The sequence below is a fragment of the Camelus bactrianus genome, chromosome 7 (genome assembly GCF_048773025.1).
Source record: "Camelus bactrianus isolate YW-2024 breed Bactrian camel chromosome 7, ASM4877302v1, whole genome shotgun sequence".
Classification (NCBI taxonomy): domain Eukaryota; kingdom Metazoa; phylum Chordata; class Mammalia; order Artiodactyla; family Camelidae; genus Camelus; species Camelus bactrianus.
The window spans coordinates 36239233-36361128 of record NC_133545.1 but is presented as its reverse complement, the minus strand read 5'-3'; the positions used below and the strand labels follow the sequence as shown (position 1 = coordinate 36361128).

At 42.1% G+C, this 121896-nt stretch overlaps 1 protein-coding gene and 1 long non-coding RNA gene across 12 annotated transcripts in view; both read right to left on the bottom strand.

The window, feature by feature from the left end:
• Positions 1 to 6575: 6575 nt before the first annotated feature.
• LOC141578147 (uncharacterized) lies at positions 6576 to 67408 on the bottom strand. Of its 2 annotated transcripts, none has more exons than XR_012508118.1 (3): positions 65269 to 67408; positions 34008 to 34148; positions 6576 to 8485 (listed from the first exon to the last, which is right to left on the bottom strand). It is a non-coding gene; the product is annotated as an uncharacterized LOC141578147 (long non-coding RNA). The 2 variants fall into 2 exon arrangements; XR_012508119.1 differs by lacking the exon at positions 34008 to 34148 and adding an exon at positions 12524 to 12660.
• A 6974-nt stretch (positions 67409 to 74382) lies between these two features.
• ELMO1 (engulfment and cell motility 1) overlaps positions 74383 to 121896 on the bottom strand; it is a 491764-nt gene continuing 444250 nt past the window's right edge. For 9 of the 10 annotated variants that reach the window (XM_010955409.3, XM_045516965.2, XM_010955408.3 and 6 more), the window contains 6 exons: positions 114174 to 114337; positions 108969 to 109081; positions 99509 to 99616; positions 92328 to 92410; positions 81724 to 81801; positions 74383 to 75816 (listed from right to left, as the gene is read on the bottom strand). In XM_010955409.3, coding sequence (XP_010953711.1) covers positions 75616 to 75816; positions 81724 to 81801; positions 92328 to 92410; positions 99509 to 99616; positions 108969 to 109081; positions 114174 to 114337 — 747 coding nt within the window. In that variant the 3' untranslated portion in view covers positions 74383 to 75615. The remainder of the gene's footprint in view (positions 75817 to 81723; positions 81802 to 92327; positions 92411 to 99508; positions 99617 to 108968; positions 109082 to 114173; positions 114338 to 121896) is intronic. The other variant, XM_045516970.2, reaches the window with a different exon arrangement.

Here is a 121896-nt window from a genome sequence, read left to right as displayed (position 1 = left end):
ACAGCGGAAGCAGAGGTTGGAGTGACGCAAAGAAGGGGCCGTGAGTCGAGAAATGCAAGCAGCTGCTAAAAGCTGGAAAGGCAAGGAAACAGATTCTTCCCTAGAACCTCCCGAAGAAATGCAGCTCTGCCAACACCTTGAGTTTACCCTGCAAGACCCAGTTTGGATTTCTGACTTCCAGAACTGTAGGATAATAAACTTGTGTGTTATTTTAAGCTACTAAGTTTGTTGTAATTTGTTACAGCAGCAGTACGGAACTAACGTGGTCCTTGATTATTTCATTCAAAAAGAAAGAAGGGGTAAAGTAGAAGCAAGATCAGCCTTCCTGATATTCCTAAAATATCTGGAATACAAGGTACCTGGAGTTCATCCAAGCCCGTGTGGCTGTTTCTCCTCGCTGACTGAGTCTAGATGGTTATGCCTTCATAATTCTTGTGTGTGCAGCTCACAGTCTTTCTGTCTCCTCCCTCACTGTCTTCTTACAGTGTATATGCCTCCCTGCTCTTATTTGATACCTTCATTCTCTTGTGGTCTGAAAACCAAACAAATTATGGTTCACTTTAGAAAAACAGAAAATAGGCTTTGAATGAGGCTCAAGGAAATCTATCAAAGGACCACATGACCTTTAAAGATTTAACCGTGGCATCTATTTTGACCCTAAAGGCCCTGTAGTTTGTAATCTATGTTCGGAATTGTTTGATATTCTGGATAAACATCCCCCAAATAAACAGTTAGCTCTCTATCATTAGATAATAGATCTCACAAGTTATTTTATAGCAATCAATAATTACTATGGTGCCATGCCATGTGTAGGTGAAGAGAAAGTTAATTGGAAGACGGCTTACCTTGTATTGCCTTGTGCATCTTGATGCAGTCTGAACCTCAGTTTTTCCCACTGTAAAATGGGCTTCATTGCACCTGCTCTCTCTTTTTCTTTACTTGATTCTTACAGCTGCCAGATGAGATATTATATGGAAGTGCTTTTATGTTTATCTGCAAAGTGTGATAGAATAATGCTTGATATCAAAAGTCACAGTGAAAGTTTTATTTATTTCTACCAGTGTTTAGATATATCAAGGTTTCCTCTAGATTGTTCGGTAGAAATTCATTCGTCCATTCTTTGATCATTCATTTCTTCAGATAATAATGGTTGAGCATGCTTATATATTTTTGGTAATGCCCAACTTTTAACTGTCCTGCCACTTTCATACTGATTGAAACCTAGAGCTTTTAGCACGTGACTCCTTCCAATGACCCTGTGCCCGGGGTGGCTAGGCCTTGAGATTTACTGGCCTAGGTAAGTGGAAGAAAATGACTTAAGAGGGTTTCACATCCAACCAAAAGGAGAGGGGGAAGTCTGTCCCTTCTTAGCCAGCAAACTGGATCATCAGAGATCAGTGACCAAGCAGTCAGACATGTATAATATGACTTTTCTTCTTTCAGCCAAACTGAGAGTCGTAGGTGTTAGGAAGATTGAGAGGGCAGCCAGGAGCAGAGATGGTGTCACCCTGCTGGCTGCTTGGGACTGCGAGAAGACATCATCCCACAGAGGGAATCTCTCTGCTGCATGAGGTGCCTGCGGTACAGTGAGGACTGTGATGCAGCAGATCAGGCAGGGAGGATGTCTAAATTAGCATTCCCCAGCTTCTCTCAGCTCAAGGGGAGTGTGGAAGGGACTCAGACATTTACCTGTGGCTTGTAGAAGAAGCAGAAGTTAGATGATGATGATGTAGCTGGTGAGATTTGTCAGCACAGGAGCAAAGCGATCCTGGAGCCAAAGAGGGTGAGGCAGACCATTCAGGTCAGGGTGCCAGCAAGAGCCAAGGTGGAGCCAATGCCAGGGAAGGGCCATATGGCTGAGATGGAGCCCAGAGACCAACAGCGAGTTCACCAGCAATAGATTTCAGACTCAGAGGCCAGCAATGGTGCAGGGGACATCTTTGTGGTGAGCAGTACTGCCAAGGGACGCTGCAGGAACTGAACACGTGGAGTGACAGTCCTCTCTTTCCCACCACCCTGAAATCTCATTTCCCCACACCTAAGTGCTATTTTGAAAAGGAGCAAGTAGGGAGATCTGGAAGATTGAGTGTTTATCCAAGAGACCTGATCACCCCAAAGAGATTATTCAAACCCATGGGGACTGAGATATTACTTGCTGGCAATTTAAAGTGTAACCTCCATGCACATTATCCAAAGGATGAAAAGAAGTTTCCATCATTAGTAGAAAATAAGGGAGCTGTATCTTATTCACATAAGCTGACAGTGTGTGCAGTTTTTGACCCCAGTTACCACAGCAATGATAACAAGAATGGTTCGGTTTGTAAGGAGTGACCCAGCTCATGGCTAACTCAGCGCAGGGAGCAGAGGGGCTTCACCATGTTGGAGCAGTCTGGTTACTGGGGGTGGGGAACGTGCTCACTTCTTGCAGGGAGCGAGGATCTCCGAGGCCATGAAACTGAGCTGCGGAAGCCTGCAACTTCCTCAGGCTCTTCTGGTTATAGGTTACAGGAATCAGTGGGAACCAGCTTGAGCAAAACCTAAATCTCGACGGGAGGATATTGCAGAAGCTCCCGGATTCCGAGGGCAGAGAAGCTCCAGGGCCTCAGGGAGGTACAGGACCACCACAAGGAATCCAGAATGGGTATCTTCCCCTGTGTTCAGCCTCAAAGGCCACCAAGAGCACCTGAGTTTACAGGTTGTGGAGCCAAGTTTCTCTGCATCTCAGTTGAAATTCTCCATGAAGGGGCTCATCTGTCTCCTTTAGCCCCATCAACTCTGGCTAGGAGAGAGGGAGGGCAAGTGTACAAAACCACTCCCAAAGCAATGTTGTGGACAGGAGGGAAAAGGCCAGGCATGAGTAAGGGGTCTAGGCCCTTCCCTCCTTCCTGGTACTCTCTCCACCACAGGTAGAATGGCTGGGAGGCAGGGAGGGGCAGTGGTCAGAAGAGAGCCTGGTACCCCAGGGACTTGGAAGAGCAGTCAGCAGTCTCCCGGCTGTAAGTCAGGAAACAGAGCTGTAGAAAGTGGCTAAGGACCACGGGCGCATTTTGTCTCACTTTTCCCATTATGTTACCTTGAAGAAACTAAGTGAAACTGTCAGTGAGGAAAAAGAAAATTAATGGCAGGGAAGTCATCCCAGGACAGAAAATTGTTTAAACGTGACGCTGAGATTTCACAACGGGTTGCTATGCTGATTTTCTCAGGGCTCCTGAATGAGTCTTAGGGAAAAGTCATGGTATAATTGTAATACGATTTTGATTGCTTGATTCTCAGGAAGTTTCTCATGATGCTAAATTATTCATCTTTATAAGAAGCTTGCATAAGTAAAAGTATAAGTACTGGGGTGTTTAGGAATTAGGGGGAGGGAGGTGGAGAAGATAGGTGTAGCGAGAACACAAGAGGTGGCCAGAAAGAGTGGCTTTGCTGCTTTCCAGGATCGTGGTGTCCCTGAGAGCTCGCACTAGGCGTTACATACAGCTTGCCTTTCAGCAATGGCCTGTAGCCTAAGACGACCTGGAGTGCCCCTGTAGTCAACAAAGGGAGGCTTACTAATGCTGTAGCAAGGGAGAACTTGGGAAGCTCAGGAGTCTCGCAAAAGAGAGGACTGGGGAAGGTGTTCTTAATAAGGTTTAGGGGCTGGAGTTAGTCATAGGAAGACCTTGGCAGGATCTGATCAGATTTTGTAAACTAGGGAGTTCCTGGAGAATCCAGCGGTCTTACCTTTGGGATGTAGGAATCCGAGTCTGTGTGGAGCTACTATTAGGTCAATTCCTCCGTGGTCTTATTTCCGAACATGTGGGTCTTAAGGAGCTGGTGTTTCAAGACTTTGAACCGACTAGATGGTCTGGCACCTCTAAGTTATCATGAGCTCATATTTATGTGAAGAATTGACTTTCCTCACTTTTGTCTTACCCTCCTTTATATGGGGGCCACTGCTTGTACAACAATGATCTAAGGAGTTTGGGGTGAAGAGATTGTTATCCATTCTTATTTGCCACCTCCTCTACCTAGGACTCAGACACAAGTCCATGGAGGACTAGGTTGGAAATGGTTCTGATAGACAGATCCCATGCTAGTCTCATCAATATGCCAAGCCAGCCCTCTGTCGGCTCCCTTTTTACTAGTTAACGACATAAGAGGTGGCATGTTTCAACTCTTGGGTCTGCCTCCTGCTAGTTCTGAAATCTGGGAACAGTAACTTCACCTCTCTACATCCCAATTTCCTTATTTATACAATGGGAACAATATTAGATCTTACTTAGAAGGGTTTTGTGAAGATCAGTCAGCATTTAAAAACTTCACACATGGCATGGCACATAGTAAATATTCAAGAAATAGTTAAGTTTCTTCTGTGTTGGCAACAGTTACATTTTTCATAAAATTAGAAAGTGAAAGTAGGCAGCATCTTGCCTGACCAACCCTGCTCTGGCCTGCTTCCTTACTGTCACCCAGAGAGCCTTAAACCTGGGAGAATTTGTTCCCAAATTGTACATTTGGGGGCCCCAGATTGTCATCTGGGCCAGTAATACCTTCCAGGATGACCACATGGTACCCTGAGGTTGCTTCTCAGGTCAGAGCCAGTAAGTGTGCAGCAGGTTGTGTTTGGATCCAGAGATTGAGGGGAGGAGGGGAGGGGGGAGGGAAAGAGGAAGGAAGAAAGGAAGGAAGGAAAGAAGGAAGGAAAGAAAGAAGGAAGGAAGGAAGGCAGGAAGGAAGGAAGAGCAAACGAAGGAAGATTTTCTTTAGGATTTATTTTTTGGCCAGATTTCCTAGCTTTTTATATAATCATTCTCTTTCAGCAATTTTTAAACAGACTATCATGTTGTTTCTTATTTAAATAGTTTCCTGCCAATTTATCACAGAAAGTAGTAGCTAACAGTGAGCAGCCACAGCCTAGCATGGAAGGGCCTGTGGCTTCCTGAATTCTGATCCACACAGGCAAGTGACCAGATATCACCAGGTTATTCATGTGTGGCAAATTGCTAAGACATAAAAAATGAACTTGATGGCTGCCTCATCAGCGTCCTGATGGAAAGCATTTCTGAAAACCCACTCTGTGTGGGGCTCTGATCACAGTGAAAGAAGCTGTGAGGCCACTCACTGTATATAATTGTCCTTGACTCACTTAGAGGTTCAAGTCCGAGCCACTGTCACCTCAGCCAGTCCAAGAAGAAATGGACATGGCACTAATGCTGCAAGAGCATGAGCCCACGTGAGGAAAGTGTTTTACGCTCTCTCTGGGGTTGATATTCTAGATGATGATCACACTGAGAGTTTGGTTGGAGACTGAAAGAAGTAAGTTAGCTTGTGACCATTCTCTGAACATCCATGCCTTGTATGAGTATTTACGTTGCATATGAAGAAAAGTGAACTCTGGTTTTTTATTGCCCAAATACAGATAAATTGATGCATTCTGTTGTTGGACTTCATATTGACCGCATGGCTAGAAAATGCATGTCCTTTGAGATAAATGTATTGTCTCTTAGAGGGACTGGGTAGTTTCTGCATCTCCAGGAAGTTCTGCTTCCCAATATGGTACCTGTCTAGGTGCATATGTGTGAATATGCTCCACCCCCAGGCCTAGATTAAAAAACTTGACCCACTGCTATTCCGGGAAGAGAAGTTCATCAGTAGTACCGATCGTTCCCACTTTAGGCATCTACCACAGCTTCACCCAGAGGATTAACATCACAACACCAACGCCTGAGCTGAAATCCAAACCAACTCTGAACTCAGAACGACTGCACTGACTGGTGGGTAAACAGAGGGATTTGCAAGTGTACCTACAGACTCACTCACAGTCATTTCACTCACCGTCAAGAAGGACCAGTGCACGGAGAAGCCACAGAGAAGCCAAGCATGGATGGAGGGTGTAAATGCCAGCACGTTGACCCTAGGAACAGTTTGTGGTTGTTTCCTTTTTTTTTTTAAGCTTCACATGTAATATACATAGTGAAGTCTGTAAATATGGACCTGAATTTTTATAAAGTGAACTTTGCCTTGTCAAGGAAACAGGTTCGTTGGCTTTTCTCTGACGGCTTCAAATGGTTTATGCCAGTGTTATTTTATACAGCTTTTAGAGTTGCTTTCAGTGGGAGGTTTGTCAGACACAACTGCTCCATCATAGTCAGAAGTGGAAGCACTCCTGTGTTTGTTTTTTAATTGATTCACTATTAGAGATCCATTAAAAATTCAAGATGAAAATGTAAAATCTTTTGTGTCAGTTTTACAAATGTTGTCATTTTCCTGCCTTCCCGTGGTTGAGGACTGATTGCATACAGCGAAGTGTGCAGATCCGAACTGTACAGTTCAGTTAGTTTTGACACATGTATATTTGTGTAGCTGTGTTATTTTATTTTCAGGTGTTTTCTTTATGTCATCTAACTTAACACTAAAATAGCTTTGGCATGATAGTCAAGATTCATAAATCAAGCAAATTTTCATAATTTGGAATTTCACGAGGTTAGTTAAGCAACTGTGTGAATTACCATTTTAATGCCTTGCTCCCTACACCGAGTACACAGCATGCCTGGCTCACAGAAGATGAATAAAATGTCTTCTACATTGAAGTAAACTGTTAACTTTATTTTAAAAAGTAAGTTTGCCTTCAGTAATAAATAACTATAAGTTTGGCAATTTTGTTTGAGTTATTTTTAAACCACTTTTTATTATATATGTAAATCACTTTTATTGTTTAATGACGGAAAAATGTAGAAAAGCTTCCCCCCAAATTCCTCACCAGTAAGTCTGTTCTAGATATAATCAATATTTGCAGTTTGGTATATACTCTCCTTGGCATTTCATGCATATAGATTTTTTAAATAAAAAATACTGTCATACATGTTTATAAGTTTTTTCCCAATAAACATTTGTCTCACATCAACAATTATACTTCCACACTTCTGTTTTAAATAAATGTATATAACATATTGCATGGAATTTACTTTAAAAATACCCTGTTGTTGAAACTTTGGATTATTTCCATATATTTGCCATTAAAACCCATGCTACGTTATACCCCAAAGTGAAAACATTTTCTAATCCACTAATTATTTCCTTAGGATAAATTTGTACCAGTGCAATTGCTTAGTCAATGTCATTTACATTTTTTTAAAGACTTTTTTTCAAATAGCAAGGTCTCCCATGAGAAATTCTTTGCCCGTTTGGCTTCATCAGCTGCATGGGATAGGTCTTAATTCTCCACTAACCGCATCAACAAAGACAGAAAATATGTCATTGTTTTAATTTGTATCTCTTTTATTACAAATGAGGTTGAGCCTTTTTCCCTTGTGTTATTCTCTCTACATACATTATTTCTTTCTTTTAAAAGATGTGTATTTATACTTTCTCTTTTTGGATGGCTCATGCTTTTCTTACTGATCTCTAATAGCTGTCTGTATATTACACATACGACAACCATTGAACTTTCCTGTATGTTACACTGTTCCCCCGTTGTCATTTGGCTTCTGGTTGTGTTTCCTGTTGCAGTTCCGGTGAAGCCTCACAGCTCAGCGCTGCAGAGCCCCAGGCACAGGATGCAAAGCAGGGAGCAGGGTCAGAGGGAGCTGAGGCTGGAGAGTCAGGCACAGGCCAGCTCGACGAAGGGCTGGCTGCTTACACGAAGGACCTAGGAGGGTCTACCAGGAGGGAGGTCCTTAGGAGGAGGGGGATTTAAAAATACCGAGGGAGTGAAGTCTTCAGTTTTCGCTGACTAGCTGAGGAACGTGAGATCGACAGAGGTGACGTGGATAAGGCCCAGACTTCCGGCCTAGGCAGTGCGGTGGAGAGCGGTGCCGGGAACTCGGTGAGGGCCACCAGGTGGAAGCAGGCTTGGAAGGCAGAGGATGAGCATCATATAGAGTTACTGTCTTTGCAGGGTCTGCAACACTCAGGTATCATGGGCCTTCAGAGCCCCACGGCTGAGTTCAGTCCCCGGCACACGGTGGATTGCCTTGTGGGTCAGTTTAATTGAAATGAATTCACGGTCAGCCTCCATCAGGTAGGGTGTTCTCTTTGGTGCCTTTTGACCTCGGTGCCTGGTGCCAGCGCTTCATACCTAATTTTAACAATCTCAGTTCTGCTTCTTCGGAACTCACAGATCCCAAAGGGCATAGAGGTCACAAGCGACATTCCTGTTATATCTGGCCGAGGGGTAGGACTTTCCTAGGGGCCTTGTTTCTTTGTTTTCTCTCATCTGGGGTTTATGTGGCCTTCCTAAGTTTAAGTGTTTCTGCGTGTTCTGCCTGGATTTCCTGGTGGAATCCAAGAAGTGGCTTTTGCCCTTTTCTGATCTTCAGCAACTTCTTTGGCTCAGGTGAAGCAACTCACTGTGAACCCTCTTTCAGCCTCAGAGGAATTAGATGGTCTCCAGAGAAGGCACTGCTCTGACCAGCAGTGCCACGAGATGCCGCTCCCACTCAGCAAGTTCGGGGAACTGCAGGTCACCCTGAGGGTGCTGGTGGGCCAGGGGAGCGGTGTTCCAGCTCTAGGGGAGAACAGAGGCAAAGAGGTTGTTGGGTGAGCGCGTGAGTGGGTGGTGGGGGCTTGTTAGAGGGAGCGATCTACACAGAAAAGCTTGTGAGAAATTCAGAACCAAAACTACTTAATTCTGTAGTTTCCAATACTCACAGCTATTACAAAGCTCACATTTGGGCTAATTCTACAAGTCATTAATCCTCCACTCCAAGCTGTGCTGGATTTGTGATCACATTAGAGCTCCACGAGTGATTAAATCTCCCCCTTTGTGTGTAAAACAGCCTGACCATAAATCTCAGGAGGGTCGGTCCAGGTAGAAGAGGCAGCCACACCAGCTCCCTACCTGAGACCCCTGGAAGGCATGTATGCATCTGATTTGCATTCATCTACTTCACAAACAGCTCTAAGGACTATGTGGAAGGGAGGCCAGTGATAGCTCAGTGGTAGAGCACATGCTTAACATGCATAAGGTCCTGGGTTCAATCCCCAGTACCTCCGTTTAAAAAAGAAAAAAGAGATTATGCAAACAGTGGACTAGCAAGCTTCATTTTACGTGCTAGAGAGGGGTTGGAGGTGAGAGGAAGCAATAGGGTCTCTCCCATAAGCAAGCTTTGCGTCCCTTTGATATTTTGTAATATGTCCTCTTTTTCATTCACACTTAAAACATTATCAGGCACCTGCTTTGTGCCATGCCATACCAGTCATGGACAGCCCAGAGACGACTAAAACACAGCCCTTGTTCTGGAGAAGCCAATGGCAGGAGGCGGATGGAGGCACATCAGAACTTATAATTCAGCACCATTGTGACTACAGTTGCATGAACCAAGTCCTATGGGGCCATGAAAAAGGATGCAAGTAACTCTGTGTGTTGGGGCTTCACAGAGGTTTATGCAACATGGGTTTGTGCCTTTAAGGATTTCAGCAAGAGGACGGGGGTGGTGGGGAGAAACTAAAGCAGAGGGAACGTGTACGCAAAGGCGAGGAGGATTCCTAAAGACAGTGGCTGGAGCACAGGGTGCCCAGCAAGAGGGGGCAGAGCTGAGAGTGGAAATGTAGGAAGGCTACAGTTGGGGAAGAATTTAGAGTCGTGTATGCGTTTTCTGCAGAAGAAAGAAGTACTGCCCGTTGAATTATCTTAGGTTGTGTGTAGAGGGGGCTTTGGAAGACCAGGCAGAAGTGGACGTGGCTTAGAGGGTTACTTCCTATCCTTTAAACAGACAACAGCAGGAGAAACTGAAGAGCTTGTGCTATTAGCTTTTAAAATTTTTAAATTATTTTTAAAAATTGAAGTATAGTCGATTTACAGTGTTGTGTTGATTTCTGGTGTACAGCATAGTGATTCATTTGTACATATATATACATATATATTCCTTTCATATTCTTTACAGGTCATTGTAAGGTATCAAATTTAGTTCTCTGTGCTATACAGTAGGACCTTGTTGTTTTTATTAGCTTTTAATTCCTTTTCATTATCAACATCAAATATCTGTGCAGCCTCTGTAGGGGTAGGAGACACAGAGGTTAGTGAAGAGATGTGACCTTAAGTCCTTATGTTTGCAATTTAAAATGGAAACACATGAGAAGATCTAACAGTGGGACAGACATACAACATTTTTGTTAATCAAATGTTAGCTCCGAGGCCTTCCTATGTTTTTATTGTTTGCACCTTCACACAGTAGCTTTCAAATATTTTTTACCATGACCCAAAGTAAGGAATATATTTTATGCTGTGACCCAGAACCCGTAAGAAAATTTCACCAAGTACTATTGAGATGCACTCTTATATTTTATATCCTGTTTTATTTTATTATTTTTTTTAAATGCTGGTCACTGACCCTCTAAATCGATTGCATGACCCACTGCTGGGTTATAACTTGCAGCCTGAAAATTCCTGTCTTCTCATGTCTTTGAGGGGGTGATGTGTGTATACGGGGAGGCAATGGAATCACGAGTGGGCGAGAGAAAGAATGAGAATGTCCATGGAGAGAAAAGGGGTGGCGTTAGCAATCACCAGTAACTTCCTGTGCCCAAAGAGGGCAGTGAATGACCAGTGGGATTTCGCTAAGAAGGGGGATTTATTTGCTCCCAATTAGGAGACATTTTTTGATATCTGATAAAGGTATAGAGTATCATGGATGAACCTATGCTGTGTGGAACATTTGAGGTAATAATAGATATTTCTTAAAAAAACCTGTTGAGTGGTAAAGTAAGTTTGAGAAATGCTAAAATTTGTGCCCTCAATTTGGAAGGCCAGGAAGCATATTTATAGAGCTGAAAACATTTCCAGTAACAAAATGATTTTATCCTTTAAAAAAAAAAAGCAGGATTTAACTTGTTAGAATAAAGAACCATTTCTGTTCTGTCCTATTACCATCTTGCAGAGCAGTGTGGGAAACGCAGGTGTAGACGGGTATCGCTGCAGAAGACAAAGGTGAGGGTGCAAAGGCAAACGGGAGAGAGTTAGTGTCCATGGGGGCCCCCTCCTTGTGAAGAGTCTAAGCCAGGCGGATGTTTTCTGCAAAGAGCCAGATGGTCAGGATCGTAGGCTTTGTGGGATCTTGTTCTCAGTTGCAACTGCTCAGCCCTCCCACTGTCCTGTGAGAGCAGTCATAGTACATAAGGGGGTGAGGAGGCTGTGTCTCTGTTCAGCTTTATTTGTGGACACTGGAAATTTGAATTTCATATGATTTTCCTGTGTCAAGAAATCTTATTTTTTTTTAAATGTTTTCCCCCAACCATTAAAAAATGTAAACACCATTTTTAGCCTGTGGACTACACAAAACAGGCAGTGGGCTGGATTTGGTCGGTGGGTCATAGTTTGCCAGCCACTGGTCTAAATCTTTAGGTTTTGCCCCTTGGCAACTCAAGGGAGAGTCCAAGAGTCCATGCAAGGACCCAGGGAGGCCAGGAGGCCAGGACTTGAGGGAGTCCATGCTACAGAAAAGTTCCCAACTGAAGGCTGGGCAAAGGATGTTAAAGAATAGGGATCAATTATTCAATGAACACTGTTTGTTGTATGTTCATCCCCAGCCCCAATTCTGCAGATGTAACCTGGATGCCAATGCCCTGTCTCCTGGCTGTTTTTGTCCCATGTGGGGCCTAAAGCAGGATGCAGCAGTTAGTCACAATCCCTAAAGGAAAATTCACCTCATAAAGGTCATCACTGGTGATTTCAGTACAAGAGCCAGAAGAGGGGTAAGGGAGGTGTCCTTCAGGGCCAGATTCATGAGCGCATAGGGCCCAAAGTGGGGGAAAAAAAAACCCACATGAAATTTAATGCTTTGTCTGCACCCTCTAAAATTAAAAATTTTATCTTTGAATCTGTTTTGTAAGTGAAGTGTGATGGGACAACAGAATACACACACATGCACAGGAGACAGGTGTCGTGCACATGTCCCCTGATCCCTGCCTTATTCACATATAGTGTTTGCAGTACCTCATCGGCACAGAATTCCGGGGGACCCTGCTTCGAACATGGAAGGAAGGCAGTGATGCTCTAAGAAACACAAATGATCAAGGAGTCTTATCACATCCTTTCTTATTCTTATGATATCAGAGCAAGATGTTTAGAAACAATGAATGGTATACATATGTAAATTTTAGAAGTGTGCAAGATACTATATATATGTATTTGCATGCAATATATTGTATATGTGCAAATTGTATCAATTTTACCTAATAAAACTGACAAATGAACAAAATAAATAAACCAAAAAAATGTAGTTAATAAAAAAAAAGATGTGATCAGGAGGAATGCAAGTCTTTCAGGAAACCCAGGAAATGTTGGTAGGGATGGAGGTGGGAGGAGGAGGACCCTGAATTTTCCCCTAAGTATAAAGGAATTTCAACCCTTAAAATTAAACACTAGCAGTCAGTTAGACTCCAGCTGGCTGCAGGACATCTGAGCAGCTAACATCTGGGTTACAACTGTGTCATAATCCCCAGGAGGAGAGAGACTATTATTGGATGTCAGTTGTATTAGTTATGTAACACTGGCTGCTGGGAAAAAAAAAAAAAACCCTAAACATAGTAATAGTTCATTTCTCACTTTCCAAATAGGTGTTCCTGATGATCAGCAGGTGGCTTTCCTCCAAGTGGAGATGAAAGGACCTGGATAGCTTCCTTCTTGTGACCCCACCACCTTTGTCATTCAGCTCCCCAGGTGCTGTGGTCCTCAGCATTTGCCTGTAAAAGGGAAAGAGCTTGGAAGATCTTGCGTGGGAGGTTCTTATGGATCAGGCCTGGAAGTGTGGCAGGCATCACATCTGCTTGCATTCTATTGGCCAGAACTTTGGTCACATGGCTACAACTGACAGCAAGGGAGACTGGAAAATGTTTTCTTACCCACGTGGCCAGGAAGAAGAGGAAATGGATTTGATGAATACCAGTTAATGAAGAAGTAGGGAAGGCATTCCAATAGAGAGCGTAATAAAGTCACGGAGGGGGAAAATGTCAAGGTGAAACAGGGAACTACAAGCCATTTGTGGTTGTCAGAAGTGTTTGCAGAAAGAAGAGGTTGGAGATGAAATGCCTGTAGTACAGTGCTCAGCCCTAACTTCCCCCGCTCCTAACTCCACCTTGCATAGGACTAGAGATGGTTAGAGCTTTTAATGTGACGAGTGAAATGACTATTTGTAGACAATGGATGGAAGGTGCTCTCTCCTCTTCTCTTCCCAGCCTCCACAGCAGTAAGACCAATGGTATCAGAGTGGGTGCAGGGAAGAAGCGTCGGGGAGCGGGGTGATCAGGCTTAAGTTCCTGTAGTTTCCAAGCTACTGGACTCTGCATGGTCATGTGCTTCCTGACAATCCAGAGTCTCAGTCAATCAGACAGAGCCTGGGAGCTGGTGCTCCAGGTATAAAGAATCAGCATTTGGTTGGCATATTCTTTGCCTTCTTTCCCTGCAAGAGTCTCAGATGCACCAGTAGATGACTGGACACAGAAAACGGAGGCGTGATCAGGTTTTAACATGACTACCAGCAGGCACACCCACCTTGTGCTAAAAGCTCTCTCAGGCTCCTGCTGTGCTGTTTTCTCTCCTCCTTCTTTTAAATGCCTAGAGAAACAGTCCAGAGCCTTCCAGGGAGACTGTGACATCCTCCTGGGAACATGATCCAAACCCAGGGTGAGGTGTACTAAAGGGTGAAGGAACCAGCCATCTGCATTAACTAGGTCTAGTCAAGGAAATTGTTTCTGTCTGCCAGGGCTTGACAAATCAATTGATCTACACGCTGTTCCCTGGGTTTCCTGAGTGCAGGCTCTCAGCTTTTCTGTACAAATATATCCCAGTATTGAGCTTGAGTAATAGACAAGAGGTTATCAGCGATCGTATGAGAAAAGAACCTTTCTTTAATATGACTTCCCAGCACTAAATTGCTCTTGTCTGTGCATTTTCAAAGGAGGAATCCGCCTCTTCACACTAAGTATTTCCCCTTTAGTGATGCTGTCCCTGTTCCTCGCAGGCTACGCAATTACACTGCTAAAGAACACTACTTGATGCCTTTTCTCTCTCCCTGCATCCCCTTCAACGATGTTCATGCAACTTCTCAGCCTCTACTCAAGTCACAACCAAAACATCCCAAAGCCACTTGAGATGGTCCATGCAATCCCAGACAGGGCGGGCTATATAATTTGTAGGTCCCAGTGCAAAATGAAAGCGTGAGACTCCTTGTTCAAAAAGCAGGAAAAAAGAACCATTAAAGGTTACTTAAGTTCAGATTTTGTTCTTTCCTCTACAGTTTCTCTCTTGCCTTGCCATGATATTTTTTAATTTTTTTGTTCGATACTGGTATAAGAAAAATTAAAATTTTAAGTTATTAGTTTGAATTTACTGTTCATATTTATATTGCGCATTGTGAGGTTTAACTGCAAATATAAGAGCACTTACCTCTAATGTGAAATCACTAAAATCGCGCAATTCTCATTTCATATTTTACACATGCCTATAGATTTCATTCTTACCAAAACAGTAGAAATGCTGCACCAAAGACCTCCCAACTATTCAATTTCATTTCTTCATATGTGCAATCTTACCAAAACTCTACACCTTTGGCTTCCTGATTTGTGACGAAGGAGTGAAAGGAAAATGAACTATGGGGTGCTGTATCTTTCCCTTTCCCTCTATGTACATGGTTGGCCACTGCAGGGAATTAACAGGGGTAAGAAAGGATATGATAGATTTCATTGGTCTTTTGCATTTCTTAGAATGCCATTGCCTTCTTTTTGTGTTCAAAGCAACTTGAACAGAAAACATGGGTTTTCAGGGCTGTCAGCATCCACACTCACTGAACTATAGACACAACACATTTCCCTTGTGCTTGATTTGGGTCTTGCTGAACTCCCAGGCACCGTGGATCCCCTGGGATTCTCTGCTCAGGGTGCATCTCAGAGGCTAAATGTGAATGGGGCAGCGGAGACCAGCAGACACTCACATAGCACGTGTTGCCTCTGCTCATGCCCATGCTCTATTGCCCCATCAGACTTCACTTACAAAATACAAGTCCAAAGATTAAAAATTATTAAGAATTTCAAAATGGCTATAGCAGAGCATTAGATCAAGTTCAAGGCCCTTCTGAACTTGACCCTGCGTGGCTGCACAATTGGCCCACCTATAAAGCCAGCCCTGAGAGTGGAGCAAACTCAGACAGAATCGAACTATGTGCTGGTTGCCAGTCCTGCCTGATTTCCCCACCAGATTATTGACAAGAGTAGTCAACGAGGGCACAGACACTTATATCTTACATTACTTACATGGATTTTTAAATTCTTGGATCTTGCAAGAACAATAAAATATGAATGAAAATCATATACTTAACTTAGATGTCATTATAGTCAACATTCTCTGCTCTGAAGATCATCCATGGTGTTCTGATCTGAACCATAGGGAGAATTGTCTGGTCTGTCCCCAGAGGCCTTTTGGTGTCTAAGGACCTTCTCCATTCTGGTCCCACAGCAATCTTAGCTGTAATATCCACAGGGGGCTTTATCCTTAGCTTCTTGTCAACTTGTGCAATGTCTTCTTTAGGTTGTCAGTCCATAAAACCCCCCAAAATAAAATGTGATGTTGTCACCAAATGAAGGGGGAAAAACTGCCAGGCAGGCAAGAGCAACAGATGGCCCCAATCTTGCTTCTCTGGACCCTCATCATAGCACAGACATGTCTGTCCAAGCCCTCCTTTTTTTTTTCAACTGGTACAATTTTGTTTTTTAATGGTATAAATTTATTAGGATTGAGGAAGGAGACTTAAGAGCCTAAAGGAGTGATGGTTCTTCTCAGTTAATCTCAGACTCCTTCACCCCCTCCTCCTGTAATACTATAGGCCAAGAGAATAGGAAGGGATTCTGAGCAAGGTGGAGGATCTCAGGCTTGTTAACTGGACTATGTGGGTACATTTCAAGTGTTGGTTGGTTTTCCTCTTTAATTCTTAGGCTGAGTAATATGTTGATGCTCCTATGAGATTTACTAGAACAACCAAATTCTTCACTGGCTCTCTCTCCTTTCCTAATTCAAATTACATCTCCCCTGGTGCCTCCCTCTTTCTAGACCTCAGCTTTGACTCAAATTCTCTCTTTAAGACCTATGGAAGATTAGAGATTTATCACCAGTATATCAGCTCTTAAGTTTCCCACCTTCTTTCCTGTTATCCACAACTCATTATTTGTGTTCAGCAATGTATATTTGTTGAGCACCTACTTTGTGCCAGACATTGTTCTAGGTAATTTGGAGGCATCAGGGAACAAAACAGATAAAGGTGTTTATGCTAGGAGAGCTTACTTTCTACCACAGAAATAGAGAATTCACCATAAATATAATAAATAGGTAAATCACATATGGTAGATGATGATGCCATGGGAAAAGAAAAAGTAGAACAAGATAAGGAGGATGGGGAATTCCAAGGTGGGGGACATACTGATATACTAGAGGGCTCAGGGTGGGTCTCTCGGTGAAGATGATGCACTGAATAGTTTCCATTAGCCCTTCCAGGTCTACTCTTTGCCTTTCATCCTGTTCTGTGCCCTGGAAAGACAACCTATATGGGCTGCACTAATGGGCTCTCTTGCTCTCTGGCTTCCCAGTGGGTTGGGCCAATGGATGACACTGGCAAGGCATCAGAAGATGGTAGCGCATCCAAGTCAAGGTATTTATTCCTCTGGGTACCTCCTGGCTAGGCCACAAGTTGGCAGTGGCTACAATCCTTACTTAAGTTTACAGCTCTTTCTGGGTTTTTCCCCTTGAGTTCCAGTGGGTGCTCCCCACTGTTACTAACCCTGTGGTGCCTCTCTATCCCTCACTGATTTCTATTAAATCTGCCTACATCTTTGTAATACAAAGTCCCTTTCTTACACTCTCCAATTACCCCACTTTGAAAGTACTACTTGTTTCTTGCCAGAAGCTTAACTTATATAGGAGAGCTAGTACTGAAAGAAGTGGCCCCAGGACACAGCGTCTCAAAATGGCTTTCTGTGATTGGGTTGCCTATATTTGAGGAGTGTACAGATAACCTCCATGATGGGAGGTAAGGGAAAGGGACAAGTCATTAGTAATCCTTGGCATGCAAAAGTGTCTCCTCTTATCCAAGTCTCATCCTTTGATTATTTTCCCACTCCCTAAAAATATACTGAGAACTGATGTACTCAACCGGCAGAATACGCACATTAATTCCCTATAGTGTGGAATGGGGATTATATTGATAGAAAGAGCCAAGTAGAAGCCCTCAAATAATAAACTTAAAGCAACGTGGCATCCCTGGAAGACCTGCAAGGATTCATGCCATCATCAGGGACTTGGGAGATGCAAGGGTGATTATTTCTACCACATTTCCGCTTAACTAGTCTGTTTGGCAGGTGCAGAAACCAGATGGGTCTTAGAGAGTAATTGTAGATTGTCCCAGACTTAATCAGGTGGCTATGGCAATCACAGTTGAGGTTTGGATGTGGTATCTTTATTGAGGCAAACTAATAACCACTGGAACCTGGGTTGTAGATACTGACATGCAAGGGCTCTTGACAGACAGTGGAAAGGGGACCATCAGACACTTTCCTTCCTCGGCTACACTGGTGCTTGTTCACTGAGCCCATGTGGAGAGTGGGAAGAGAGATTAAGATGGAGGATTAACATGGACTCCTCATCCCCAAGGCTGAGTTATCTAGAGCCACTACTGATTGCCCAACTTTCCAACAGCAGATCCCAACTCTGAGTCCTAATAAAACACCATTCCCCAAAGCGGGCAGTGATCTGTCCTCACAAGAATAGATGTGTATCTGAGGTACATGTTTGCCTTCCTTTCTTCCTCTGCTGACATTCCCATTCGTGGACCTACTAATGCCTTATCCACTGACATGTTATCTCACAAAATGTTGCACCATGGAAGGCACTTATTTGGTGGTGAAGGAAGGGTGGCTAAGGGCTCTTGCCTTTAGCTTTCACTACTCTCTCCTGTCACCCAGAAGCAGATGGCTAGACAGGTTATTGGAATGGCCTGATGAAGATAGTTGCTTACAAGTAGATAATTCCTTAAACCAGTGACCAACATCTGGTGCCATCTTTCCTGTAGCTGGAATGCATGGGCCTAGCAAGCAAGAGAAATGAGAGTGGCTGGAGTAATGTTTGGTATTATCCCCATCTCGAGATCTGTACTTTAGGAAGGAATGTTCTACCAGAGAACAGAGTCATAGCTCAATTAAATTGGAGGCCGAGCCTACTCCCAGGCCATCTTTGGTTTCCTCATGCCACTGAAATAAAAACAAAGAAGATGGGGATGGTCACTCTACTGGCTGGGGAGATTGATAAAGTGAATTTGTAAAACTAATTTATGAAAATACTGGAAAAAATTCAAAATCAACTAAAACAAATATTCAAGCAAACTGAAGCCATCAGAGTACCACAAAGGGAAGTGGTTAAATGTAAAATATATCATCAAAGATTTCTTTGGAGAAGCAGAAGGTAAAGTCCCCAGAGTCAGCAGGTAATTACACTATTCCCTCTTTCCAAGAGAAGTATTTGCCAAAATGCTCTCCCATCCTGGCATGTATTCCTTTGGAGCCTGCAAGGCTTCCACAGTCATCTTTGTAATTTGTTCTTCATATTCAACATAATCTTTATTCATAGCCACATCAGGGTTTGATGATTGGCCCATAAAATAAACATCATGCCAAAAATATAAAGGCTTTAGCCAAGAGCAAAACAATTGGCAAAAATTCTTGTTTGGGGAAGAAGGGAATTTTTTTCTATTGGCATCTTTACTGCAGGATGCTTTGAGCATCATGATTCTGCAAAAACACTGCACTAACTTGCCATCAGTGGGAATGATCACTAAATCCCTTGGCCTGTTGGTTATTCGTCTGTCAGACATTTTGTGACTGAAACTCAATGGTGTCAAGGTCATGGCTCAGGAGTGGTAAAGTATCAGTGAGATAACAGCATTGTCTGAAAGCTGGGTTGTTGTCCATCACTGGAGACAGACAGCTTGGCAAGGGAAAGATATGGCAGTCCTTTGTCTGAGTGCATATAACAACATCCAGAGAATCTGCAAAGCTGTGCTGAGAATCAAGGGCAAAGGAAACCAGTGGTTATACCAGCTAAACTAGACCCACGGCTAGAGTGGTTTCAATAGTTGCCTAAGGGCTACTTTTTAAAACAGTTACCAGCTCAGCTCTGCCACACTTGGCCAGAGTCTACAAATTTAAATGGACTTTGATGATTCTGCCCTCGGCTGTCTATGACATTTGACAAAAGCAGTTATCGCCAGTTGGTTGGGGCTTGTGTTAAGGATATAAATTCTAACTCACAGATGTGAGTCCCAAGGCCACGTAATATTTCCCAAATTCTAAGATTTCTCATGAGAAAAATGGGAACCGTAATATCTACTTCACATGAATGCGGTAAGAATTAAACGAGATCATGTTTGTAAAGCACTTTTAATAGTGTCAAGTACATATAGAGGATCAGTAAATAATAGTGGTGTTGGTCAGTTTCTCCAAGAGTCTAAAGGGGCAGAAGATTCAAACAGCCTTGGGACTGGTCTACTTTTTAATGGATATTTCATGAACTAGACTGGGCAGGAATTACACTAATAGAGACTCCAAGATGGTGAAAATGAGAGATACATATTTGAGTCATTGGCATTGAGTATTGTGAAGATCATGAGGACTGAATCCACCTGTATGAATAAAGGAAGAGAGGTAATACGTGGCATGAATACTCAGGAAAATGACCAAAGTTAGAGGAACCAGAGGAATCAGAAAAGGAAAGAGAGAGGGAAGGGAGCTTAAATGGTACTTCCAAAGCCAAGGGAGAAGCGATTCAAAGAGTTGATGGTTTGTAGAGGGGCATGCAAAATGAGGACTGAGAAAGTAGTTGAATTTGGAAGAGGGTCTCAGTCTTATCAAGTGAGCAGTTTCCATGAATTGGCACGTGTATCAGTCAGGGTTTAATCAGAGAGACAAAAGCAGTAGGATACATATGTTGATATTATAAATTATAAAATACTTGTTATAAATTATATACTAACTATAAATAGTAATATGATTGTGTTAATTATTGATTATATCAATAACAAATATTAAGGATAAATATTAATATGTTAATTCTTATGAATATATTACAGGATTTATTATAAGGAACTAGGTCACACAATTGTGGGGACCAGCTCCGCCAGCCCAAAGCCCACAGGGCAGGCAGTCCTGAAGGGAAGACCTCAAGCAGACTGGATTCCCACGGGGCCAAGCTGAAATGTGTTTATAGGCAGGAAGTTGGGAGAAAATACCCGATGGGAAGAAAGAGCAATTGCAGGGCCAGCTGCTGTTTGCAGTGTCTTGCTCAGGAAAGGCCTACGCCCTCTTTTAAATGGCTTCTAATTGATTACGTCAGGCCCATCCATGATAATTTCCCATTTGATGAACTTAATGTCACCTGATTGGCAGTTTACATCTGTCAAATCCCTTCACAGCAGCACCCAGGTTAGTTTTTGGTGAGGTAACTGGGAGGACCCACTCTGGGCTGACCCACTCTGGGCTGTCTTTATCACCCTTGGGAACCTTGGTGGTGAGAGGGTTGGGATTGGGAACCAACTCACATGAACCAGTATAATGCTCTGGCTACTGCTTCTGCCACAAGTAATAAAGTCCTTTTCCTCTGACCAGGAGCCTCGTGTCTTCTGCCAGCACCCATAAAATAGTGACAGGCTAGTTTATTCACTTTTAAGTAGGGTATAATCCTGGACCCTTCACAATTCTTGACGTGCAGATGAGAAAAAATCGGAAGCATCAGACTTTAAACCTGGCAGAAACCATTCACAACTAACTTGAAAATGTAAATACTACACTTATTTACCATATTGAGTGATTGGTTCTCATAACCTGGACAGAAAACTAAGTATATTCTCATCTAACCCTTGAAGTCTACTTTCAAATGTATTATTCAGGCAGTGGCGTCGTCTAGTGATTCAGTTGTAGAATCGTAGGACTTGGGCTTAGTCCGTAAGTTCTGCACCTTATTTTCCAACGTAAACCGAGGCGGTGATGCCTGATTCTTGCAGTGTTGCTTCATGGGTCAGGTGAGAGCTCATGTGGCACACTGGTGGGATACTGTGGACACCTCACAGGCAAACACTGGTTCTCCTCTCTCCTTTCTTCCCTCTCCTACCTCACCCAAAGCTTTAGAACTGTTTTCTAGTTTTTGCATAAGTTTTTACTCAAACCAGTGATAATCAGTATTTTCTGCCCTTTAGACACTTCATAGAAGATCCAACCATTAACCAGCTTCCATATTCCTCTCAAGAGTTCAGATACTTATGGTCTAACTTTACCGTTCCAGTCTCTGTTTCAACCCATGATTTTTCAAATGTACTACCTTCTATGTAATAAATGCCATTTGCAAGCACTTAACATTTGAAAGAGCACTCACGTTTATTATCTCAGGTGAGCCTCCCAAAGTGCATCATGTTATGTATGGCAGCGAGAGCACAGTCGTCCACTGTGCAGATCATTAAATGGAAATGTTACACTGTCACCCAAGATCACACCTTACCAAGGTCATTGGTGAACGGCAGAGTTGGAACATAAACCCTGGTGCTCCAACTCCGAGTCTGATTCTCTCCTCACGTGGTCTTACTGCCTGCTATATCCACTCTTCTCTCTTCCTGTTTTGCACACCTCTGGATGGATTTTCTGAGGTCTTTTTTTGACTGTTTTTGCAATGACCCTGTGTATTAGCCAGGGCTCTTTCAATTTCAAGTGACAGAAATTCTACTCGAAAAAGATTTATTGGTTCATGTACAGAGGAGGATGGGGAGTAAGTGGTGTCAGGCACTGCAGGGTCTGAGGGCTCACAGATAGCGTTAGAGTTTTTTCTCCTCTCCATTTCTTGGCCCTGCCTCTTTCTGGTTTTTGGCCTCATCCACTTCCTGCAGATGTTTCCTTTTTGTGGTAGCAAGTATGGCAGGCAAAAGCTCCTACATACGTCTCCACCACATGCTAGTCAAGAGGAAAGAGAGAGTCATGTTCTTCATCTGTTTATATGAAATTAACTCCATTTGAATCATATGCCTATTCACGGGACCAATCATTGGCCAGGGTGATGGGTACTGTGATTGGCCAGATCAGTGTCACGTGCCTATTCAATCAACCAGAAGCTGGGGGTTCTATGTCTGTCTGGCAGCCCACCAGAGTCACCTGACTGGAATGGGAGAAGCACGCCTCAGAGGAAAAGAGTAGGGGAAGGGGATGCCTGAGAGCAAAGCAAAGCGAAACGAAACAGAAATAACATAGGTGTCAACCAAACATTCCAGCTTGTCATAGAGAATTCAAATTTCAAATATTGTAAAACCTGATACGTATTTTCTTTGAATTTTTCACTTGAGGTTTTATTCTTTGCAATAAAGATTATTCATTAAATTTCATGTGATTTAATTTAATACCCTTGAAAGTCTTTTCTTAAAAATAAACTAAAACTCAGGAGAAAACGTACTTGTCAGACCACACATCCTGATTTGGAGCTCAGCAAGCGTGGTCCTGCTAAGTAAGGACAGCAGAGTCTCTGGTGGGGGGTGTCTGTCATCCCTCCACCTGCCCACCTACGGGACTCCATTTCTTGGCAGGGAAGCCAGCCTGCTTGAGCACTCATTGAATATATATTTAATGGTGTGACATTTACACGATGCCAAGGAGACTTTGAAATGACTAAATTTAAAATAGATCTTAATACCTCAAGCAAAAGAAAGCAGAAGGAAATGAAGTACATTCTGTGAGTTAAAAAGACACATTATACCAGAGTTAAAGTCAAATATGCCTGCACACTTCCAAAAGAGACATTTATTGTTTTACTTTGTCTTTTTATCTGTCTCTTCCTTCCTCTCCACCCCAGACATACTAGGCAAATTACTGAACAATAATATCAATGATGACATTATTAATAGTAATTAACTGTTTATGGAGGGCTTCCTCTGTGCCAAGCCCTTTAGATATAGTATCCAATTGCCAAGAACTTTAGACCTAATATCTAATTCAATCCTCACAATTGCAGAATGAGCATTATCCCTATTTTACAAGAGGAGACTGAGGTTTAGGGAGATTAAATATTTTGTCTAAGTTCATTCTGTTGATAGTACTACTTCTATTAATTCCTGATTTCTGCTGCAAAAAATTACCACAAATTAAGTGGCTTAAAACAACACACATACTATTCTGGAGTTCAGAAGTCTGAAATGGGTCTTACTAGGCTAAAATCAGAGTGTAGGCAGCACTATGCTCATTTCTGAAGGTTTTAAGAGAGAAACCAGTTTTTTGCTTTTTCCAGCTGCAAGAGGCTACACACTCCTTAGCTCCTGGCCTCCTCCCATCATCCAAGCCAACAGCATTGGAATCAGTTTTTCTTACATGGCTATCTCTCTGCTTCTCCATCTTCTACTTCAATCTACTGCTTTTAAGGACCCTTTTGATTACATTGGGCCAACTCAGAAAATCAGGATAATCTTCCTTATTTTAAGGTCAGCTGATTAGCAACCTTAATTCCGTCTGTACTACTGATTCCCCTTTGCCTTGTAGCCTAACATATTCACATTTTCAAGGGTTTAGGACTTGGACATCTGTAGGGACCATCATCCTACCTTCCACAATACTGTCCTAGTTACCCTACTCCTCACCCTTCTAGGGTATTGCTTGCTTCTGGAGATTCTAGCACAAGTAAGGACAGTAGACTGGACAAGACAAAGATAGGAACTCCATTCAAGATGTATTTAACAGTAACCTAGGGGAGAAACGATAGGGAAAGAAAGGAATAAATGGAATTGAGAACCATTTGGGGGAATTGACTAGGCTTGGTGATTGCCTTATTGTGGAAATTGGGGTAGAAGAAGGAATTACAGGTAATTCTAAAATTTCTGTCTCGAGCAAAAGAGTTAATGGAGATGATGTTCATCAAGATATCTAAGTGGAGAAGTAAATTTGGGTGAAGAAGAAATAAAATGAGGCAGTTAGATTTATTATTTGGAGCTCAAGAGAATGGTCTGCTCTGAAGATACAGTGCCCAGTATGAGAGGTCATCAAAAGAGAGTGAAGAAGATTTCTCAAGAAGAGGGGGTTAAGTGAGCAAAGGCTCAGAGATGGAATTTTGCAGAACAGAAATGCTTAACGAGACAGCGTGGAGGAAAAGCACTCCACGAGGAAAACTGAGGATGTGCTTCAATAGCAGCAGGAAAACCAGGAGACAGCAGTTTGCAGAAGTAAATATAGGAGTGTTTAAAAAATGAGGACGTGCTAACTTGTTAAATGCTGCAAAGAAGTCAAGCAAAAGGACTGAAGACACACCCACTGGGCTTGGCATTAGAAAGCCATCGATCAGCTTGGTGAGAAGAGTCTCGGTGGAGTGCTGAGACAGAAGGGAGTTGAGATTTGGAGACAATCCTCCCATTCTCCAAGACATTTGCCAATGAATGGATGAAGACATACAGGGTGGTAGACTTTTTTTTTTAATATGGAAGAGCCAGGAGAAGAAAGGATTAACAATAAACATGACTAAAGAGAAATTAATGAAGCCAAATGATTAGAAAGATGGAGAGAAATCAAAATGGAAGAAATCAATTCAATGACAAAAGACAGACCCAGAGCTGTAAACCAAACCATTTATCCCTTCAATTGAGACACTCCGAGAAAAATACCAAAGAGGCCATTAGCTGTCAGCATAAAGGTGGAAGACAGTGAACCAAGGGCGATAAGGTCCCCCTGCGGTCTAAGAATTTACTTCTGTTTTGGAAAATTAAGACTAGATGCAGGACATAAACCAAAACCCATATAGGTGGGCAATTTTCAGGGGTTAGTGAATTTAACCACAGGGCAAGAACACAATGTGAGTTGAGTCTAAGTATTACTATGAGATGTAATTAATTCCCTGCAGGTACAACCAGAATTATCTTAACAGAGCAAAGAGATGAACTGAAATGTAAATTTGCCTTTCTCCATTCCTCTTACATTCCTCCTCCCCACAAGCGTTTTCCCACTGAAGTGGATTCTGTACCAAATCATCTTAATGATGGGTCCTCTCTGAATGCATTTGTTTCTCTGCCTGTGGCATCCTTTTCTGCTTTGTTAACTCATCAAGTTTCACTTTGTTGTCTAAGTATTTCCCTGGGGAGCTTTTAGGCTTCTACATTCTAATTTTATTTTAGTATCTTCACTAATGTCTTTTGCATTACATCAATAGTCGGGTAGTTTCAGACTTTGCCTTATGGTACCAAGTTGATTAATATGTGATTTAAAAAATACAAATACGCATACATACAACAAAGTGCATCAGAGACCAGAGACCAAAGACCAAAGAAGCAGTCTTTGTTTGCCTACAGGCTGCGGAACCATGCAGCATAGTAAGCATTGAATCTATAAAGATGAATTCGACTTGGTTCCTGTCCGCCCAAATGGTGTGTGTAAATTTCCCAGAACAATGCTGAGTTCATCACAGGCACGTATTTGAATGCTGGTTTCTTTCTTCCTTCATTGCCTCACAAGGTCCACAGTCAAACGGGGGAGACAAACATAAGTAAATACTTCTAAAAGGAGGGGAAGGGAACGTTACGTGAAGGAACAGATGCATGGGAAAGCACACGGTACGCAAATTAGAAGGAGTAGAAATAAGTTCATTCTGCAGTATTCTCCAGAACCTCGTTAACAACCACATTTAGATTTTGGGAAATCATTTTTACTGAAGTTTATTTTTTAGTGAGTGGGGGAACACCTGGATTAAGTTATTTTGTTTGGCGAGATCACCAAAGATCTAGGCTATCAAATTTCGCTGCAGAGGCTTTTTTTTTTCTCGTTTTGGCAAATATAGTCTGGATTTCATTCCTCAATGTTTCAAGGTTCCTGGTGGTAAAATTGGTGGTAGCGTTTGGGAAAAATGTTCTGGTATATGATACCTGTTACTAGCCTTGTACTCCTGGTTGTTATAAAATCTTCCTTCCTCAATTGCCTATTTCTCACAGTTGTTTGGATTAAATAAGAAAGCCATATAAAGTCCCTTGGCACATAGTAAGTGCTCAATAAATGGTTATCATTTTATTATTATAATTACATTACTAAATTCCTTTCTGGACTCTGCCTGTGACATGTAATTATCCAAGCAATGGAAAGCAGTAATAGGGATTTCACTTAAGTACTGGGATTCCTCATTTTCTTTTGCAGTCTGATTTTCTCCCAGCTTTATTGGTGTGTAGTTTATGTACAATAAAATGTATGCATTTTAATGTACAACTTAGTAAGTTTTAGAAATTGTATAGTCATGTAACCACACTAACAATTAGGATATAGATCATTTTATTCAACCTAAAAAATTCGTCATGCCCTTTTTAGCTGATCCCTTCCCTCAACATCCAGCAGCAGGTAACCATTGATCTGACACTATAGTTTTGTCTTTTTCAGAATCTCATATAAATGGACTCATACTGCATGTAGTCTTTTTGAGATTTATTCACTTTTTTTTGATGGGGGAGGGTAATTAGACATTTATTTTTAACAGAGGTACTGGGGATTTACCCCACAAGCTCTTGCATGTTAACCACGTACTCTACCACTGAGCTATACACTCCCCCTCACATTGTTCTTTTTTAATTGAAGTATAGTCAGTTTATAATACGTCATTTCTGGTGTACAGCATAAGGTTTCAGTCGTACATATACATACACGTATTTGTTTTCATATTCTTTTTCTTTATAGGTTACTACAAGGTATTGAATGTAATTCCCTGGGCTATACAGAAGAAACTTCTTGTTTATCTATTTTATATATACTGGTTAATATTCTCAAATTTTGAACCCCTAATTTATCCCTTCCCACCCCCTGTGCCCTTAGTAACCATAAGACTGTTTACTATGTCTGTGAGTCTGTTTCTGTTTTGTAGATAAGTTCATTAGTGTCTTTTTTTTTTTTTTAGATTCCACATGAGTGATATTTGCAGCAACATGGATGGACCTGGAGATGGTCATTCTATCCTGTTCCTTTTTATTTGAGTTGTATATTATAGTAAGAATACACCACAATTATTTATCCCTTCCATTTGATGGACATTTCCAGTTTCTGACTCTTAAGATATAATGCTGCTCAGCACATTACCATACAAGTCTTTCCATAGATGTATGTTTTCGTTTCTCTTAGGTAAATAGCTATGAGTGAGATTACTGGGTCGTTGTGGCAAGGGTAAGTTTAACTTTATGAGACTATCATGTTTCCCAAAGTTACGGTATCATTTTGCAATCCCAACAGCAGCATATGAGAGTTCCAGTTGTTCCACATCTTGCCAAAGCTTGGAGTTGACAATTTGCAAAATTTTATCCATTCTAGCAGGTGTGTTGTGCTGTATCACTGAGGTTTAGTTTGTATCTTTTCATGTGTTTTTGGCCATTTGTCTATTTTCTTTTCTGAAGTATCTGTTTAAATCTTTTGCCCATTTATATTAGATTATTTGTTATTTTATTAAACTGTAAGAGATTTCAAAAATATATACTGGAAACAATCTCTTAACCACAGTTATGTTTTGCAAATATTTTCTCTCAGTCTAAGGCTTTCTTTTAAATTTTCCTAACTGTACCTTTTAAAGAACACAAGTTTTCAGTTTTGATGAGGTCATTATTATCAATTTAATGGTTCATGCTTTTTGTGTCCTGTTTGAAAAATCTGTGCTAAACTAGTATCACAAAGATTTTCTTCTATATTTTCATACAGATATTTTATAGCTTTAGTGCTTACATTTAGATCTTTGATCCATTTTTCAGTTAATTGTTGTATATGTTATGAGGTAAAGTTTGAGATTTTTTTTCCCAGTTGTTTCAGCATTTCAGCACCTTTTGTTGAAACACTTACCATTTCACCCTTGGTAACTTTGCCAAAAATCAATTAACTATATGTGTGTATGTATGGATCTCTTTCAGGATAACTATTTTGATATATCTTATGCCACTATCACAATATCTTAATTATGGCACCTTTATAATAAGTCTTAAATTTGGTAATGTAAATTCTTTAAAATTATTTTTTTTTTCAAAATATTTTGTCCATTCTAGCTTCTTTGCATTTACCTGTAACTTTTATAATCCACTGGTCATAATAAAAAATCCTGCTGGGATATTTACTGGGATTTGCTTTTATTCTATAGCTTAATTTGAGCAGAATTATTTTCTTAACAGTATCGATCCTTTCAATTTATTAACATGATATTATCTCTCCATTTATTTAGGTCTCCAAAATTTTTCTTTGGTTTTCTTTTGTATTTTATGGAACATAGGCCTAGGAAAGTCATCTTCTGTCAAACTTATTCCTAAGTTTATTAGTATTTTATGCTACTGTAAATGGATTTGTTTTTCTAAGTTTCATTTTTTAATCATTCGTTGCTAGTACATCAAAACAATTGATCTGTGTTTATCAGTCATGTACCCTGTGTTCTTGCTAAATTCTCTTTTATCAATCCTACTAGTTTTGTTTTCTTTTGTAGATTCGTTGGGCTTTTCCATGTACATCATCATGTGATCTGCAAATACAGTTATAGTCCTTCATTTACAATCTGTCTGCTTTTATCTTTCTTACTTTATTGCATTGAGTAGGATCTCCACAGTATGATGTGGAATAGCAGTGTTAAGGGTAGAATTGTCTTTTTCCTTATTTAGATGGCAAATATTGAGTCTTTCAATATCAAGTATTCTGATGGTTAATTTTATGTGTTAACTGAGTTAGGCTAAGTTACCCAGATAATTTGGTCAAGCTTTAGATATCACTGTGAAGGTATTTTTTGGCTGTGATTAACGAGCTCAGTAGACCTTGAATAAAGTTGATTCCCTCTATACTGTGGGTGCGCCTAATCCAATCAGTTTAAGGACTTAACTAACAAAGACAGGTCCTCTGAGAAAGAGAAAGAGAAAGAATTTGGCCTCCAGGCTGCCTGCAGACTCCAGCTGCAAGGACAACTCTTCCCTGGGTCATCAGCCTGCTGGCCTGCCCTGTAGATTTTGGACTTGCCAGATCCCAGTCATGTGAACCAGCTGCTTTAAATAAATACTTGTCTACATATATGGTATATGTATATGTACACACACACACACACACACACACACACACACACACACACACCACCACCATTAATTCTGTTTCTCTGGAAAACCTTGTCTAATACAAGTATGATATTAGCTATGGTCTTTTCATAGATGTCCTTAAGTAGAGGACGTTTGCTCTTCTTAGTTTGCTGAGGTTTTTTAAAAATATTATTATAAATGGATTTGCGTTTTGTCAAATGCTTTTTCTGGATCTATTAAAATGAAGTATTTATTCTTGAGCTTGTTAATATGGTAAATTACATTAATGGATTTTCAAATGTTGATCCAAGCTTGCATTCTCAAGAAAACCTCATTTGGTCATGACTTACTATTGTTTAACTATATTGCTGAAATTCATTCATCACAATTTTATTCAAGGATTTTTATGTTTATGATCATGAGGAATAGTTTTCTGTAATGTCCTTGTGACGTATTTGCCTAATCTTAATATTGAAGTGCTATCACAGAACTAATTGGAAAGTATTCCTTCCTTTTTTATCTCTAAAATAGTTTGTGTATGATTAGCATTATTTCTTCATTATATTTCTGATAGAATTCATCAGTGAAGAGATGGATGTTTAAAGTTTTCTTTGTGGAAGAGTATTTTTTTTAATTACAAATTCCATTTCTATAATGATATAGACTTCAAATTTCGTATTTATTCTTGGGTCAGTTTTGGTAACTTGTGACTTTTTAATATTTTTCCATTTCATCTAAGTCATCATATTTATTGGTGTAAGTTGTTCTTAATATTCCTTCATTATCCTTTTATGTCTGTAGTTTATGTCCCCATTTTCATTCTCTATGCTAATAATTTGTCTTTTCTTTTTTCTTAATAAGCCAAGCTAGAGGTTTATCAATCTTATGTCTTTTCCAAGAACCAGCTTCTGATTTTAATGATTTTTTTCTCTATTTTATGTCTATTTTCTATTTCATTGAGTTCTACACTTATCTTTATTATTTACTTCATCTTTAGGTTTAGTTTGCTTTTTGTTATTTAATTTCTTAAGATGGGAACTTAGATCATTAATTTTTATAGCTTTCTTCTTTCCCGGGGCTCAGTGAATTTTTTCTGTAAAGGTTCACATAGTATGTTAGGTTTTGCGTATCACATATGATCTTTGTTGAATTTTCTTCCTATTCTCCTCCTCTTCCTCATGCTTCATTTTTTTTACAATCACTTAAAACTGCAGAAGCATTCTTAGCTCACAGGTCATAAAAATAGGCTACAGGCCAAATATGTCCAAAGGGATATAGATTACTAAATCCTGCTTTTTTCTAATATGAGCATTAAAAGCCATGTTTTTCTCTGAACACTTAACTGCATCCAACAAATGTTGGTATGTTGTATTTTTATTATCATTCAACATACTGTTAAATTTCCCTTATAACTTTTTCTTTGACTCACAGAACAGATTCAGAACTGTGTTTTTATTATTTTCCAAATTTGGGGAGTGTTTCCTTGATGCTCTTTGTGATTTCTAATTTAATTATGTTGTGGTCAGAGAATATACTTACATGACTTCAATCTTTTCAAACTTATTGAAGCTTGTGTTATGCCTCAGCTTTTGGTCCATCTTGGTGAATAAATCATGGCAGTTGAAAAAATGTGTATTCTGTAGTTGAGTGTTTTTTTTTTAATAAACACCAACTATTGTGTAGTGTTGATAGTCTTGTTCAGTTCTGTGAGCTTATTTTATGATTACTGCATTTTTCTGTATCACAGCTATACCTCACAGGTAAGAAGGGTAAGCAAACCTCTTTGCCATTACACTAAAAATTTCAGATAACAATAACCATGTTATTCCAATAGCCAGCAATTATAAGGATATCTTTTACAGCATTGTTTAAAATGGGGAATATTGGAAAGAGTCTAAATTTCCTACAACTGGGAATTGGGTTAGCAAACAATGGCAAAGTCCTACGATAGAGTATTTTTTTCAGCTATAAAAACGATGCTGTGGAAAGGTAATAACTCAGAAAGATATTAAAACATATTATTAAGTGAAAACAGCAAGTTGTAAAACACCTACATTTGATTAGACTTTTTGCTAGAAAACACCTACCTATTCACCCAGCTAGCCATCAATCACCACCTACTGCAGGATTTAGTCCTTCAGTGTATAAGCTGGTTATCGCAGTATGAAAAGCTTATGGGTCATTTTATGTTTTATTTTCCTTTTGCTTATCTTTATTTCTATGGTAATTTTTTTCTTTGCTATTTCTTATTTCTTAACATATGAAAACTAAATGGAATGTATTATAATGACAGTCAGAGTGAAAGAGAGCCAATGCCAGTGTGCAAGAGAGAGTGTGTCTGCGAGAGAAGAGCACGTTAATTCAGAGAAATACTGGTGTCTCCGGGGTGCCACCTACGCTAACTCTGAATATGACTCTGGCTTTCAACCTGCCTCCTACACTAAAGCAATTCAAACCACGCTCCCCATGGTCTACCCCTGTAGCTCATACCTGTAACCTGATGTCAACACATGTCTATGTCTGACCTCCACTTGGACCCCACCTTCCTCAACTCATGTAGTTGTGATGTAAGATTTTGTTTTAAGTTATAAGTTGGACCATAGGTGATGTACCAGTCTGCACTGATTTCATGATTGGTTGGGACTCTTTACAATACACATACATCCATACATGTACCAAACTTCCAGTCTATAACACAAGTACCAGCTAATTGCCGGTTGTCATTTGTTAACTCTCTTAACTTTTTTTCTCAATTACCTAGATCGATTTTCCCAATTACATTATCTGCCCTTGGCATGTATTATATAAACATGAATATAAATTTTTATATATTAAAACCTGTATTTAAGTAAGACTTCAGTAATTGAGGTCTTAATATTTTGGGAAGTGATTTTTGTATTTAAAGCTTTATTCCTAAATGTTAAAAATTATATATTCAGAATTACTTTAATGCTGGCTCTCTAAATCTTTTCATTTATCTATTTCATTTGTTCATCATGTCAGGATAATGAAAAACAAAATTTAACTCATCCGGTTCAATGGAAGAGTTTAATGAAGGGATGGTGCTATAGGTTGAATGTTTGTGTCACCCCAAAATTTATGTGTTGAAATCCTGATCCTCTAGGTGATGGTATTAGGAAGAGGGGGCCTTCAGAGGTGTTTAGATCATGAATGAGATTAGTGCTCTTGCCAGTGAGAGAGACTCTCTCATCCCTTCCAATATTGTAAGGTTACAGCAAAACCAAACCAAATCACACCAATACAAACAGCCGTCTGGGAAGCGGGCTCTCACAGCAGAATCTGCTGATGTCTTGATTTTGGACTTGCCAGCCTCCAGAACTGTGAGAAACAAATTTTTGTTATTTAAGCCACCCAGTTTATGGTGTTTTGTTATAACTGCCCAAATTGACTAACACAAATGGGTTTACTGAGATGTGGGCAGAGGTGAAGAAACCAAAAAGGATGTGGAGACAGCCAGGAACTAACAAGGCAGGAAGCTGTTATCAGCTTTAGACCTAAAGGGGCAAAAGGAGGAAATGATGTTTCTGGAACCCAGTGGGAGCTGGTGCCATGGAGGAGGGACTGCCGCATGGGAACTGTGGTTGTAGAGGGCACAGCCACAGCAGAGGCAAAGTGCAGAAGAAGAAGGGGGTGGGAAGAGGAGCCTGATGTGCCTTCTTTCCACCTTCCAACCACCTATAGCCTGTAGCCAACGGCAGCCACTCAGCAAAAACACCTGGGTGATGCAGTCTGCAGGAGTCAGGACAGAGACCGGCAGATGAGGATGGAGGGCAGAGAATGAATGGCAAGGGGGGAAATGAATGTAGTGTATTCACTCAACAAATATTTTTTAAACTGATTGTTATGTTCCAGACATCGGGCTAAGTGTACTTGACACGCTAAGCTTTGTTTGGGGTTTGTAAGTAGATCTATTGGGCACAGATCCAGAGGCAATTTCTTTTTTCTTGAATATTATTTCTATTTACAGCATTTCAATAGGGATAGCTCAGTGAGGTTTGCCACCTTTTGCTTCTGCTTGCTGTTCTATGTAATAGCACACTTTGAAAGGCCATAAGTATAGATCAGGCACAACTTCTCATAATTAAGCAGAGGAGTAAAACACACAGTTGAATTTTGGAATTTTCCATAAGGGAGTTTTCTAGGCTTTTTGTTGGCTTTAAGGAAAAAGCACAAATAAGGACACAGAGCACAGAAGACAGGAGGCAGGAACAAAAGCAAGTAACTTAATGAGCTATTCAAAGGGGAATTCACAAACTCTGCTTCTTGAAGCCTTAATGAGAAAGATGGCATTTGGGTGAAGAGTTCATATTTTACTGGGAATGTGTTGTTTGGAGAAAGGCAATGGATTTGCAAAGCAGCAGCGTTCTGATAACAATTCTAAATCAAAAATGAAAGAACATGCGTCTTCTTTCACAGCTACACAATCCAGGCTGTGAAATATTGAATGGACTTAAATTTCTCTCTTCTAATCTCTGGCAATTTTAGAAGCCAGTTCTTTGCATTTTAAGGACTACACTCTCCCTTCCTTCCATAGAGGCCAAGCAGAAGAATTTGGCTGGTACAAGTGTATTTTATATCACACAATAGATTAGTTCCTTTGCTACTTTATTAAATTGATATTTCTTAATGAATATGTAAAGCTTGGGAATAGAATGTCCATCTTCTGATTTAGGTTCCGCCACTGTGTAAACTTGGGCAGATCACTTAATTTCTCAGAACGTCAACGTCTTCATCTGTGAAATGGGGGTAATGAGTAGGGATCAACCAGAAAAGAGAGAGCTTACCCAGGCTTTGGGAAGTCATTAATTGCATGAATTGTACAGCAAATTGGATCTGTACATATCTGTGTGTTCCCACTTGAGAAGAGAGAATCAGTATGTTACACTAGATTTTCCAAAAACTTTATGGTCCCTAAAAACAATTATGCAAATCCAAACCAAAAAGTAGTAAAAAAATCATACTTACTAAAAATTCTACAATTTCATTCTAATCAGTGGTTTAGCTTGTAATTTCAGATCTGCTTTTGGTCCTTGCCTTGGGCTTCAGTTTGTAGTGGTTTTGCCAATTCTAGGTTTATGTTTCCACTTTCTTCCCAGTTTTAATGATCTATAAACACATAAATCAGATTCTTAACAAGGACACAAGCCCTCAAAAATATTAAGAGACATTCACATTTAAAGATTATTTTTACAATGTGAACATGTATGCCCTATTTTATCTCTTTTAAACATCACTATTTTAAGATCTGGTTTCTCATAACATGCAAGGAAACTCAGCTTGAGATATTTAATAGAATTTCAGAGTAAAAGAAGATCTTGTAGCCGCATTGACCAAAACAGCTTTCTGAGATGATGGAAATGTTCTATAAATTTGTACTTTCTAATATGGTGACCATTAGTCATAACTGATTGACACTTGAAAGGTAGTTAATGCAACTGAGAAGTCAAAATTTTAATTTAATTTTAGTCACACATAGCAAGTGATTACCATATTGGACTACACAGTCTTAGAGAATGTCCCATATAACACACATCAGGAACTAAAAATCTCATAACACCTTCTAAACCAGAGATTCGCAACAGCAACACTATTGAGTAGTTAGGTAACTCTTTGTGGGGCATGGGCAGGGGGCTGTCCTGTGCATTGTAGGATGTGTAGCAGCATCCCTGACCTCTACCCACTGGATAGCAATAGTACGCAAAGCCCGGTTGTGACAATGACATTGGACATTGCCAAATATCATCTGGAAGGTATAGTTGCCCCAGATTGAGAACCACTGCTTTTGAGTCAGATATCCTTGAGCTTTTCCTTGAAAATATCCAAGGACCAGGCACCTCACCATGTAGACCAATTCCATCTTGGGTTCTTGAAATTATTAGGAGGTTATTCCATAGTATATGGCTGCCCATAATTTCTCTTCTCTAGTCTTTGCACTTGTTGGCATCTCTGGTAAACTATTCATTGAAGAGGAAGGTGACAATGAATAAGCCAGTTGAAATGTGTCTTAACAGGATGCACAACACAGTGGTTAAGAGTGTGAGCTCTACAACTAAAGAAACTGGGTTCAATTTCTGAGTCTGTCAAGAACTGGCTGAATGATAATTGGCGAGTTAATTTAGCTCTTTGTTTCTTGGTTTTCCCACTTGTAAAATAGGAATAATAGTAGTAACCAGAGTTGTTTTAGGATTAAACACAATAATGTCTTTAATAGGCTTGGTTATTGTTATTACAAGTAATAACAACAACAGCAGCATTTTACTTCCCTGTTGTGCTAGTTGTTGTTACGTATTTTATCACATGGGATTCTCCCGATGATTTTGTTATTCCCATGTGATAAATGAAAAATGTTGATGCTCATATAGTTTAAGTGATGCACCCAAGGGCATGCTTGGGTGAGTAAGGAAGCTGGGATTTAAATCCATTTCACCCACTCAGATGTGTAATGTAGAAAAGTTAAACAGACAGACAAATAAATAAAAACAAATAAATGAACAAACAAAAACAAACACATAGATACAGAGAATGGACGAGTGGTTACCAAAGGGGAAGGGGTGAAAGGGGAGGGTGAAATGGGTAAATGGACTCAACTGTATGATGGATGGAAAATAAATGTGATCTCATGTTCTTTGTAAGGGATCAGTCTGTGAGCTCCAGGTACAGAGAGTTTTACATAGGTAATCAGGGATTTATGTAACCCTTAGAAGAACCAGGGCACAAAGGCCAGAGAAGCCACCAGCCAAGGTTCTCAGCCTGAAACACTAAAGCTGGAGGTTCTCAAGAGCCGGTGGAAAGCTGCTGTGCAGCTCTATCCACCCAGGTGTCTAGATACAACCCTCTCCAGAAGAAGGATCCCTGCTTCTTTTCTTTCTTCCAAGTGTCTCACAGATGCTCAAACCTGGAGCCTGCAGGGAATGGCATTCTGGGAAATGTAGTTCCTGCTTTGCTTCTGTGATGCTGAGGAGAACTAAATGGGGATGATGGGGATGCTGACAACCAAAATTCTAGCACACAGCCAAGGGATTCATGCAGTAACCAGCAGATTAGAGGAGGTAGGATGATCTGTGGGAAAGGTCCTGTGTCCAGACGTCTCCTTCAGCACCTATGCTTATCAGTGGACAACTGACTTCACACTGCAGGCTCTTTGCCTATCAGGTTATATACAAAATTACACAAAGGATTCTCACCAAATCTGGAACACAGTGAAAGCTCAGTATTGGTTCTTGGTCCTGCCAGCTATCAATGGACAAGTGTATTCTGGGGGCCATTCGCCCTTCGTGCACTTAAATAGTACAAGGCAAATGCTCTTCGGGCAGAGATGGCTGGTAGCCCTAAAATCCACTCTTCCTTCTTCCCTAGTGATAGAGGCCCTGTGATGGGCCAGATGAAGTTCCATTTCTGGCCCTGTTTGAAGTCAAGTCTGGCCATAGTCTTACCTGTGACTGTAAGGGGGAGTGATGCATGCAGATTCCAGGTCTGGCCTTTGAAAAGAACTGGATCTGCACCCCCACTTCTCCCTCTATCTGCTGCTTGGGATGCAGCCTTTCTGATGAGAGCCAGGACAGGGTTTTAGACCATAGATTGAAGACAGCCATGGATTAAAGACAGCAGAGCACCAAGCCAGAAGGAACTGGGCTCCTTGCCCCTCTGGGACTGCCGTGTCCAACAAGACAGCTTGGGCCCAGACTACTAGGTGAGTGAGAAATAAATTTGTCTTGTTGCTGCCCCTTAAGTTTCTTTGTTGCTTTGTTGTAGCCTGTCTTCAAACCATATACCATTGGATCCAGACGCTCCTGCATAACTCCTCAATTATGATATTCAGGCAGCTTTCTGTGGGGTGGGGGTGGGAATGCTCACTTGAGACAGATTTCAAACTAGAATGGCCAATGTCTCACTTAGACAGCTAATTGTATTTTGAAAGACAGATCCTGAAAATGGTGGGTGGGCAAAAGGAACTGAAAAAATGGGGAGAGGTAGATGCATCAGGAACCAACTAGGAGGAGGGAGCTTAGAGGTCCTGAAGGGGAAGCAAGTGGCCCTTTAAAGCAGCAAGGTGTTCCACCCAAGATGGCAGGAGAGCTGATAAGAAATGCTTTAAAAGCACAAGTCAGTGACATGTCTCGGCTTTCATGAATACAGCTGGTATTAAACGAATTTGACGGATAAAGCAATGCTTCCCTCGGCCGACGCTTGGGTGATCATCAGTGCTTAGCCGAGCAGCACGTGTGCTTCCACCAATAATCACAATTTAAAGATCGCAAGTAATAAAAGCATCAAACTGAAACATCTGCTGCCTTTGCAGACATGAAGAACTAGAAGGTACCGCCACAGTTGTTGGGATCTTGGCTGGCACGTTTACTGTGGCATTAACTACATCGTAACCTCAGCAGTTGTATAGATGTCCTTTCTCTAGACTGTGAGCCCTCTGTGAATTATTTGCCTTTGTACCTTCTGCTCCTGGAATGGTCGATAAATATTTAAATGGATGAGTCTGTTCAACCTCCTCACTTTTGTGGTGACTTGTTCAATGTCAAAATTAATAATAGAAAGAAAATCTGCTTTCTTTTTTCCTTCTAAGTGGGAAGATCTATTTCTATTTTCCTCAGGGCCTGGATGGTTAAAACAAACCTCTTATTAGGGAGTCCTGTGGACTCCAGATCCACATATACACACAAACACAAAAGACACATATACACGAACACACAGGTATACAAACCACAACACAGAGGGCCACACAAAATACACACAAACACATGGGTTTCACGTTTGAATTTCAGGTAAACAATGAGTACTTATTTTAGTATAAGTGCTAAATATTGCATACACAAATACACATGGGACATACTTAACACTAAAAGAGTTATTTGCTGTTTATCTGAAATTCAAACTTAGCAGTGGGACCTGTATTTTTATTTGCTTAATCTGGAAACTTTAACACAAACACCCACATAGATACACCTGCGGAAACACATACAGACCCACATAAGCAGATACAAGCATGTACACACCCAAGATTTAGTTGCTCTTAACAAATCCTGCCACTACTAAACTCGTCGTTCAAAGTTACCAGTTCTAGCTTTCCCTTTGGGGGGGGCTGGGGAGGTGTCAAGGAGGCCTGGGAAGGAGACAGAAGGCTGACTCTCTACTCCTAGCGGTCTGCGTGCAGGAGGAAAAGGGAATCATAGTGTTCGGTGATAGGAACAGCTGCTTTAGAAAGGGCGTATCTCCCCCCAGACTTCACACACATGCACAGACACACACACACACCCCTCAGCATCTGTAATCACCACCATCACCATGAGTAATTCCTTCTGCATGATTTTGTAAAGAGATTCAAGCTCCAGAAAGGAACTTTATTCCTTAGAAATCTATGGTGATGAGTTTACAGATATGCTTGGCAATGAATGATGGGGTGAGTTTACATAGAATTGTGTCTTGGCTTAGGGTGCTACCATGTACCCCTAACTTACCTATGGGTAATTTCTGATTCCACTTTCTTTATTGCCCCACAGCCCATAACTCTTTTCCATCACACACTCATTAATGTCTATTAAAATCATAGCAGAAATGTCTTAGATTGGCTTTTTGCCCTCCATTCCCATGGACACTGGCCACCCTTAGCCCCTTATCATCTCTCACCTGAGGATGACCTCAGCCCCTACTGCCTCACTCTCAACCTGCCAACTAATTCATCATCTGAGAAATTACCAGAACAAGGCACCCAATGTGCAGATTTGATCATGGTCCTCCCTTCCTTGAACTCCTTTGATGGTGTTCCATTTTCTCCACCATAAACCCAGATACCTTAGCATGGCTTCCAAGGCCATGCACTATCAAATGAGCTAATTGTGTAATGCATTGGCACAAGGCTTTGCACAGTAAAACAGGTGCTAAATAAAGGCAGTATTCAAAGCAAGGACTGTAGTATTTGTAGACCTAGCAGTAATAGTATTGTTGCCATTTAAGGCTGGCAGGCAAGTAGGTTGGGAGTTCAGAGACACCAAGAAGCAGCAATCTGTTTGTGTCCTTTATGAGAGGGCAGTGGGTACCAGGGAGGGTGTGAAGGCTGGCTGTACTGAGAAAGGGAATTCAGAAAGAGGAGGTGGGCATCAACCAATGAAGACTTCTACCCCTGTCACCGAGAAGCCACACAAGGTCAAGGGGATGAGGTTGGTCCCATCTCTGCCATGCTGTTTAAAACGTCCCAACTAATCAATCCTGTAGTATTTCATGATGTTGTCCAGGGCAAGTGACCAGGGACAGAGGGGGACAGGACAACTTTCTGAAGGACCTGATAAGAAGATCTCTAGGTCTTTTCCCTTTTGTTATGGATATTCCCTAAAAAATCCTGGCATGACACTTGGAAGCCTATCTTGACTGGCTCCGCTCAGACCTTTGGCTAAGGGAGAACTGGCTGTGTGTTTGGAAACTTGAATTTCAGATTAGATGGGGCTCTTTACTAGCTGGTGCCCTTGGACAGAGCAACTGCTCAGAGCCTTGGCTTCCTGGTAAAGGAAGATGTGAGGACTAGAGCTATTGTTTTTAATCTATATTTTTATGAGGCACCTAGGGGACTGCCTTTAGGAGCAGAACTGAACAGAGTCCTCTGGCACCTGCTTGACAGTTTCAACCCCAGCAGCCTTGCATTTGGTTTTTACATAGATCAGAATTTCACATAAGCTTTTGTTGGGGCACCCCAGGAGCTGCTAAAAGAATTTTGACAGCCACCAGGAAAAAAAAAAAAAGCTTATTTCTGGCCTAATGTTCAATAATTTTTGACCCATACTTTGAACACGGAGAATCAGGCAGACTCTTTTGAGGGGCTGATTAACATTCCCTCATGTCTGATAGAACCAAAGGTCTCTGGCTGGGAGACGATGGGCCTTCTGTGTGGAGGTCCCATTATTTGGTGGAGAATCCTCCCTCAGTGTGTGTGTGGCTTTGCAGACCTACATCTCTGCAGAAGCGACAGTGGCCCAGGCCAGTTCCCCACTTGCCTATTGTGTGGGGAATGTTGGCAGGTCGCAATGCCTGGCTTCCCACATCTCAGCAGCTCCAGCCCCAGGTCCTGCCCTGGTGAATTCCCCAGTAAGGAAATGAGATCCCGAGTCCCAGGGTTCTTGGCCCTGGATGTGCACTAGAATCACCTGGAGAATTCTAGAGGAGTTCTGGTGCTTGGGGTACACTTCAGACCTATGAAGTCAGAATCTCTGGGGATGGCACATAGTTCCACTGAGATGCACTGTTCCAGGTACATGAAGGTGGGTCTATCCAGGAGGAGACTGTTAATTCCCTAAGTGGCCAACTCTACTGCCCGGGAAACCCCGCTGGCACCCTCAGCAATAACAAGTGGACCATGCCACCACTCCCCTTCCCACTTGAAATTCTATAATGATTATGGCTGTGCATTTGTAGGATGTCATCAGACACAGCTCTTCATATTAGCCTGCAGCACAGCAGGTGAAAAGCCACTCTTCATTTTCTCCATGATTTTCCTTACATGATTATTTTACTGAGAAACTTCTCACCTCTGTCTTTTAAGAAAGCTCAGGATCTTACATATGATATGTTTCAGGACTGTCATAAAGGTGGTAGTTTGAAATCTGCCTTCATCTGAAGGAGAGATACTGTGGAAGCTGAATAATAATGAACTACTTATTATTACTGCTCCTGACAGGGAAATAAGCCAGATTCCATTAGCTGGTTTACCCATCATGTATTTGATATAAACATAGTGTGTATTGTTTTTAATGTGACGTTCGGTATTAGAGGGATGTGCCAAAGTCAACACCAGGAGACAGCAAAGACTAAATACACAGCTCTTTAAGGATCTATTCTCATTGTTTCATTAATCCTGACTCTATAGAAATTCTAACCTGTAACTGGATAAAATTTGGGGCAAAACTTTACTGAGAGGCAGAGATGTTTATATTTAGGAAAAATCCAGATAACCCTTGGGTGAGTTTTTAATAGCATATTTAATTTTATTCAGAGAAGTTTCAAAGAAGGTATATGTTAATTTTTATAATTCTTGGCTTTATTTGAATGTTTCAGTTAACTGCTCAGATTGCATAAGGGAAGAGAGTTTCTACGGGATGTAACTGTTGCCTTTGTTAGTTCTTTATATTTAGTTTCTTGTGTTTTTCATTTTCTTTCTTTTTTTTTTTAATGGAGGTACTGGAGATTGAACCCAAGACTTTGTGTATGCTAAGTATGTGCACTACCACTGAGCTATACCTATACCCACTCCCCTTCATTTTTCTTACTTGCGGAATTAAATAATTAGTGTGATGGATGTCTGGTTTTTTTTTCTATCCAGTGTCACTTTCTTTAAGAAACTGTTTTTCCCTTCATCACCTATGATTCTACTGGGCCCCTAAGAATGGGATCCTGGCTTGTCTCTAATAAGTCACCTAAGATAGCTCATTCAGGTATTCTCTCCTGGGGAGGTGAATCAATCGGCAATTGTAAATGAGTCACCCCAGTTTCAGCTTCTTGAGGAAAATTCTATGAATTCCTGGTGCTGAGTTCTGACTTTCCTTTTTTGACTCTGTGACCTATTCCAGTAGAAAAATAGGAGTCTCCCAGTGGACAGGTCATGGAGGACTGGGGAATCCTTTGATTGTATTTCCAAATCAGCTTTTTAGTTTTTTTGCAACTTTTAAGTTTCTTTAAACTTAAAGGAAACATTTCATTTACTTATTTTAAATCTTTCTTCTTTAATGATAAAAGCATTAAATGCTATGACTTTCCCCTGAGTACAGTTTTCACTGGAGTATGGTAGAGTTATCATTAGCATTTCCTAAGTAGTTTATTATTGCACTTTTGATTTATTCTCTGATCCTATAGAGTTTTTCGGCAATAAACTTCCTGAGTTCCCCCCAAATCGAAAGCTTTATGATTTTTGTGTTTTTTTTTTTAATTTCTAAATATTCTGGCTACATCACCAGCATCTAACATATTGCTTGGCAAATGGTAATGCTCATTAAATATTGGATGAATGAATGAATAAATGAATGAATGAGAAAACAGAACCTGTTAATATAGTAGTTTCAGCCAATTGTGGTAAACTTTTGTAAATGTTTTAGGGATAATTTTAAATAATGAATTTTTTTGAAAGGCAAAAAGCTCTATTTACTAAACTACTTGAGTCTATGTTTCAAAGTCTCTAAATCCTTGTATGTTTCTGTCTATTTGATTTTTCAGTTTACAGAAAAATGTTTAAAGCCTTCCATCATGTTTTAATTAAGTGTCTAAAATGGAAATAACTATTTTTCTGGGCAAGATTTAATGTGAAAATCTTTTAAGAGCAATGGTTTGATGGCCTCAAAAGAGTCCAACCAAAGCAAGATGAGGTTAAGCAGATAGTACCTACATTGCTTTAATCTCTCTGCTAAGAAGGAACAAAGAACTGTTTTTCCCTATTCTCATGTGGCCCCAAATTCCCATGTTAAGTCTAGTTCCCTTAAATAAAAGGGTGGGGGGGCACATGGTGTTTGCTGCCACACAGAAATTGCCGTTGATGGGCTCTGCCAGGTGGCTAGTTCAAAGAGCTTGGAATTATGTCCCCTTTTATTATTTCTCCTGGAGTGGAATTAGGAAACCTAAGAATGCTATCAAATCATAATGCGATCAGACTTGAAATGCTAGGGGACCACCTTTGTTTGTTTTTCTTTTTCTCTAATAGAAACATTAAACAGCAAGCAAGCCTCATTTCCAGACAGAGGTAAAGTGCTCAAAGGAATTCTGCAAACATTACATGGTCTCTCCGGGAAAGAATATGGAGCTTGGAAAATCTGCCATAGTTTATTAATTCCATTTGTTTTCAAAGAAAAGGATGGTTTTTCACATGGCAATGCTAAAAACCCCCAGCTCATAAAAAGAGATTTTCCAAGGGTTTTCCTATAGCATAGCCTGATTATGGTCTTTTGTTTTTCTTGTCTTTTTGTTTCTCTTTCTGGACTATGTTATTTGACATGAAAAGGTGCATGCCTGCTGTCGTTCCATTGTGAATTGTACTTTTATCCATTAAAAATAAGCTTCTTTGTTTAATTTAATCCTTTTGCCTTAGGTTCTACATTGTCAGATAATACTGCCACTCCTAACTTTATGTTTGTATTCACTTGGTAAATCTCTGCCTCCCTCTTTCATTTAAAATGTTCAGGTTATTTGCTATTAGATGTATCTTTTTAAAAAAATGTTGTAATAATGTGAAGACCCTTGTCTTATAATAGCAAAAGTAATTTGCATTCATTGTTTGATTTCACTCTTGTTATCTCTCAGAATTTTTTTTTCTATTTCTACAGTAATATATGCTTTTTCACTTTTAATATTGTATATTTCTATTCTCGTCTTTGTCTTCCCTACTACTCCAGATTCGAGGACAAGCATATAAAATTTCCTGTTAGATACACTTTTTGCCAATATTTCCTAATATAGTTTTAACATTTTGATGCTGTGCTTCAGTGAATAGATTCAATCATTATTCATGAGTAGTATATCTTTATTGAAAATTTTGTTGAAAAATGTAAACAAACCCCGTTTGTCCTGTTTAGCAATTGTTTCTCTTTATTTTAACTTCTTAAAAATATTATTGCCTTCCCTACATTCTTTCTGGCCCAATACACATTTATCCAACTCCTTATTTTTAATCTTCGTTAATTTTTGCTGAATCTCTGGAAAATCCCATATGCTTGAATTTTTATCTAAATCTGAATTTTTAAAATTTTTCATACATTCATACTCATTTTAATAATTTATTTCTAGCACCTTGATTTTGTCATCTTATTTTTTACTTTTAAACATTTTTTTCTCATCTTTCACTTTTTTCTTTTCCTACTCTTTTTCACATTGGCAAAAGTTTCCTTTTTTTTCTATTTCTTTAGAAATCAGTATTTGTAATTTTGGTCTACCAATGATAATCTTAAAACTGAAAAACGTATTTCTCAATTAATATCAAGGAGAAATTAACATGTCTTTTGGATACCTGTATAAGCTGGGGGAGTTAGCAATTTTTCCTTCCTTCCTCCCTCTTGCCCACCATCTCTCCTTGGTTTTGCCATAGATAGTGGACTTTCCATCCAAATTAATAATAATAATAATAATAATTTTGTATATTATGAACATTAAATTTACAGAATTATTCTTTTTTAGTTGTGTTAGTTAAGTGTACATCAAAGGGATTCAGTTTTTTTTTCAGATTCTTTTTCATTGTAAGTTATAAGACACTGAATATGGTTCTCTGTGCTATACAGTAAATCCTTGTTGCTCATCTATTCTATATATAGTTGTTTGTATCTGTCAATCCCCTACTCCTAATTTATCCCTCTTCTGCTCCCTTTCCCTTTTGGTACCATGATTTTGTTTTCAATGTCTGTGAGTCTGTCTCTGTTTTATATACAGATTCATTTGTATTATTTTTTAGATTCCACATATAAGTGACACCATGTAATATTAATCTTTCTCTATCTGATTTACTTCTCTAAGCATAATATTCTCTAGGTGCATCCATATTTTAAAGAATTATTTTTGATGTTTGCATTGTTTCACTCCAAGCTAATATCAATTATTTTACTTTAAAATTTTACTTATTTTATTGCTTGTCACCGTTAATTTCCTATCCAACCTCCAGACTCAAGCTCTTGGGTTGGAGACTTTCTGCATCAGAACTTCAAGTAATTGTTATTAAGGGAAGTATGTGGATGTTATGCTTTAAATATCACTTTATTGGATACAAAACCCTTAGGCCACAAAGTTTCCCTCTCAAATGCTGTGGTTATTCTCTGTTGACTTTTGGCATTTGAGATTTTTTTAAGAAGTCTGATGCCAAGTGAACTATTTTTATTTTTGAACAACCACCTGTTTTTAATCTCTGAACGCCTGTAGGATTTTTCTTTTTTGTCACTTAAGTTTAAAAATTCTACCACATAGATGTGCATTTCTTTTCAGATATTTTGCCTGGTACTTAGAAACCCTTTTGCTCTGAAGCTTCTAGTCTTTCACACCAAGGACTTTTTCTTCTATTGGTTGTTTAATGATTGAGTCTCCTCCTTTGCTCTGCCATTTCTGGAATTTCTCTTTCATATGAAACACACTCACACACACATAAAATCCTTTGGGTTACTTTTAATCTCTTTTCTGTTTCTGCACTTTGTATTCCTTTCTTTAGCCTTTTTTTTGCCTGAGTTTTGGGAGCTTTAATCTCATCTTCTTATAAACTCACGTGTTTGTAAAATCCCATCTACTGAGGGAAACTTCTGTTGTGTGATTAAAAAGAACCAACTATTGACTTACTTTTAATAATACAAATTATAGATTAATTCATCTCATTGATAAAAGTTAAAGGTATTCAAATAAAATGAAAATTGCCCTGAACATTTTTCCAACTCATTTCCCTTCTCCAAATTAAAAAAGATATATATATGTTTCCATATCTTTTTCTGTGTATTTACACCCATATAGAAATGTATGCTTTTGTTTTTTCCTATTATTTGCATGGAAACTTCCTATTGATACCTTTTTTTCAATTTGCATTTTTCATTCAACAACAGGTAGGGGAAGTGGTTCCATGCTGGCTTAGGTCAGGTTTCCTGGGAAACAGAAGCAGGAATGGAGATCAGTGTGTAGGTGGTTGATTAGCTATGGATTTTAAGAATAACACCTGTGGGAGTTAAGGAGGCAGGATTGATTAGACGAAGGTTTAACTGCAAAAACAAAGCTCACAGCCATTTCACTGTGTGCGTGTGGAGGGGTGTGCTGTGGGGTCCCAAACTGAGATCAGCGGGCTTTTATCCACATCCACACACGGACCAGACACTGGATGTGAACTGCTCCGGAAGGGGCTGTGACCTGGCGCAAGACAGTTCCCCTTGGCCAAGAACAGCTCCTGGGGAGGGATTCGGCTTTGAGACACTAGCAGGGAACCCTCTGGGCAGCTGAGGAAATAGCCTCTCCATCCTGATGGGGTACATAGACAAAGCACTACAGTATTCACCACACACCAACCCTTACAGATCTAACAGTACTAAAACTCATGTGTGATAACTTTTGGAGTATGTAGATCATCCAATCAGAATCTGCTGTTCTGGCGGCTGCTCATTGTGAATAGCGGATCGTATGGTGGACAGTGTCCATTTTGACAGAGATGTCCCTGATACAATAAAAATATTTAATATGAACATTTTCAAACACCAAAAGGGAGAGAGAACAGAACAGTAACCTCAATTTACCAGCACCCTGATTCATCAACTATCAAGATTATTACAGCATTTTCTTTATTCCTTTTTTGTTGTTGTTGATTTAAAAATAATTCCATCCAGCATGGTGACTATAATTAACAATATTGTATTATATACTTTAAAGTTTTTGAGAGAGTAGATCTTAAAAGCTATCACCACAAAGAAATAGTATCCATGAAAGGGGACGGAGATGTTAATTAACCTTATTGTGGTAATTAGTTCATAAAATACATGTGTATCAAGCCATCACATTGTACACCTTAGACTTATGTATATTATATTTCAATAAAATCTCAATAATGATGGGAAAAAATGATCCCAGGCATCTTTTCATTTTACCCCTTTCTCTTGGAGTTACTGAGATTTGCTTTGTGGCTTTAGATAGCAATTTTTATACCTGAACACCTGGTATGCTAGCCTGAAAGATGATGGACAATTTCTTGTGTAACGACACGCCACAATTGTATCTAATAAAATCGGCAAAAATTCCTTGGTGTCATGCAATATCCAGTTCCTCAGAGTCTCAGAATGTTTCTAAAAAATGTCTTTTTGTCATTATGTTTGAATAAGGGTCCAAACAGGGTCCATGCACACCATTTGTCCTTTCTCCTAAGTGCCTCCCACCCTAGGCAGCCCCTTCCCTCTGGGCTTGCTTTATGCCAGTTGTCTTCTAAAAGATCCTGCAGCCTAGTGGCGTCAACAGACTCGTCCTTTCGCCTCACATCCATGTTTTCTATAAATGGTTAACTTTTTAAAGATTCCATTAAATTCTGTTTCACCTCTTTTTGGCCAAAGTCCCTCCGAAGTGGGGCTGTGTGCTTCCCACAGCATCACATTTGGAAGTGAGGAATGCTCAGATGAACTGCTTTTAGCTATGCCATGGTGATCACTAGCATCCTTAATCTTCACTTCAGCTTGAGTGCTCCCTTTACATAGTTCCTGGCAATCTTTGTTTACATGAAGCTGTGTTGTCTGACATCAGCCCATGCGTTTAAAATCCACTAACCAAGTTTATCACATTCAAGTAATATTTTATCTTGTCATCTCGATCCCCCTTTTAGTGGGACAATGTTCTCTTGCATGCTGTCAAGAAGCTGACAATATGTTTTTCAAAAATGTATCCATATTTGGCTGTTTTCAGTTTGTCATGTATTTTCTTTAATTTCTTATAAAAAGCTCCTTTCATTTGAACCACTAAAACTTGTCAAACAGCTGGTGATTCTTCTTGAGAGAGAGAGAAGTCTCTCTTAAGTATGGATAGATGTAGTGACTTCAGTCCCCAGTAAAGAAACAGTATTTCAAAGGTGGTGGAAGAGCTACAATCGGAGGTGAATAAAGTGCACTCTTGGTACTTCAGGGTGTGTGTGTGTGTGTGCGGTGAGATCTGCCACCGACTGTGTGCCCCAGGGAGTCCCCTTGCACGGGGGCTCCTCTCTGCTGAGAGTGTGGGTGTTGGGGGCTCTGGGCTCGTCCTCTCCACCTTCCAGACTGTTTAATTGTTTATATCTTAATCATAGAAACTACAATGAAAGGGGGTTAACTATGGGGTCTCCCATAGACCTCATCAAATTTACCAGTATAAACAACAACACATTATTTATTGATACAAATGCAAGTGCATCAGGGAGCAGTAACTTTTGCTTCAAGGCCATTCAATGCTCCAGTTAGAATATATGTCAAGAGTATAAACATCTCCTGGGTCCTGTAAGTTTTATTACTAACTTAGCTTTTGAAGATTTTCTTTTAAGTATTTGCTTCTTTATCTTTCTCCCGTATATGGGCTTCTCAGAGCTATTTCACAGCTCTTTGTCTTTTACAGCAAGTTGAACTTTTGCTGTGGGAATAGAGGTGTTCATTACACATCTTTATTCCCCACTGAGCTCCAGCGTCAGATGGTTCTTACTTTTTTTCTTTGTAAAAGAGGAGCACCACCTGAAGCTAGAAGACTCATCTCTGTTTTTTTCCTCTGTTGCCTTTATATAGCATTTAGCACTGTAATGTACAATGTCGATCTCTGACTGCTCCTAATTTGGGTTCTCATTTCATCTAAGTAATTGACATAATCTGTCAAAAAAAAAAAAAGCCAGATCTATCGATCTATCTACCTACCTATCTACTTACCTACCTAAGGTTCCTGGGACTATCTATTTTAATATTTTGAAAATATTCATGAAAATAAAATGCAGATGTCACCAGTTAAGTAGGTTTCCTAACTCACATCCATCCATTACTGCGCCAGGGGCTGAGAAGTACTTTGCTCTGGGTCTTGCTCTCTATGGAATTAACCCTAACCATTTAATTTCAACCCAGTGACATCGTTAACTATCTTTTCAGAAAGTCTTGCCATAACGTTACTGCATGATGTATGATTGGTGGACTCACAAATCAGGGACTCATGCGACCTACCCACTCTGTCCTCATATGAAGGCCAGGATTACTCAAACCCCTAAGAAGTGGTATTGCCAAGGGAAACCTTTTAAAAAATCATCTTGGAAAGTGAACATGAAAAGTGGGAATAAGTTGGACTTTAGAGTCCAACTTTTTCCTCAAATCTCAGCCTTGCTGAGTGTGTTTCTTCTTTATAGAGTAGGAATAACAATATTGCCCAAGAGGTCAAAGAGTCTCAACTAAGTATCTACCCAAATCTCCATCCCTCAGTAGTTCTTAGATTTTTTTCCCTGTGCAAATAATCTACTGGAATCTGCTTCACCACTTTTGACAGTGAAATTAATTTAAAAAAAAACACTAACTTTGTGAACATTTAATGTGTGTCAGGTTCTGCTTTAAGCTCTATCTGCATTGCTGACATTTTTCCTCCTGACAATCCTACCAAGTTGCTGCCATTATTATCCCTGTGGAAATAAACTAAGACCAACCAAATGAAAACCAACAGGCTGTTCAGGGCTTACAATACGGAGGGAGTCAGCCACCATCACTTGCATCTGGCAGAGACTCAAGGGCAGTTGGGGGAGTGGGAAAACTTTAAAAAGGGGCAGGCTTGAGGTATGCTCTGATTAGAGGCTGTTGGCACGGGGATGCAGGAGGTGCACTAGCTGAAGTGGGGCATCTATGGGATCTGTTCGGGGAATACATTTAGCTTTCTCTGTTGGTTGTAAACTGAAAAGAAGGGCAGAAATCTAGGGAAGCTGGCGGTCTTGGCAGTTCTGGGCCAATTACTGCACAAGTGACGGTTTGGCCTCCTGGGCTGGCCGCTAGAGAGGTAGAGGGTGGGAGTTTGTGTATTGTCCCTCATTCCTACTTACAGTTGAGGAAACTGAGGCACAGAGAACCTAAATGACTTGGCCAAGGCACTGAAGCTGGTAAGGGCAAAGTTGGGCTTTGGACCAGGTAAGTCTGCTGCAGAGCCAGAGCTCAGGTCAGCAGGCTCCACACCAGCGCTGCCTGTCACCTGGGGCCTCTCGCAGCTCCTCCCTTGCCATTGTGTGATCCAGAGCAAGTTGCTTCACTTTGTCTCCCTTTCCTCATGTAACTAGAAAAATAAATAAATAAAAGCCAACTCCCTTGCAGAGTTTTTATGAGACTCCAAGGAGATAACAGCCGTCAAGCACCTGGCACGTGATAGACACCGTGAATAGGTGTCTTTATTTTTTTGAGAGAACAAGAATGGGCTTTGTAAATATAGGTCGGTTTGTGAGTAAGATAGATAATTATTTACATTCCCATATCTTTTTGTGCGTTTGTTTGTTTTTGACAAGGACATTTGGGAAATTCATTTGAAACCTATCTCAGGCGGCTTTTCTCTGAAAAGAATAGGGTTTATGGCTATACACACCCACTACTACTTTTAATAAAATGTCTAAAATCTTACCCATCATTTCTACAAGTCCTTTTTGTGGAAATTGTCACAGCTTGAAGCCATTTCTCCTGTTTTCCCTGCTCTGGCAGCCCCCCCAGAGGCATCTGCTTTCATTTACAGAGCCAAACCCGCAGACCCTGAGCCAGTCTGATAAATTAGAAATCACCATGGCAGGATGCCCTCCCCAGACACAACAGTGGGTATTTTTCATGCTCTCAGTTAACTAGCTCGTATCCCCTAAGTTAAAGCCTTTGGCTTCACAGGTGACTTACTTCAGGCCCAATCAGAGACCAGCGATTTGCCTGGCCATATTCATGGTTACTGGGAGAGCTGCCTGAGCTACTTTGGGGAATGAATGGCCCAAACCAAACTTCTGAGAACCTTGGAGAATCGAAAAGGCTGGAACCTTGATATTTACAAGGAAATAGCACTGAGCTCACAGGGACAGAAAGCGCAGGGGAAGAAAGCTCGGATGAGACTTCAGGAGCTATTTAGAGCAAACGCGTACTTCCAGTTGTGCACACATTCTCTGTGTAGCCTGAGTGGGTCACAACCTTTTAGAGAGCATCACTCACCCTCCAAGGTTGCTATGAGGTTTAAACAGAATCACAGATACAAAGTGCCACAATAAACTGCACCCACCCTGAGAAGGGAATACTATTTTCCAACAGCCAGCTCACCAAATGGTACAAAGATTCCAGTGCAGCCGGCAGCCAGAGGCATCGATTTAGCTAAACTTATTGTCAGAAGACCCTTTGATTTTCTAGAAAAGAAAAGTGAGAATCCAGTTCTTTAAGCTGCGTCTTTAAGCTGGGTCTACATACTGGCTATGCCTTGGCGGGAGAGTGCCGCTGGTCCGGGGGCTCTGAGGGAAGACCTGGGAGAAGATGGACTGACTCTATTCTGATGTGTTCTAATGTGCTGGGGGGAGGCTTAGAGAACTGACAGATAGCCTGGGCAAGTACAAAGGAAATTAAATTTTCAAACAAGCCTGTTATTAATTTCATAGAAAACAAGTAGTTGTGCATTCTATGTGGCTCATTGAGAATAGTGTTTATTTAGTTCTAGTGTTCATATTAAACATTGACAATAAAAATTTTGACTCACGTATATCTAGGATTTGAGGAGAAGAGCGTGAGGGTGGGTGGGGTGAGAGAGTTTCAGGGAGAAAGAGGGGGTGGAAGGAAGAGGAAAAAAGAACTAAATCCTAATCTTCCATAGTAGGAAGTCAATTTACGCTGCCTAACATGGAAAAACCACAAGTAGTTCTAGAAATAGTATGTAATTAATACACAGACAAGAAACAAGAGCAACAGTTATAAAAGTTGCAAAAGGTGGTCTCCTTGAAATAAAAACTTGAGATTGTAGGTAACAAATGGGATTGTTCTGGTCTGGTCTGATTTGGTAATAATTCTTGTAGAACTGTTTGACTCTATGTGTATACATGTCTAACTTCGATAGAAATAAAAACTAAATTATAAAAATTACAGTATTTGATCTAGAGAAGATCAATGACAATATCCTCCTCTTCCTTGGTAAATTATTGTTCTGTATGGACTTCAAGACTGAGTAAGGGAGATAAGCTCTGCGTGTGATCACACAAGTCTATTTGTGCGCACACGCATGCACGCATTTGCACATGTATGTTCACGGGCATGCTGACATGTGCTTGTTCACTTTCATATGCTGAAACAAAAAGGGATACAGTCACACATACTAATGCAGACTGGCTTGTAAGAAGTAGGAAATGATGTGATGCTCATAAGAAAAAACAAACAATTTAAAATAATGCAATTTGTTAAAAAAAACCATAAGCAGAGATTAAGATTTTAAAAATCTAACTATAAACAGTTCTTTTTTAGAATGTAACAGCATTGCTTAGATGAAATAATTGAGGATATGGAAATGAATATTTTTTTACTTTGCATCTATTTCCTATAAATAGATCTGATCAATTATCACTGTTAAAAATAATCTACTATTCATTATAAAACATAAACAGAAGTGACAAGTTCTTGTCGGTTTCTAGAACAAATCAATGAAAGGAGCACTGAAGGAAACAAGTATTTAAATGCCATCTGATATTTTTAAAAAGAAAATTGGCATTCAAAATGTGTAAATTTGGTTGATTAAAAAGTAACAAGACTTTTATAAAGACTTGTGCAGCCACGTGGTATTGAGGACTGTTGCATACTCCCAGGAAGAAACAAGCTTTGTCAAGACAGCATTCTGGAAAGCAAAGTGTGCACTTGATTTGAACCTTGGAATTTTAATTCTGTCTGCTACGAACCACCCAGCCCTAGGCCTACCCAGCTCAGGCAGGATGGAGATGACCAAAGATGAACTCACCCTGTTAATGAAAACCACATGTGGTTGACATGCATGTACACACACACATATGATAAACTACCTAAGAATAGACAATGAACACTGATGTTAAATCCCTGGCCCCTTCTCTCTGAGAAAGTGACACAGCCATCCTTTGCCCGTTCCTTTCCTGGGTGTTACACATTGCTCTTGACCCATGAAAGAGGTGACCAATTGTTCTCCTTTGTTTAAAACTTTCTTCAGAAGTCCTAGTATTTGGTTGTGTTTCCTGCAGACACCACGTTTACACGCTGAACCTTCATCACTGATTTCTAGCACGGGCTTTGCTTGCCTCCAACTGACTTGGCTGATGCTGGCTCTGGGTGTAGATTCTATGATTATCTGTTCTGGCTGTTACACCCCAGGCCCTCAGCTCTGATGACCATGTGCTTGGCATACTGTAACAAGTTGAAGGATGCTTTAAATTCTTTTAGAAGGGAAAAAAATCATCCCTGGCTGGGAGCTGGAGATGAAATCATCCCTTGTTGTAAAGAAACACAGACACCAAGATATTTTCTATGCAGCGCCATTACAACCTCCCAGGAGCAGAGATGTGGCGTGACACTGTTCAGACATTTCAAACTTGGTATTACCCAATTTGCAGTAGAATATTCACCTGTTCGCTCTTCCTCTCTCCAAGCTGAACAAATGATTGTATAGTGTCAGCAGCTGGCAATTTCTCTGAGTTGTGCATTCGCATTGGTTTTTCCATTCTCCTGTCCCCAAATTCTAGTAACAAAACCCCCTTTACCGTTGAGAACCCATTCCATGAGATTTAGGCAAGTCTGATTTCCCTATCTTCCTGCCTACCCTCCCACCCCACAGGGAAAGAAAAAAGGTGCCCACTAGGCATTTAGGGAGTAGGAAGAAGGGGAAAGCCAGTGTGATAGGAAAATCCATTCTCAGGATTTTACCCAAGTTAGAAACCACAGGAACAGGCAGCATCTCCTTGGCTTCCAAGGCCTTGGCTTTAACACATATGAATTCTGATATGACTTAGTTTTAATGGCTCGTCATTACTTCTTGTGTTTATTTTAGCCTCCCCTGGTTGTTTCCAAATTTGTATGGTCAGCTAGCTCACGAGAAGAACTTTAAGGTAAAGAAGATTAACAAAAAGTATCCAAATATTCTGGAATGAGATCTAGGAAATGGGTATTTTCCAGAAGCTGCCCAGGAGCCAACTTTGGGATTTACTGGCCTGCATAGACAACAGCATCCATTAATTAAACCATGAATTAAATGGTCACATTTCTGATCAATGCAAAAAGCCAACCGGCTGACAGGATCACGTGACTTTTTTACAGCATCCACGTGCATGCCCGCCACAAGGCCTGCCTTCAGCTCAGATCAAGGAGAGCAGAATAAACTCCACTTCCTACTCTACAGAGAAGGCTGAACTCAGGACAAACACTGAAGTTACAGAAAAGAGATGCTCCAGTCGCAGAGTAGAGAGGCCTTATCTTGCAACAGAACCTAGTTAAGGATGAAAGTACTTAGTGGCCAATGTTTGGCAGGTTGTATTGGAGAGAAGTAAAAATTTTTTAATCATTGAAAGTGTATCTAATTAAAATGGACAGGGAACTAGTTTATAAGTTGAGGATGTGGGACTTTGCTTCAAAACAGAGACATCTCAAGGCAGATGAACTCGGAACAAGAATCGAACAGGACTCATCACAGATGGCTGGCGGATCTTAGACTATCCACACAGAAGAGGGAGACAGACCAGACCAGAATGGAGAGCATTCTCTTTGCCTCAAGGTTAGCCAGCCTCCAAGATGGCCCCCCATGGTCCCTGCCCCCTTGTATTTACATCCTCCCACATTGTACCTGGTTGACCTGTGTGACCAATAGCATACAGCCTAAGTGATGCCATGACGTTCATGAGACTAGGCTGTGAAAGGCTGCAGCTTCTATCTTGAGTACACTCTTGCCTGTGCTCCTTCTCTCTCCTGTACCACCTGCTTTAGAGTAAGATAAGTTGTGAGCAGTCCTCTGGGGAGCTCCCCCCCCGCCCCCAACCCCACCCCCCCAACCGAGAGGAACTGACACCTTCTGCCAAGAGCTGCGTGAATGGGTTTGGAAGTGGATCTTTAAACTTCAATCAGTCCTTCAGAGACAACAGCCCCAAATGACCCGTTGGATGTAATGTAACCTCACATAAGATCATTAGCAGGAGCCACCTCGCTAAGCCATTCCTTGATTCCTTATCTTGAGAAACCATAAGGTAATAAATGTTGATTGTTTTCACCTGCTATGTTTTGGAGCTCTTTGTTACAAAGTAATAGATCACTTATACACTAAGCCAGTTCCACAGTGAGAAGGGTCTATGTACTTACTATCAGAACTACTCTTTATCTTTATAACTTGTAATACGTTGATGCTTTAGTCAATTTAAAGTATGTCATTTATATTCCAGAATGTTGGCCAGTAATTCTTAACTAATCTTTTTGTCATGACGATTCATTTATTCCACAAATACTTAATCACTTACAATACTAGGTCCTACTTCAGGTTCCACAAATAAAGCATGAACAGAAGTGACGAAGTCCCTGCTCTCGTGCAGGATTCATTTTATTGGTGACTATAAAAAGTAAACAAATAAAAGGTAGTTTTACGTGGTGACAATTTCCATGAAGAAATAAACATGTGAGCTGAAGGAGAGTAATTAGCTGTGGGGAAGGGATGAGGCAAGATCTCTTGAGATGGTGATTGGGGGAGGTCTCTGAGGAGTGGAATCTGAGCTGAGACCTGAGGGTGAAAAAGAGTGAGCCTTGGGAAGCATCTAGGAAGGCCAAGGCAGAAAAGAGCAAGACCTGGGCCCTAAGGTGGTAAAGTGAACTGGAAAGGAATGCTGTCCTTAGAGTCCCTTCTATCTGACTAAGGATGCCTAGATGTTGGTTCCCAGGTGAGCAGCCTTCCCTTCAGCAAGTTGTTGATTCACAGCATCCATGTTTGCCTTTGGCTTGTGGCTAACTATGATCTCCTCTTCCCTCCACATCCCTGGTCCTTTCTGAAGAGCAAGAGGAAATACTCTTACGGATTGTTTTAGTGGAATATTGCTTCACAGGCTAGGAAAGAGATGTTATTACCCACGTCACTAGGTAAAAGAACTCCCTGACTCTTCACACACGGTAGTTTTTAATTAGCATTTTTTATATTCTTAGCTTGTTATTTGCCTGTTTCTCCCAAACTTTGAGAGAATTATGAGTTTTGGAGACAAGATCAAGTGTCTTTTGTTAATTGTCTCAAGCCATTCTCTTATCCAGCCTCTGGGGAAGCAGTCCCATGGCCCTCAATCCTAGCACTCCTGCTGTGTGAACTAAGGAGTCCTGCTGGGCAGATACACGTCATTCTGACCTGTGCCTCTCATCCCTTGCTGTCATCAGCTCTCCCCTTAGTCCCATTTTGTGGGTCTTTCCATGCTTCTTAGTGAAGAGTGCTCAGAAAACTTCCCATCACTGCAAGGCACCGCTGTTGTGCTCTGTGAGAGCATGAGACCCTCTGGTCGCTGGCTAGCTATTCCGAGCACTCAGTGAATGATTTCTTTTTCGACAGTCTGGTTGTGCAACTCTGCCTGATCATGTTATTTAGCAGCAGATAATTTGGAGGAAGGATATGTTTTGCATTTGCAGTGTGATGCAGTATCAGAATCAATTATCACTATTAGCCGGATGCAAATACTGTGTATATCAGGGTGAGTTGGGAAGGCATCATGACCCTTGGAGAGGAGATGGCCTCTGGTAAAATCTTTGTTTCATTTGACAGCGCAATGCCATTGAAAATCTGGCTAATTTCTCTTTCTTGCTCCCTCGACTCCCTGTGACGTAAATTATAGTGATGCTCAAAGTGCCACCAGATTGGTAATTGAAAGAACACTTGGCATCTTGGAGAAGGGTTCAGATGGAGAGATAAATCTATTAGAACCTTGTTGAGCTGCCCTTCCCAGAAATTTCCTTATCCCTGCCTGGATGGTTACAAACAATAGTTACAAAGTATGGTTTATATTTAGACAAAAAGAAATTAGTAAGTCAAAACTAATTCTTGCCATAAATAAGGATGATGTACAAGTCAGAAAGGAATTAGAGATACAAGAAAGACTAAATTGACAGACAACCCTGGATTAGTTTCCTTTAAAAGCTAACAGAGAAACGTGATCTCTGCTAGGTGTTGGCAGAGTGTATGCTATGATTTGTTCCTTTGTTCTTATATTCATTCAGACATCTCTAAAATACTGTGTGCCTTTCCTGATGGGGCCGTAACAGATATATTCATTTAATATAATATGATGTTGATAATTAATAAACTTATCAATATCAAACATATTAAAACACAATCTCATGACCTCAGGGTAGGAAAAGCTTTCTTAAACATGACATATTAAAAAATTACTAACTATAAATGAAAACATTTGTAATCTGGACTACATTAAAATTAAACATTGAACAGGGACTTCAAAAAAAAAAAGAGGGCTTTAAATGGCCAATAAATATGAAAAGGTGCTGAAGTTCATCAGTCATTAAGGAAATAATTTAAAATTACAACATGACACCAGTATACCTCCACCAGAATAGCTGAAATGAAAAAGATAATACTCTATGTTGGCAAAGGTGTGAAGCCACTATTAACACCCATACGCTGAGACTGTCACTTGGTACAGTCATTTTGGAAAACTATTCCATAGTATCTATTAAAAGTGAACCTGTGAGCCAGGAATTCCACTCCTAGACATATAGTCAACAGAAATGTGTACCTATATTCACTGAGAGACAGTAAAGCACCATAAGTGACAGCCAAAAACTGAAACCCAAATATCCATTAGCTGTAGTATTTACACGATAGAAAACCATACAGCACTGATAAAGAATCAGCTATAATGAAATACTGCAGCGTGGATGAATCTCACAAATACAGAGTCCAGTGAAAGAAACCAAATGTAAAAGACTGCATAGTGTAGGGTTTGAATTGTGTAAATTTCAAAACCAGACAAAACTAATCTGCGAAGTTAGAAATCAAGATAATGGTTATACTTAGAGGGGAATTAGGGACTGGAAAATGGCTCGGTGCTGGTTACTCACTTGGTAAGAATTCATCAAGGTGTACAATTATGATTAATATAATCATTTCTGGGTGTATTCCATACTTAAATTAAAAGTTAACATTAAAATTCCTTGGCAGATGAGTGGATGAGTAAATGTGGTAAAATCCATGCAATGGAATATTATTCAGGTATAAAAGGAAATGGAGCACTGACACATGCTATATAACATGGATGAACCTTGAAAACATGCTAAGTGAAAGCCAGTCTCACAAGTCCACATGCTGTATGCTTCCATTTATATGAAATGTCCAGAACAGGCAAATCCACACAGACAGAAAGCAGATTAGTGGTTGCTAGGGGATTGATGGGAGGACAAATGGAGAGTGACTGCTAGTGGGTATGGAGTTTCTTTTTGGAGTGCTAAAAGTATTCTGGAGTTAGATAGTGGTACTGTACAACCTTGTGAATATGCTAAAAATCACTGAATGGTATACTTTTAAAAAATGAATCTTGTCGTATGTGAATTATTTATCAATTTTTATAAACCCTTTGATGTGTTAGCACATTATCTGAATGAGCCTGCATTTGCACAACCATCAAGACCCAGGGATCCTTTAGTTTATTGATTTGACACCCTCTGTCTAGATCCTTGAAACTATACATTCCACATTGGTTTGACTACCTTGGATCAGGAATCTTAAACTTATATGTGGAACATGGCATTATCATGGAAAACTTTGTGGGTCATCAAAATGTTTTAAATATTTAAAACAAACAGTGGATTGGGGCCAGTCAAGTGTTATGTGCAGTGAAGAGCATAAAAGCTCTGCTATTTCTAATAATTTGTTGTTCATATGCTCATGTCAGCTATAGAAGATCTGTCTATAATAGGCCATCTAACAGGAAAAAGCTAACACTTGCCTAATCAATAGAAATAGATTAAGGTTCTCAAAGTTGTTCATACTCTTTGACCTAGTAATCCTACTTCTAGGAATCTATGCTAAAGAGATGATTAGAGATGCTTACTCGAATGAAATGCCCAAAGAATAAGGGAAGAGCAAAGAGCAGTGGAGGCAGGGCCTTCCAACATACAAGAACACACAAGAGTGATTCTGAGCAGAGTTTGAGGGAATCAACCTCACCCCACCCTTACTCCAACACACTTTTCCTGGAGTGTAGAGAAATGTTGGTAACAGGATTTCATAAATACTGAGCCAGGCATGCTGACAGCACCAGTCCGAGTGGTCCACCAAGTATGTGACAGCACATTTCCCCTGTCTCCTCCCTCTTCTCCTGTCCTTTCCAGTCTTCTTGCTGTACTTATTCCAGTTGCTCAGGGCTTAACACAGGCTACAATCCCCACAGACAGCGTTGACAAGTTTTCGGTCTTGACCAATTGAAGTCAGCTGAGGAGCTTTGATCTGGAAATCTCTCTAGCAGTGGCATAGGGCTGTGAAAATAAATGTTTGGAAATAGGACGAGGAAAGTAGTTGGAGTGTTAAAACAAGGACATCCTCGCTCATTTGCACCAGTGAATTTTCTGCCAGACGTTTGATCTCCATCTTCTAGACATGTAGAAGTTAAGTGAGGGAAGTGGGAAGGAAGAGAAACTAGGCCACCTCACTCTTCCTCAATTGGTTCCCAGTTCCTTGAAGAGGAACACGTCAAGGCCAGAGCAGGTGAATTTCCTTTAGTGGTACTCCACGGAATTCTAAGGCAGTGTCAGTATTTAGAGGTGGTGTTTTGTAACTTGTTCTGCTTTCTATCTTAAAGTCAAAAGAGATTCAGACAGCATAAGAAAACATTCAAAGGAGTGTGTAATAACTTTTAAAAATATTTAAAACTATTGTTATAAATGTAGCAAATGTTTATTTAAAAAGTTATATTTACCCTACCACTCTTGTCTCACTCCCCAGAAGTAGCAATTATTCACAATAATGGCAATGTTTTTGTATCTACCTATACATAGATATAGATAGATGTATTTTAGTACAATAAAGAAATTGTCCCCAAACTTTAATGTAAGTGATATAGTCATCTGGGAAACTTGTCAAAAATGCAAACAACCTGGAAGATTTTGCTACATGTGATTTGCAGACCAGGCTCCAAGGTGACCTCCCGATCATCTACAGCTTCTGGTGTTCACATTCTGTACTTCTCTTCCCATATTGAACAAGGTTGACTCTTGTAACTGGTAGAATGTTGCAGACACAGTGAAGTGTGACTTCCATGGATAGGTTATAAAAGTCATTGCAGCCTCCGTCCTGCACACTCATGGATCATTCACTCTGGGCGAAATAGCTGCTGTGTCCTGAGGACTCTCAAGCGTCCCTATGGAGAGGTCCTTGTGACAGGAAACCAAGGCCTCCCGACAGCCAGTCCTAATGTACCACTCATGTGAATGAGCCACTTGGGGAGCAAGTCCTCCAGCCCCAGTCAAGCCTTCAGATGAACATAGCCCCAAATCAACATCTTGACTGAAGCTTCATGAGACTCTCAGCCAGAACCACCCACATCAGCCTCTCCTGAATCCCTGACCCAAAAAAACTGTGAAATGATAATTGTGTTATCTTAAGCTGCTAAGTTTTGTAGTCATTTTTTTAATAGAGAAATGGGTAACTAATGAGGAACACTGCTTTAGAGTAATATTATTGATCCCATTAACCACCATTTAAGAACAGTTACATATTTTGCATCATACATTTCATGCCAAATGTGATGTTCAGTGACAAGTAAATGTTCAAAATTATCAAGGCTAAAAGTTTCTCAAGATATAACTTATTTCGATTTCAAATGTTAACACTACTAAACATTAGCACCTTAAGAAGGGGACCTTTCCTGGTAAGTCTTACAGGCTCTTATTGTTTGGGTCACTTTGCTTTTCACCTTGTACCAGGTTGGACAGCCTCCCCACAAACTTAGGTTGTTCCTGGAACCTCAGAAGGTGGCTTTATTTGGAAATAAAGTTGTTGCATTTGTAATTAGTTTAAGATGAGGTCATTCTGGAGTACAGTGGGCTTTTATTCCAATATGACTGGTGTCCTTAGAAGAAGAGACACAGAGACGGACGCAGGCAGAGGAGAATGGCATGTGAAGACAGACACACGGAGGGAAGACAGCCCTGTGGTGACAGAGGCAGAGACCGGAGTTACGTGGCTGCAAACCAAGAAATACCAAGAATAGCCAGTAATCACCAGAAGCAAGCAGAGAGGCCATGGCCCTGCTGACACCTTGATTTCGGGCTTCTAGCCTCCACAAATATGAGGGAGTAAGTTTCTGTTGCTTCAAGTTGCCCAGTTTGTGGGGGTTTATTACGACAGCCCTAGGAAACTAGACACACATCCAGACCAACCTAGGCTTCTCTGTACACCATCTCCCCTTCAGGTGGTGCAATCCCAGCAGAGAAGTCCTTGACTCCCCTTCCCATCCTACTGTGACCACCCCCCCCCCCCCGCACGTGGCTTCTCTCTAGTCCATTGTGTCTTGGTCCTTTCTTCCATCCCCTCCAGATTATCCTGCTACTAAAACATCTGGTAGATCTCCTCTGTCCCTAATTTACAAGATCCCTCAGAGTTCTAAAATGACCCGATTATGTATCCCGTATTCTGCTTTTTCCTCTCTCATCTTCACCCAGGGAAGTGGTTGGGGTGGGCAGACATTAGAACCAGGAGAACTGGTCCATTTCCCGGCTCCAAGATTTAGGGTCTATGTACTCACACATTTTTTTTAACCTCTGTGAGCCTCAGTTTCTAATCTGTAAAATGGTAGTAATACCTCTCACATGGGGCTTTATTGTGTAAAGATGAAAGGAGGCAATGTTCATAAGGCAGATAGGATGGTATCTTCAGCACCTAGTAGGGGCTCAAGAACTTCTAACTCTCAAACTGCTCTTCCCTATCAACCCTAATAAGGATCTAGATTATCTCTATTAATTGGTTTTGTTTCCTATTCCATTCCTCCCATGACATCTGTGCTCCTAAAACATTGACTGTAGTGCATTGAAGTTCCTCTCTTCCATTGTTCTTGTGTTCTTTGGAGTCAGAAGTTATAAATCCCACACCTCCTCATAATGTGATTAAGTGATACATCACCATTCCAACTCTTCAACTGTGCATTTGCATAGGCAGCATTACTGACCAGAAAGGGATTTCATTTTACTAACGTAAGTGTGTGTGTGCGCACCTAAATTATTTTGAGTTGTTTTAAAATTCGTTTCTAAAAACCTAAATGGAAAAATGTATAGAAAGGAAGGAGGCATAAACTTAGAAGGGAAAAGATGTCTAATCTCTGTTTTTACATGGGAAATGGGGGAGTTATTTCCAAAACCCTAATGCAAACAACAAAAACAGCAACAACAAACAGCAGGAGCAAACATAGACTTAAGTCAAGTTAAGAATAAATTTAAAAAGAAATTAAAAAGAAAAAACCTACTTTAAAAAAAAGTAATTGGGAGAGACAGGCTAAAAATCTAAGGGTAAAAATTTTGAAAATGAAAGAATAGAAAGTATTTTTTAATGAATCAGTAAAAGAATTAAAGTGAACATTCAAATAGACTCAAAGGAAACGTTTAGAGATAAAAATTTAAACAATTGAAAATAAAACCATCTCAAAAGCTAAAATGAAAATCAAGACAAATCCAAATTGATGTAATGTAAGGGAGAATGTTAAAAATAAAAAACAACAAAAATAATAAAAAGGGAAACTCTGGCTCTAAGCTCAGAAGGCAAGACAGTTAAATAAGACTAGACACTTCAGAAAGGAGGAAAAGCACACCAAAACGACATGACAAAAAAACAATTTTAAAGTTGAGATATTAAAAATCACAATAGTAGTATCAATAATGAAAAGCATAAGCAAACACGTAAGTTGCTGCTGGAGGAGGCTGTGGACTCTTCCGGCTCCAGATCGGGGTCCTTTAGGGGAGAGACTGAGGTCTTCATAACTGAGCTTGGGATCAGGGCAGCAGCCCAGCCGCTATTCCAGAACTCAAAAGCTGAGTTAATTTGGTCAATACTAAATTTTGGTTGGTCTGCAAATTCGAGGAAGAAACCAGTAGCCTCCTTTCTCTCCTTCCATTTCCCCCACTGCTAAGAATCTTACTTTAAGACCCTGGCTTGCCATCTGCCTTTTAGATCACCTTCCCACTTAGAAGAGCTCTGTGCAGACCATGGAGCAGGGATCCAGCTCGTTCAAGCGGTTAGGGAGAATGCGAGGGCAGTACAGGGTCACGGCAGAGAGAGCATGTCTCCTCTGGCACAGTTTCTGGGGTGGCCTTGGGTGGTCAAATCTCCGTGACCTAAACTGAATCATCCTGGATGTGTTCCTCCCACCCCGAGTTCATTCTGCTGTTAAATGTGTGCACCATTGCCCTAATTAATGACACAAGCTGCCTCACAGTCACTGCGGACTGCTCCCTTGTTCAATCCCACAGCCGAACAACCTCCAGCTGCTGCCTCTTCTACCTCCCCAGTCTCTCTTCATCACTTCTGCACTTTTCAAGCCCTCACTGTAAGTGATGGGTCTAAAAAGACAGGCAAGGGTTTTATGTTCCTTGTTTTGGTGCTGGGCGTTCATGAAAACGATCCTTTGCGGAGATGTGTAGTATCACAAAGGCAGAGGATGGAGAGGATCTGGGAAAATTGAGTCAGAAAAAAGTTGGTTGGCACTGGACCCAGCCACATGTGCAGATCCCGGAATTAATCCCATAGTGCGGCTGCGGCCCCACTAGGCACACTTTTCTGAGCGTGGCGTCATTTTAAGCAGCAGAGGTGGGCAGTCAGCTTCTTCATTAATTGAAGCAGATCTGGAGAGATGGTCTTAAGAGTTCCTATCTTGCTTAGCATGTTTTATTCAAGAGAGGGCCTGAAGAGCTGAGAGACAACGGAAGGCTTTGGGGCCAAAAGGTTTTTTTTTAATAATCGGGGTCAATCCCTCTTGCCTTTATCCTTCCAGAGGGGAGCAGAGGCTGCACAAATCACATATTACCGCTATTAATATGAGACTTCAAGTCAGGGGGCTGCAGGACATGGCCCAGAGCCTCTGCTCTTACTGATCTGATTACACACTCAGTCTTCCGCTGCTATCTGATTCAGGCCAACGCTCACACACTATGCAATTTCAGGGCTCCCGAGAGAAGCACTGGGATTTACCTTGCATCAAAGCATTTTGAGTTTAACACGCTGTGAACTGACCGTGTCTGGAGTGGGTTATGGGGATGGGAGAGAAACATGTGGCTGCAGAGACTTTTGGAAACAAATTCTCACACTGACATCCAAGGAAAACACCGCCACTTGTTTGAAAAACAGCTCCAAGTGAATGTTGTGCTGACGGTAATCAGATTTAAAATTAGCCTTAACAGGCCTTCATGAAGGGAGGCTTAATTGCGGGGCCCAATCAGTAGACAAAATACTCCAATGACAATTTTGCTGACAAAATAATTCTAAACAAACTAGAGGACTTCTAAGTGGGTAAAATCTTCTCTTTGGAATCACCAGGGTTTTGGAGTCACTCAAGCCTGCCTCCCTTCAGGCCCATCTCCCCCTGCTCCAGGCTTTCTGATTTTAAATGTATTGATTTAGAGTTGATAAAGTTTCCTTTCTCCAAACTCTAGGAACTCATTTTTTTGGCTGTCTTCATCATTGCAGGGTGGGGAGCCCTCTGTTTACCTGTTCTTTGGTCCTGGACAAGTTACTTATTCTGTCTGAGCCTTGGTGTTCTCACTTGTGAAGTTAGGAAGTAAGGCTGACCTTGACAGACTGTGAGGAGGTTTAAAATAAATGAGATGTGTGTTGCAGAAAAAAGTGTTACAGCTGTGTTACAGCTCAGTTGTGACAGTAACCTGTCCCACTCCTCAAAACAGTGAAGTTCTCAAAAAGCTGGCTGCCTCACTGGGCCTACATCTAACTGCTTGGCTGCAAGTGCTGCCAATGACTTGGGGTTTCCACATGCGGCAGGTAACCCTGAGACTCCCTCAGGCCTGGATGAGCTCTAGGGGTCCCTGTATAAAGTCTTTTTATAGCCTGAGTTGACAAAATATAAGGCCAGGATGGCTGGCTGGTGGCAGAATAAATGAACCAAAATAAAGGAGGGCCTCAAAAGAGAGTTTCAGCCAGTTTTGGGTTGGCTCCCTCTGGCTCAGGTCTTGTGGTCTTAATTTTAGACGGAGAAGTATATTGAGGCTGATTAATCGCGACAGGATACTCTGGAGAACTGGCGACAAAGTTGTGTCAACCTCTCTAACGTAGTCTCATCTTAGTCCCTAAGGGCATAGGGATCATTTACTTATAGACTGTTCTATGTCTCTTTCCCTCCCAGTGTAGCCGCCCTGTGCTGGTGTCACAAACGAGACAAAGGGAGGGTTTTTGCTGCGTCCTCCTGGCCGCTCCCCTCGCTGGGACAAAGGTGCCTTTTAGCTTTGGCCAGTCAGTATAAACCGCTGACTCCGATCAATACCCTGAGGGGCGATACCGCCATGAGCCGGTATGAGGTCACCACGGAACCACAGGTTGGGACTCACTCAAACTCCAGAGCTACAAACTCAGCCTGATCGCATGCTTTTCAGGCCGCACGCGCATGCGCGCACACACACGAACAGATCATTTGCACATTCCCTCCCTATCATTGGGGGGCGTCCCTTATCTAACCTAATCTAACCAGATCTCCCGAGCGGACTACCGTTAGGCGGGGAGCCTGGAGGAGGAGCTCAGTTTCTTCTGTCCACTTGGACAGAACCTGATTACCCTAACTACGGACGCTTTCTGGGGCTCCTACCTTGCTCCGCCGTGTTGCTTGGTTAGTTGGTCCGTCCCTCCACAGTCCGGTTGGGGCACAGCCGCCCAGAGAACTGAATCACCTCTGCGAAGAAGGACCCGGAATGTTGTCGGGTGGCGCACCTCCTCGTTCGCTTTGGAGCTCCCGACCTCCAAGCGGTTGCTCCACTGGCCACGGGGCTAAAGGGGCCAGCGTTGTCGAAATCTCACTGGGGTCTCCAGAATCGTTGCGGAAAAATGTGTTACAGTTCAGTTGTGACAGCAACCTGGGTCCAGCCAGAGAGACCAAGCAGCACTCAGAGTAGGAGAACTCAGATTTATTACACCAGCAGGATCAGACGACTTAACATTTCAAGCTCTGGATCCTTTCTGTAGGTTACACAGGCCTTTTATAGGCTGCCAGTTTTACACTTTGCAACATCATATGCAAATAAAGTACAACAGAAGTTGAACAACCAGGGACAAGCTTTGTAGCAACAGCTCAATCAGGAGTGAGCTCCATGCAAATGAAGTACTATGAATGGACCAATCAGAAGTTAGGGAAATGGACCAATCAGAAGTGAGAGTAATAACCAATCAGGAGTGAAGGAAATAACCAATCAGGAGTGAGAGTAATAACCAATCAGGAGTGGAGGAAATAACCAATCAGGAGTGAGAGTAATAACCAATCAGGAGTGAGAGTAATAACCAATCAGGAGTGAAGGAAATAACCAATCAGAAGTTAGCTCAGGGAACCAATAGAATTCTAGGTGTAAGTTAGCCGCTTCAGAGGCAAAAAGTGAGATAAAGCCTCTGAGCCAGGGAACCGGACGCTAGTGGGATGAGAGCAGCGTCCCTGCCTGGGATTCCTGCTAGTGTTTTTATGGGGCTTCCCGCCTCATGTGAATCCATTTTTATTTCCTTCCTCTTTCTCAAACCTAAATGGCTATGAGTGCTCTCAGCGCTGACGTCCCTAGGGTCATTGCTGCTGGAAGGTTTTTTTTTTTTTTTTTTTTAATGATTTGCAAATAGGATCATTTTGCTTGATGTCAGCGGGCAGAAGGATATTCCCTTGCCCCCATCTCTTCTATCTAGTTTAGTGATTCTCAACTGGGGAGAACCTCAGTTTTGCCCCCTAAGAAATGTTTGGCAAAGTCTGGAGACACTTTGGGTTGTCACAACTTGCTGGGGGTGGCAAGTGTCACTAGCATCTAATGGGCAGAGTCCAGGGATGCTGCTAAACATCTTACAAAGCACAAGGCAGCCCCACATGACAAAGGAGGAACTGTCCCTAAATGTCACTACTGTCGAGGTGAGGACACCTGGCCATAAAGGGTGGTACATATTCTTGTCTGTGAGTTCCCCGAAGGTAAGGGATGTGTGTATACATCTTCCTTTCTCATAAAGGTTTGAAAGGGAGTCGAGAAAAATACTCAGATAGGATTGTCTTATTGCTGCGTGTGGGGGGAAGATCTCAATTCAGCCTGACTTGGCTTATATTTCCTTTCTCTTCGGTCTTCAAGTTGGGCTCTGTTAACACTTCTCTAACATTGTGCATCGTTTCATTTCCTTTTGACTTGAAGTATTTCCTTCAACTTTTCCCCACGTGATATATGGGATTGACTTATGTCCGTTATCCTTCTCATCTGTTAATACTGGACACTGAGAATCACAGAAGAATGTATACTTAGAGAGACATCCTACTATGTGAAGTTAAGGGTGCCCAGACCGAGCAGGGGAATTTTCCAGAAGTCATGGAGAGTGGCCACATGAAATAAGGTGCCAAACATTAGAAGAAAAGAAGTTGAATCACTGGCTGAGACCCCGAGTAAACCTGGCTAAACTGAGGGCAGGTTCATATGCATAGACGCATTTTCTCTGGCTGATTCCATTCAGGAGATGATACAAATACATATAAATATGCAGTATGTTCTCAATTATACAATATCTGTCTGTCTGTCTGTCTGTCTATCTATCTATCTATCTATCTATCTATCTAATATATGGGGAAATACCTAGAAGGGGACTATATTAAATATTAGTGATGGTCATCTGGGTTAGAAATCCCTATACACAGGCTTCTGAATTTTGCAAATTTTCTTTGAGTCTTTTATAAATTGAAAAACAATAGACAAATTTTCCAAAGAATTTAAAGAGCCATTTTCAACACATCTGCCTGAACCTTATATTCTGAGGATGTCTCCTCTGTAAATCGCAAGTTAGACGTGGGCAAGCAGCTGCTATGAGATAAATTGCTCTCCCACCGCCCCAGCTGAGAGTCGTGTCTGGGTAACAGCTGCTTCAATAATGACTTTATTATGTGATGGATGAATTCTTGGTTGCTTTACAGATGTTGAAATGACTCGGGCCAAATGAAATTGCACGTATGACTGTTCATTTTTCCTCAGTCCACTCACAGTGGTGCGGGAAACAGCCCAGTACGGGGCAGAAGGAACACGTGACATGCCTCTTCAGAGGCAGCGTCAGCCTTGGGTGCTTGCTGTTGGAGAGCCGCACGAAGCTGGCCAATGCGCCAGTGCGGCAATGCTGCTCCATAGCTGGCCCTGCTGGGGTACGAAGCTCCACTCCCATCCTGGCTCTTACTCCCTCTTCTGCTTTGCATTCTGCAGTGATAGCATATGGCTCTTCTCCAGATGTAAACAGGGAAATGCAAAATCCAGTCTTCAGAAGGAATGGTCTTACTTCTCCAAAGGCCACTAGTTTGTAATGAGGACTTTTAGGGGAAATGCATGGATGCTGCTTTTCACAGGGAGTGATCTGATGGCACTTGCTGAAAAAGCAAATGGACAGCTCTCTTTTGTATTTGGAGGAATTCCTCACAAGTTCTGGGTATATGCTTTGGAATCTAACCTTAAAGAACCACCCTGACAGCTTTCAAGGACCACAATGATCTCAGAGAAAATGGGGGAGGTCGCTAAAAACTTTATCTAACAGCAAATGTAAAGGAGAGAGGTGAGCCAGGAAGAAGAGGGTTGTTGACGCCAAGATAAATAAATCAAGGTTTGTAGGGAATTTTAAGAAGAGCGTGGAAATTCTCTTACAACTTATGACCAGGTTAACGCATTACAGATCCCTGGTGGAAGACCTAGAACTGATGCATCTGTAGAGAATTGCTCAGGTGTGAGGCTGAACAGGTGATGCATGGGCTGAGGGGCCATGACAGGGCCTGCAGGACAGTGAAGTAGGATGGGGGACAGCACACAGCTCATAAAGCTTAGAGAAGCCTAACGTGTCAGAGATAAGGAAACACAAAATGTGATGGCCTACTTTCCTCATCAAGAAGAGAAATGTGAAGTCCTGAATTTAGGACAAAACAAAATGAATAGCATGAACTTCAGATGGTGAAGGTCCATCACGCATTGTCCTTTTGAGTCAAGAGAACCCATGGAGTCAGAGAAAGCCCCAGATTCAACTCTTTCCTCGCTGTGTGACCTTGGGTAGTCACCTAAACTCTCTGAGCTTTGGACTTTCCGCCTGCAAAATAGGTAGCATTGCCAGCCCCCTGGAGAGGTAAATGGTGTAATCAAAAAAAGCGTATGGCACAATGTCTGCCAACCAGGTGATCAGTAAATGATGAGCAGAACCACACAGGCACCACACTCTTCTTGTCCAATAAAGGCAGTTACAGAGAGCTCCCCATTATTCCCAGAGTCACATGAAATACCCAGAGCTCCTGACCTTGCTCTCATGCCTGCTGGTTCTGCCTGACTCCTGCACGTTGACTCAGTTTCCACTTTTAGCTCGATTCCTGCAGGTTGGGCCATTGATCCTGGTTGTCCAGGTAACATCCAGGGTCTGTCCCACTTGTTCAACATCTGCCACTCCCACACAGGAAGGTAGGGGCAAGATCTGAATAGTGGAAATAAGACTTAACAGCAAGCAGTTCACTGGGGAAAAGTGTGAAGGTTAGAGTTAACCGTAAGATCCACATGGTCAGCAGCTAGCCTGGGAGGAGGGATGGAGTGTGAACTGATTCTCAAACTCAGAGGGACCCACAGTGGACGTGTGTGCAATTTTTGGCATCAGAAAGGTTTAGCTGTGAGTATTTACTATTCACTATTTTTAAAGTATTTACTATACTCAAGACACTGGCCTGTGAAACTTGCAAACATAATTTAGTATAATCCTTTAATAGTTGTAAAAGAATGGCATAGACAAAGCTTTACAAACCAGGAAATAACTTACTTTAGGTCACACAGCTAGCAAGCGTCGAAACTGGAATTTGACACAGGATTTTACAGCTTATATTTTCTTAACAACTGTGCAACCATGATATCACCCACAAGTTAGGCTTTTCCTTTACATATATGTACATTCACTCTCTCTCTGTATCTTTCTCCCCTCCCACCCCGTTTCTCTCTCATATTATTTTTTTTGGTGTTGTATTTTGTGCGTTTTTTTTTTTTAAATTATATTTAGTAGCATCAGACCTTGCTAAATCTCTTAGAATTTTTGTCAATAGCATTACGAGTTTCTAAAAATGAAATAAAATAATGTTAAAATAAAATAAAATAAAATAAAATAAAAAAATGAAATACATTGTGTTCTGAAGTTTTAAGTATGCAAAAATACTCTCCAAATTCAGTAAGGTCTTGTTTGATGGACTGTCAAAACACATTTAGGGAACTATAAAAGTGACATATTTTAAATGGAATATCATCAAACTAGAGCTTATTTATTGAAAGTGAGCTACAAACCTTGTGTCTTAGTCTGCTCAGGCTGCTATAACAAAATACCACAGATGAGGTGTCTTATGACAACAGAAGTTTATTTCTCACAATTATAGGGCTTGGAAGCCCAGGACCAGGGTGTCAGTTAGGTCAGGTTCTGCTGAGAGCCCCTCTACTGGTTTGCAGATGGTATTAGATGTTCCTGCCAGTCATATTAACATGGTAAATGATGTCAGTATTACAAAATCACTCTTTCCCATAGCTTTTTATATTCAGCTTTACTTGTCTAAATCTTATTTGTTCCTTCCCTACCGTCTCTTCTCCCCATATGCACCACTGTGACTTTGTATTTGCTGGTGTATCTTGCCCATCTCTGTCTTTTCAATTATTCTATGTCATTTGATTTTAGGTAGATATCTTGTAGCCAGCATTTGTCCAGATTTTGCTTTTTTGGGCAGTCTGAGAAAGCTTTGGTTTTACTTCTATTTTTGTATTTATGTATTAGGCTTCAAAAATATATCCTTTTGCCTTTTTCTCCCCTGTCCTTTGCAATAATGATCAAGTTTCACCTCTTTTCCAGCGCCCATGGGTTGCATTTCTTTGTCTGTCTTTCCTGTTCTAGACTATGAGCCTCTGGAAGGCAGACTCACTTCTGTTCACTTTTCTATCCCTGTGCCATGTGCATGGTGCAGAGTGAGTGCCTGAGGAAGGTTCACGGGGATCTGGTTTCCGAATTCTGCTCTTCTGCCCAGCCCCCTTCCCAGCCCTGAATCTACCCGTGCCTTCCTTAACCTCCTTCTCTGGCCGAGCGTCCCTTGCTTGCTCTGCTTCCTCTTCTGATTCTTCTTTTGCTTTGTCCCTAAACTCACTCCAGCATTCAGAAGGTCCCTTCTCTGGTACCTGTTTGCTTTCAGCCCTCAAGGGGCTGCAGGGGTAACTCCTTTCATTCCACATAACAGGGAGACAAATAGCCGCTGCTAAGAAGTGTCTACTGAAGGTGCTAAGTACTTTTAATAGCATGTCCTCTCCAAAATGTGGTGCCTGGGAAAAGATGTTTTCTTATGAGGGGACAGACCTTTAACAAAAAAAAAAAAAAATGAGAGTTATGTATCCCAATTTGCTTCCTTATTTACACTGACTGCCAGGAAGCCCAGATTTAGATTTAGTTCAAGTGTATTAACTATCTTCACATCACATTTCTGGTAGAGTTATTTTCCTTCCTTCATTTGGATGTGTTCTGATTATTTTTCTGAACTTAAAAAACCCACTTAACTTGAAATGTTCATTTTATATTTTATTGTCATAAAAGGAGGAAATTATACTAAAAGAAAAATATAGGATATAACTATATTCTCATATGGGATTATACCATACATCCCCCCCCCAATTTATTTTAAATTGTAGTTTTATTGCAAGTTATCTCGGATCCTTATTTCAAGAGTATGTTCAAAATTAAACTTTTCTCCTTTCTTCCTTTCCTTAGCTATTTTTCTTTTTCAGACAACAGGCTGAATTGGTTGAAACATGCCATTTAAGTGTGAAATATACTAGAGATCATTGACTCAACCACCATGTAGCACAAAGGAGAGGATTTGAGGGGAGGGGCTGGCGTGGATGGAGAGGGGACCAGAGGGAAGGCAGGGGATTTACTTATTGAGCGTTGAGTTTCCAGCCCCCTTACCCACAGGCTTCTCAAATCATGTGATTTCCATTTTATGAGTGAGGTCAAAGGCTCACAGTGTTTAAATGACTTGCCTAAGATCTCATTTCTTTCATTGGAGAAGTCCAACGAACTCACTGTCTCATGATCTCCCCTCGTTATCGTTTCCTAGTCTTCCTTTCCTCCTCTCTTCCTGATTTTAGGTAACAGCTCTGCTATCTGCTCGCTCACCATTCCAGAAACTCAGGAGTCATTGGCATCCTCTCTCCTTCCCTGAAAAATGAAGCTAACTCTGCTCTTTGATGTCTTTACTCTGCTCTCCTACCTTTCCCATTGCTTACACTGAAGTCTGGGCTCAAATGGTTCTTGCTTAGGACCATGTGGCTCGTCTTCTTGCTCATCTCTCTTCTTTCAATGTCTCCTACTCCAATCTTCCCTCTATGTGGACATTTTGTGGTTGTGATATTTCTGAACAGCAGATCCAACCACACTCCTCTTTTGCCTTCAAGTAAAAGTCCCCGGCCAACCATCTCAGGATTCTCATGATTTGTGCCTCTTACATTCTTTGCAGTCTCCTCTCCCTTGCTCTTCCATATGCATCCTATGTACCAGCCACACTGATTGCTTTCTAGATTCTTGAATCGTCACCAGTTTTCATGCCTCCAAGCTCTGTTTGAATGTTTTGCTCTAGTGGGAATGTTTATCTCTTGCATGGTGAACATCTCTCTTTCAAGACATAATTCAAGTTTCTACTCCTCTCTTCATTTTCCTTACTCCATTTTCAAAGGTGTTGAGCACAACCTCTTTCTACTACTCTGCCCTGTACATATTTATATGATATCATTTCCACACTGTGCCACAATTATTTCATTCTATATTTGACTAGATTACTTGATTGTAACTTTCCTGACTTGACAAATTTTATTCTCATTGCATTCCTAGTGTCTAGTCCTCAGCATGTTTTTGATTAGTGTATGAATATTTTACTTCCTTAAAGCTAAAGGTTTATATTAATTGTAAGTATTTCATAACTAAAACAAAGTAGATAAAAGGCATGTATGTCAATGGGACAACTGCTCAGTTTATTATAAGAGCTGATGAATGGGACATGCTGTAGTTGATAACTGGAAGATGGCTTAGAATGGATATGCAAGTAGACTCAAGAAACATTCAGCCTTCTGCAATGATCATTGGATTTTCCTACCTTAGTAGCCATTGTTGAGTTTGAGAGGCCTTCCTACAAGTTCTGAATAAGAATAAGAAAAAGAATTAAAGTAACAGTAGGTTAAAATTCAATAATCAGTTTTATTCCAGGTAAAGCTGAATTGGAGAATGCAGCTTAGACCGCAGCTTAGACCTAATGACAAAACTGGGCTTCCTCCTTCAGTGCTCCCTTGGCTTTGGCTGATTTTTCCAGGCTTAGAGACCTGTGGCAACAGGAGCTGAGCTGGAGGTGGGAGGCTCACCGGCTGGGAAAGTAGCCTTGTTGGGCAGCCTAGGTTGAGAAGATGAAGCGGCCAGATGCAGATGGCAACCCTGCACCATATTGCCACAAAATGAAGGAATGATGTCACACTCTCAGGATCCCACCAGTCCTCGGGCAGAGTGTCTAAGGGGAAGTAACAGAATGCTCTCTTTAATAGCCCCCGAAAAGGTTAGTTTCTATTTAATGCACCAAAGCAGGAGCACTAGAAGAGAGAGGGGCTGGTTCTTCCCAGCAGGAGTCATATGACAAATCAGTCTCTTAAACTTGGAGTCCCAGGACCTCGGATATCTTGGTCCAAAGAAGTCCCCTTTTCGTGGATGGCGTCTGGTACCTCCTAAGTATAAAATGGTATGACTCTTGTCTGCTTTCTTTTACCTAACCTTTATCATTTTATTAGGATGATGGGTACATCAATAAATGCTCCTGACATGAAAGACATCCGTGTTAATATCATCAAAGCTTAATGTAAAGGAAGCATCAATTCGACACTCAGGAGTGAGTGCTCTAATGGGAAGTATAATCACTTGGGCATTACTATGGATTATAAAGGAGTTTCCTCCTGCAATTTATGGAGGGCTCTGGACCATGCCGTCTCAGCCCAGATCAATCTGTAATTGCACATTTTGGTGATGGTAAAGGGCAGTGACCTGAAAGCACCTAACACTTCTGTTGCAAGTCCAGAGTGGCGTGTGCTGTGAATTCCACATCTCTTGGACCTTTCTGACCTCCCTTCCAGCCCTCGGAGTTTATGGTCCAAATACGCCTCCAATGGTACTAACCTCAGAAAAATCCTTTGCTGGGTTCTGACCCATATTTTATTAATTCATAGTTACATTTATTTAGTTCTGGCTAAATGTATTTCTGGTCTATGGGTTTTCACTCTTTTCCATTGCTAAATGTGCTCCTTTGAAGTGTGATGTGTTTAATTTGGTCAGTTCCATAACTTATATAATGATAAGGAAGGAAAAAAAATGATAGAGAAAGTCATGGTCAGGAAGCAACAGTGTAAAATGAATAGATCATATTTTTACCTGGTGGGGCTGATTTTCTAGATGACTGGAGATGGTCTTAGAAGGATCATTCCTTACTGATGCTCACAGCCTATGGTGGCCTGGCAATGGTCAAGAGTCCCCTAGGCCTGGGCTTCTCAAATTTTACGGTAAATCGGGTATCATGTGATACCTGATTCTGCATGTCTGGGATCAGGCTTAAGAGCCTGCATTTCTAACAAGCTTGCAGGTGATGCTGATGACTGAGCAGCAGGAACTTCAATTACCAAATCAAAACACCAGCTCCCCATTCATCATAATTAATTTTATTCCACAGCATGTTTAGGGGAATGTTATTCTCAGGAAGATGTTTAGGATTAAAATAATTAAAAAAAAATCCTGGAAAGTCCACACATTATGTATCTCTTCTTTTCATTAAATATATATCTGTTTGGCAAAAAATGTTAGACTCTTTTGTACAAAAACAAAGCCAAAAAAAAAAAAAAAAACCAAAACAAAACAAAAAACGAAACCAAAAAAACAAACCAAAAAAACCCCCCAAACCAACAACCCGGAACCCTTGCAAATCGTCAATACCTGTAATAATTACAATGATGTAAACGTGGATGCCTGACAGCTTGACCATCTTGTGAAACCTGTTGCAGCAGAACCCCCGGGAAAAGGACCACCAAACCCTTAGACAGCAGCTGCCTACCACGAAGGCGTTCAGTAGATTAGAGATGGAGCATGCCGACTGATTTCACCATCTGCGCCTTCAGCTAAGGGGCTGGAAGGGTGCGTGGCGATGAAGAAGGCAGGTCGGGGCTGGGGCCGGAGAGGAAGCCTAAGACTAGCTGGGGGCGAGACAGGTGGTCCCAGGCACAGGGCAGACGTGAAGTGGGCATGGGACCTGCGGACTGTGTCGGGGAGACCCCGCGCGGGCGAGAACTAGGTTGAGGCTGCCGCTGCTGCTCTTGGAACCAGAGAGGAACAGGGCAGGCGGAGACAGGGATGGGGGAGGGAGGAGATCTGGAAGCAGATTTCAGTTCACATAGAACTGATGGTGGAAGCAGACCCGAGAGAGAAGGGGAACGAGGAGGTGGTGTTTGGTCTTCTCTAAAGTAGCGAGACTGTTTCTTCCAGACACAGGCCCTGGGGCACGCCCCGGGGACGGGCTGCAGGTTTGGGGGCAGTCCGGTGCTGCTGGCTTCCACACTCCAGGAGGGGAGGGCTTGCTGCCGGCATTAGGATGGAGGGGCCCTTTGGCTCTCTTAGCGGCGGTGGGCTTTGCTCTTCTCTCACCTTAGACTGCAGCAACGGGAGGCGACCTAAAGCAATGGAGTCTAGAAACAGAATCAGGGCGGTGAGCAAGGTGCCGGGGAGGGGCAGGAGAATGCGGGGGCTAGAGGCCAGGCCAGAGGAAGTGCTGACCCCCAGCTTTCCTCTACCACAAGGGGATTCCAAGGCGTGGGTGTCTTTTCATTCTTCTCTCTTGTTAGCTAGGTTTTCCAGTTTCGGAGGGGGTGCTTCTGGGCCCGGCACTTCAGTTACAGTCATAGACGAAGTCATAGTTGCTGGGCTCCTTGGGGATGGGTGGAGGTGCATCGGGGATCTGAATGTTTTCCAGGTCTAGGAGGCGGAGCTTAATTTCCATGCTGAGCAGGGTGTCCAAGTCATTCCGCGTCAGGTCACTCATCATGTCTTTCCCCAGCAGCGCGTTCAGCCCGTCCGTCCAGATACAGTACTGGTGGGAAAGGAGGTGACAATGAGAACTACCGATGACAATTACAAGAGGAATCACAACAGCTAACATTTACTGATTACCCAACGTGGGCTAGGCTCTGTGCTAAGTGCTTTGCCTACATCATCATTTAATATTCACAGCCTCTCTGTAAAGGTGACACTTCTGTTAGCATCTCTGTTTTCCAGATGAGGGAACTGAGGCAATGAGACGTTAACCCACCTGATAGTACATGGAGTGGGTAGGATTTGAACTCATGCAATCTGCCTCCAGTGCCTGCACTCTTTTGTGCAAATAATGCCCCTCTAGGTGACAGCAGGAGGATCTGAGTTCTCCATGCTTGTGCAACATAATATCTCTAACATCCCACCAGTGAGTGTATGACATTAAGGTATTGGTAGAATAACTCCCAGCACCCCTGGACTCAACATCAGGTCAAGCTTGCTTCTGTCCTGACTCCAAGCTTGGTCCTTGGTCTAGCAGCTAATCGCTGCCTATCCGACCAGATTCCTAGTGCTCACAATGACAACCCAATCCCACCCTGGAGCCAATGGTAGCCAATGGCATTTCCCAGCAAAAGGTCTAGGAAATAGCCACGTGCAGCCCAATGTCTGGTGGGGAAAATGGATAAAATTATTGGGTGATCTTAATAGAAGGTGACTCGGCTGCCTGTCTGGGAACCTCTTCCACCTGGGTCTCCAGTTTCCAGGGTTTTTCTCCTCCAGGTCTCTGGAGCCCGATCCCTGGGGACATCACCGGCTTTCAAAAGCACTCCATAGTACCCACCTAAGAATTTGGTTCTTCCCCTCTTGTTAAAATTAATCTTGCCCTTTGCCTCTCCAGTAGATGATGAACTCCTTGAGGAAACGAACTGTGCTCTGTTTATCTGAGGACCTGCCTTGCTCTTGTCAGCTTCCTTCCCAGAGACTGAAGCCCTGCCCTGCCCTGGTGTCAGAGCCATGATACCTGGTGGAAGAACTAGCCTCTGCTGCCAGCATCTCAGAAACCTTGCCGGATGCTGTGCTTTGCTCACCTTTTAGGAGGTTCTAATTCTATACAGGACTTCCTTGATAGCAATTTCTCTACTCTTCCTGTCACACTGGACTTCCTTCTAGAATGTGCTCTAGATTCCCTCCTCTCCTGCTCTCCCTGGGTCAAGCTGCAATTCCAGACCCTACTTAGCTTGTCCTTTGCACCATGGTTACCTGGGCTACGGTCCAGAATATGACAGCAGATCTCAACATAAAGTACTACAAGACGGCAAGCACTATACAGATCTCAAGTCATAGTGATGTGATAGAAATTTACCATGATGCCCATCGGTGGCACCACTTTTTAAGCCGAGGAGGTATACCATGGGTGTATTATGAGACCTGTGTCTGAGTGGTACAGTCCTGAACTGTAGAACTTTGGTTCTGCCTGGGCTATGTGATCTCAGCCAAAGCGTTTTAATTCCTCTAAACATCAGTTGAGTGCTAAGGGATTTCTGGAACTATGAGTGTCCTCATGAGTACCTTAGATAGATTCTGAAAACATCTAACACATTCATTTCCTCATAAATAACCTTGATAAAAGGGGATACCTAGGTCCTACCCTGCATATCCTGATCTTGTAGATCTTGGGTCGGGCAATTTTATTTAGAAAAGCTTCCGGCTAATTCTGATGTACCTCCGGGCATGGGCACCACTGAACTCCAGGCTCTTTAAGGCCCCTTCCAGCTCCGACACTGTTTGATTGTAAATCCCTAAGTGCTAGGGATTACTGCTCTTTGTACACAGCCTTCTCAGTCCTGGCTAGCTTCCTAGTACAGATTAATTTAACCCACAGGAACACTTCCGTGGTGCTTTTCTTTTGAGAAGCAGCAAGCACAGAAAATTTTATTAAAAAGTACATCAACCAATAAATAAAAATTCTGTAGTACTGAATCTGAGTGGGAAATATCAATATGAACATATGATGTATTTTGTCTTAAAAAAAAGCATAGCGTCAAGCTCTGTACAAAAAGGTCTAATTATAATGGCCAACCAAGTAGTCATAGGTACACCTGATGTCTAGATTCTGGTTGCTTACTACCAAAAGGAGCCAAAGCTCCAGAGAGAAAAGGCAGGGAATGTATGAGATAAACCTGGAATATCTTGTTGTGCCAGAATGCCTGAAAGTTGTCAAAGACATTCGTCTATAGGACTCAGAAGCCAACCAGAAGGGGTTCTTGCTTCTTTAGATGGGTTAATTTGGACACTGATAATGACAATAACTACACCCTATTGAAACACAAATATGTTTAAATCCATAACTTCATAATGATAAACACCAAAAAAAAAAAAACCCTCATTGGTCTCCTATGGAAGATGCTCATTACTTTGTAAAGCAGTAAAGGGAATCAAATGTTTATCCTGCTTAGCATATATACACCGTATAACCTCAGGGTAACCAAATAATTGGTAAGTCCAGTTTCTCTTTATGTAACTATCCCATTAACAAATGAAGAAGGAATAACAGACTTGGAATATCAACCTTTTCCAAAGTCTAATGGATCCAAGGATCTAGGCAATAGTCATTAATGGCTGTAAACATCCCCATAAGAGGGACAACTGGACATCGTGGAAGAATATGATACCACTGCTGCTTAAAGCTGAGCCTGAATGTGATTAATCGTCTAACTACCACTTAATCGGAAATGCAGGAGACAGATAAACTTGTGAAATGATAGTGCAGGCTGTGGTGAGCAGAGTAATACCCTCCTTTTAAATAAGATCATGTCCTAATCCCTGGAACCTATGAGTCAGGTTACATGGCAAAGGGCGTTAAGATTGCTAACCATCTGACCTTAACATAGGGATCTTAACTGGGATAATCTAGGTGGTCCCAATGTGGTCCAAATGGTGGTCACAAAGGTCCTTAAAAGTGGGAGAGGAAAAGAGAATAGGAGTGAGAGAGAGAAGTGGCAGAGAGCGGGAGACTGGGGTGTGGAAGAGGAGGTCAGAGGATGCGGCATGAGGACTCAACCTGCCATTACTGTAGATGGATGGAGGTGAGGAATGAGCCAAGGGATGCAGGTGACCTCAAGAAGTGGGAAGGGTGAGGAGATGGATTATCTCCGGTCCAGAAAGGAGTTCAGCTCTGCTAATACATTAAATTTAGCCCAGAAAGACCTGCATCCAACTTCTGATCTCCAGAATTGTGAAATAATAAATTTGTGTTGTTTGAAGCCTCTAAATTTGTGGTCATTTGTTACAGGAGCCACAGGAAACTAATACACAGAATTAAAATCAGCAAAATCTAGACTATTTGCAATGCTACCAAATAGATGAGCTTTTTCTTTTTTTTTAATTCTTACTTTTCATTGAAGTGTAGTTGATTTACAATGTTAGTTGTATACACAATGTTAGTTGTATACAATGTATACAGCAAAGCAATTCAGTTATACATATATATACATACATGTACATTTTTTTTCAGTTTCTTTTCCACTATGGCTCATTACAAGAAATTGAATATAGTTCCCTGTGCTATACAGTAGGTGCTTGTTATTTATCTACTAAATTGCAAGAAAAAAAGGGCACATGCACATGTTCATGAGAAGGAAAGAGAGACCAGGAGGAACCCATGGATTCGAGGAAACTAAAGAAACATGTGAACCAATTGCTATATATGGATCTTATTTGGATTGTGATTTGAACAAAGTATAAAAGAAAAAAAGTACGGAACTGAGAAAGCTGGAGAAATCTGAAAATTTCATATTGTGATATTAAAACATTATAAAATTGAGTGTGATAATGGTATTGTAGTTATGTTTCAAAGTGGACTCTTTATTACTTAGAGATGCACAGGGGAATATTTACAAATGAAATGAAAACTGTTGAATACAGCTCCCTGTGCACTACAGTAGGGCCTTTTGTTCATCTATTCTGTATATAGTAGTTTGTATCTGCTAATCCCAAACTCCAAATTTATCCCTCCCCACTCCCTCCCCCCACCCCATAACCATAAGTTTGTTTTCTATGTGAAAGCAAACTTGTTTTTCTGTTTCTGTTTTGTAAATAAGTTTATTTGTGTCCTTTTTTTAAGATTCCAGTATACCAGAAACTGACACAACATTGTAAATCAACTGTACTTTAATTAAAAGAAAACCCAGCAACAACAAAAATGATGACAGCTGGATGTGCTCCAGAATAATCTGGGGGTGTAGCTGCTGGGTGTGGGTGAGAGTACAAGTGACACCCCACTGGCCGTGAGCTGATTGCTGAAGCTGGGTGATGGGCACTGGCAGGAAGTCGTGAGTCCAGGTCCTGCTTTTTCCTTCCAAGCTACACAGCGCCAGGGCCAAGGAGGCGGCGCTTCTGGAGCAAGACCACCATGGTTTAACTCCCAGCTCTGTCACTTACTACTTACTACTGCTTTGATCTTGGACGAGTTTCTTAACCTCTCTGGGTCCCATTTCCCTTTTTTATAAAATGGGAATAACATTAGTTGAGATTTTTTATAGTTATACAGTGAGGATTAAGTGAGGTGAAGTACATAAAAGCATTGCATGGTGCCTGGGACAGGGTCTTGCAGTTATAATTACTATTATATTTTCTATCGCTGAGGTCTTCAATCTTGGGCGGCCTCTCTCTCCTCCTTTGATAAATGAGGATATCTGTAATAGAACTTTCCATTGTATGGGGTGATTATGCAAATAATATGAGGTAATAGGTCTGGGAGTGGTCTGAAGAAATGAAAAATGGTGGCAGATATGAATAAAAATTTGGCAGTCCTAGAACATTTATCCTTATCTGAAATTAATGTATACTGGGAAAAACAGCCTTGCATAGGTTTAAACAGCATTCACAGTCCTACTATTTTAGGTAGTTTCCTATACACCTGTATATATCTTGAATACGGTGGCCTGTGTACAACTGAAATTTTATTTAAAAAGAGAAAACAGTAGGACACAGTATCTATTGTCAGGAAGATGAAGACAAAGTCATCCCCTTCTGTGAATTAAATGTCAAATAACACAGAATTATATTTAAGCACCATTCTAAATGCAGGATTTGCATCTAATCTTTCTTCTCTCTTTGGGATGTACAATTTTATTCAAAAGCTTCAAACCAGTGAAAACCAAATACAGAATAACTTCTAAACGAGCTAAGTCTCCTAGGGGAAACGAGGAACAAAATTCAAATTCTATTAAAATGTTCCTTCCTCTCTAAAAGCTTTTATGCAACCACATGCATGACAAAAATTTGAATGGTATCATCTAAAAAAAGAGTTTCAAGCATGATGGTGGGTTCTAGTTTACAAGAAAGTTAAATCAACCATAGTTGCTACTTCATCAGACAAATGCATTTTCCTAGATTTATGCTAAATATCTTAAATATAGCTGACAGCATACTTCAAGAAGTGAAACAAATTATACATATAACAAGATGTCAAAAGGGAATAAAAGCATCTCAAAAATAAAATTCCAACAGCAGAGACAGCCCTAAGCCTCTTAAAATAACTTAAAGAAACATGGTAGAAAACCTACTTCATCAAATGTTTTAAAGAATAGAAACAAGTTTATTATGGGAAAATTCTGACCCAAAACTAAATATTCAATGAAAACCAAAGCTATAATGAGGGCTGATACTTCCTCTGGGTTAATAATTATGCCCTTCCTGAGGATGAAGCATTTGTATATTCTTTTCTTTTACCACGAATTCTTGATCAAGCTAGTAAGAAGTTGAACCTGTTATAACTTGGCAGTTTTTCTAGAGGTTTCTATCCTATTGCAAGTCAACAAGATGTTCCTTTGTTCATGATTTTTCTCAGGTAAGCTTTTTTAAAAATGAAATTTCTTTCTTTCCAATATTTTGTACTGGCTTGCTTTTTTTTTAGAGAAAATAATGGCATTTTCTCATAAATGAACCCCACTGAGACCCTTACCTCATGCTTGTCAGGAGCTATGAAGTTCAGCTGACAGTTTGAGTCATACAAGATCGAGAAAGCAAGTTCAAGCACCTCCTACAAGAGATTAGAGAAAACACCACGTTGAGGAAGATTGGCACATTTGTTGTGCAGTTACAGATGGCTGCAGGTTGAACCTGGAACAGTGCCTCCAATGTGTCCAGACAAGAGGCGCAGCGGCGAGGCCGACGGGAGGAAGGAGCATGCTTTTCAAGGTTCACATCACATTCCTTTCTCTCTGTTCTGCATGAACCATCTCATTTCATTCTCAGGACTGTGCATGTAGCAAGTGTTCAGAGAGGCAAGAAGCTCAGAGAGGTTAAGTGAGTTGTCCAAGGCCACACAGCCCCAAAGCTGTGCTACCCTCCTGGAAGAGATACTGAAAAACAGTAAACTCTTTCCCAATCGGCAGAATTAGGAGCCGCACTGCCTTCTGTCACTGCCAAACAGACAGATGTCCGTAGGGGTATAAACTTCCTAAAACACAGAATTTATGCAAGAGATAATGAGGCTCTGGATGAACCCATTATCTGTAGGTAACATGCCTATCCTTTGAGCTTTGAATGACTATAGAGCAAAGGATACATAAAACATAGATTTTATCCTGTAGTAGCTGCAGATATAAAGGAGAGCATGGGCCCAAGTGTCAGAATACCTGGGTTCATTCGTTGGTGAGTGTCTATTGAGTACAGATTGTGAGCCAGACCCAAAGGACCAAGGACTAAGTGACACTGTCACTTCCTTGTAGCTGAATGACCTTGGCTGAGACACTCAGTGTCATGTCTAATATGCATGTTAAAATATGCTTCTCAAATTGTATGCACTGTGTAATATTGGGTACAATGCTTATTCCATTGGTCTAAGCAGGCAGCAGGGTACAACCTTCGGAAGACAGAGTCATTGCAGATCTCAGCACCCTAACACTTCCTAATTTGGAGGAAGCAGCCAAGTGAGTCCACATCGGCGCTCTGGGTCACTGTAACGCACATGTGCCAGCCTGTCTTCCTGCTCTGTGTCTGTATCAGGCACTGCCGGTGACTGCTCCTTTCCCTCGTGCTGTGATCCGGGGCTGCACCCTCAGCAACCACCCACAAGGCATTTTCTTAGGGGTCAGATCACTCCACATCATTCTCTACCTCAACATCTGTCAGAGGATTTGCCTTTGGCTAGTAACTCACAGCAAGAATGCCCCAGAAGACAGAAGGCAGGAAGATGATGAGGTCAGTCTCCCAATTTCAGAATTTCAGATGAGTTATTTAAAGAATTCTTCCAAAGTTAACCCCGAAGGCTCCACATTTGCTGGATGCCTCTTATGACACAACCAGCTATCAGGCTACTTGTGGCTCTTGCGGAGTCTGTCTGTGTCTGGCTCGCCTCTGGCTGTCTGTCCCCTCTTGAAGGGAAAGTAGCTCTTGTTCTGAGCCCAGACCTCCCAGCATCTCACACGCCTATGGCGTCCTTGCCTCACCAGAAATAGAAACAAGTGAAGGAAAGAATGCCCGATTCTGCAAAACTACCCCCTGTTCATTTTTCATTTTTTCTTCCTTAGGATTCCATGCAAGCCTGCCCAGTGAAGATCAATAATTTTAAAAAAGAGTTCACCAAAACAAACAAGAACAATTTTCCCATAAGTCTGACATCTCTTTTGGGTCTTTTAGTTTATAATGAAAATGGTCATGGGCCCTAGCAGTGGTTACATAATTGGTGTCATCCTTTTAAAACAGTCAGTAAGGCAATCCATATCAAGAACCAGGGATGCCACGCCTGGGGTTACTCTAAAAAAAAATTCAAAAGGAAGCAAAAGCTGTATATTGTTATTATCTGTAAGAACATAATATGAGAAATTAAATGAGTGAAATAAACGTCCTCCCTTCTTTGGGTAAACCACTAAAAAAATCACAAATTAGCAACCCAAATTAATGCATGCAGTCAGACATTCAATATACTTAAAAAATCTGGTCTTCAGTGAAAAAAGCAGGAGAAATGAACATTATATATATATACTGATCACAAATATGAACAATGTCCACCTGTGGATGAAGACTGACAGTGAACATGTGAAATGAAAATGATTATATTAAGGTGCTGGGATCACAGGTGATTATTTTCTTATTTCAAAAAACTAAAAACTTTTTTTCCAACAAAATGTTAAGCCCTAATCTCATAAATTCATTAAAATTTTTCTTCGATGGGAAATATTGATATAAATAATGATTTATTTACTAATCTTACTGTCATTCACTAGGAAAACTCTCTGACTCATACTTGAGAGACTGGAGAGAAAAGGGCTTTGCTTTTGGGTACGCAGTCAGCACATCACAGGGGCACGAGGTGACCTTCGGAGGGCAATAGGAAGGTGAAACTGACAACAGGTTTCTGGCTGACGCTGGACCATGACGGCCACTTTGCTTGGGGCAGGCACGTGGCTAGCCATCCCCTTGCTCACAACAGCAGGTGTGAACACCATCAGAGTGCAGACGCGGCCTCCTGACTACGGGCTGAAGTCACTCGAGACCAGAGTGTCAGTGTGGTTGTCCTTTGTGACACTTTCTCTTCCCCAGGGCATGGAGAAGGAAGAAAAAGGAGGGGGGCTGAGAGCTTTGGGCTTTGCCTTTCTAAGGCGTATACCAATAAAGACGTGAATGAGCAGAGCTGTCATGACCTAGATTCCTGATAAATACAGGCAGGAAATGGGAAATTCATGAGAATGTCAATCCCCACTTTAATTTCGCCAAAGCTGCCTGGGAGGGGCTGGAGGAATTAATTCTCTGCCCCGCATGCCTGCGTTAAATATTAAAGGCTGCTATCACGTATAATGAGTTTTATTGACTTCCCTGGCTGGCTGTCATTGGGGCATTGGTGGAGGTCAGCTCTCCAGCACTTCGAGCAGGCAGGCGGCAAAGTTGGGGCGATGGCCCCTCTTGGGCTAACACTCCAGAAGCGGCCACCTGTCCAAACTGTCTGTGAGGGAGAGAGGTGCCAGGAGGTGGTGGAGCAATCAGCTGTGGATCTGGGGCAGCGTCCCCCTCGGGGGTCCCTGTCACACACCACAGTGTTCTCAGACGTCTGATGCTCTGGGCTCTGCTACTTACTGCGTAAGGTCTTTCGTTCCCCCTGGATTTGATTCAGTGAAAAATCATGTCCAAGAGCCATTTATTTCTATCCTCTGTTCCACTAATTCACATCTCCCACCTCCCTATGTGGAGGAAGGCCTGGATAAGTGAATTCTGGGGTGAGAGGAAACAAGAGGAACTGATCCCTTGACCTCTGACTCCATATTCAACCCTCTGGCCTTGGGACCAGCAACAGGCATGCTGGGTCGGGGGATGCTCAGAGAAATTCTAGGCATGATAGTGTCTTGGTCTGGGGATTGCCATCTTCCAGGGGTCAAATGATGGGCTGACTGAATAGAAGAGTAGAGTTTTATACACTGTATTTTCAGAATACAGCATTGGCTGCCATTCCTTGTATTGTTTTGGGCTGACTTGCCTCATTTGGCCATCTTGCCCAGCATTCACTTTAATTATGTTGGCTCTCCACCATCTATCCAGGTCACCTTGAGGGCTAAGCATTTTGATTAAAGATGCAGGATATGACTTGGCATGCATGTGAGCTAAATACAGCCAGAAGAAACAGTAGCTTTCATAGCGATAAAGCATTGCTGCTCATCTATATACGTGTGAGTTTGAGTTTCTATATTAGAAGGCAGTTATCAGTCACTCATGTAGTATATAATAAGAAAGGGTATAGCTTTCTACAAGCATCTATAATGTTCTGGTCCCAATCTATCTTAGCATTATCAGCCAATAGTTCTTCAACTCATTTTTGTGTCTCTGGTCCAGCAATTCAAAACTCTGAATTCAATGTCTCTCAATCAGAGGATGCTCTTTCATACGTCAGAAGGCCCCTGTACCTTTGCACATACTGTTTCTTCCTCCTAGAAAGTCTTCCCCTTGTTTGCTCACCTGGTTAGTTCCTTTTCAAACCCCAGCTCAGACACCATTTCCTCCACAAGCCTTCTCAAGTCTCCCAGGCTCTCCTTGTGTTTAAATTTACTGGGGCATAGACAACATTGGATTGTAACTGCGTATCGGTATGTAAGTCTGATATCTGCTAGACAGTAGGGCCAGGGGCGAGGTTGTATTTATCTTTGGATTCCTAGCAGCCGGCACAGGCCTGGTATAGAGAAGACACTCAATATGAGCATGAATGATAAATGAAGTAAATCTGAATAAAATGCTTTTTGGTTAAGACCAGGGCTTTCAAGCCGATGCTAGAACATTAGCTTCTAGTACAATCTGCTTCTCATTTCAGATACATAAATCATAGTGGAAAAACAAAAGCTGGACTCCGGACATGGTGAGAGGAGAGCTTTTCTTATGTCAAATATATTCCCATGCCTTTCACTGAGATCTGGTCAAATCTTCCCTTGGGCGCTTACATATTAACTGTTTAACTATAAGCCCCAAATTCAGTGGGATAAGTACCAGGAATGCCCACTTCCAAACACACAACAACAACTTAGCTTTCTTTTGTAAACTGCAGAGTTTGTATTGAGAATTCTTAATCCCTAAAAGTTAAATTCTTCCAGTTGAATTTCCATTCACCCATGATAATTCTTTTCAAGTGTCAGAAATTTCCTAATCTCTCGGTGAAGAAGCCAGTACTTTTGGTCTCCACAGAAACTCTGTTGCATCAACTTCTGTTAAACACATCAGACCCTAGGCTCCAGGAGGACGGGGCCATGAATGCCCGCTCATCACTCTGTGCCCAGAGTTCATCTTACCAGGAGCTCCAATGCTGACTGGGTGAATGACTCTACAAACCAATGCCTCTGCCTCAAGGGAAAGGATCAGTCCCCTTCCTGTTTCTATTTCCAGGGCCTGAGACAGTGCCTGGCATGTACAATGTTGAATGAGTGAGAAATACTATCAGTTACCAACGTTTTGCAGTGACAAAGTATTTCCCTTAATGATGCTAACGTCTCAGTTTGCCCTGTTCAGTAATTAAGCTAATGGAGAGTCCTGTAGCACAAAATGTCAGAATTTATTCTCTGGCTGAAAAAACTCAAGAGCCAGCGACAGGCCTTGGTTGCTGCCCACTACCATGCACTGACAGACCCCCTATGGACACATTTTGATCAACTCTCCTTTTTAGCTGCAGGTCTCCCCTTTCCTATCCAGAAGTCCCAGAGGTAGGGAGGAGCAGATCTCCAGAGTACTGGAGAAGTGGTGTGGGTACGGGTGAGTTAAGGAAATAAATTATTAGCATTGTAGATTTCCTTTCTACCTTTTGATGTTTTGCCTGATGAACTACGTGTACTGACACTATTAACAAGACAAACAATTTTCATTTGTATACAAATGAAAAAGCCAGACTGGCAGAGATAGTACTGCCTCTCTCAACCCTCAAAGCAGCCTGGAAGAGCTGGAAGTGGATGGAATATCTGCGCCAGTGAATCCCAGGAAATAGCCTCAATTTTCAGCCTTATCTATGTGTTTATAGCAGTGTGTCCCATTTACTCATCTGTCCATCCATCCATCCACCCATCCATCCATCATCCATCCATCCTTCCGACCATCCACCCATCATCCATCCATTCTCCATCTATCCATCTCTATCCATCATCCATCCATCCACCCATCATCCATCCATTATCCATCCATCTATCCATCTGTCTATCCGTCTAATTTTCTGTAAGTGTCATTACAATTTTTTAAAAAAGGGTTGGAAATGTCATTTACTCAGTTTGTTTTGTTGATGTCTTCTAAAGGGAGAGGATCTGATGCAGGAAAGTCAAGTTTACCCACACACATCATATGCTCAAATGAGGTCATTATCTTCACACCTGTTTTGATACTAGTATCTGGTGTGTCTTATTTCATTCTTCCCCTTGGTTAGTCAGGCTAGAACTCAATTTTATTTCTTTTTCAAGAACCAAGTTTTGGTTTTGTTGATTTTCTCTACTGTTTTCCTGTTTTCAGTTCCACTGATCACTAATATTTATTATTTCTTTTCTTCTGCTTGCTGAAGGCTTAAATTGCTCTTCTTTCTCTAGTTTCCTAAGGTGGGAACTTTATTGATTTTAGATCTTTCCTCTTTTCTAACATGTGCATTTAATGTTATAAATTTCCTTTTAAGCACTGCTTTCACCACAACCCACACAGTTTGATAGAAGTTGTATTTTCATTCTAGTTACTTTAAAACATTTTGTAATTTCTCTTTAGCCTTCTTCTTTGAACTGTGGGTTATTTAGGAGTGTTTTCTTAAATTTCCAAACACTTGGGGGGGACTTTCCAGCTATCTTTCTGTTATTGATTTCTGGTTATTTCCATTGTGAACTGAGAACATACTTGGTGTGACTGTTATTCTTTCAAATTTGTTAAGATATATTTTATGGTCCAGAATGTGGTCTATCTTGGTCAAAGTTTCTTGTGAACTTGAGAAAAATGTGTATTCTCCTTGTCGTTGGGTGGATTTTCTATTAATGTTAATTAGATCAAGTCGATTGATGGTGCTGCTCTGCTCATCAACAGTCTTATTGATTTTCTGCCCACTTGATCATTCAATTACTGACAGAAGGGTACTGAAGTCTTCAGGATAATAAAGGATTTGTGAATTTCTCCTTTCAATTCTATCATTTTGCCTCATGTATTTTGATATCTTTGTCCATCCCATTACTTTTACCTAACTTATTCTTTATATTTAAGTGGGTTTCTTGTAGAAAACATATAGTTGGTCTTGCTTTTTATCCATTCTGACAATCTCTGTCTTTTAATTGGGGTATTTAGACCACTGATATTTAAAATGACTATTTATATAGTTAGATTATATCTGCCATGCTTGTAACTCTTTTCATTTGTTCTTTATTTTTTATTTTCTCCTTTTTTTGGGCGGGGGGAGCCTTCTGTTTTGAGTATCTCAATTCCTCCCTCCTGTCCCTTGTGACTTTGCTATCATTCTTCTCATTTATCCATATGCTATAATCATCCAACACATCTTACTATTATTTTAACCAAAGAGTTATCTTTTAGATAACTCTAAATCTTTACATTGATTCAAGTTTCTGACCTATGTAATTTTCATTCTGGTTGAAGAACTTCCTTTAATATTTCTTGCAGAGTAGGTCCATTCACAATGAGTGCCTTTGGTTTTTGTTTATCAGAGAAAGTCTTTATTTCTCCTTCACTTTTGAAAGATAATTCCACTGGATATGGAATTTTTTTTTTTTTCTCAACACTAAATATTTCACTCTACTTTCTTTTCACTTTCATGGCTTCTGTTGAAAAATCCACTTTAATTTTTATCCTTGTTCTTTTGTAGGTAAGCTGTTTTTCTCCTTCTGGTTTAAGATTCTTGTCTTTGGTTTTCTGTAGTAGGAATATGATAATTTGGTAGGGGGTATTTATTCTGCTTGGTATCTTATAAGCTTCCTGGATCTGTGGTTTGATACCTATCTTTAATTTTGGAAAGCTCTTGGTCATTACTGCTTAACTATTCCTTCTGTTCCATTCTCTTTCTTCTAGTATTTTAATTTCACATGTTATAATTTATGCAATTGTCCCTCAGTTATTTGACATTTTGAGTTTTTTTTTTTTTTTTCTTCTTGGCATTTCAGTTTAGGAAGTTTCTATTGACTCATTTTCAAGCTCACTAATCCCTTCCTCAGCCATGTCAAGTCTACTAAAGAGCCCATTAAAAGCATTCTTTACTTCACTTCTATTACAGTGTTTTATTTATAGCCTTTCCTCTTGATTCATTTCTTGAATTTCCACCTCTCTGCTTACATTACCCATCTGTTCTTTCATGTTGTATACTTTTTCCATTAGAGCCTATAAACCTTATAATCATAGTTAATTTAAATTCTCTGTCTGATAATGCCAACATTTGTGTCATATTGGAATCTAGTTCTGATGACTGCTTTCCTTTTTCAGGCTGTTTTTCATTGTTTTTTGGCATGCTTGTAACTTTTTGTTGATATCCAGACATGTTGTATCAGGGAACAGGAAGTGAGATACACAGACCTTTAGACTGGTGATTTATGTTAATCTGGCAAGGAGTTGGGGGTAGGTTTAATCTTTGCTATACCTCTAAGTGCCAGAGACTTCAGATTTCTCTAGTGACCCTATTTTTGTCTCCTCTACTAACTATGAGCTTCCCTAAGTACTCCTCCTCCAAGAGAGTTTGTGCCTTCCAGATCTTTCAGCTATAATCTAGTGCTATTATTTTGGTGTCTAGTTGGTGTGGTGGTAGGATATGGATGATGTATAGCACTCTATAATTTTCCAGTTAAATCTCCATTTGTAGAGGTCTTATGTCTTGTGGCTATCACCTTCTCAAGTGTATCTCTAGTAGTCTAGCTTTTCCAGTGGTATGGCTACAGAGTTTCCTATTGATTTCCTTCAGGTTCTGACTGCTGTTGAGCATGTCCCCCTACTCCCAACCCTGCAGCTGAAATAAGAAGTCCAAAAAGGGATGCAATGGGAGAGATTCCTTTCCCCTAGCTGGGAAAAAGGTCTGGAGAACAGGACCTTCCCATGGAGAAGGCTCTGTCATATTCATGATTACTCACCTCTTTCTCCTGCCTGAGGCGTGATGGGGGTGGGCTGTAGAGGGCGGGGGACTGCTATCAGATCTTTACTGAGAGAATCTGCTAGGGTTAGTGGAAGTAAAGTCTATGAAAGTATGTTCAATGCTGCAACCCCCAAGAGTTTCTCACTCTCATACTAGCAATTCATCAGATTTGTCATCTAAATGATCTTACAGTTTATGGCTCCAGCAGATTCTGCTTCAGGTGAGCAGATATGGCTATGACTCTCTGGAGATACCTGACTCTCCAGATTCTGCAACCTCAGTTCTCTTGGGAATTCCAAGAAAATTGTTGATTTTCACTTTATTCGATTTCTTCTTGCTGTAAGGATGGGAGTGAAACTCCCAGGCTCTTTATGAGTTAGGGCTGAAACCACAAGTTCCTTCACACGTGTTTTACATAATTTTCTGTCCCTACTCAGAGTGCTGAGTCCTGGTAGGTTGCTCTGCTGCCATCTACACCCCTCCTGGCCTTCATTACAGACTCCTGTTGCTGCCAGTGTCCCCACATCATGTCCTGCTCAGCTCCAAGTGTTCTATAAGCACGGGGCCCTCGGCTGCAGCTGTGCGAGGCCAGTGCTCCCCAAGATTGTACTCTGCATACCGGGTGGTCTTGACGGCAGGCAGCCCCCCAGGAGGCAAACCATGAAGGCTGGGGACTTGCTGCTGTAGTTAGGGACGCTATTCTGGAATCTGATGAGCTGTAGAATCTCTGTTTCCCCACATCACGGAGAAGAAAGACGACCTACCGACTCTAAGGCGTGCCCTTGTGTCACTCAGTGCATTATGTGATAGTGCTGGGGACAGGCTTGACAAGGAAGGAATTCATATGGACTCGAGGTGGCTTATACTTACGTAACTAAAGAAGCAGAGATCTTTTTATCAGTCTCCTTGGCTGTGTCCTTTCCCTTCTTCTTCCTTAACAGTACTTTTGTTTCTCCTTAACCATAGATAAGGTCATCCTACGCAGACCTGGAGAAACCTTTGCCTTGTAATGTTTGCAATTACAGAGCAGGGATTATTCACTTTAACCCTGGTTGATAAACAGGACGTGTATGATGTTCTTACTCCTCTTAGACACTGACACTGGACAGTAAAGAAGCAACTTGCAGATCTTTGTGATATTTTTGGCTCCAAGGTGTCTGAAACATCCTAATCAACTGGGTTAATTTTGTTCATGAATGGATATGTATCAGAAGATGCTAAGAGGTCATAAAAAATTGGTTTCCAACGGCCCCTTCAAGGGCAAATAAATACCTCTAAACCGGGGGCAAAGGACATTCCTCCATCCTTTCAGATAACGCCACCTCCTCCACCCTCTCTTATGGAATGTGGTGTCATGGTGAACATTAGTTGGTAAACTAGCAGGGGGTGGTGACAAATATTGCCGTGTGAAGAGTATTTAAGCAATACACGCCTTTGGGGAAATTTTCTCCTTTAAGCTGGGTTTGAACTGTTTCACAACACTTCCCATGATGCTGAAGAACTTCAGGCCTTTAAAAGTTTTCTAAGGTTTTTTGAGTCATCTGGTCTCTTTCCCAGACTTCACTGAGACCTCAGGGGGTTAGTAAGAAGGAGAAAATGAAAGGGACTAGGGCGAAAATGGAAAAGGGAGAATATGAACATAAATGGGAGACTCAGAGGATGGATAGAGATGAGTGGAGAAGGTTCTAGAGAGGACTGGTGACAACAGGGAGAGGGCATTTCCTCCGACTGGATGTAGGAAGGGAATAAGAGAATGGAGGAGCTGCTGGGGATTCAACAAGTGATCCGGGAGAGAAAGAGTAAGACTAAGAGATCTAGACGGAATCAGGAAAGGAAAACGAAGAGCTGAGTAAGAGCTGAGTAACTCGAGTGCATACACGCACGTGCGCATGTGCACACACACAAGCACACTTACATGCACACGCAGCGACCAAAGAAGGGCTGGGCCCCCTGCAGCCACTCACTGCATCGTGCAGGCAGAACCATTTGCAATAATTTGGAAATCATACCTTGTTTTGTTTAAGGGCACCTTTCTCTTTCATATGAGGGCAGTCCTTTCCCGTCACCACAGCTTTGATATCTGCCACCGGCACTGCAATTAGTAAGAGAAAATGAAAGTAATTACATCGTGTGACAGCTTACAAGTCAATACGGAGCAGGACTAAGTATCGAGTCTGCTGGCATGGCTGCCGCTCCCAGGAATTACTGCAGGAAGAGAAAAGAGGTGAAAAGAGGGAGAGAGGTCAGGCAGTGTCCAGGGCTAGAAACTTAAATCTGTTCTTATATTCCAGCAAAAAGCATCCTTAGGGAGAAAAATCTGTGTTCATAAGCAGAATGTGGTTTACTAAAACAAGTACCTAAAAAAGAAAGACCCAAATCAACAGCAACAAAACCCCATCATAGTTGTGTTCGACGTGATGGTGTTAGAAGCAGCAGTAATAACAACAGTAACCGTGGTCCTGCTACAGAGGCTATGGAAGACTTCTGTGCGCCAGGACCAACGCCAAGTGCCTCATATGGATCGTACCTCTTGTACAGTATCTACTTCTCTTTGGTTTCTGAGTTTTGGATAATGAGGGGAAGTAACCCTATCACAAAACAATTTATCTGAACCTAAACAATCCTGAACTCCCACGCTCCAAATTCCCGTCCTCTACTATCTCATGAATTCTCACAACAATTCTGTGAGACAAGTTTTATTATTCCTGTTTTACATACTACGAAACTAAACTCAGTTAAATAAAGGGAACATTCCTTTCTGAGAGGGAAGGGGTAGCCGGTATTTGTCGTGGAAATCCTGAGAATAATGCAGTTAGATAAAATGATGTTCTCTCTTGTCTTACTCAGGACTTGGGGGAAGATAAAAGGAGTGGAACAGTTTGTGCATTTAAAGTTTTGTACAGATCGTCTGAGGGAGAGAAGGCAGTAGGATGGTATGGAACCTTAATTTTAAAAACTGCGAAGTCATCTGTCCCTTTCCAGTGTCTAATCTTTCAGTCCCACAAGGGACTGTGAATCTAGGGGCTCATTCAGGATCTGCAAAAGCTTTAAGTCATCAATTCCTTAGACCCCTCTCTGCAATGATGAAGATAATGAGAGATTTCATAATTAAATTTCATCTACTTCTATTGTGGCATTGGGTTGTGAGGGTGATAGATGAAGGTGAAATTATAAAATATATAGAATATCAAAATGATAAACAGGAAGGCCTTTTAAAAGCTAACATTTTCCAGGTACTGTAAAGTTGTTAAGAACTTTGTCCAGGTCTCTGACACCTCTAGAGCTCTCTCAAACCCTGGAGGGGAGTGGGGCTGTGATGAACTCGTCCAGGAATCTCTGCAGGGATCCCCTGCTATCTATCCCACCATGTCTGCTCCTTCACCTTGCAGTCTGGATTCTAGATCCCTTTGGTAGACATGACTTGCACTCCCTGACACCTGCCTTTCCCCTCTAGGCATATGGAAGACGACACTTCCCAGCGTCTTTGCAGTTAAGTGGGGCCACGTGATTAGCTCTGGTCAAGGAAGTGTGAGAGGAAGTGGCGTGGCTCTTCTTGGCTGAGGCAGTGAAAAGTCCACACCCACCAGCCTCCCTTCTCCAGCTGCAGGAACTGAACGAGTCTGTCCCGATGGCGCAGCTCTGGGAGGGCAAAGCAGCCAGTGGCCTGTGTCCCTGAGTCGCTGTGTGGAGCGTCCTTTGAAAATCCATGTCAGTTATGTACAGTGAGGCGTGAGAAGGAAACTCTCGTTGTCCTGAGCCACTGAGATTTGGGGGGCTGTTTGTTTCTGCAGCATAATGTAGCAATGCCACCTCTCCCGAGTGGCCTAACCCTTGACCTTGGACTCCTTTCCTCCTCCGCCTGGCCACTTTAGTTTGGCATCTTCCTGTAGACGGTCCTTGTGATTCCTGAGCCTATCTCTGACTGCAGCCACTGACTACAATTCTCTTCTAATCCATTTTCATAACCAACGATCAGCTCTGGACTTGCGATGTAGTTAACATACCAACTCCAAATACCTTCCCAAGCCTCAGATGGAGTTTGAGTCACAAGCACCTTGTAGAAAGTCTTCATTGTATGATATATGACATGGTCAACGAACTAGAGAAAGTGTCTACGATCTATAAATAGTAAGCTACCACTTGGCTTTGAAAACCCATCCCGTGGAGCAGGACAAGAGTAACACTAAAGTCCGTCGTAGGGGCAGTCTTCAGAATCTCTAGTGAGAAGGCTTCAGGGGAGACAAGGCACTCTTCCTCCGTACTTGTGGAAGTACATACATATTTTATATGCATTGGCCCCTGTCAAGGAGACAAGCTGCTATATTACTCACAGGATTATGGCTAAAAGGAAAACATAAAATTCTAAAAATACAGTGTGGCTTTTAAAGGTTGCTCTTTGCATAGTTTGTCTCTAGATGCACTGGAAGATTAGGCACCAGAAGGGCTAAAACGTCTCCCTCCCTACACCCTTCAGACTCACGTCTCTTGAGTCTATACTCTAAGGAGGCAGCAGAGGGCCCTTGATTACTTCAAAGCAGGGCTAGTGTTTCCATCAATTTTTGGGGAGGCGAGCAGCATAAAGAAGTGGGGTCCGGAGATTTGGGAACCAGGAGGGTCACTACTGGGCCCTCCCCTCCCCCTCCACCACTCTAACTCCTTGGGGTCTGGCCTCATTTCCTTCAATGCTTTTCTTCAGTTTGAGCTGGATTGAGACAATCCAGTTTAACACTCCCATTTTATAGATGAGAAGACTGAGGCCTAAAGAGAAGAACTAAATCATGCAATGTCACATAGCTAGTGAAGGACAGAGCTGGGACAGCTGTTCCTTCTTCTGTTCCATGGTCCCTTGCTAGTCACGACCTTTCCCTTTGTTTGGAAGGTGTCAGCACCTCAAATCATGCAGAAGACAGCCTTTGATGTGGTTATCACTTCAGATATGTTCAGAAAACTCTTTGATTGCTAATATCTGTGAAAGTCACTTTAACTGTATTTTAAAATAAAAATACCATTGAAAAAGTAAATGTGGCCACCATGATAAAAACTGTGCTAGGTTCACCCCTGGGAGCCAAATTGAGGCAGGAATCACCCCAGGAAGTTGCAAGTAAGCCACAAGCACTTGCTTTTTACATAGCTCTGTCGTAGAAACTCCAGTGGGCAGAGATACAGAGGACGGACAGGTTGGTCCCAGTAGAAGTTCATTAAAGACTCTGGTCTCTAACTCGGCAGCCTGGAGTGGTGGGAATCACAGAGCCTGGGTCTGAATTCTAGACGCACTTCCTGGCTATAACACTTTGGGCTTAAGGTCTTAGAGCCTAAGCTGCTTCGCCCGCTAAGTGGAACTATAACATCCTTTATCTCATTGTGTTGCTCCAAGAATTAACTCAATGCTGGAGCCAAGACCATTGCTGGCTTTGAACCTAAGAAGTCCGGAGCAGTGGGGAAAAATCTGGGCTGCAGAGTTAGATGGCTGCATTCAGATCTTTGCTCTACTATTAACTAGACATGCAAGTTACTCAATGCTTCTGTACCTCAGTTTCCTAATCTGCAAAACAAAAGCCATGATACCTACCTATTCAGGTTGTCAGGAGGATAATTTATGAAGAGGTCTTAGCACAGTGCCTGGCATAGAGTAAGCACTCAAAAATGCTATTTGCAATTATTCTCATTATCAATAATCAAAGCTAATGCTCTCTGCGGATTGAGGGACCTGAGTCACTCCCCATGCTTCAGTGACCCAAATCGCCCACTTTGTGCCGTTGCGGCCGCTCCTCTCATCAGCTGTAACAGGCTTAATCGCCTTGTGTGCGGGAGTGAGCCCTCTCCTCCCGGGCCCTTTGATGTGGGAGTGAAGAGCGCTGGCCTAGATTCTTTCAAAAGGGAGGCACTGAGGGGCCCGGGGCACTGCCGGAAAGCGATGGAGTCTGGGGTTTAGTGGGGGCGAGCAGAGCCTGTAAGCCTGGTGGGGGGAATGTGGGGCGAAGGGAGGTAAGGACGTGTGGGTTTTCAAGGGCCGTGTTTCCTGCCAAACCAGAGGAATATGAGAAGAGAGATTTCCTAAACCTTTAGGCACAAAGACAGCTAAGGAGAGGCCCTCCATGTCCACTCACACTCTCTGTAGGATTCAATTATACTATTTGATTCATCAATACCTCAATATTCAGCCCTAAGTAACTTAAGGGATGGAAGACAATTTTCCCGTTGGTCTTGAGAGAGGCCAATCATACATGGCAAGAGCAATAGAACTTGCAATTAATTAAAGGAACATCTCATTTTTCTAGTGGAATGAGGTTTTTGACTTTTAAAGGCTCCAACAGGATGGACTGTTTTGCTCCAGGCAGAATGCAGAATTGGAATTAAATGCAAACCAGGTGGCTGGCCTGAAGCTGCAAACTTCAGCTTCCTAGGCTGGGCTTTCTCATCTCAAGCAAAGAATAGCTTCATTTGACTGCATCACATGAATATACCGCCTCCCTGGCACACACGTGCGTACAGATATAATCTCCTCAAAACACACACACACCCTCCCACATGAGCACACCTGCACAGGTACACATTCTTAGTTTATCTTGCAATGGAGAAACTCTTTATGGAGCAGCTCTTCTGAGCTCCAAATTACTGGATTTCAAAGGATGCCAAGGAAAGAAGTGGACAAGAGTTTCAGAGCCGCTGTTGGAAGGGACTCTCTTAACCCTTTCCCAGAACTAGCATCACTCTGTGGCCACAACCCAAAGCTGTTTGTAGATTTGCAGCTCTGGCCTTGCTCTTCTGCAACCACCCTGGGAAGCTTGCTATCCCTGGCTATCCCTGGCATCAGCACTCTGCTTTCTAGCTCTTGGGGGTGTGGGCCTTGGTGGGCCTAGGGGGGCATGAGCTTGCGGGCAAGCTCGGAACCTCCCCACTCCCAGCAAGCCACGGTGCTGTCCTCGCCTTGACTTTCTCCAGGGGCAGAGCTACCAATTTCCCCAGCACCAGGACCAGCTAGAATGAGAGGGCTGCATTTAAACCTGCAATCAATGCCAGTCAAGTGCCTGTCTGTGGGTTGAGAGGTGGAATTATCCCCATGAATATGGGGATAAATAATACATCTGGTGAGTGGGAGAGCCAATTCACTGCACCGCGCAGGGAAGGAAGAACCCCACTGCGGGTTTTCTTTTTTCCTGCCAAGACCCCTTTCCTTATTTGCTGGTCAGGTTAAGAACAAGGAGATGGGAGACTTTGTATAGAGCTTTGGTTGCTGTGGCCAACAGTAACCTCTAACTTTTTATTTTACCCCCTGAGAGCAGAGATTCCAAATTGCTGGCCGCTGGACAGGTCTGAGTTCAAGAGGGAGATTTCACCCGGTGAGGTTTTTTACCAGTTAGTAGCAAATAGAGGAAAATGAAGACACTGCTGTGAGTTTTTCATACAGCTAATTTAATTTAGCAGGAGAGACTGTCCTTTATTCCAAGATTAGGCCTTTCTTGTCTTTCTTTTTGTGTGTGTGTGATCAAGAGCCCTTTCTAAAATGAAAGGAGTGTGATATTAAATTTTAGATTTTCTTTTGTAATAGCCTTTTTTTTTTTTTGGCCTAAATTATAAGTTGGCAACCCATTATCAGTTCATTCTTTTTGTTCTTTTAAAGTTTTTACTTATTGGTAAAAGCCAAATTTGGGGATTAGCTCTTCTGAATTCCAGATTATTGGATTTCAAAGGATGAAGAGTTTACGGCAATATACAGCCCAGCAGTTCCCACTCAGGGTGCACATCCGGATTGCCTAGAGGGTCTGTTAAGACAGAGCTTGCAGGCCCCATTCCCAGAGCTGCTGATCAATAGGTCTGGGAGTGAGCTCTGAGAATCTGTTTTTCTAGTCAGTTCCCGGAAGATGCTGCTGCTGACGGTCCAAGGACCACGCTCCGAGAACCACTCGTCTAGCGTGCCCGTGATGGGATGGGGAAGACATCTGGAGACCAGAAGGGAGGGTCCTGATTACAGGCAGAGGCCTGGGACGCCCCCACAGCAGGAAAGTGTAGACACTGCCCCAGACTCTGTAGCACTGGGTTTCAGATTTCTTTCTTTTCCTATGAATAGTGCTAATAATGTGGGTTGAGGAGGCAGTGCTCCCATGAAAGGAAATAAAATTGCTTTCTGAACAAAATGACACTACAAAGACCAGACCAATGAATTTTTTAGCTGGAGGAAGAGAGAATGTTCCAGGCTGCTTGCCTGATACGTCAGCACAGAGTCTGAGTGTGTCAGGAAGTCGATGCTCCTGGTTTATCTTCCCCTGTGAAGGCCAACAGCTGCAAGGCAGACAGTCCAGACTTGACCTCCACGGGCCCTGGGGTGACCAGGAGAAGGTGCCAGAACTTGGGGCACCTTCTGTCTGGGACTTGCTTTCATGACTCACTGCAGGGTCAAGGTGATCTTACTGAAAAGTGTCTCTACTTTTTTCTCACTCTGATTTCTCTACCTGAGATATCCTCTGAGGCTATGTCTAACTTTACTTCAATTCTCTTCCAAATACATCCATTACCTTTGTGGATTTTAATGTTACTAAAATACTTTGCTTAATCTGTACATATAATGCTACTAAAAAAATCTGGAACCTGTTTTGGTGTTGGGCTAAAATAATCCAGCATATCACTGGCTCTTCAAAACATATGACAGACATTGTACAGAAACAGCAAATCAATACAAATAATATGTATTTCGGGGACTACTTAGCAAACAATAGAATGTTACTGAGTGAGTTACTTCTTTGAATCTGTCCTTGGGATCTGCCATTAGCTCTGTACTATAATTGTGGGCTACACTCAATATAATGAATAAATGTGGTAGGGCTCAAGCACATAATTCACGTGAAATTATTTTGGGTCATCAGAAAAAGATGATTGACAGAATCAGGTTTATATTGTTTTTGCTCCTTAAAAGGGCACCTGGACAAGTAATGTGAAAGGGGATGTTTGAACCCCAGTTTTACATCTTCCGGGAAAGTTACACGAGCGTTCCTTTTATGCCCTCTCCCCTGTTCAGGCCCAAAGCCCAGATCCATCAAGGTCGTGGGCTTCATGAGACTGTCAGGCTGGGACTCACAGCCAGATGAGATGCGTCCAGTGGGTTTCCCAGGTTAACAGTTTTTCTGTATATTTTGTGACCAGGAAACAAACAAATGACCCAAACTCAGGCCTCCTACACAGGAGAGACACTTACATTTGTCCTGCAAGGAATCGTGGGGCACTTCTCCCTGAGGACTTTCTTCCAAGTCTCCATAATGCAGGACCTTGTGGTTTGGTGAAAGCCGACAGTACCAAAACTTATCTGGGGAAAAAACACACATTTACAAGGTAAATGATTCTGATTTTCAAAAATGTTGACATCCTTATTTCATCGCAGTCTTTCCTAGAAGAATAAATGGTTCCTTTGATTTTAAGTCTTCAGGAAAGAATGAATTCTAGGGCCCTGGCAGTAAGTCTCTTTTCAATTTTGATCTTTAGTTAGTACCTGCCTTGCTCGGTGACATTTGGTAACCACTGGGAAAGTTATCAAATCCTCAAAGACAATGGCAACAGGGCTTCCGAAGTGGTGGCTTCAAGAGGGTTATTTCATCAGTATCTATGATGACAAGGGGGAGTAGTCCTCATCCAGTTGGGCCTGACAAGAGTAGGGAGGGAGATGTAGAAAAAACAGCTTTCTCAAAACTTTTCTGTTTCCACTTTCCTCTCCCAGATTTTAAGAGATGATTGAGGACCATGTCTTAGTTGGGACATCAAACCTCTCACCCCTGAGGCCTATACACACAAACTAATCAATGAATAAATTGTTAGGATGCTAGTGACACTCACAAGGGGTGAAATTTATGAGGAAATATTCTAAATGGTTCAGAAATTTATTCAAGGATGAAGGTACTCAACAATCATCTCGTCTCTAACTCCTAGAGTTCAGATCTCTTACATAGGCATAACCAGCACCTTAGGATCATTCTTATAAATAACTCCCTCAACTTGACTTCTTCTGCCCCACAAATGTAATAAAAATTTTTGAATAAGCTTGTGAGGTAGCGAGAAGGAGGAAAAGAATGCTTTATCTAGACAAGAAACTTAAATTGTGACAGCAATCTTTGAGCAGCTCTCACGGCTGATCTTAGATGCTGCCTCCTCCAGAAAGCCCTCTGTGATTCCTGCAGCCAGAGAGACTCTCTCAACCTCTTAGCTGTCCAGCATCTCCTTTGATTATTTGGTGCCCCTACATTAACCACCTTAGTATTCCCCATTATCTGCCACAGACCCTAGGTAAGCAGTTTGCCCTGGTGGGTGCACTGTGAACAATCACTGACAGGAGAAGAGAACTCCAGGATACTCATCAGTCCTGACTGTGCAGAAGCCAGGGCTCTCTGATGACAGCCACTGTCTTTACAATTGCACTGTACTGATCCCTTGGCAAAGTGCCTGGCATGTAGAAGAGGCACAGCTGGTGTTGACTAAATTGATAAAGATCCACGGGGATTTGGTCAAGATGCTTAAGGTACAAAAGCATCCATGACCTGTAGACCCCTTTGTGCCAGTATGTGGTTGGCAAATACAGTGGCCTTGGTCAAGTCCCTCCACTACTGTGTCTACAAACACAAACTGTTTTGAAGCCACTCTGAGTAAAAGGTCTCTGTAATATTTAATAAAAATGTTCTTCTACCTAAAATTGTTTTCGCCGTAAGGCCACATTTTAACTATATTTTTTAGCAGAAGAAAAGTTTTAAAAATGGAAGTAAAAGCCACACAATGAACAAAGAAAACGCCCAAACTGGATCCACAAAAGCAAAATGCCTCTGTGATTTCTTTCTCATCTCTAAATAAGGTTTGAGGATTCCTGAATATAGTCAGAATATGGCAATGTATATCTTTAAAAAAAAAATCTGAACTCTGGTGGAAAAATTTGAAAGGAAAGAAGAAGTTATTTGATGGCTAGGAAACCATCTGGAATTGCTAAATTTTCAAAATTCTGTGTATGTATGTATACACACACACACACACACACACACACACACACATTCAACACAGGTCATTTTTCTGGGAGAGCGTTACAAAGGGAGAAAATAAAATATTCCCTGAAATTCACAGCCATTTCAGTATATTCCCTGAAATTCACAGCCATTTCAGTGAGGCAGTTTTCCACGAGGAAGCCTGATCTGCACCACACAGTAGGAACTGCAGTACCGAAGGAGCAGTCCGTGCTCTGGCTGTGAGCATCAGCAGTGCTCTTGGGGCCCTGGCACGACAGACTGTAGAGGATTCTCCCCCGCAAAGGACATTCCACCCTGTCTCAATGACCCGTGATGACCGCAAAGCCAGCTGCAGAAATTTGCTATAGAGCATTTCTTCCCCTGCTACCTCTGAGGTGGGGTTTTGGCTAAGTGAGTGACTGAAGAAAGGTGACAGAAAGCTGGGAAGGAAGTCTGTGAGCTGCAGTGCTTGGACACCCTGGACTTACTCTGAGTAAGGTCTTGGCCATTTCTTTCTAGAAATTCCTCACTTCTCAAGCTGGAATAAACTCTCGGGACTCACAGTGGCACCCTGTAGCCCAAAGGTCAATATGGTGCCATCAAAGATCGGTCATCCTCAATCTATGTGGGGGAGCATTAAGAAATTTAAGTGGTACAAACAGATACATTGTGGGATAAAAAGCACAACTTATTTGTAAGACATCAAAAAACCTGAGGCATATACTTCCATAGGTTGTCTATTTAATAGGTTAACCTATTTCATAGGTGAAGTCGATTTCTCCAATGAATAATGTCAGAGTGCCTACCATGCTCACAGCACTCGACTGGCTGGAGCACAAATCATTAGGATGAAAGGCTAATATGGGGAACAAAGCCAAGAAGCTCTCAGAGAAGGCGCTCCCTCAGTTCTCAGTGGCAACTAAAAGAAAGATGGTAGAAACACTTGTTTCCCGGATCTGGGAAGTAGGGACAGGGACTCAATAGCTCTGCCTGCACCACAGGGCAAAACAGGAGTTGGGAAGGTCTCTTGTGCAACATATTGATACAGTCAGAAACTATTAGAAAACCGTAGCTATTTATCAGGGTTCCTGGAGGCAAAACAATCATCTTCCTTGCAAAGCTGCAGCCACTGTTTAAAGAAACACAAGATGCTACCTGGAACCTGCTCTAACAATACTTGGTGTACAGCTGACAGACTTTCCTCCTTCCAGAGGCTTAAATGCTCTTGACTTTTTGACACCACCCTCTTCTGGTCTTCCTCCTACCTCTGGCTAACTTTCCTCTTATCCTCTAGTTCCTCTTTCTCTGCCTGCTACCAAAACGGTAGAGAGCAAAACAAGTCTGTGCACTCACTGAAGTGAGTGATGTGTTTTGCTCCTCCCCATCAAACAGGAAGTCTTGGAAGGACGACAAAAATATTGGAAAGGGGCTGAAGGGCTTGGGAAGGTTGTTTTGACTCATCAGCAAGTGGGTGGGTGCTCAGCCTGTATCGTCCTCAGGGTAAAGGTTAGCTCTGGGAAGGTTTAGAGGCGTCATAACTTGTGTGTGTCCGTCTTGAAGGAAGAGCTGCTACAAGGGGGAGCAGAGAGGCCAGCTCCGACCAGCACAGCACACCGACTTGTTGGCTGAGGCAGTTTCAGTGGCAGTTTGATTCACAGTTTCTTTTATGGTAAGAAAAATGCAGATTTTCTTTTCAAAACCCAGCATGATGTTACTAGTTCCCCAATCCCTCTGGGCAATGAATGAGTGGATTGTGTCACTAAAAGCAATTAGCAGGAAGCAGCGAGAACATTAGCAAAGATTAGCGTTTAAAGAGAAAACAGGAGTTAATATAGAGGTCTTCCAGTCAATTACAAATGTTGGTACATTAATAGCCATCTTTTCATTCCCCAAACTCAAAAACTGAAAATATGGAGACAATTTTGTGCCTCACTCTTTCTGTGGTGTGTGTGTGTGTGTGTGTGTGTGTGTGTGTATGTGCACGCGTGTGAAGGATCAGAGGGAAAAGCTGGTTTCAAAGCTCACAGCCTGTTAAGAAGGTCTCCAGGGCTGATTAAAGCTATTCTCAATGTCACATAGATCATTATGGAGCTAATAACCCCTCACAACTGTAATTCTTGCAGCAGTGGTCGACGGAACGTCCTACAATGATGCAAATACTCTGTACCTGCTTTATTCAAGAGTCAGAAGAGAAATTTTAAATTTTCTTTAATTTTAATTAACTTAAATAGCCATAGGTAGCTATAGTGAACAGTGCAGCTCACTGTCCGTTTTCATATCCAGGAGACAAGTGTGGGGCTGGCCAGCAGGTCTGTAGGGGAGATGGGCAAGCTGATTAATAGCTACCATTGCTGGGGGTGAAATGCTGGCCAGCAAAGTGAGGCACTGGACACCGCAAGAACCGAGCCCTGATCGACTCTCCCACGGACTCAGGGAGACGTCTCTGTCTGGTGTGCAAAGCCCACAGTTGGTAGCTGCCTGGAGCTCCAGGGGGCCCGAAGGGTCCTGTGTCTGGGAGACAGGTGGCCTTTACTAAAGTGAATTCTTTGGACAATTTTATTACGATTTCAGGTCCTTCCCAGGTTAACCTAAAATTTGCAAAATTATCCGTGTGCTCAGGAGTAGGGCTGCTCCCTGCCTAGGGTCAAACCTTTCCAGGTCCAAAAACATGAGGGACCCCAGCAATGTTCTAAAAAGGAAATGTCATCTTCCAGGTGGTGAGAGACAAGGTTTCCCTGTTGGTCTAGTAAAGGAAGACAGCTACAGACACAGAATGAAGGTCATTCTGCCCTTCAAATCTTCCTCACTTCACTGAGCGTTCTTCAGAATGAGAAACTCCTATTTTGATTCAGAAATCTGCCCCTGTGGAGACTCTCCTTCTTCAGCAAAAGGTAACTTCAGGGCTCCCAAATCATTTTAAAGATGCTTTGGAGTCACAGAGACCTGGCCCTGACACATGAGCTGTGGAGTCTTGGGCAAACGATGAAAACCTTCGGGATCCCTCCAGTTCCTCTGTTAAGTAATGCTAATAATTATATGAGTAAAACAAACATAGAGTATCTACCGGGCACCTTCCACAGAGCTGGCTCTCAAATATGAGTGTGTCTTCCTACTCTTCCAGCAAAAACCCCTCTCATCGACACTACTGGTCCCTCTACCTTTTGAGAACAATGATCATCTATTATTTTGATCTATTGGAAAGTGCCTTTTTCCTGAAAACAAACTGGCCTTTCTCCTTTTGAAAATATGCGTTTATTTATATCTGTCTTTTTCTAAAAATGAGTTATAAGATTTAGTTAAATATTAAAAGAAAATCTCAAAGACAGAGTAAGAAACAGCATGCTCCCCAAAGGGGTCCATATGGTTCCTGAAATGGCCAGGACATACGTGGCTCTCCATTCTCTGAGTGAGCTGAAGGAGCAAGGCAGGGACGCTGCCCTGGGCCTCAGCACAGAAGCAGGCTGACTCTGCTGGGTATATGTTTCGCTCACTACTGGGTTTCAAATTAAGTTCGTCCTGTTAACGCTTAGGGAAGGGATGCTGGTCAACAAAACCAGCATGTCTTCAATGAAAAGCAAAAGTTTCATGCTATCATTTCTTTAAAATGACACTCCAATGTATAGCCCTGGGCTCTTATCAAGACTCTTCAATGCAAATGATTCTGAAATATCCTCATCTCTGAAATGTAAGGAAAATAGGAGGCAGTTCCTGAGCCTGGAGATTCTCAGAAAGCAAATAATGGCTCTAAGATAGAAAACTTCTGGGATTTCATCTTAACTCTCTACTGAGGGGACAGTTAAGAAGGAGCTCTCATCGTGAAGGACTGTGAACATGAGCCTCTCACACTCCGAGGGGCGTGCGGCATGCGGTGAAGCAGGTATGGGACATCCACTGCCATCTACTGCCTGTGTTTGAAAACCTATATTCTGAGTAACTCCAAGCCAAAACTAATACTAAATGTTATTAATGAATGTTTGACAATGTGTCGAGCACCCTACTACATAGCCTAGATGCATGATTTTGTTTAACCTTTGCAATGATTTGATGTAGGAACTGACGTCAGCCCCATCTGACAGGCGAGGAAATAGAAACCCAGAGAGATTTATTAGGTTGCCCAGGGCTCGGTACCCAGCTAGCAGGCAGGGAGGAGGCAGGGACTTGAAGGCAGCTTGGTGTGCGTCACATGATTTACTGCCTCTCGATTCTACTGTGGTCAGAATTCACAGAAACCCAGATTTGTATATGTCTCCATCGGACTAACCAAGTAGCAGAGTTGCAAATGAGGCAGGTTGAATGGCAGGCAGGCAAGTAGCAGCTAGGGGCCGTCCAGCCAAACACAGCGGCAGAGGACTTGACGTCTGTCCTCCCCTTTCCAGTTCTGTGGGACAGGAAGCTCTTTCGTATTTTCGCCTGTAAGTTAATACCTAAATCCACTCACCTGTGTCTGACTCACTGTTGGACAGATTTAGAGGGAGGGTGGCCATGGACCTTGCGTGTGTATACTTGCTCCCTAAACTGGGATGGCTCATGGCTGTTCCTGTATGAGAATTCCCCTTTCTCGAAGGGATTAAAATGATTTTACACCCTGTCCTCATTAATGTGTGTAAATCTAAATGGAATGTTTGGATGGGGGTGATAGGAAACCAATTTCAGCACAGTCTGCTTTGAATCCCTATTTTTAAGCACACAGAGCTAGTCACCAGATTTTAAATCAATTTACTAAACACCAAAAAGCCTTCCTTTCTGTACTTGGAAGGATGATTTTATACTAAACACAGATGGCCATGCTCCTTAGGGAGTTTAACTAATAAATCTATAATCTAGATGCTAAATTTTTTTTGTTGTTCATTAGGTAATTCATTTTTAGACAACTGGAAAAATTTGCATATTCAGGACTAACACTTCAGCCAAAATAATCATAATTATTACATATGGAAACAGGATTATTCTAGTAGAATCTACTCATTTCAGCCTAGAAGGGGAAGTCTCATGATGAAGTAGACTGGAAGGTTAATTTGGGTTCTTTGCTTTAGGTTCCGAAGGATTCTAGCTGGGCATGAAAGGAGGCATTTGGTGGTACGTGTCAATTTGGAACCTCTCCCCTCCCCCCCAACTTCTGTTGAATGTCAGGTAGATAAAAACTTTATAAATCACCTTATTTGGACAATATATCCTGAATGTTGATTTTGCCAAAGGCAGTGGGGAGATCAGGGCATGTAAGTGACCATCTGGCTGACTGAACTAACAGATCATCTGGTCCTACTCTCCCACTTAACCGATGAGAAATCGTGGCCCTGAGAGGTCACGTGTCCTGCCTAAAGACACCCGGTAGTTACTTACAGAGTTGAGAAGCCTAAAGCCAAGTCTGCTCACTCCCAGGATATTGTTATTTTCTTCCAGAAGAAAACAGCAGCTGCCCTTTGCTGCTGCTTTCTAAGAGCTGCGTACATGACCACCTTTCTTCCTCACAACAGCTTCAGGAGACAGGCATTGTCATCCCTGTTTCAGATGGGGAAAGTGCCCAGGGTCGCAGAGCTGGACGGGGGAGAGGCAGGATGGAGTCCCCTTCATCTGGATCCAGGGCTCTTGTCCTCCCTGCTGTGCCATACTGTATTCTCGGAAGAGCATTTACTCTGGCGAAGATGCCCAATGCAAGGAACGCAATGAGCAAAGAGGGGGCGAACTCACCCTTCAAAGTCTGCATGGGAGAGAGGAGCGCCCGCTGCTCTTCCTAACGTGAGCCTGTCTCAGTCCCAGCAGGAGCTCAGCCCTTTCCTATTTTGCCCATTGTCCTCTCCTGAGGCCCAGCCTGAAGCTCACTGTCAGGGTTTCTCATCCTCTGAGAATGACCTGCATTTTCATTTGTCAAGGAAGTTCTGCCTTTGGACATTTCTTAATGTGATTTTTAATGGTTACATTTGAAGTACTTTGAATTTACTCCATATTCAGCACAAAAGCCATTAAAAGTAAATGGCCAGGAGGATGGGCTCAGCATAAACATGAAGTGATGCTTGTCGTTACTGGTTGGGCTCTGTGTCCCAGCAGGGCGTGCATCAGGTTTCAAAAACACCTGCCGGAGTTTCTCCCGGGCCACAACTGATGCTCGTTTCTGGTTGAGTCGCTAATGTGTATGCTTGTTCCTGACTGTTTCTAAATCTCTTCACCTCTCCCCGAATCTTATTTTTCAGTTTTATTTTCTGGCTCTTTGTTTCTAGGACGGTATGATACAAAGTACCTTGTCTTTGCAATCAGCAGTATGTCCAGAAAGCAAGAAAGCAATCAAGGGACTTTACTTCCCTGGGTAAGAAACAGCTGGAAATGCTTTCTGTCTATTGGAACTAGGCTCATGGCACCTATTTTAACTTTATATTTTGGGATTAAAATATGTAGAGACAATTCAGAAATTTGCCTCGAAAGATTATGAAAACGGGATTCTATCTCACCTTGGTTCTCTGTTACTTATATCTACAAACACAGTAATTCAGACCTGGAACAGAATTGGTGTAGGATTTGAAAATAAGGACCATCCACACTGAAAATTCCAGGATCAAATCCAACCATGTGAGACAGGAAGGGGGCAGGGCACAGCCATTCAAGGAGTGCTACAGCAATTAACACCAATGGTGAAAGATTCAACCCCCAGGAGGCCTTGAGGCTCAGGATGATGAGAGATTTAACTTCTAGCAGATCTTGAGCTTCATTGTACGCCCACTGTAATATATTAATGTGGTGAATAACATGCCCACAGGCACCACGGCAGTCCCACGGCTAGCCACAAAAGGTCAAAGAGTGGGAAATGGCCAACTTCCTGGGAATCCCAGCCCCTTCCCCAGACTAGTTAGACTGGTCCTTCCACTTATTAGCATATGAAGCCACTGAGCCCATAAAAACTGGCAACACGGTGCCTCGCGGCCACCGCCCCCTCTCTCTCCCTCTTCGAGATGGCCCACACTCTGTCTATGGAGTGTGTACCTACTTTTAATATGAGCACCCAACCCGCACACCTTGTGGCCTTTCTCTTGCCTTTCAATGCATCTCTCGCAGTAAATCTACCTTTACTCAACTATGGCTCGCTCTTGAATTCTTTCCTGTGCGAAACCAAGGACCCTCACTTGGTGGGGCACATGCCGGGGGCTCAACTGAAGCCTGGGGCACGGCCTTCCTCACACCCCACATCCGTTTTTCCTGCATCAAGTGGGTGCCAGCTCTCCTGATAGCCCAGTGAGTCATTAAAAGTAAACGTTGTAGAGCTGCCAGAGTATAAATTCTTGCTCCTCTGTGACTGTGGGCAACTTACTTAGCACCTCACTGCCCTAGTTTCCTTATCTGTAAACTGGGCGTAATCACAGTAGCTACTTCATAGGGTCACTGTGAGGATGCAATGCTTTAAGATAAGTCAAGTGAGAGCCTGGCATGTGGTAAGCTCTCAGTGACGTCCGCTGTTCTTGCAAGACTACTGGCAGAGTTAAGGCATGAAATGGCCTCGGCGGCTCTTCAATTCCACCCATCTTCTGGTGATTCTGGACTTTGATTCTTCCTGGGTTTGCAGGGGAAATCAGAACTTACTGAGCACAATGCTGCATGGCCTACTCTTAAACGAACACCCAGGCACAGGTGATTCCCCCGGGAGGAGGCCACTGTCTGCCCTACCGGGTCTGGGTTGGCCCCAAACAATACCTTGCCTCCGCCGGCAGTTGAGTTTCCTGAAGCAGGTCCCTTCCACCAGGCGGTTCAGGCGTTGCTGTTTGATCAGCTCCAAGATTTCTGGCTGAATCTTCTCCTTTAGTTCCCTGTGAAAGAATAAACACATATTCCACAGCACGCCTTGAGAACAGCGCTTGGCTGAAAGGGCATCACGGGCAGATGGGGCAGGCGAGTGGAGGCTGCATCTTTTCATGAACATCCTGAAGCCTCCCAAGCTGGTGCTCTAGAGAATCCTGTATTAAGCATCCATGCACAGGGTCATCTGTTCTAATAACACTACTGATCCCCTGACATTTACAGAATACCCACAGGAGCACCAGCCACTTCAATGACGTTTTTCTAGACCAACGTCTCCCAAGAAATTTCTTCTCTTGTTTTACAAAGCCACAGATATAAACTTAGACAAAAATTCACTCAGCTCTGCTGAGACAACAAATCTCTAGTCGTATTTCCCCCTCTACAGCAGATAAACTCCTAGACGACATCTGTAATCTGACCAAAGAAGAATGTTGGACAGCCACGCAATCATCCTTCCACAGAAACACAGGACTGAAACCACAGGGCCGCATTTTGCTCTCACTTCTGTCACAAATGGGAACAGCACATCATCCCAGAGTCTTGCCTACAGAGACTGGGATAATGAAGGGATAAATTAAGGATTATTTGCTACTTGTCTCAGGCTAATATAATGTAATTTAGGTTTAGAAGCACTATGCTGTGAAGATATGATAATAGAATGCAATGGGTTTAAAATTTTTCTTCTAAAGATCAGAGATTTTTTTTTTTAATCCTGTGAAATTTTACATAGCACACTAGCATTTGAATCTAGTAAAGTGAGAGCTGTTCTATTTGAGGATGGATAGGGAGACCCAGAGCCCAGCCCTCAGGGCAGTGTTGAAAGCATTGACCAAAACTCAGAAGACTAAGATTTGAATCTAGGCTCTGCCCATGAATGGCATTTGGTCTAGCTCCTGTCAAGTCTCAGTTTCCTCATCTGTAAAATGGGAATAAGAAATCTTTCCTTTCCCAAAAGAGACAGTGTGAGAATAAGTGAGCTGTAAGCACTGGGCAGGAATGCAAAGTGTTACTGAGTTTTGCTTTGATAATATTCTCTACTCTCCTCAGGGCAAACACTCCATGTACCCATATTACATATGACTCTAGTCAAGGCTCACATTTTCATCAGCTTCAACCTTAATTCTGAACTTGCTCTGGACTGCAGGCAATCTGTCCTCACAGGGTGTTTTGTTCCCAGGTACGGAAGGCACAAACGCCCGGTAAGTGTCTGCTATGAGCCGGGTAGGATACTATGTGATTTTAGCTCATTTAACATCCCCTCCCCACTTTGTTCCCCAAAACACCCCAACTTTTGGGAACAGGCATTAATATCATCATTCTCTTGTAACAGATGGGGGAACAGCTTACAGAGATGAAGCTGAATAGGGGTACAAACTCGAGTCTTTCTTGAACAAACTCTTATTTACACATGAGAAAGAAAAAGAATAAAAGTAAGACACAGATGTGCTCATCATGTCACCCTCTGTTATGGACCGTCTTTTGGGGACAGACTATCAGAACCCTAAGTGGATCTGTTGCTACAAAAATTATCTTTTTCTTGTTATGAACCCCCCAAAATTTCCAAAACGTGGCTGGCCAATGAGGGAAATGGAACAGCTTTTTTTTTTTTTCCTTAAGTGATTTCCTCTTCTATCTCTTCAAATGGACTCAGTAACTGTAAAATTCACTCATGTTAGGAAAACCTATGTAATCCTTATATAAGGATTCTATAGGGGTTTCTGTGGACGACATTCGGCCTCTGGGGTAATCCAGGTAATAACCATGGGCTGGAATTGGGTTTTGAAATTCTTACCTTGGGGCCAGTGAGGCCAAGGTCATGGATTCACTGGTTTTGCTTTGATAAATATTCCTCTAATTCTGTCTAAAAGCCTTGTAAATAAGCAAAAAGAGGAAGACTGAAGGAGGTAGGGTAAATGAGTGTGTGAAGAGCAATTCAAAGTCTGCACTGTTTCCAGAAGAGAATTCCAAGTCCAGGCTCAATGGGCCAGTGTCTTCACAGAGGAACAGATGGCACCCCTAGGCTGGCAAGATTCCTTCCTGGATCTGGGGTCTGCCCTGCTGAGTGGCTCCCTGGTGTTCATACTGAACAGAAGCTGGCAAACTTTTTCTGTAAAAGGCCAGATAAATAAATATTTCAGACTTTGTGGGTCATAAACTCTGTTGCAACTACTCAACTCTGCCACGGTAGAGTGAAAGCAGTCGACAGCATGTAAACAAAGGAGTGTGGCTCTGCTCCAATAAAACTCAATTTACAAAAACAAGTAGTGCTGGCCTGCTTGGGTCAGAACTGGCCTAAGAGCTATAGTTTGCCAACCCCTGCTCTACAAGGGTTCTGGGGAGACTCTGGGCTGAGTGACAGTGTCTATTTCAAGGAAATTGTTCTGTTCCTGCCTCACTGCACGGCCCCCAAGGTCAGTCCTTGCAACTCTTCTGTTCTTTATATTACGGACTCATGGCTTTAAATACCTACTTTCTGCTGACAACCTCTAAATTTATATTTCCAACCTAGACCTCTCGGCCGAGCTCCAAACTCATCAATCCAGCTGCCTGTTTGGATATCTCACAGACACCTCAGACTTGACATGTCCCAAAGCTGAACTCTTGGTCCCCTTTTCCAAACCTGCTCCACTCACTCTGTCCTTTAGTTGTTCCGACTTGAGTTCATCCTTCTCTTACACCCCACATCAAGTCAATCAGGACATACCCTGGCTTTTTATCTTCAACGTCTATCTAAGCTATGGCAGACTCATCACTTCTCATCACCTCTTGCTTGGATTATTGAAATCACGTCCTCACTGATCTCCCTGCTTCCAAACTTGCCTCCTCGGAGTCTATCCCCAATACAGCAGCAAGAGGAATCATTAAAAGTCTAAGTCAGAGCACATCAGCCCTCTGCTCAAAACCCAATGGCTCTGGCAGAGCCCCATGGATTCAGGCTCCGGCAACCTTTCTGGCCTCTCCTCCTATTGCTTATTCTGCTCCAGTGACACTCGCCTCCTTGTAATTTACCGAGCACCCAGACCTACGCCTAGTTTGCTCTGGTGATTCTCTCTGCTGGACTGCTCTTCTCCTAAACACACAGCCTTAGTCTCTTTACTTTACTTTTACTCAAATGTCACCTTTACTCAAATGTCACCATCCCAACTAGACAGACTTACTTCCGTCACTGTATTTAAAATTGCAAACTCTCCATTTCCCTCATCCTGCTTTCTAGTTCCTGTATCCTCTTCCGACATGCTATAATCTTACCTACCATGTTTCTCATTGATTTCTCCCCACTAAAATATTATCATTACAAAGGTGAAGTGGTTCCTCAAGTCTCCCTTTAGGGTTTAAGAATTGTTGCCAAAAGCATGATAAAATCTCCTTGTGTTCACACATCTGCAGAAACAGACATTATGAACTCCAACGTTTCAGTACTGTGGGCCCTGGGATGGGGCAAGGCGCCACTGTCCCTCCTTGCAAGAGAGAAACTGCATTCTGAGGAGTCAGTTATTTATCCAAAATTATTTCTGCTGCCTGGTATGTGGGGCTGTTCCCTCTTCTAGATGAGGACCGATGCAAAACCTCAGGGCTGCCTCTAGCGAGAGCTGCCTGCTGCCCAGTGCAGTACGGCTTAGGTTTTAGGTAGATGTGAGCTGAAGACCCTCAGGAAGCACTTCCCCTCCCCTGCTGCCTAACTTCATCCCCACCAAAGCCTGCAGTTCTGTTCTGCAGCTTCTAATGGTGCTTCTTAATGCTTGAAAACAGACACAAAGTAGATGTTATAGCTTGGCTATAGTTTTTTCAGATCTGCGCACTTTTTTAAACTTCACCTTAGTCTTGCACTGCGCAAAGGAGCTCCAGTAGGGTAGACAAAGCATTGGCTAAGGGGTCAGCAGGCTGGAGTTCAAGTCCTGGCTCCTCCACTCGCTCACAAGGTCTTCACCTCTCTAGACTACATCCTGGTCCTCAAATGGGAATAAGGCTTGCCTGCCTCACATGGGTATGAGGAAATCAAACAGCGTAAGGGGGTGCTTTGCAAACTGTCAAACATTAAAAATGTCAAATATATAGGAGCAAGAAACAGAAAGAAAGGCAGAAAGAAAAAGAATCAGGGAGAGAGAGGTTTAAGATGAGTTTCCTGACACCTATGGTGTCAGATGACTTTATAGTAAAGTTCACGAGAAGCTGTGTCCAGTCTTCTGAGGGAAGAATGAGAATAAATGTCAAACACTTTCCTTACCCCCCACCCGTGTTCCTATTTCCTTCCCTATAAATTATAAGGGTAATAAAACTGACCTAGTTCTTAGAAAAGGACAAGGGAAGATAAACAGGCAAGTACTAAGAAAAAGATGAAGCAAACAAAACCATCTAAAACAGTTTTCCCGTTCAAGGGTCAGAACATCTTAAACATGGAGGCAGGGAGGGTAGAGCTCAGTGGTAGAGTGCATGCTTAGCACCCATGAGGACCTGGGTTCAATCTCCAGTACCTCCATTAAATAAATAAATAAATAAACCTAATTACACCCCAACACACAAAATAAAAAAAATATAAATCAACTCGTTAAGAAAAATGATGGAGATACAAGAAATCATACAACTCTTGCAAGTGGCATTTGATGCCAAGTCCTATAGAAAGGGGTCCCCTGCTTCTCCACCTGAGGCCTGTGGGTTGACAGTCACAAGGGTGATGTGAGATGTTCTGAAGTGAAGCAGAGCCAACAGGGCAGGGAAAAGTAGATCTCTCTTCCTCTCAAGCCCTCCCTCCCTCCCACTGTTCATATTGCTTTAATTATCAGTAAGTCTCACTCGGGCTGGGAAGAGCATCTTGGTTCCAAAAGGTTCCAGACTTTTCAGCTGCAAATCCTTACAGGACTTGTTGGTAACTGGGTCACTTCTTGGTTTAGGTCCTCCTGCCAGCACCTGTCCCCGCCTCCCTCTAGCCCACCCCTGCCCAGCCTTCCTCAAGGAGCTGCTGAGACTTCAGGAACTAAATATAAATCTTTTGCTGGCCTTCCGTGAAGAGCTCACAGCGCAGCTCCACCGTGTGATCTAGACTTTCACTCCAGAAATGGGGCATCAGAGCCCTTGAGGAGGTAGAGGTCAGGGGTAACTTACAAAATCGGGCGAGACTGGAAATCTTCCTGGTTCATCCTCTCAGACTGGCGGATTTTCAGGATCTCGGTGTAGCTCAGGTTCTGCAGTTTGCTCTTGAACTGGTCCAGGGAGCTAGGCTTGGTTGTAAGAGCTCTCATAACCTGCTCCTTCACCACCTGCATTACCTGTGAGAGTAAAGGAAGACCGTAATTTTCCTGGGGATTGACCTTACCTATTCAGAAAAGTCTTCCACAGACAATGGCTCCCGACCTCCCTGAGCCCAAACCTCGAGTGTACTTCTCCAAAGAGTCAACTACCATGATGTACATCTTCCATTTTCTCCTGTACCGCCAGAACCACAAGGAAGGAGATGGATGACTAACTTTGAATTGGGGGAGGTGGGAGCCTTGGGGTGGGAGGGCATATATATATATATCCTTTTGCTTAATGTATTACATGACTGTAAACAATGCAAACTCAAGAACGAAGTCCAGGCAACAGCTAGAAGTCTGCATAATCATTATTTTTTCGAGGAGAAAATTGCTGAGACACAATTAACTGTGAAAGTTTGGTTGGCACCGGTTCAAGTGAATGTAAAATCATACCCACACTCGCCCCCCTAGATTGCTTTCCCCATGTAGTTAAGGCCAGAGTGTTCATACAAATAATGTATTTGGAAATGTGCATGTGCCTGTTTGAGCCAGGCACTAAAAAAAGAGGTCTATTGAAGTAGAACAGACATATTCCATTTGAAGCCTTAAGAAAAAAGAAGAATATGATAATTTTCTGCTTCAGGATGGGTCCAGCCCACAAGGAGGCAATTAACCATTGCCTTTATTAATGTGGATTTATCTTCATCAGAATATATAGAGCAGGAAAAGACCAGAAAACATAGAGGCATCCAAGAGACTTGCTGTAATCTCCCTGCTTCTTTTTTTATTCTCCATTACAAATGAGATATGGAAGGTGTTTTATATATATCCAGATACTATGGAAGGTGCTTTATATATATTCCTTCTCCGAATCCACTCAAAGGCATGAGGTAATATTATCATCATTTCCATTTCCATGTGAAGAAACTGAGGCTTTGAAACATTGAGTAACTAGTTCAAAATCATACAGCTGATTGGTAGGTGGCTGAGCTGGGATTTGAATGTAGGACTAGCAACTGAGAAGCATTATTTATGAAGTCAACACAACAAACACTGTTGAGTGCTTACCATGTCTCTATACTGGGTGAGGCACTAGGAGTTTAAAGATGAGTGAGGTATGGCCCTCGCCTTCTGTGAACCAATGATCTAACAGGAGAGCCAGAAAGACAGCAGAAGTGTGGCTGTGACAGAGAAGAGGGACTGATGAACTCCGTCGGCAGGTGGGAAGGCATTTCAGAGAAGGCGGCATCATATGGGTTTCGTAGGAAGAATGGTTGTTCAGTGGTGTGAAAATAGGTGCATAAACTGGGAAGTACCACTCCTTAGTCACTCTAACCTGGGCTGTATCTGAATTGGAACCACTTACATAAATCTTGTTTCATACCCCCAGCACAATGGCACAGAGGAAAATTTCCAGTTGACCTTCCACCTGATCTGCTTCTTTTCTGACTCAGGCAAAATGCTAAATTTGGGATGCTTGACAAATTTTGACATCGTGGCCATCTTTTATCATGCAGCGTAAATGGTGGTTAAATTTGGTCAAGGCTGAATTATAATGCTTTGCAGTTTCATGTGAGGGGCACCCCAGGAGCTGCCCTTTCCCCATTTAGAGAAACTCAGGGTTGAGCCAAAGAGATAATTATTATCTCCCAATGTTCTGTGACCTTCTAGTGGGAGGTGGGACGCGTAAAAGATACAAAGATACAAAAATGAAGAAACAATTTTAAAATAGAATCAGGTTAAAGCCAGGACAGTTTTAGAGATATCCCCACTTTCCTCATTTTATAGATAAGGAAACAGAAAGTCAGAGGGCTGGGTGATTTTTCTACTTCAAGTGTTTCTTAAAGGGCTGTCACAGAAATGACAATCACCAGACTACATGTGTCTAAACACCATGATCACGCTGGTAAGCTGGCATGTGCCACGAACTGACCAGTCAGCATCCTTCCCCAGACTTTTCTGACCTGACTTGAAGCAGAGCTGAAATACGCACGCTCTCTCTCAAACTGAGACCTGTAAGACTGTCTTTAACATGTGGGAGAGCAGAAGATAATAACACCAATGCCAGTAGAATCAAACAGAAGAAAGGTAGAAGTGTGTGTGTGTGTGTGTGTGTGTGTGTGTGTGTGTGTGTGTATGAGAGAAAATGTGTCATTAATGGTGAAACCATATTCAACATAATATTTAACCTTGACGTCTGGTGGTTTGGTTACATAAGCCTTCTTTTCTTTCTTGTAATGGTTTGAATGGGATTCTTGTCCCTTGCAACCAAAGATCCCAAACATGAAGTTAAAGAGAAGTACCAGCTTCTGGGGCTGAGGTTGCCCAGAAATAGGAGAGGGAAACTAGATAGAAACAACAAAGCTACTTCGGTAAAAGAAATAACTTCAAAAAATCACCTTCATTTCTATGCTCATGGTTGCACCTTTGCATGGAAATGATGATAATCCCTTATGTAAGTAGGGAAACTCTTCAGTTCCTACTTATATCTTATGCTTAAAATCCACTCCTAGAGTTCCATTTCTCTAGCTTAAGACTTTGATCCCTGCTAGATGTTAGCATCCCTAAGTAGAAAAATGCCTTAAATTCCCAACAGTCACTTACACTTCAGTCTGAAGAAAATATAGCCCATTTCCTTAGAGTAGGCTGATAAGGGAGAAGAAGTCTAGAGGGCACTGGCCCCAGGGGAAGGGATGTAAGTGGTGGATACAGAGCATAAACAGAGGTGAGTGGAGCCAAAGACTAGCTCTGCCTGCTTCACAGTTTTGCTTGGCACTGACCCTGAGACATGGTATGGTCACTCTGTGTGCCAAAGACAATGACCCCAGTGATAGATGTCATTGTTTTCTTAAGAAGGGATAAAATTGTTGCGTAAGTGAAATAGTCCTCTGTTCCTTTGCAAAGTAGCATCTACAAGGACTAGAATTAAGGGTGTCAAGTCCCTATTAATGCTCCCTATGTGCAATTTAAATCACAACACTTACACAACCACCATTCTTAACTCTGTCCTCTTTGGAAAATATCAGACCTTTAATCATTGTTTGAAAAACCCACAGACGGTGTTGCAGAGGCATTAGTAAATCAATGAACTTCAGACTTCTTAATTACAACATGTGCTTTGCCATAGACATCAAAGAAAACATGCTCTTAGAATCTGCATGTGGTATTGACTGATGATTTAATCAAGGTCTGAATTGTGCCTGTGGTGTGTTTCCAGAGTTTTCCCAGCACATGTTCTCTATAATAATGTCACATGTTACAAAAGAAGTGGGGGGTCCCACAAGACATTTGTACTTCAGGTGCAAGAAAATCTTTTGGCTCCTTGGAAGATGGGGCTAAAGGTGTAAGTGCTGGGGATCCCCGAACAGAACGGAGCAGGCTCGTAGTCTAATGGCTCTCTGGTTTTGCTGTTGTGAACTGAAATGTGCTCCCGATGCACTGAGCCTCCATGTGCCCCTGGTTTCATCACCTCTTTGACCCTGCCTTTAGCCACACCTTGACCCAGCATCATTCCTCCATTCATTCAACAACTGTTTTTGAGCATTCACATTGTGCAAGGCACTGCTGAATGAGAGCTTGTGCTGAATGAGCTCCCGGTCTGGGAAAGGGAAAGACATGTACGTACTTGCCTCCCCCAAGAGAGGAAGGGATGTCACAGAGGAGCAAGGGCAAGATGTTCATTCCCCAAATACTGAGTCCCTCTCAAGTGCCAGCAGGCTGAGGGCACAGCACTGCGACTTTTGCCTAGGGCTTAAGGAGAGGCCAGACGTGGACAGGAAGAGGGGCAGGGAAGGAGCCATTCTTGGTGGAAGAAACAGCATGAGCCAAGGCTCGGAGGGAGGAGGGAAAGCTCTGGGTGGGGAAGAGTGAATGGTGGTTTCATTCGGTTGGAGAAATGAGGTGGGGCTTCGAGGTAAGGCAGCAGACAGCAAGTGGCTTTGCTGGCTAAGATGAAAAAGTTGAAGTTTTTTCTCTTACTAATGATAAATCACCAAAGGGATCTTTATTCCTGGTCCAGCTGGGGTGGATGAGGTGCCAACAAAGCCTACATGACTGCGGCAAAGTTGTTGCTGGGACTTGAGGGATGAATGGGGGTTACGAGGTGAAGAAGAGGCAAAGGGAATCAGGCAGAGGAATCAGCAAGAGCAATGACACGAGGGAGGCAGTGCATGCCTCAGATATTAAAGAAAATACGCTTCTGGGGTCCACGTTAGTAGCTTTCAGCAAACAGATGGGTGCTGATTGCAGGATGGCTTGACGGCCTTTAGAGCTCAACACACAATTCTGAAGCCAGGCTGTGGACTTCCTCAAGACACTCAATCCCTCCCAGACTCCTCTTCATCATCTATAAACTGGGAGAACTAATCATTTAGGATTCATCAGGTTATTGCCAATGAGACAAAGCCTAATGCCTTTTATGGTGCAGTGTAGATACTTTGCAAAGACGAGTTCCCCTTCTCAAGCCTTAATTTGCTCACCGTACAGTGGAAGTACCAGAACAGAGTTCACAGGGTTCTTGTAAAATCTAAACAGGATATTACACGTAAAGTATCCGATACATTAAATGGAACATACTAGATTCACAACAAATGTGAGTTTCCTTATCTTCTGAGAATGAAATTATGTCAGAGGTTTCTCCCCTAAAAATATCCTTGGCAGAGTATTCCCAGACCACATCCGTATCACCTGAGAACTTGCTAAAAATTCAACTGCTCAGGCCCACCCCAGACCCACTGAATCAGAAACTCGAGGAGTGGGCCCAGGAATCAGTGTTTCAACAGCCCCTATAGGTGTGAGGACCTCTGATCTCAGCAGACACCCAGCAGCACTTCTGAGCCTTCAGCTTGGCCCCTAGAGTGAATCTTGTCCCATCACTACAGAGCAGTTTCATTAGTTACTGGTCTACCTTTCACCCCATCTAGATTGTAAATCCCTGGAGAGCAGCCACCGTTTCTTATTTGTATTGTGACCTACAGTACTTAACATACTATCTTCCAGACTGTAATAACGACTGATCTGTTGAATAGCAAAGATTCTCAGGCTCCTACTTTTCATCTGTAGAATTAAACAAATACATCTTTAACAGAATTGTAAGACTGTTGACATGGTTTTCAAAGAGCACTTTTATGCAGCCTAAAGATAATGTCTGTGGCTTTGAGATCGTGTCTCAGGGTTCCAGAGGTCATTCTGAGCTTCCAGGGCTGAGCTGGAAGGGGCTGATCTGAAGCCAAGCGGAGGGTTTCTGGAGAAGCCACAGTAGCACACGCTACTGGGCACTGCCACTAAAGCAGGGGTCAGCACTTACAAAAAAGCACAATTTACCCAATCAGTGATGCCTTATGAAATGGATTTAGCTCCCTAATGAAGAGAAAAGGCTGTCTTGGTGAAGACAGATGCTAACTCAGTCCAGCTTTAAAGTGACTCCTGGGGGCAGAGTTTTCAGTGCTGGGCTTCAGTACTCGACCATTTTTCTTCCCAGAAATGTTCTTTACACAAAACAAAATGACTGAAGGCTCACAAGGACCAAAAAGCTTGAGGGATTCTGCCTGGAGATGGGTCTCAGGTAAGGAAGACCCCCAAGTCCACATGTGTAGGCAGGATAACTTCCTGGAAACCAGGGATGACTTCGAGGGGCTACTCTCCAACGTTAGAATGTGAAGAGAAGTAGCTTTGCCCAGAAAGAGTATGAGATATTGAGGTAAAAAATGGTGACTTTCCTGACAGGGACAAATACTGACCCAGATGTAGGCTGTTGAATGCCCCCTCCATACCCCAGAGGTCTTTAAAATTAGGACAGCTTCTGGAGGCTAAGGATGGTTTTCCTTTGTAGTTTTGCCATGGCTAGGGAGGGAGTGGACTGCCTGAGCATCCGGGGCAAATGAGAGTTTTTGCTGAGTGCTGTCAAGGGTTTTCAATGAAGGAAAGAGAAAAATGGGCCTAAGGAGCAGCACTTAAATTTTTGGTATTTATTTTGGGGCAGTGTGGCACAGAGCAGAGGTTGACCAACTTCTCTTAAGGGCCAGATAATAAAATATTTCAGGCTTTGTGGGCCACACAGTGTCTGTTGTAACTCAGCTCTCCTGTGGTGGCGCGAAAGTGGCCACAGATAACAAGCAATGACGAACGTGGCTGCGTTCCAGTAAAACCTGATTTGACAGGACAGATGGTCAGCTGGGTGTGGCCTGCAGGCGGAGGTTTGCCTGCCCCTGGTATAGAGGAAAAACGCCTGGCTTTATTTAGCAGTAGGCCACGCTTGCTTCAAAGTCCAGCTGCATCACTCACTGAGCTGGGCAAACTGCTCTGGCTTCTCTGAATCTGTTTCCTCGTCTATAATGTGGAGGTGAATATCTTTAGTTAGGATCAGAAGATGCAGAGCATTTACCCCAATACATTATACCCATCGTTATGACGTTTTCTGTGAGTCACTATCCTAAAGACATTTTTATCCAAAGGGAAAAATCTTCTTTGCAGCCTGCAATAACCTCATGACCACCCGGGGGGTTCATAACATGTGCAGGGCATTTTAAGATTGCATTTAGGTTGCATTGAATAGAATTGATTCAGATGGGTTAAAGATTTATTTATTTATTTTTAACCATGTTCTCAGCTCTCCCCCTGAATAGTTTCAGGGACTGAAAGACACTTTGGCCCATCCTTGCTTCCTCCTGCCACACCTCCCACTGGGGTTTGACCCATGCAGTCCCCTGTTGACGGGTTGGCTCTTCAGGGCCCCGTGGGATCAGACTTAATGCAAATGAATGGAAATGTTCTGAATCACAGAGGGTCAGCTGGGCTGGTGTGCAAACTCCAGCCCCTCCTGACGGCATCACACGTCCTCAATGATACCAGACGAATTTGAAATATTTTGTTCATCATTAAATGCAAAAAACTGCCTCTGCATTTCACAGAGGGTGGGGGCTAATCCTGGCCTGCAGGAATCAGAAGGATAGCAAGGGATTTCACTTCTCCCCGCCTCTGTTGCTCCAGCGGGTCTCCAACAACCCTCTGAGCTCTGAGCCCCTGTGGGCATGCATCGGAGGGGTGGTGGTGACCTAACTCAGAGCCAAAGGCCAGTGCTGGGTGTGGCGTGGGCAGTGAGGTCACTGTAACTGCTCCTCTCTAAGACGGCATTTCCGAACCCGGCAAATAGGAGGCTTGTTACTCATCACATCAAAAGCCAAGATATGTACCCAAGAGCTGAGAAGAACAGTTCACTGCAGACTGAGACATTCTACTGGTTTGACTCCCCTCAAGTTAGAGTCTGGAGTGCAAACTGCTGCCAGTCAAGGTCTGTTCTTGGGGCGCCAAGTATCTGTACTTGTGACTATAATGAAACTCAAGAGTCTTTGGTGAGTGATGAAAAACTGTAGCAATGACCAAAATAATGGAACTACTTGGGCTTGGGAATCTGTATGTTCACAAAAGTTGGGAATTTTGCTCTGAGAATTATAGTTTTCAGGAATGTGTGTCGTTCACTCACCTCTTAAATATTTGTCCCTCTGTCTACCTTATGTTATTCTCACTGACCGGTCCCTGGACCCCTACCCCAATACCTGTCCTGGTTTACCCAACAGCCTCTGACTTCATCTCTG